At 50.6% G+C, this 126635-nt stretch overlaps 2 protein-coding genes across 2 annotated transcripts; both read right to left on the reverse strand.

Moving 5' to 3' along the window:
• Positions 1–12674: 12674 nt before the first annotated feature.
• Positions 12675–32591, reverse strand: LRRC58 (leucine rich repeat containing 58). Its single transcript, XM_054163833.1, has 4 exons — positions 32076–32591; positions 19816–19944; positions 16782–17059; positions 12675–13163 (listed from the first exon to the last, which is right to left on the reverse strand). Exons 1-4 carry the CDS (start codon positions 32576–32578, stop codon positions 12955–12957), a joined length of 1119 nt encoding a protein of 372 aa, XP_054019808.1. The 5' UTR covers positions 32579–32591; the 3' UTR covers positions 12675–12954.
• Positions 32592–41987: 9396 nt separating this feature from the next.
• FSTL1 (follistatin like 1) lies at positions 41988–121554 on the reverse strand. The gene is made up of 11 exons (XM_054163743.1): positions 121446–121554; positions 121274–121333; positions 58260–58364; positions 56927–57056; positions 55727–55759; positions 53383–53513; positions 49683–49801; positions 48832–48944; positions 46819–46929; positions 43984–44081; positions 41988–42962 (listed from the first exon to the last, which is right to left on the reverse strand). Exons 1-11 carry the CDS (start codon positions 121446–121448, stop codon positions 42918–42920), a joined length of 948 nt encoding a protein of 315 aa, XP_054019718.1. The 5' UTR covers positions 121449–121554; the 3' UTR covers positions 41988–42917.
• Positions 121555–126635: the final 5081 nt, after the last annotated feature.

Consider the following 126635-nt stretch of genomic DNA (forward strand, 5'->3'; position numbering starts at 1 on the left):
CCAAGCTACTGCCCTGGACATCAGGAATTAATGCACTGCTTGAACAAAGTCACTGTGGACCCATGCCCAGCTCCTGTGGTTGCCTGAACCAGGACTACAGCTGCTAGAGCTTTTTGAAGTATCTTGGGGAGGATGAAAAGGTGAAGAATCAGACATCCTCTTGAGGATGTACAGAATGCAGAATTAACCAGGTTGGAAAAGACCTTTGAGATCACCAAGTCCAACCTATCACCCAACACCATCTAGTCAACCAAACCATGGCACCAAGTGCCTCATCCAGTCTCTTCCTAAACACTTCCAGTGATGGTGACCACCACCTCCCTGGGCAGCACATTCCAATGGCTAATCACTCTTTATTCCTAGCATCCAGCCTAAACCTCCCCTGGCACAGCTTGAGACTGTGTCCTCTTGTTCTGGTGCTGGTTGGCTGGGAGAAGAGACCAACCCCCACCTGGCTACAACCTCCCTTCAGGTAGTTGTAGATAGCAATAAGGTCTCCCCTGAGCCTCCTCTTCTCCAGGCTAAGCAATCCCAGCTCCCTCAGCCTCTCCAAACCCCTCACAAGCTTCACACTTCTGATGTCTATGGGATGGTATAGAAGGAATCTTCCAGGAATTTATTGACAAGCCAGAGTCTGTATGAAGTGGGACTGGAACTCAGACAATCCTGTTAAAGAGGGTGTTGCCTCCCTGCTCACTTCTTAACCAAAGCTACCTTCAGACCCTATGATGAATGGCACACATCACCTACCCTGTCTTGTACACAAGGGATGTTAGATAGTGCTGTCTGTTGGCAGACCCTTCATTTAGAAGCTGGTACTGGGTTTGAGTAATTATCCTGGTGTGGCAATTTAGGCTAAGTGCCTCCTGCTGCTGCCACACAAGATGCACCTCCTGTGTCCCAAGTGTCCTGCCCAGTAGGTGGGCACAGGAAATGGAGTATTTCATACCCATAATATCCTGTGCCCTATACATCTGTTGGTGAAGTTTCACACTTGCTCTTTCTTCTCTCCCTACTCCTGTGGGAGATGCTCCCTATCTGGTAATGGTGGGGGAGTATCTCAAGGCCTCTTGGGCCTGGCTAGGTCTAATGCCAGGAGGAGAAAGGGGGAGGCAGTCTCAGACCTGGCCAGCCTGAGACTAGCCTAGCAGTGAGGGGGGGAGAAAGAGCCCTGGGGGTTTTGGGTGTACCCTCAGGTAGGGAGAAGGGAAATGTTTTGGGAGGCTTTTGGGTGTGCTGCAAGGGGACTCTCTATGCTGTGGGGCATCTTTGTCACTATGCTTTATAGCTTTTGTAAGCCACTCCCTGCTTTCCCATTCAAACTTCCCATCACTTCTGCAATCTATTTGGGTGAGTCTCATTTTCCTGCCCCGGTGGGAGGCAAGAGAGGATCTGCCTGGCCTCAAACTGGGACACCTGGGGTCTATATTCCTTCAACCATGAGAGGAACCCCCCCCAAAACTTAGGTAACCACCAGCATGACACAGCAGTGACACTTCTGCCACTCATTTTGAACACACCAAAGGCAGCCACCTTGGAGGGGCAGACCCACAGCTGTGGGAGCCAAGCCTCTGCAACTACCTAGAGCAGAAGGATGTAGCAGCTGGGGAACCTTCCTTCTTCAAGAGAAATGAACTTCTGGCTGCAAAAGCTCGACTGCATCATGGCTTAAGACACCTGCCACTTCCCAAGGCTAGGAGACACTCCACACAAACCTCTCTTGTTTTTGTGAGCACCACTCAGCCAGGGCTGTGCCTCTGCTGGCACAGGGGCTGTGCTCTTTTAATGTCCTTGCTAGCAGCCCAGCCAGCTCGGTTTTGGGACAGGCACCCACATTGCCAGCACTAAATCACAGTCACTGCCCCTCTCTTTGCAGACTGTGCATGAATGTTTCCATGCTCCCTGCTGATGGAAGACAAGCCCTGCAAATCCCCTGCTGGGCAAGGGGCATTGCACAGGGGCATGTATGTGCAACTGGTGCAGGTAAACAAGCACAAGCTCAGGCTGCTCCTTGCCACATGCTGGCCCTGGGAGACGCCCTGTTTGCCTTTGCCCTCTTTTCCTGGGGGGTAATTCACCAGCCACAATCCCCTGCTTGAAGTGGGGAATGCAGGAGCAGGAGCACTCCCCATCAGGGCTTTGCCAGCCACTATTAATGCTAGCCAAATTTATGGCATTAAACCAAAGCAGGTACATACTTTCAAACACCACATGAATAGGGGAAGATGCCCACAGCCCTTTATCAAGAGATGGAGAAGCAAATGAGATGCTCCTGGACATGCACTGCAGCAGTTTTCTTCCTCATGGTCCACAGGTATAGAGACCTCAGAGTGCAGGGATGAAAATACCTGCTGCTGTGACAAGCCTGGAGTATGGCAGTATATAGATCAAGGAATGTTTTTGCCTCCTAAGGTCATACTTCACCCCTCCACATACACATGAAACAAAATTTGCTCTCCTAAAAGTACTAGGACATGTTTCTAGTCAGGATACTTGGAGGGCTGTGCTTGGGACTAGGGATGAATCATAGAATCAATAAGGTTGGAAAAGACCTCAAAGATCATCAAGTCCAACCTGTCACCCAACACCTCATGACTAACTAAACCATGGCTTCAAGTGGCACATCCAGTTCCTTTTTGAACACCTCCAGTGATGGTGACTCCACCACCTCCCTGGGCAGCACATTCCAATGGCCAATCTCTCTTTCTGGGAAGAACTTCTTCCTAACATCCAGCCTAAACCTGGTGCAGCTTGAGACTGTGTCCTCATGTTCTGGTGCTGGTTGCTTGGGAGAAGAGACCAACCCCCACCTGGCTACAACCTCCTTTCAGGTAGTTGTATAGAGCAATAAGGTCTCCCCTGAGCCTCCTCTTCTCCAGGCTAAGCAACCCCAGCTCCCTCAGCCTCTCCTCAGGTTGCCCAGATTTTCATGGCGGGCTTTTCCCCACAGAGCCTGGCAAAGGGTCATCTCTGAGCAGGTTTTCAAAGTGCAAAGCAGCCAGCTGGGGCTGCAAGTTGTGCAAGACCAAGGTAAAATTTCAGACATTCCTGGACCATTTCAAAACATGTTTCGACCAGCCCAGTCACATGGGGATTTTTGCAAGGCCTTTTATGATTGTATCTCTTAGGAGAAGACTCACAACTGCTTGAAAGAAAGAAAGAAAGGAAAACAAACAAAAAGAGACAATTTAACTCCAAATATCTGAAGAGAGTAACCAGGGAAACTCAGCTCTGGAAAACACAGGGCAGCGTTTGAAGACAAAAACCTCTGCTGCAAACCGCTCAGGTCTGATCTGGATTACAAGAGACATTTGGGTACAGAAATGCACAGGAGGCCCAGCAGAAAGAAAGCACCAGGTTCAGCCAGCGCTTCCAGCAGCCCCTCAACTGGTTGGGGGGGTTTTCTGTGAGCAGGGGGTTGAGTTCAGGGAGCTCCGTGGCCCTTCTGACCAAGAGCAGGGTGGCTCGGAGGGATCCTCTGCCAAGGAGGTACAAGAGGTGCAGTGATCTCTTGGCCTGATACAAAGGATGTTCTCCAAAGACCAGACTTAGAATCATAGAACCAACAGGGCTGGAAAAGACCTCAGAGATCATCAAGTCCAACCTGTCACCCTCATGGCTGAACTATGGCTCCAAGTGCCACATCCAAGCCCTTTTTGAAGACCTCTGGGGACAGGGACTCCACCTCCTCCCTGGGCAGCACATTCCAATGACGAACAATCTCTCATCTCCAAAAAACCCCTGCCCAGTGTGCTAGTATAAGGGCAATAAGAAGTCACTTACTTCTAGTGTCCAGCTCTGGGTCCACACTTCTCCTGTTCCCATGAACTTTCATCTTGGTGAAGACTTGTTCAGTGTCATCCTGCTTGCGGGCAGAATCCACCTAAGTCATCTATGCGGCTGGGGTTCCCCTCCCCAGAGTTAATGAAGCAGCAGTTGCAAAGCCAGGCTGTGGAGACCAAGCACAATAACACTGCCCAGCACAAAACATAGTATCTGCTCAATGCTATGCAAGATTGGTATAAAGTCACTTTGCCCTTTCTGGTCCATTTTTGAAACCCTAAGGATGAATTGTGATCTTTCAGGGACAACCCTCCCCACAGCCCTGCACCTTTCACACACTCTTTCATCAGCAGCGCCGGGTGCTGCACTTTGGCCACAGCAACCCCATGCAGAGCTACAGGCTGGGGGCAGAGTGGCTGGAGAGCAGCCAGGCAGAGAGGGACCTGGGGGTGCTGATTGACAGCTGCCTAAACACGAGCCAGCAGTGTGCCCAGGTGGCCAAGAAGGCCAATGGCATCCTGGGCTGCATCAGGAACAGTGTGGCCAGCAGGAGCAGGGAAGTCATTGTGCCCTGTACTCAGCACTGGTTAGGCCACACCTTGAGTCCTGTGTCCAGTTCTGGGCCCCTCAGTTCAGGAAGGACATTGAGACTCTTGAACATGTCCAGAGAAGGGCAACAAGGCTGGGGAGAGGCCTTGAGCACAGCCCTGTGAGGAGAGGCTGAGGGAGCTGGGGTTGCTTAGCCTGGAGAAGAGGAGGCTCAGGGGAGACTTTCTTGCTGTCTACAACTACCTGAAGGGAGGTTGTAGCCAGGAAGGGATTGGTCTCTTCTCTCTAGCAACCAGCACCAGAACAAGAGGACACAGTCTCAAGCTGTGCCAGGGGAAGTTTAGGCTGGAGGTGAGGAGAAAGTTCTTCACTGAGAGAGATTGGCCCTTGGAATGTGCTGCCCAGGGAGGTGGTGGAGTCACCATGCCTGGAGGTGTTCAAGAGGGGATTGGATGTGCCACTTGGTGCCATGGTTTAGTTAGTCATGAGGTGCTGGGTGACAGGTTGGACTTGATGATGTCTGAGATCTTTTCCAACCTTGTTGATTCTATGATCTTTGGAGATGTGTAAATGGCAGCCAGCCTGGTGGTGCTTCCACATGCCCATCAAAGTGCAGCATTTGGGATAAACATACAACTTCCTAGCCAGTACTGACTTCAGGTCCTGCTCTTACCAGAGTCCAGAAGAGGTTATACATGGTGTGTTGGGACAACATGCTGAAGATATCTTTATCCTTTGCCAGCCTGATGGCAGGCTTTGAGCTGACACCAGTAAGTCCCAGGCCAGGACAAAGAGAAGGGTCCTGAGTGTTCCCTGGGTAGAGCAGTCCTTGAACTAACATAAATAGACCAGACCACGTTGGAAGAGACCTTTGAGATCACCAATTCCAACCTATCATCCAACACCATCTAATCAACTAAACCATGCAACCAAGCACCCTATCAAGTCTCCTCCTAAACACCTCCAGTGATGGTGACTCCACCACCTCCCTGTACAGCACATTCCAATGGCCAGTCTCTCTTGCTGGGAAGAATTTCTTCCTAACCTCCAGCCTAAACCTCCCCTGGTGCAGCTTGAGACTGTGTCCTCTTCTGGTGCTGGTTGCTAGAGAGAAGAGACCAACCCCTTCCTGGCTACAACCTCCCTTCAGGTATTTGCAGAGATCAATAAGGTCTTCCCTGAGCTTCCTCTTCTCCAGGCTAAGCAACCCCAGCTCCCTCAGCCTCTCCTCACAGGGCTGTGCTCCAAACCCCTCCCCAGCTTTGTTGCCCTCCTCTGGACACCTTCCAGCAACTCAACATCCTTCCTAAACTGAGGGGCCCAGAACTGGACACAGGGCTCAAGGTGTGGCCACAAAAGATCAGTTGGAAGCAGGGCTCTGGTTCTCCTATGGATTACCTTCCCCTCCATCCTACAAGGATCTTGGCTGCTGTTAAACTCCCTTGTCAAATCTGGTGAGAGATGAGACTGCAGCAAGCTGTAGTACAAGAACACATGCTCTCAATCCTCCTCTGATAAGTCACCATAGAGGAGTGGCTATTGGAGAAGGAAGAGACACTTGGACATGGCATGTCATGTCTTGACTGGAGGTTGTAGCCAGGTGGGGGTTGGTCTCTTCTCCCAGGCAACCAGCACCAGAACAAGAGGACACAGTCTCAAGCTGCACCAGAGGAAGTTTAGGCTGGATGTTAGGAAGAAGTTCTTCCCAGCAAGAGAGATTGGCCATTGGAATGTGCTGCCCAGGGAGGTGGTAGAGTCACCATCACTGGAGGTGTTTAAGAGGAGACTGGATGAGGCCATTGGTGCCATGGTTTAGTTGATCAGATGGTGTTGGGTGATAGGTTGGACTTGGTGATCTCAAAGGTCTTTTCCAACCTGGTTAATTCTATTCTATTCTAAGATCAGACTTGATGTGGCCCTGGGCAGCCTGATCTAGTTGGAGGCATCCCTGTTCATTGCAAGGGGGGTGGACAAAACGACCTTTGAGGGTCAAGCTGTGAAAGACAGGCAACTAATGTCAGGAAGACACTGATCATTTGCAGAGAATTCTGCTCTAGGAGGGGATTATGGCACCAGAGGCAGAGAGGTCGTGGAGGTTTCCAAGACTCAGCTAGACATATCCACAGAGGCCTGAACTGGTGCTGGCACCAGCCCTGCTTAAATGAAGAGGCTGGCCTAGGGGTTCCTTTGAAACAGCACTTCTGTGATTTTGTTTGCAAATGTAAGGAAGGCCTTAAGAAGGCACAGAAAAGGATATCTTTGAATTAGCTAAAGAGGCAAGAATCTTCTCAGCCAGGTTACTGCAGGCAAGGTCACCACATTCCTCAGTACCTTATGTCACTTGAAATGGGGCTGCTGCATAATTTGCGCGGTTCTTCATTACTTATGAAGTTGAACCACCTGTGAAATAGCTCCTGCTGAAGTTAATATCAAGTAGTTCTTGTTTCCCACTGTCCCATTTTCCAGTACACATTTCTTCACCGACAGCTGGTGGTAATTGCACTGCAGGATCTGAAACATGCTGGCAACAGATCACAAAAACTCTTCAGGATGTAGGAGGAAACATGGGATTACAAAAGGAATGGGAACACATTAGCCAGTTAACATGATCAGAAAATGAACATTCAAGAAGTCATTTACAGGTGTTTTTCAGGGTTAGTGTATTAAGAGGGAGGCCATTTGGGAAGTTCAGAACTGTTGTTTAGTGTTTCTGAAGTCTCCACCCGGACACCACCTTCTCTGGATTCTGTATTTGCCTTGCCCATGAGTGACTTCTACCTTTAAACAGCAAAGGGAATTTCTGCAATGCAAGAAAGCTCAACATGAGCTCTCAGTGTGCACTTGCAGCCCAGAAAGCCAATCAGATCCTGGGCTGCAGCAAGAGAAGTGTGGCCAGCAGGGCAAGGGAGGTGATTCTCCCCCTCTGCTCAGCTCTGCTGAGACCCCACCTGGAGTACTGCCTCCAGTTCTGGAGCCCCTATTACAAGAGGGATCTGGAGGTGCTGGAAGGTGTCCAGAGAAGGGCCACGAGGAGGAGCAGAGGGCTGGAGCTGCTCTGCTATGAGGATAGACTGAAGGAGTTGGGGCTGTTCAGTCTGGAGAAGAGACGGCTCCCAGGTGACCTAATTGTGGCCTTCCAGTATCGGACTGGGGCTACAAGAAGGCTGGGGAGGGACTTCTCAGGATCTCAGGTAGTGCTAGGACTAGGGGGAATGGAATGAAGCTGGAGGTGAGGAGGAAGTTCTTCCCCATGAGAGTGGTGAAGCCCTGGAATGGGTTGTCCAGGGAGGTGGTTGAGGCCCCATCCCTGGAGGTGTTTAAGAGCAGGCTGGATGTGGCTGTGGCCAGCCTGATCTAGTGTGGGGTGTCCCTGCCCATGGCAGGGGGGTTGGAACTAGATGATCCTTGTGGTCCCTTCCAACCCTGACTGATACAATGCCAGAAGCAGAACAGAGTTTGGTCTGTGACACACAGGCTGGTCTGTCACAAGTGGGCTCAAAAGCCACCAGCTTCAGCAGTTCCTTCAGAAATCTCATCTACCCTTGGTTTCCACAGCACATGTCGGATCTCTTCTGTTTCCTGACCATGTGTAACCCCAGTTTTAAGGTTTCCAAGTCCGCAAGGCTTCTGCCTCCGAGCAGCACCGAAGCTGGGACGCCGGCAAATAACAGACAGACAACTGCAGAAATCTCAGTTTTGCTTTAGTGTTTGCAATTTGTTGTACAGCTCATCAGGAAATACTGTTAGAGAGAATCCATACAGCTCTAGCAAAATACAGTTTGGAAAACATAAGGCACTTGGAGACTTCCTAAAACAAACGCTCACGACAGAAGTTCGGTGAGAGGCTGGATGAGACCTCTGTTGTACTTTTGATGCTCAGGTCAGTCAAAGATCAATCCTCTAGCCAGGCAGACAAATGATAGAACCAACAGAAAGGCTTCTGAGATAGAGTTACTGCTGGATTAGTGCATATTCTGAAGCAGCCTTCAGCTGGGGAGGGAGGGAGGGCACAGTGCGAGTAAGATGCATTGAAATAGTGCTTTGAACCGGCTAACAAAGACACATCGCAGGGATTAAGTTTCATTACTTTCATTGGATTAAATTCCTTCCACTCATTATTGCCAACAAGAGTAAGGAACAAAAAGGAGCTGGTTCTCCCCTCCCTCTCCCTCCCTCCCATTATAATTCAACACAAGATTTCAAAGGCTTAAAAATGACCAGGACAGAAGCCCGTGCAAAACTGCATCTGGCCACTTCAGAGTATGTTTAAATATTCATTACTGACTTCCTCAAGTCTTACCTCTTATTAAAGAAAGAGAAGCATAAAAGAATTGGCAACTGTAGAAGTTGCTTCCAGTCACATTGATATTTTGCTTCTTTTTAACATGACCCCACTGCTCACATCAAGTACCTGCATTCAGAAAGGCACTGCAGCTCTCCTTGGCAGAGAGATGGTCAGGCGGAGGATGAATGCAGGCAGAAGATGAATGCAGGCAGGGCCCCAGGCCCCGTGGGGAAGGAGGAACGAGCAGCTTTGCTTCACACACTTGTGCCTTGGCTTCAGAAGTTTCAAAAGCTGGACTGGCTGGGCTGCTGTAGCAACAAGGGGACTGACAGCAAAACACTGACTGAAGACTTTGCTTGGGAGACACATCTGTATGAACTGAAACAATCTGTTTCAAACCGACAAAACAAGTGATGGTGCTGGCAAAACCACTGTCCACTTCTCCAAGTCCCTAAGAAGGGGGTGGCAGGAATTAGTCCCTTCCAACCACCAGTGTATTTAAGTTAGGTCTTACCTATATTTGTTTTGCCCAGTACATTTCCCACTCTGCTGCTGAAAAACTTGACTCCTGGGGGCTCAACATGTTAGGCACTGCAGTACAACACTGCATCCCTGGTCCTCTCAAATCCACCTCCAAGGGAAAAAAAAATAAGGAACCCAACTAATCAAGCAACCATCTGTTTTTTTCTTAGAAGTCCTTGGTTGGTTTAGATTCTGACTTAATTGAATTGCACTTTAAAGCCCAGCAGCAAAACAAAACACTTGGTAGCTACGTTCAGGAGTTAAGGGGCAAGACATGTTATCAGGTGCAAAAATGCAGAGAGATATCAACTGCACAAGCTGTCAGGTTTTCACCTGACTGCAGTGAAGAAGCTGTGAAAAAAAGATCAGCCTATTAGCCCTACCAGAATTGGGGAAGAAATGGGATGTCTGCTCAGTTAGAAAAGAAAATGCACTGAAGGATGGAGGTGAATTAGAAGCAGCCACTGCTGGTCTGAACCCACAACGTGCAGAGGTGTCCTGTGGCAACTCCTAACTTCTGTGATGTGAAAAAAATGCAGGACTTCAAGAGGGTTGCTGCTGAAGAGAAAACAGGAAGGTGGAAGGTACCTCATGGCCCTGAGCTCAAAAGGTCTTGAGATCTCACCCTGTGCGGCTCACTGTCACTGGCAGAACAGTCAAGCCCTACAGCACTTAGTGGCTCCCTCCTGTTACACTAACAGCCAACTTACCATTGGGACTCTGCAGTCAGTGTCCTTCTGCACTAGTATGACAATGTCCACTTGGGACTGGAAGCAGCACCTGGAAGAGGAGATGAAGAACCATCCAGAGGCCTCTCACTGAGATCTTGATTGATCTCTCAGAATCTGTAGGCTGCTCTTCCCAGGCAAACCTCACAGGATTTGCTGAAGTGACATCCAGTTGCTTTTGCCTACCCAGTGCTACAGGCTGGGGTCAGAGGGGCTGGAGAGCAGCCAGGCAGAAAGGGACCTGGGGGTACTGGTTGATAGTAGGCTGAACATGAGCAGGCAGTGTGCCCAGGTGGCCAAGAAGGCCAATGGCATCCTGGCCTGTATCAGGAACAGCATGGCCAGCAGGAGCAGGGAAGTCATTGTGGCCCTGTACTCAGCACTGGTTAGGCCGCACCTTGAGTCCTGTGTCCAGTTCTGGGCCCCTCAGTTTAGGAATGATTTGGAGTTGCTGGAAGGTGTCCAGAAGGGCAACAAAGCTGGGGGGTGGGTCTGGAGCACAGCCCTATAAGGAAAGGCTGAGGGAGCTGGGGTTGCTTAGCCTGGAGAAGAGGAGAATCAGGGGAGACCTTATTGCTCTCTACAACTACCTGAAGGGAGGTTGTAGCCAGGTGAGGGTTGGTCTCTTCTCCCAGGCAAACAGCACCAGAACAAGAGGACACAGTCTCAAGCTGCACCAGGGGAGGTTTAGGCTGGAGGTGAGGAGAAAGTTCTTCCCAGGAAGAGTAATTGGCCATTGGAATGTGCTGCCCAGGGAGGTGGTGGAGTCACCATCACTGGAGGTGTTTAGGAGGAGACTGGATGGGGTGCTTGGTGCCATGGTTTAGTTGATTAGATGGTGTTGGGTGATAGGTTGGATGTGATGATCTCTGAGGTCTTTTCCAACCTGGTTAATTCTATTCTATTCTATTCCAAAATGCACATTAGACATAGACCTGATTGGGAAAGGCACAGAGCACCTGCAGTTTAGTTCCTTGTGAATCTTTGTGTGTGTAATCTTCAGACTAAGTTGCAATGATCAGTGACAGACAGGCTGCTATTTTACAACCAGATTATTTTTTACCCAATTCCAGTTCTGTCCAAAGGAAAGCAGGGAAGGGAACATTGCTGTCAAGGACATGCAAGGCAAGAAGTTCAGCCTGCACCCTGAGACAGACTGGGACACACCAAGCTTCAACAGACCTTGATCTTCAGGTCACATCAAAGGGGAAACAAGTAGTCTAATTAAAAAAGATACTAAAATCACTAAAGCTAGTTCCAAAGAGTAGAATTATCAAAGTGCTTTAATATATAAAGTGTCAAATAGAATTAAAAAGGACACAGAGGTGCCAGAAGATTGCAGCTAGGCACATGTGTCTTCTGAGTGCAGGAGAGGAACCCAGGCTTTTCATTTCCCCTGCAGGGCCAAAGTGGGTTAAGGAAAAGTTCTTCTTGCTCATTCAAGCTTCTAAACACAATGGCTTTTCTCTGCTCATGCAGCTGAAGGCACAGCTGGGTTTGCTCTATCTGATATTGCATCCAAAGGGCTGTCTGCCATCAAATCTTAATAAAGGGGCAGCTCTCACTGAGTGCAACACCCAGCAGCCCCATAAGGAAGATTTATAGATACCTGTCAACTCCTGGTGCTAATTTTTCATGAGCTATTTCTTCTTCAGAATTCTGAGCTATTTTCTGCAAGCTTTCCTTTGCACACAGTTCAACACAACCCAATGTGGTGCCTGAACAAGCCAAGGGGCTGCCAAAGCCATCCTAACGAGAGCAAATGCAAACAAATAAATAAGGAAGAGGTTTCAAAACCACCCCGTGCGAGATGCTCAGACAACTCTGCCTCAGCCTCCCTGCCAGCTTTTTCTCTCCATGCTGCACAGAAGAAAACAACCACTTCCTTCTCTCTAGCCCTTCTCTCACTTCTAATTCATTAAGCTGCTGCCTACTTCGAGCAAATGACCTTAAAGAGGGGAAAGTAACTCTGTCTCCAGCGCAGCAGAGCTAGCTGCAGCAGGGGGCATGGCTGGTTAGAAAAAAGAAACGTCAAGCCAGACCTTTCCTGCGATTCACAGCTATGAAAGCAGACTTGCCCCAGTAAGCTGAGCCTCAAAAACACACAGAGCATGGCATCTGGTCCCTTGCACAGGCACGTGTGGCCACAAATCTGAGGCAATACCAAATCACAGTAGAGTAACTTGTTTCCTGGAGGCACCATGAAGAGAGCAGCGCTCGAGGTGTAATGGGAAGAGGAAGTAAAAACAATGAATGGTTAGGAGCAAACACAAACAGCAGCTTTGTGTGACAAGGGAGAGAAAAGGTGGCTCTGTTCTGTGGTGGCTGCAACCCAGGGAGGTGGGGGAGTTGCCATCCCTGGAGGTGTTCAAGAGGGGACTGGACGTGGCACTTGGTGCCATGGTGTGAGGTGTTGGGTGACAGGTTGGACTTGGTGATCTTTGAGGTCTTTTCCAACCTTGGTGATTCTATGATTCTATCTGTAACCCTAAGCCTCTAGGCAGAGAACAGGAACCCAAGTTTGGAAAAAATTTACTCCTGGACAGGGGAAAAAAAAAAACCCAACCCCAACAAAGCCTAGCTCTCATTTTGAGTAGGTGGATGTAAAAATCTGTAACTGAAATCAGAAATAGCAAAAAAAAGTCAAGATGCTACATAAAACACTCACATGGCATCACCAGCCTGCTTCAGATGTGCCAAGGTCTAACAGGTCTGTGTGAACAGACCTGGGCAGCCTCCTTGGCTCTGCAGGATAACTGAAGCCCAGTGAAGCTGTCAGTTATACTTAAAGCATTCTCAACCTGCCAGTGAGAAGGACTCCTCCTCCTCACCCTGCACAAGGGCAGAAGGGAGTCTCCTGGGCAGGAGATGTTTCTAACAACCCCAGACACCCTACAGGCGGGATGCTACCAAGTTAGCTCTCCTAAGTAGCACTGCTCCAAGCAAGCCTAGGCTTGCTAAGATGTTCTGCCCCTTCCATGGCCTTGAGGCCAGTTTCTTGTGAAGCCTTCATGCCAGAGCCCCCCGCTTCGCTGTCCCGTGACTGCTTTGCAAATACTCCCCACGCTCCCCTGCTCTGGCTGCCTGTTATCCCAGGAGGACTTTCTGCATCCTGCGAGCAGCAACGCTGGCTTCGTCCTCAGAGTCAGACTCGCTCTGGGAAGTGGAGCTCTGGGAGGCAGAGCTGCAGGGAGAGGAGCACTCGGGGGAGCACAGGTAGTGCATCAGCGGCAGCCGATACTTCCCACAGAAGTCGACGAACTTGATTTGTCTGACGCAGCTGTCGAAGTAGACACCTGTCAGGGCAGAGGCAACAGCACCAACACGTGAGGCCCTGCACAGAGAGAAATCTGCAAGCTCTGCAAGTTTCTGCAAGCCCCTCAAACTGGGAGGTAACTAACAGCACTGGATACAGAAGGACAAAAGGATACTGGAGGAAGAGAAGGGCCCAGGCAGCCTATGGAAGGGTGAAGTATCTTTTCTTAGTGCAAACAAAACCCAACAGCAACAAACAAACAAATGACAAACCAAAAAACCCCACCCCAACAAACTGTACTTGGTAGGGAGAATAGAATGAAGCAGGTTGGAAGAGACCTTTGAGATCATCAAGTCCAACCCATCACCCAACACCATCTAATCAACTAAACCATGGCACCAAGCACCCCATCCAGTCTCCTCCTAAACACCTCCAATGATGGTGACTCCACCACCTCCCTGGGCAGCACATTCCAATGGCCAATCATTCTCTCTGTGTAGAACTTCCTCCTAATATCCAGCCTAAACCTACGCTGGTGCAGCCTGAGACTGTGTCCTCTTGTTCTGGTGCTGGCTGCCTGGGAGAAGAGACCAACCCCCACCTGGCTACAACCTCCCTTCAGGCAGTTGTAGACAGCAAGAAGGTCACCCCTGAGCCTCCTCTTCTCCAGGCTAAGCAACCCCAGCTCCCTCAGCCTCTCCTCACAGGGCTCTGCTCCAAACTCCTCCCCAGCTTTGTTGCCCTTCTCTGGACACCTTCCAGCAACTCAACATCTTTCCTAAACTGAGGGGCCCAGAACTGGACACAGGACTCAAGGTGTGGCCTAACCAGTGCTGAGTACAGGGCACAATGACCTCCCTGCTCCTGCTGGCCACACTGTTCCTGATGCAGGTCAGGATGCCATTGGCCTTCTTGGCTGCCTGGGCACACTGCAGGCTCATGTTCAGCCTACCATCTACCAGTACCCCCAGGTCCCTCTCTGCCTGTCTGCTCTCCAGCCACTCTGACCCCAGCCTGTAGCACTGCATGGGGTTGCTGTGGCCAATGTGCAGAGCCTGGCACTTGGATGTGTTCAATCTCATGCCCTTGGCCTCTGCCCATCTGCCCAGCCTGTCCAGGTCCCTCTGCAGAGCCTCTCTACCCTCCAGCAGATCAACTCCTGCCCCCAGCTTGGTGTTGTCTGCAAATGTGCTGATGATGGACTCAATGCCCTCATCCAGATCATCAATAAAGATATTGAGCAGGATGGGGCCCAGCACTGATCCCTGGGGCACACCACTAGTGCCTGGCTGCCAGCTGGCTGTGGCACCATTCACCACCACTCTCTGGGCTCAGCCTCCAGCCAGTTCCTAACCCAGCTCAGAGTGCTGCTGTCCAAGCCAGGGGCTGACAGCTTGGCCAGCAGTTTGCTGTGGGGGACGGTGTCAAAAGGCCTTGCTGAAGTCCAGGTAGACTACATCCACAGCCTGCCCCACATCCACCAGGCTGTCACCTGATCACAGAAGGTGATTCAGAAGAACACACCTACGTGGAAAGCTACAAGGGAGCTACTTCCAGAGAATCTGGCAATTTCTTCTAACCATTAGGGAGAAATCTCAGGCTGGGAACTTGCAAACTCCTTACATGTCAAATTAATTCATCCACTTTGTTTTCAAACTTGTAAAACCTCTTCCACCAGCCAGCAAAAAAAAAAAAATCCATTTGCAAATAGGCTTTTCATAGCTCTACCTTTCTTCTGCTTGAGTGAAGCCACCATGCTGAGTCTGGATGCTACTTCCCCTGGCAACAGTGTTGCTGTAACACACAATTCCATTCCCTTCCTGTCACAGCAAGTGATTTTAGACACTGACATTTTCAGATGCTTCCAGGGGTGTTTTAAGCCTGACCAGTATGCAGTAAGCTCTTCTCCTGCAGTGCTACAGCAACAGCTGCAGCACTTTGCTAGTTTACAGGGAAAAGTGAAAAGGACCCAAATCAATCCACTGCTATCCAAGTTATGCAAAGCTCTTAACCAAAAAAAAAAAAAGGAAGGAAATGTTTCTTTCCAACACAAGTTTTAGCCCTTCTGTCTTTGCTCACAGAGCAGGCTTTGATACTGCCCTGTCAGGAGATAACAGCCTGCATTATGACTGCAGGGTAGATAGCAATGAATGATTTTTTCCCCCTTAATCTTCTACAGGCCAAACATGCAGATCATTTACTCTGGATACAGATTAAGCATTAAGCCAAATTAAGGTCAAGCACTCCAGGCTTTAAAGTCCTCTTCTTCCAGGAAGCACATGCTAGTAGTCCCAAGCAAGAGGCAAACAAGTTGCTCCTGGTAAATGCCAGGCCCTGCAGTCCTTTTTCCATCCAGAAACGAAGCTTGCTGTGCAGCAAGAGTGCCTGCAGAAGCTCTCCTGCCCACTCCTTAGCCTGGGCCATTTGAGGGCGGATGAATCGGAAACTTCAGACCATAAAAGCACAGTGGAATGCTGGGCTGAGCTGCCAAGGCTTTGACAGAAATGCTGTCTTACACTCTCATGCAAATACAGCAAACCAGCACTGCAACTCTGAACATAATTCCCAAGTAAACAAGGCTCCTTAAAGACAAGTGTGCAGGAGGCCTGGAGCCAGGCAACATACCCCTTGCATTTGGATGCAGCAGTGTAACAATAATATATAAGAGGAGGCTCAGGGGAGACCTTCTTGCTCTCTACAACTACCTGAAGGGAGGTTGTAGCCAGGTGGGGGTTGGTCTCTTCTCCCAGGCAACCAGCACCAGAACAAGAGGACACAGTCTCAAGCTACACCAGAGGAGGTTTAGGCTGGATGCTAGGAAGAAGTTCTTCCCAGAAAGAGAGATTGCTCAGGGAGGTGATGGAGTCACCAGCACTGGAAGTGTTTAGGAAGAGACAGGATGGGGCACTTAGTGCCATGGTTTAGTTGATTAGATGGTGGTAGGTGATAGGTTGGACTTGATGATCTTGAAGGTCTTTTCCAACCTGGTCTATCCTATCCTATCCTATATCCTATCCTATATCCTATATCCTATATCCTATCCTATATCCTATATCCTATCCTATATCCTATCCTATATCCTATATCCTATCCTATATCCTATATCCTATCCTATATCCTATATCCTATCCTATATCCTATATCCTATCCTATATCCTATATCCTATCCTATATCCTATATCCTATCCTATATCCTATCCTATATCCTATATCCTATCCTATATCCTATATCCTATCCTATATCCTATATCCTATCCTATATCCTATATCCTATCCTATATCCTATATCCTATCCTATATCCTATATCCTATCCTATATCCTATATCCTATATCCTATCCTATATCCTATATCCTATCCTATATCCTATATCCTATCCTATATCCTATATCCTATCCTATATCCTATATCCTATCCTATATCCTATATCCTATCCTATATCCTATATCCTATCCTATATCCTATATCCTATCCTATATCCTATATCCTATCCTATCCTATATCCTATCCTATCCTATATCCTATCCTCCCCAAGCTAAACCATGTAACCCTAACTAACTCGAGTTAAAAATCTAACCCTAAGTAAAGCCATGGCAAGTCAGAGGGAAAAAAGCCCCACCAGGCAGAAGTAAGCAGCAGAGCAGTGCAGGTGAACTTACCCCCACATTTAGGGTTGGGACAGTTGCTGGCCAGGCTCAGGTAGCGGACGAGGTTCTCGGGGAGGTCGCTGGGAGCGTAGGCCACGTTGCGCGTCTTGATGGTGCGGCCGGCCAGCTCCAGCAGGCTCGGGGGGTTGTAGGTCAGGTCACGGACAAAGCGAACCACCAGCGGGTTCCCACGCAAGCTCAGCTCCTCCAGGTGAACCAGGTTAAGGATCTCTCGAGGCAGGTAAGTCAGCAGGTTGTTGTGCAGGCTAAGAGAACGCAGGGAATGCAGCCTGAGGATGGAGATGGAAACCCAGTCAAGAGGTGCAAACAGAGTGACTGCACAACCGCGTGACGCACACCTGCTCACTCTCCTCTCGCCCTGCAATTCCTTTTTCGCTAACTTTGTCTCCCTTTTAGAACACAAATTCAGGCTAAAAGACCTGCTTTTACCCCAGGGTAAAACCTGGGCTCAGATCTGTTAAAGAAACAGAGTCTGAACTATGCTGCTGTCCCTTGGGTTAGGAACTGGCTGGAGGCTGAGCCCAGAGAGTGGTGGTGAATGGTGCCACATCCAGCTGGCAGCCAGGCACCAGTGGTGTGCCCCTGGGATCAGTGCTGGGCCCCATGCTCTTTAACATCTTCACTGATGATCTGGATGAGGGCATTGAGTCCATCATCAGCACATTTGCAGACAACACCAAGCTGGGGGCAGGAGTTGATCTGCTGGAGGGTAGAGAGGCTCTGCAGAGGGACCTCGACAGGCTGGGCAGATGGGCAGAGTCCAAGGGCATGAGATTTAACACATCCAAGTGCCAGGTTCTGCACATTGGCCACAGCAACCCCATGCAGTGCTACAGGCTGGGGTCAGAGTGGCTGGAGAACAGCCAGGCAGAAAGGGACCTGGGGGTGCTGGTCAATGGTAGGCTGAACATGAGCCTGCAGTGTGCCCAGGTGGCCAAGAAGGCCAATGGCATCCTGGTCTGCATCAGGAAGAGTGTGGCCAGCAGGAGCAGGGAGGTCATTCTGCCCCTGTACACTGCATTGGTTAGGCCACAGCTTGAGTCCTGTGTCCAGTTCTGGGCCCCTCAGTTTAGGAAAGATGTTGAGTTGCTGGAAGGTGTCCAGAGAAGGGCAACAAAGCTGGGGAGGGGTTTGGAGCACAGCCCTGTGAGGAGAGACTGAGGGAGCTGGGGTTGCTTAGCCTGGAGGAGGCTCAGGGGTGACCTTATTGCTGTCTACAACTGCCTGAAGGGAGGTTGTAGCCAGGTGGGGGTTGGTCTCTTCTCCCAGGCAAGCAGCACCAGAACAAGAGGACACAGTCTCAAGCTGCACCAGGGGAGGCTTAGGCTGGAAGTTAGGAAGAAGTTCTAGACACAGAGAGTGATTGCCCATTGGAATGTGCTGCCCAGGGAGGTAGTGGAGTCACCATCATTGGAGGTGTTCAGGAGGAGACTTGATAGGGTGCTTGGTTGCATGGTTTAGTTGATTAGAAGGTGTTGGATGATAGGTTGGATGTGATGATCTTGAAGGTCTCTTCCAACCTATTCTATTCTATTCTATATTCCTTCCCTCCCAAGCCCCCCAGAACAGCAGCACGAAACAAAAGCATACAGAGTGCTTTCAGGGGAGATAAGGCTTCATTGTACCTAGTGCATACATGAAGAACAGTTCCATGCAATACTTTGAATAAGTCACCTGCTCTCACTCATGCATTAAAGATGATTGCTGGAGGGCAGACAGCCCTGGAAAACCCCATGTTTTCATTGCCTGAGGCTGCAACACCTCATGCTGATACTACCAGATCTCAAAAGCTAAGCAGGGTCAGGTCAGGCTGCCTCCAGCACAGCTGACAAGCAGTTTTGGGGCTTTTTGGAGCGCCATGTACTCAGCACTGGTGAGGCCATACCTTGGGTGCTGGGGTCGGTTGTGGGGCCCTCACTGCATGGAGGACATTGAGGTGCCCGAACGAAGCTGGAGAGGGGTCTGGAGAACAGGTCTTGTGAGGAGCAGTTGAGGGAACTGGGGTGGTTTAGTCTGGAGAAAACAGGACTAAGGGGAGACCTTCTTGCTCTCTAGAAAGGAGGTTGGAGCCAGTCTTACTCCTAGTAACAAGCGATAGGAGGAAAGGAAATGGCCTCAGGTTGCCCCAGGGGTGGTTTAGGTTGGCTATTAGAAGAAACTTCCTCACTGAAAGGTTTCTGGAACACAGGAACAGGCTGCCCAGAGAGGCTGTTGAATCCCCATGCCTGGTGGTGTTCAAAAGATGCAGAGATGTGGTGCTAAGGGACGTGGTTTAGGCCTGATAGCAATCTTTAAAGTCATTTCCAGCGGAAACAATCCCATGACTCTATCAAGGAGGCCTTCTCTCTCAGGAAGCACCACGCAATGCTCCAGTACAGCGTCCAGGGATGCTCTCAGACCAGTGCAAATGACAAGGCAATTGGATGTTGCACATCACTAATAATTCCATGACACCACCCAATTCCAATTCAGGAACCTGTGTGCTGCCATTCAGCTGCTTCTGGGGTTAGAGGTGCAGGCTGAATTATTTATGTCGCACCTCAGGCTGCCCATACAGAGCGTGCAGTGTTCCCGTTCCCCCCCATTATGAAACAGAGCTGTGCTGTAGGGTTTAATGAACACTAAACCACACTGAAACCCTAGAATGAGACATGCCAAGGGAACACAAGGAATGGTGTAACAGAAAAGCTCACCCAGTTTTTTGTGTGTGTGTGTAAGACAAAACAGACCAAGCATTCATCGCTAAGAATCCAGCAGGACTTCTCAGGACTCTCTGTACAAATCTATTAATTCCCCCTGAAGTCTGTACTTCTGAATTCTTTCCCCCCCACCCCCTGCCCTTTGATTGAGCTTTCCATATTCTGTATGCATGGTCTGCTGCAGTGCACCATGCTGAGGATCTCATTCAAGTCTGGTCACACTGGAAAAACTGAAGGACAAATAGGTCCTCACGGGTACTTTAACCCACACCCCCTAAGTTCAAAGAGTTAATTACAGCTGGTGGATGATGAGAGTAAATACTCACTGTGCCAGCTGGGGTGGAATGCTCTGGATCTTGTTGTCACACAGAACCAGGTAGCTAAGAGAAGGCAGGTTTGCTAATTCAGGTGGAATAGAAGTGATGAAATTCCCTCCGAGGTACAGAAACTCTAAACTGAAGAAGAGAAAACACTGCATTATTTCAGGAAGGTCATCCTCAGTTTCATGTAACACCATGCCTCCAATCTCCTGCATTTCTTGAAGAAACCTTACAGATGACAATATTTGAGACAATTTGCTGAGGGGGGAAACAAGCTGCACATCAACTTTACAACAGAGCTGCTGTTTCACAAGAGAGAATGTTAAGATTTACTTCCAGCCCCCTGAAGCCATTGTGACATCTGTTGGCACAAGCACCAGTTGCTCTTTATGGTATAATCTGAGCCCACAGTGACAAACTGCAACCTTTCACAGAATCACCAAGGTTGGAGGAGACCTCAAAGATCATCAAGTCCAACCTGTCACCACAGACCTCATGACTAGACCATGGCACCAAGTGCCATATCCAATCCCCTCTTGAACACCTCCAGTGATGGTGACTCCACCACCTCCCTGGGCAGCACATTCCAATGGCTAACAACTCTCTCAGGGAAGAACTTTCTCCTCACCTCCAGCCTAAACTTCCCCTGGCACAGCTTGAGACTGTGTCCTCTTGTTCTGGTGCTGGTTGCCTGGGAGAAGAGACTAGCCCCCCACCTGGCTACAACCTCCCTTCAGGTAGTCGTAGACAGCAATGAGGTCTCCCCTGAGCCTCCTCTTCTGCAGGCTAAGCAACCCCAGCTCCCTCAGCCTCTCCTCACAGGGCTGCACTTGAGGCCTCTCCCCAGCTTTGTTGCCCTTCTCTGGACACATTCAAGAGTCTCAAAGTCCTTCTTAAACTGAAGGGCTCAGAACTGGACACAGCACAAGTCAGAGGCAGACAGCCCTGCTTTGTGACAAGTCACATGCCAGCAGCACCACAGATGCAACAGCAGAGAGTGAATGCAAGTTGCAGAAGTACATGCATGCAGCTTCTCAGACTGATTGATTGATTTCAGTATCCTGAAGCCCCAAAACCAGGAGACAGACTTAACTGCTGTTTGAGTCTAAATAAAAGAGGAGCATTAAAAAGCACTGCATGTCCTGCAAAAACTCAGCTGATGTGAGACAGGAATAAAGGCATGCTAGGTGGAACAGCCAGTGTTTGCTGTGCATCCCCACCCTACTAAGATGAAAAATTGGCAAGGACTTCTCTTTGACATAATAGCTTCAAGTCCCCATTTCACAGTCAAATAGTTTCCCTTCCCTGTTCTCAGATGCTGTCTGGAAGAGAAGCAAAGTTTCAGTCTGGATACTTCTGGCTGGAAAGAGACACCATTGCTATTCATGGCCCAGACACCACTTTCCCTTGTGCCTGGAAAAGGTGAACCCCAGAGTCCGGTCTGCAGGCTGTGGGTAAGCATCTCTGGTACATACTCAGGTTAGCTGCCTAGCTACAGTGCACATTGCCCCTGTCTGATCCATACAATAATAAAGTGCTTTAGGTTGCAAGGAACCCTCAAAAGTCACCTATTCCAATCCCCCTGCAGTCACCAGGGATAGCTTCAACCAGAGCAGCATTCCCTGCAGGAAGCCATTCAGGATCCCTCAGCCTTTCTTTATAAGTTGTTCTTAACCTCCTTGGAATAGCAGACACCTTCATCTCCTGCCAGCAACTGAGAAAGGCTGCAGATACAACTGGCACAGAAACACACCACCACAGCACCCAAGGGATATGGTGGCCAATCTCCAGAAGGTCTGCACCCTGCAGTTGCGCTACAGCACGTGTGGAATGCCAGAGAAGCTCCTCCCTGAGGCTTCCTCTGGGACAGAGCAGAGCAGGATGTGCAGTTCTCAAAAGAAGCCTGGACCCCAAAAATCTAAAGACAGGATCTGCTTGGGCTACAGGGGGCACTAGCTCAGCACAAAGGTCCAGCTATCCAACAGGGAAGGGCAGAACAACAGATCTCTGCAACACACCAGGAGATACAGAGAGAATCGGTAAGGTTGGAAAAGACCTCAGAGATCATCAAGTCCAACCCGTCACCCAACACCTCATGCCTAACTAAACCATGGCACCAAGTGCCACATCCAATCCCCTCTTGAACACCTCCAGGGATGGTGACTCCACCACCTCCCTGGGCAGCACATTCCAATGGCCAATTACTCTTTCTGGGAAGAGCCTTCACATAGTGCTTAACTTCCCCCAGTTTGCTTCTTTTTTTGGAGTATGTCAGTGGCACAACATTCAGCCCTGAACTGAACATGACTGTGTGAAAGGAAGTAACTCTGCTTGCTTCAGCTGAGAGATCAAGGGGCACAGCACATCAGGAGGTTATTCTGGACACCCAGGGGCAAAAACCCAACCACCAAAACCCCCCCACTGTTCAAAAGTGTTGTGTTCACACAGCACTTATAGGATGGCCAAGGGATCAGGCCCAGCCAGCATGGATTTAGGAGGGGCAGGTCCTGCCTGACCAACCTGATCTCCTTCTATGATCAGGTGACAGCCTGGTGGATGTGGGGCAGGCTGTGGATGTAGTCTACCTGGACTTCAGCAACGCCTTTGACACCGTCCCCCACAGCAAACTGCTGGCCAAGCTGTCAGCCCCTGGCTTGGGCAGCAGCACTCTGAGCTGGGTTAGGAACTGGCTGGAGGCTGAGCCCAGAGAGTGGTGGTGAATGGTGCTACATCCAGCTGGCAGCCAGGCACTAGTGGTGTGCCCCAGGGATCAGTGCTGGGCCCCATGCTCTTTAACATCTTCACTGATGATCTGGATGAGGGCATTGAGTCCATCATCAGTACATTTGCAGACGACACCAAGCTGGGGGCAGGAGTTGATCTGCTGGAGGGTAGAGAGGCTCTGCAGAGGGACCTGGACAGGCTGGACAGATGGGCAGAGTCCAAGGGCAGGAGATTGAACACATCCAAGTGCCAGGTTCTGCACATTGGCCACAGCAACCCCATGCAGTGCTACAGGCTGGGGTCAGAGTGGCTGGAGAGCAGCCAGGCAGAGAGGGACCTGGGGGTACTGGTCAATGGTCATCTGAACATGAGCCTGCAGTGTGCCCAGGCAGCTAAGAGGGGCAATGGCATCCTGGCCTGCATCAGGAACAGTGTGGCCAGCAGGAGCAGGGAGGTCACTCTGCCCCTGTACACTGCACTGGTTAGGCCACACCTTGAGTCCTGTGTCCAGTTCTGGGCCCCTCAGTTTAGGAAAGATGTTGAGTTGCTGGAAGGCGTCCAGAGAAGGGCAACAAAGCTGGGGAGAGGTCTGGAGCACAGCCCTGTGAGGAGAGGCTGAGGGAGCTGGGGTTGCTTAGCCTGCAGAAGAGGAGACTCAGGGGAGACCTTCTTGCTCTCTACAACTACCTGAAGGGTGGCTGTAGCCAGGTGGGGGTTGGTCTCTTCTCCCAGGCAAGCAGCACCAGAACAAGAGGACACAGTCTCAGGCTGCACCAGGGGAGGTTTAGGCTGGATGTTAGGAGGAAGTTCTATACAGAGAGTGATTGCCCATTGGAATGGGCTGCCTGGGGAGGTGGTGGAGTCACCATACTGAAGGTGTGCAGAAGGAGACTTGCTAGGGTGCTTGGTGCCATGGTTTAGTTGATTAGGTGGTGCTGGATGATAGGTTGGACACGGTAATCTTGAAGGTCTCTTCCAACCTGGCTTATTCTATTCTATTCTCAAAGCAGCCTCTCATTTTACAGGCACAATCTGTAGCCAAGGAGCTGCGCAGTGACCATGTCAAGGGAAGATCATTTTCAATGAAGTTTTGATCTGTCAAAGCTCTGAGTTTTAACCAGAATTCCTCCTTCCCCTTCCACTGTTTCCCAAGGTGGATTTGGATCGCTTGGCTTTCCTTAGGGACTCAACTGCTGATCGGACAACTTCTCAGACATACTTTAACTCCATGCCATTGCTGGAGCCCACACAGAAGGCTGTTGCAAGGCAATTCCAGAAATGTGGATTTCAATGTTTAAACCAGGTTGACATGGGTACAAGTTTCCACTTCCTGGGAAGAGTGAATGATTAACTCCTCACCCTCTGTGTTTGAAGACAACAATCCCCCCCGAGCAGCGCTGCACAAAAAGGCATGCTGCCTGGGAAGGGAGAGAGGGGTGTAAAATACACAGCAAATAAAAGCAGTGATGCTAATTTCAAGGTGTGAAATGCCCAGGTTTCAAGAGCAGCTTACTGCACAGACTAAACATGTGAAACCACTGCCCACAAACTGCTTTTGGCTTTTAAATCCATCCTCTGTAAACTCTGTGTCATGAGAAAGCTCAGCCATGCTAGTTAGGGTGTAAAGCCCCAGCACCAAACTGTCTCCAACCAAAAACCCACTGAAGAATAGAATTCCTCCAGTGGCACCAAAGAGCTTCTTAGAAATTGGTTTATTTTTACCTGCCTTCTGAACCATTTTTCTGAGGGCAGTAGGCTAAGAGATGCTGTACTAAGCTTGTACCCAGGGGCTAAGGCAATGCTGGCTCTTCAGCTGTCCTCCTCATGGGGCAATTTGGTGCTTGGTAAGAGGAGCAAGAACACTGCTGAGCTCTGCCATTCTCACAGAAGAGCCTGCACTAGGGCAATCCACAACATTTATCAGTTTTTCCACAAAAGGGCCATATCAGGGACAGGGCTGAGCCTAGTGACTAATTCTAACTAACCTTTCACACCAAGACTTGGGTTTTCTGACAAATCATTAATCTGCAGAGTCATTAGGAGCAGCCAGCTAAGGTCTCATGCATCACTGTGTACACAGAGGGAGAGCTGGCACTTTTCTGTACTTTCCAAAGTCAGTCCAGGAACTTAGAAAAGCCAGAGAGCAACCAGCCTCAAATGAACATAAGCTCAGCTCCTGTTTTTGCAGCTAGAATAAATGATGAACTTCCAACCTGCCACAGACTTTGGACAAAGGAGTTTCAAGAGAGGACAGGCACAAACAAAATCTAGCTCAACAAAAACTGGGGGGAAACAATATCCCATTTCACAGAGGAACAAATGTGTGTGTGTGATGCTTTCTATGTTGCCTTTCAGCAATGCATATAGCTAACTCTAATAAAAGGCCAGAGTCCCTTTCAGCTTCACATCTAGCAGGCCCCTAGGTCAGAACATGCAGCACTAATTGCTCCAAGCTGCAGCCAGCACAGTCAGGTCAGCTGTGCCTCACTCCTCTCCAGCAGAGGGTTTCACCACACCACCAGGCTGTAGGGTGGCTGTGCCAATCCTTTTGCACATGGAGAGTGAGTGAGGAAATACTCAAAGCAACTCTGGATCGATTCAGGTGGTGGCAGTGAACTTTAGCGTGCCAGGGTACTGTACATTCTGTTTTGAGTGTGTCCCTGAGGTTTCCAGGCCATCACATAGCACAACACAAATCAAAAAGCCCCAAAGCAGTAAGGGGCTCACTCTGAGCACTAGGAGTATTTTTTATCATAGAATCAATAAGGTTGGAAAAGACCTCAGAGATCATCAAGTCCAACCTATCACCCAACACCTCATGACTGACTAAACCATGGCTTCAAGTGCCACGTCCAATCCCTTTTTGAACACTTCCAGGGATGGTGACTCCACCACCTCCCTGGGCAGCACATTCCAATGGCCAATTACTCTTTCTGGGAGGAATTTTCTCCTCATCTCCAGCCTAAGCCTACCCTGGTGCAGCTTGAGACTGTGTCCTCCTGTTCTGGTGCTGCTTGCCTGGGAGAAGAGACCAACCCCCTCCTGGCTACAACCTCCCTTCAGGTAGTTGTAGAGAGCAATGAGGTCTCCCCTGAGCTTCCTCTTCTCCAGGCTAAGCAACCCCAGCTCCCTCAGCCTCTCCTCACAGGGCTGTGCTCCAGACCTCTCCCCAGCCTCTTTGCCCTTCTCTGGACACATTCAATTGTCTCAATGTCCTTCCTAAACTGAGAGGCCCAGAACTGGACACAGTATACAAGGTGTGGCCTAAGCAGTGCTGAGTCCAGTACCCTCCCAATCACCACTACACTTTCATTGTGATGTTCCAAGGGGAGAATGGCTCCTGGCACAGAAGACACTGGAATCTTCGACCCGCCCTGTTTGCCCACAGATGCTTCTCTGGATAAACTTTAACAGCTGACATCAAACAGCTGCATCTAAATAGGCAATCTAAAAAGCAACTACAGAGCCTGAAACAGCTCCAAGTCTTCTGTTGGTTTTTTTTTTTTTTTTAAGATAAAACTTTCCAACAAGAAATTTCCAGGGCAGTTTGGAGGCTCAGGCAAGGGAGGAATTTGAAAGCAGCCCACAGTACGCTCCCTGTTAACCCTGTTCTGCTAATTCCTGAGAGAACTGCACAGCCTTTGCTGACAGGCAAATTTAAGATCAAACAGTTGGAGGAAAACTATTTGCAAAGTGTTTGAAGAGGGGAAGAAAAAAAGGGAGGCAGCAAGCAGATTTCCTAATGCTCTATCTTTATCAAAGCTTCCCTGGGTGTTTTTCCCACACTGCAGCAGCCCTTCTGATGCGTGTGCTTGTCTAACATGCTTAATAGTACCCACAAATGAAAGCAAATACTCTGGGTTTTGTTGCATCTAAGCCTTTACATAGAACCTGGGTGAATTGAGTTAGGCATTTGAGGCCTTTGATCCCAACCCTTGCACAACTGAGTTTTTCTAGAGGAATCCAGGCAAGAAGGAATGAAGCACACATGGCGGGAGCCTGAAACGAGCCTTTTCCAAGCTCTTCCCTGCTGGTCCTGCTGCCCTGCTGAGTGCCAGAGCATTCACCAGAAGAGCAGGACTAAGCTTGAAATTCACATCAATTGCATTTCACTAAGATCTTGACAATTTTTCCCTTTACAGGGCATTTGCAAGACATATCCCCAAGCATGCACACTGACGGCGGGGCGGGGGGGGTCCGTGCAACCTTAAGCCAAAAGCCACAGTGGGACAGTGAAGGTCAGAGCTGCGTCTCACCAGATCCACCACACAAATTATGTCCAGAATGGGCACAAACTTATCACCTGGAGAACAGGTCCTTTAAGAGGAGCAGCTGAGGGAACTCGGGCTGTTTAGTCCAGACTAAAGGAGGCTGAGGGGAGACTTTCTGGCTCTCAAGTACCTAAAAGAAAGTTGGAACCAGGTGGGTGTTGGCCTCTTCTCCCTAGTAACAAGTGATAGGAGGAGAGGAAATGGCCTCAAGTTGCCCCAGGAAAGGTTTAGATTGGATATTAGAACAAACTTCTTCACTGGAAGGGTTCTCAAATATTGGAATAGGCTCTCCAGGGAGGTGGTTGTATCCCCAATCCCTGGAGGTGGTTTCGAAGTGGCAGAGATGTGGTGCTGAGCGACGCAGCTTAGCACTGGCCTTAGTGGAGTTAGGTAACAGTGGGACTCAAAGATCTTAGAGGTCTTTCCAATCAAAACAATTCTATGACCACCTTTCTAGTTCACCAGCTATAACACACCTTTGCCCTGCAGCACATTCCATGCTGGGTCAGCACAGGAAGAAAACACACAACCTGTTCCTTTTCTTCTGGAGCTGCTGTGGGCTGTGAATGCAGCCTGAGTGAGTGACCACACCGTCTCACACTTAAAACACAACAAGGTCCATGTTGGAGGGAAAACTACAGAAAAACCCCACAACAAACCAACACACACCTACTTATGCTAAGATTGTCTTTTATCTGGCAACAAACAGGAAGGCAGTGCAATGAGAGCTTACCCATCTGGGCCGTTTTCTACTCCAAATTCAGAGCAACAGCCAGTGCTGCAATCCAGGGGCTGCGCTGTATTGACACTGCTAGCTGAAGGTAACAGTGGGTGATGGGCACACAGAATGAGCTAGCAAACCTCAGCATGATTCAAAACAGCCCTCAGCAAGGCCTGCTCTTACCTTTCTCAGAAACCTGAGGGGTTATAGAATCATAGAATCAATAAGGCTGGAAAAGACCTCAAAGATCATCAAGTCCAACCTGTCACCCAACACCTCAGTACTAACTAAACCATGGCACCAAGTGCCACATCCAATCCTTTTCTGAACACCTCCAGGGATGGTGACTCCACCACCTCCCTGGGCAGCACATTCCAATGGCCAATTACTCTTTCTGGGAAGAACTTTCTCCTCACCTCCAGCCTAAACTTCCCCTGGTGCAGCTTGAGACTGTGTCCTCTTGTTCTGGTGCTGGATGCCTGGGAGAAGAGACCAACCCCCTCCTGGCTACAACCTCCCTTCAGGGAGTTGTAGACAGCAATGAGGTCTCTCCTGAGCCTCCTCTTCTCCAGGCTAAGCAACCCCAGCTCCCTCAGCCTCTCCTCATAGGGCTTGTGCCTCCCCAGCCTCGTTGCCCTTCTCTGGGTCATTTCAAGCCACCACAAACAGTGGCATTAGGAGAAAGGAACATTGCATTTTCCCAAAGGAAAACACAAAGCAAAGACTATTCATCCTTGGTGCCAGTATGCTATCTATGATCAGCACCATCCTGCTGCCATGACCAGAGCAATCATGACCATCCACTTATGAAGTCACATGAAAGAAACTTCAAGCATCAGGACATCTACAGATGGGACTTCTACAATGGACTAGAAGGTATCTGATAATCAGGTGAAAGGCACTGACTTCCTGTGCATGATCTTGCACTACACATTTGTGTGGGCAAGGATGGGGCAGACAGCTGAACTGGAAGCAGTATGACAAGACAGCAACAGGTCTGTGTTTCTTACCCAATCACTAGGATGATGCTATGGAATTTTTCACAAAGTGCCTGACCCCAGCAAAGTTGCAGATTTACTGCCTTCACTGGAGCAACAACACATGGTACCTGCCTCTCATTCCAGGGTCTCTGCATCTGAAGCTGTCCCTTCAGCTTCAGCAGATCAGACTCATCAGCTTTCTCTTCTTTCAACTCTGCCAACCACGTAGACTCCTTACCTGCTGTATTTCCTGGCCTGCACTAAAACTGATGTGCTACCTCCTCAAAGACTACAACAGGGAGCCAATGAGTTGCAGAGGAAAGACTGAGGCTGTTACCAAAAACCTCTTTAAAAAAAGACAGTAAAAATCTTATCAGGGTTCAGCTATTTCCTGGAAACACAAGAAATGCCTCTAGATCCCTGCACCTCTGCTCAGCTGCATAATCAATGACTGGAGCAAATGGGCAGCTGTCAGGGTCACTGGAGGAAAGAACCACTGGCTGCAGGAACTCTAATACCAGCAGGTGGAATACATCCTGTGAAAGTGCTGCCTGCATTTCTCTGTGGTCTGACACCACAAGACATGTTTCTTGTATGGGGAGCTGCATATGGAAAAGGGCTCAGAGTCTTGGCTTGCCAGCAGCAGCACAACAGACACTTGCAACTTCAGCTCTGAGATAAACACAAGCCCAAACACCTACACCAGGCCCCACCTCCCAGCCCACCTGGAGTTGAGAAGTGAGCAGATGTCTCTGTGCTGCCCTGCCACAACAGCCAGCTCTGCTCTGTTTTGTGCTCAGGCTCCTTTCACTCACTTCAACACCACGTGCGCTCACGCTGCCGCCGCCGTCCCTGTTAGCAGGCAGGAGGGGCTGGCACTAGTTCCTCTCCAACAGGTCTTTGCTACCTTTTATGCAAGGGTGCCAGGTCACTGGTTATCTGGCTCCCAGCAAGCAGATTCAGGATTCTCCCTGGAAGAGCATTAGATTACAAAGTATTGTTTTCTCCAAGCTCTGGCAAGCAAGCCTGCTGCACCCTTTTGCTGCTTGAGCAGTCCCAGATACAGAGGAGTCACTGATGGCACAGGGGTAAAGAGGCTGACAGTCCTGCTGGAGCATGTATTCACTATCTTGAGCTAAAGTTCAGTTGTAGGATGGTGACAGGTTAGCAGAAGTTCAAGGAGTTGGCAGTGATGACGTGGGTGGCAGACGCAAGCTGGGTCTCGTCTAGTTTCATTACCTGACACATCCCTTTGTAATGATAAACAACACAGTTCAGTGGCCTGCTCCACATCTGCCCTCTCAGAGCTGTCATTCTGGGGATCAAGCACAACCATCCCAAGAAAAGCTGCAGAAGAGGATAAACAAGAGCCCTGCTTTAACACATCTAAGTGCAGGGTGCTACACATTGGCCACAGCAACCCCAGGCAGTGCTACAGGCTGGGGGCAGGGTGGCTGGAGAGCAGCCAGGCAGAAAGGGACCGGGGAGTACAGGTTGATAGTAGGCTGAACATGAGCCTGCAGTGTGCCCAGGAGGCCAAGAAGGCCAATGGCATCCTGGCCTGGATCAGGAACAGTGTGGCCAGCAGGAGCAGGGAGGTCATTCTGCCCTGTACTCAGCACTGGTTAGGCCACACCTTGAGTCCTGTGTCCAGTTCTGGGCCCCTCAGTTTAGGAATGATTTGGAGTTGCTGGAAGGTGTCCAGAGAAGGGCAACAAAGCTGGGGAGGGGTTTGGAGCACAGCCCTGTGAGGAGAGGCTGAGGGAGCTGGGGTTGCTTAACCTGGAGAAGAGGAGGCACAGGGGAGACCTTCTTGCTCTCTACAACTTCCTGAAGGGAAGTTGTAGCCAGGTGGGGGTTGGTCTCTTCTCCCAGGCCACCAGCACCAGAACAAGAGGACACAGTCTCAAGCTGTGCCAGGGGAGGTTTAGGCTGGAGGTTAGGAAGAAATTCTTCCCAGAAAGAGAGATTGGCCATTGGAATGTGCTGCCCAGGGGGGTGGTGGAGTCACCATCACTGGAGGTGTTTAAGAAGAGACTGGGGGCAGGATAAGAAAGAGAGAAACCACAGAGTGCATAACCAGGAGCAGGGAACCTCTGCCTCAGAGATAAGCACAATAATGCCCCAACCACATCCTGAACGTAACCAGGCATGCTATAGAGGCAATGTGGATCACCTCCCACACACAGCTGCACTCCTCCACTGGCCTCCTCTCCCATGAAGTTGCCACTGGCCTTATTTCCTCCCTTATCCCTAGAGCAACTGCTCCTGAATGGAGAAAAAGCTAAGGCTCCTCCTAATGGCAGTCCCAGCCCTGGATGCATCTCAACTATGCCATGGAGAACATGGGCCTTCTCCAGCACTCAGAATGCCTCAAACTTAGCTCAATCCAGAATTGCTCTAGATCCTCAACAGATCCATGCTATGCCATCTGGGCAAAAGCTGCAGACCCATTTTTAGCTCTGGTACCTCCAACCTAGAGCCACAGGAAACAGTACCCCACACACCACACACCCTGTGCTTCCACTGGATGCAGCCCTGTTGAGCCATCAGGGTAAATCCAGCTACTTAGGGTCAAGGTTGCTGGAATTTGTGTAAGAGAGGCTGCCTCTGGCAAGTTCCTTAGCAAAGAGCTGGAGTGAAGGAAGTTCAGACCCAATGTCTTAGCACTGAGACACACAGGACTGGTCTGAGGCTCAAGAAACCAGCAGAACACACTGAAGTGCCAGCATGTAACACAGACTAAAGCTTGCCCAGAAGGATGCAGGCTTCAGAACTACCTATCCCAGGTCAACACAGACAATCAATAATCAGCCTTAGCTAAGATCCATTCTCCAATCCCACCTCATCAGTTGCTGTGAGTCACCCATGTTTCTGTGTGGTGTGATCCAGCTCCAGAGCCCCCCACATTCAGTACCACTGCACCCAAGCACAGCCTCGAGTCCTATGCTTCAGAAGACCTCTCAGCTGATCCATCAGGTCTTTATGAGCTGGACAGACAGGCAGAAAAATACTCCCAGTCGTGCCAGCAAGCACTCTGATGAGCCTGGAGCTGCATCAGCAGAAAGATCTTATTGTTTATGTAACCACAACCAGACCTTTATTCCCCTGTGCAATCCACTGTGCAGCCACGAGCTGAATGACACCAGGGTTTTATTTTCCTCTTGCCACGGTGTGCCTCCAGCACATTAACACACCGACCACACTGTCACCCGGAGAGCCTCTCCTGCACCAAGGCAGCCCTAGCTCTGAGGAATCCTCAACAAGCTGCCCGTGCGGCGAGTGCAGGAGCCCCACGGTCCACCAGAAGAGTGGCTTCGAGTTCTGGTACCTCAGCCTCGGGCAGATCTGAGGCCGGACAAAACTTACTCCCCAAGCAGGAGAGACACACGAAGTGCGCTACTCGGCAGTGCCTCGCTTCTCGGCTAGAAAATCTGGTTGGGTTTGCCTGGCAGCCGCCGGGGGGTTCCTTCTCCCCGCTCCCCACCCCGGGGGCAAAGGCCCGGCCCCGGAGACGCGGAGGGCATATCCCACCCGGCGGGCCCGTCCCGCCCGGGGCCCTGCCCTCACCTGCGGAGCTCCTGGATGTCGGGCGGGATGCCGTGGAGGCGGTTGCCGCCGAGGCTGAGGCTCCGCAGCCCACGTAGCCCAAAGAGGGAGGGCGGCACCTCGGGGAAGCGGTTCCCGCTGAGGTTGAGGACGCGGAGGGAGCGGCTGAGCGCGGCCTGCCCCAGACCCTTGGGCAGCGAACCGGGCCCGCCCAGCCGGTTGTTCTTAGCTAGAAGCGTGTGGAGGCGCGGTAACGCCAGCAGCTCCGCGCCCAGCTCCGCCAGCCCCGTCCCGCTCACGTCCAGCACCTCTAGAGCGGGGAACCACTGCGACAGCCCGGCGGGCAGCGGGCCTGACAGCCGCCGCGGCGACAGCACCAACTGCCGCGTCTCCGCGCTGCGCCGCGCCGCCAGCTCCGCCGCCAGCTCCGCCGTCTCGTCGCCTTCCGCCAGGCCGCGCCGCTGCGGCGGCGGCGGCTCTGGCTCTGCCTGCGGCTCCTGGGCCGCACCGCCCGCCGCCGCCATACCGCTCGCACGCACAGACCTCTCCGCGCCGCCGCCCTTGCGTCATGCCGGGAGCTCCCGCGCCCCGCCCCGCCATCTGAATAGCCACACCGCCCCCTCCACGCCCCCGGGCCGCGCTCCCGCTGTCACATGCTTGACCCCGGGCAGACCGCGGAGAGGGGGCGAGCGCTCTGTATGCAGGTTGCGGGGCTCCCCAGGGCGTACGGCGGGGAGGGAGCGCGCTCTGCCGAGGCCCCGGAACGAGCGTGCGAGGGGAGAGCGGAGGCGGGAGGGGGGCGCGTGCGGGGCGCCGCGAGGAGGCCGGCACCCGCCCCCCGCAGCGGCGGGGCAGGGCACGGCCGCGGCGCCGCCGCACCCAGGGTCACCGTTACGGCCCCTCGCCGCGGGGTCTGGAAGTGGCCCCTGCGCCCAGCAAAGGGTTGTGCACCCGGCTTGCCGGGGTCGGGCCACGCTACGGCTCCGGAGCCCTCTGGCTGAAAAACATTTAAGGTTCCTCTAGCTTTTTTCACTCGTCCTCGGGCACTCCGTGCCCCACCGGTGCTCCAAGGCCTCTCGTGGCTGCTGGTGGCAGGGCCTGGCCCGCGCCCTCGGGATCGGCCAGCATGTTGACCAGGGGTTGTCTGCTTTGGGCCTTGCAGACCAAAGCAGAAGTGCCTCCACGTAAGTGTCTTGATGTATCTCCTTTTTGGATGTGAAAAGACAGCTCTTAAGGCAGGAGTTACACCTGGATGTGTTCCTGTGTGATACATTCTAGGTGATGCTGCTCCAGCAGAGGGGTTGGACAGAAGAATAGAATAGACTAGACTAGACTAGACTAGACTAGACTAGAATAGAATAGAATAGAATAGACCAGGTTGGAAGAGACCTTTGAGATCATAGAGCCCAACCTATCATGCAACACCATCTAATCATCTAAACCATGGCACCAAGCACCCCATCCAGTCTCCTCCTAAACACCTCCAGGGATGGTAAATCCAGCACCTCCCTGGGCAGCACATTCCAATGGCCAATCTCTCTTTCTGGGAAAAACTTCCTAACCTCCAGCCTAAACCTCCCCTGGTGCAGCTTGAGACTGTGTCCTCTTGTTCTGGTGCTGATTGCCTGGGAGAAGAGACCAACCCCCTCCTGTCTACCACCTCCCTTCAGGTAGTTGTAGAGAGCAATAAGGTCTGCCCTGAGCCTCCTCTTCTCCAGGTTTCACAGGACAGTGTCCAGGCAGGTTGTGAATGACTCCAGAGAAAGAGAGTCCACCACCTCTCTGGTGAGCCTTTACCAGTGCCCTGTCACACTGGAAGAAGCTCCTTCTCATGTTTAGCTGGAACTTTCTATATTCACATTTGTGCCTGTTACCTTTTGTCCTGTCACTGGGCACCAATGAAAGAAGACTGGCCCCATCCTCCTGACACCCATCCTTTAAATATTTATAAGCATTAGTAAGATCCCCCATCATAGGGGATCTTTTCTCTAGGTGAAAAAGGCCCAAGTCTCTCAGCCTTTCTTTATAAGACAGATGTGCTAGTCCCCCAGTCATCTTTGTAGCCCTTTGCTGTACCTTCTAAAGCAGTTCCCTGTTCTTGAACTGGGCAGCCCAGAACTGGACACAGTTGTCCAGATAAAGCCTCACTAGGGAAGAGAAGAGGAGAAGGAGAACCTCCCATGACCTGCTTGCCACAGTCTTTGTGATGCACCCTAGGATGCCATTGGCCTTATTGGCCACCTGGGCACACTGATGGCCACACACTGCTGTTCAGCCTACCATCAACCAGTACCCCCAGGTCCCTTTCTGCCTGGCTGCTCTCCAGCCACTCTGACCCCAGCCTGTAGCTCTGCATGGGGTTGCTGTGGCCAATGTGTAGAACCTGGCACTTAGATGTGTTCAATCTCATGCCCTTGGACTCTGCCCATCTGTCCAGCCTGTCAAGGTCCTTCTGCAGAGCCTCTCTACCCTCCAGCAGATCAACTCCTGCCCCCAGCTTGGTGTCATCTGCAGATGTACTGATGATGGACTCAATGCCCTCATCCAGATCATCAATAAAGGTGTTAAAGAGCATGGGGCCCAGCACTGATCCCAGGGGCACACCACTGGTGCCTGGCTGCCAGCTGGATGTGGCACCATTCACCACCACTCTCTGGGCTTGGCCCTCCAGCCAGTTCCTAACCCAGCTCAGAGTGCTGCTGTCCAAGCCAGAGGCTGACAGCCTGGACAGGAGTTTGCTGTGGGGGACAGTGTCAAAAGCCTTGCTGAAGTCCAAGTAGACTACATCCACAGCCTGCCCCACATCCACCAGGCTGTCACCTGATCATAGAAGGAGATCAGGTTGCTCAGGCAGGACCTGCCCTTCCTAAATCCATGCTGGCTGGGCCTGATCCCTTGGCCAGCCTGCAGGTGCTGTGTGATTGCACTCAAGATAACCTGTTCCATAATCTTGCCTGGCACTGAGGTCAGGCTGACAGGCCTGGAATTCCCTGGTTCATCCATCCAGCCCTTCTTGTGGATAGGCATCACGTTGGCAGCTTCCAGTCATCTGGGACCTCTCCAGTGAGCAGCTTGGCAGCTCATCTGCCAGCTCTCTCAGCACCCTAGGATGGATCCCATCCGGTCCCATACACTTATGAGTATCCAAGTGGTTCAGCAGGTCTCTTACTACTTCCTCCTGGCTTGCAGGGGGACTATCCTGGACCAGTATAGATATTTCTTTTCACTAGAACTTTGCCCACTTTGTACAGGCTGTGCTGTTTCAACTGGATCAGGGTAGTTTGTGGCACAAGTTACGTAAGCACCAGAATAAGGTCACCTGGGTTTTGCTCTTGCCTCCTGCAGTGTTTTATGTCTGTGTTCTCCCAAAGTTGTGTCCTCTGAACTGGTTCCATTTTGTTCAGGAACTGAGTCTTGCACCAGATTAGTTTGTTCCCATCTTCAGGATTCAAGTTAATAAATACCTTGCAAATGCAGCTCAGAGCCTTGATCAGCCACTTCCACAGTGGATTTCTCAGTTTGAAGCTTAACAGTGCTGGAGAAAAGTGGAGTGCTTAAGTGCACACAGTAGTTAGGCAGCACAGCAACTCATTGATAATTGCCAGGAGGGGGTTGGTCTCTTCTCCCAGGCAACCAGCCCCAGAACAAGAGGACACAGTCTCAAGCTGTGCCAGGGGAAGTTTAGGCTGGAGGTGAGGAGAAAGTTCTTCCCAGAGAGAGTTGTTAGCCCTTGGAATGTGCTGCCCAGGGGGGTGGTGGAGTCACCGTCCCTGGAGGTGTTCAAGAGGGGATTGGACGTGGCACTTGGTGCCATGGTTTAGTAGTCATGAGGTGTTGGGTGACAGGTTGGACTTGATGATCCTTGAGGTCTTTTCCAACCTTATTGATTCTATGATTCTATGATGATTCAGTGTGCTTAACTCCACAGACAGGCTGGAGTTTTCACCAGGCTTCTACCAGAGGCAGGCAACAGCCTTCCTGCTCTTCCTCTCTCTCACCCCAAAATAATTTCCCCTTGGCAATATGCATGATGCACAAGGCAAAGTATTTATAGTGCCATCTAGCTCAACTCGTGGCTGACACTTCCTTCCATTTGCTTAACATCCTGGGAAATTCTAGCAGCAGAAAGCAAAGTAAGGAAGCAGCCCCACTGCAGTTGAGCAGCGACTGGCAAGGGACACCACCATTCAGGCTGCTTGTGCAGCAGGTGGTGCATGCTAAAGAGGCCATATGGTGTGAAAAGTGACATCTAAGAGGCAATGTCTGGTTTTGGTTTCTTTTTTAAGGCAGCTTTGGAAGGAGCACACCAAGTGAACCAAAGTGATGCAGGCTTCTGTTGGGCTGTCACGTGCACAGGAGAGCCCAGAGTGAAGTGGCCAAGCTCATTATAGTTATGGGAGATATGAATGGTAAGCCATTATCCCCTCCTGTTCTGTCACACCATTGAAGGCCATTTCATCCTTCAGATCAGCAGAGATGGCATGAGGCATGCAGCCCTGTCTTCCTAAGGTTGTGTCAGAAACAGAAGGGACCTCAGGGGGGTCACCACCAGCCAATTCTTCTATCTTGGGGCAGGATGACCTATACTTGGTCTATTCCCAGTACCTAACTCTGCTGGTTGTCAAGGAAGCATCTTCCTCCTCTTTGCTAACCTTGACATTCAACAGCATTTCCTGATGTCTCATCAACTTCACTGCCACATCTGAAGCCACAGATGCCACCTGAAGCCACCACAGAAAGATGAGGAGGTTCATCTGGAGGTGGGGAGATTCAGGCTGGAGGTGAGGAGGAAGTTCTTCACCGTGAGAGTGGTGAGGCCCTGGAATGGGTTGTCCAGGGAGGTTGTTGAGGCCTCATCCCTGGAGGTGTTTAAGAGCAGGCTGGATGAGGCTGTGGCCAGCCTGATCTAGTGTGGGGTGTCCCTGCCCATGGCAGGGGGGTTGGAACTAGATGATCCTTGTAGTCCCTTCCAACTCTGACTGATACTATGATACTATGATCTTGGTAGCAGTCTCCCAATGATTATAGCTTTAATAGAATGCTTGAGTTGTAAGGGACTTTAAAGATCATCTAGTTCCAACCCCATGGCAGGGATTCCTCCCACTAGACCAGGCTACTCAAAGCCTCATCCAGCCAAACACTTCCAGGGATAAGGCATGCACAACTTCTCTGGGCAACCTGGCTCAGTATCTCACCACCTTTAAATTCTTCCTAATGTCCAATCTGAGTCTACCTGCTCTACTTTAAAACCACTGCCCCTTGTCCTATCACCACAGACCCTGATAGTCTCTCTCCAGCTTTCCTGTAGCCACCCTTCAGGTACTGGAAGGTGGCCACAAGGTGTTCCTGGAGTCCTCTTCAGGCTGAACCAACCCAGCTCCATCAGCCTGTCCTCACAGAAGTGCTGCAGCCCTCTTACCATCTTTGTGGCCCTCTGGACCCACTCCAATAGATGCATGTCCTTCTTGTGCTGGGGACTCCAAAGTTGGATGCAATACTCCAGGTGGGGTCTCACAAGAGCAGAGAAGAGGGGCAGAATTGCCTCCCTTGCCTGCTGCCCACACACCTTTTGATGCAGCCCAGGGTACAGTTTGCTTTTGGGCTGCCAGTGCACATTGCCAGCTCATGTCAAGTACCTCATCAGCCACCCCTCCCATGTCCATCCCTGCAGGGCTGCGCTCAATCCACTCATCACCCAGCCTGTATTTGTGCCTGACTGCCCTGACCCAGGTGCAGGACCTTGCACTTAGCCTTGTTGAGCCTCATGAGGTTGGCACAGGGCCATCTCTCCAGCCTGTCAAGGTCCCTCTGGATGGCATCCCTTCCCTCCAGCGTGTCTGCTGCACCACACAAGTTGGTGTTGTTGGCAAACTTCATGAGGGTACACTTGATCCCACTGTCCATGTCAGTGACAAGCACCAGTCCCAGTACTAATCCCTGAGGGACTCCATTAATCCCAGGTCTGCATTTGGACACTGAGCCATTGGATTGCAACTCTGATAGCAGCCATCTAGCCAATTCCTTTTCCAGAGTGGTCCATCCATCAAATCCAGGATATTGTGTGGGACAGAGCTAAAGGCCTTGCACAAGTCCAGGAAGGTGGCATTATTTGCTCTTCCCTTACCCACCTGAATTACTCCTTTCCCATGCTACTGTCTTTCTGGGGCCAGCCCAGCTGGACCCCCAAGATGCTGAGCTGAAATACAAACTCACAGACAGGAGTTCATGACAAGGTGACCCTTGCCACAGGTGGGCAAACGGACAAGCTCCTGTTGACTGGGAGATGCTTACACATTGTACTTCCCTTCCCACAGCCTACTGACCTTCAGGTTCCCTGTTTATAAACCACACTCCTCCTCTCACTCTAGCAGGTGGTTTCCCACCTGCTGATCACTTGTCTTGGGATACAGTTGTCTGGTATCACTGGCTGAACACGAGCCAGCAGTGTGCCCAGGAGACCAAGAAGCCCAATGGCATCCTGGCCTGCATCAGGAACAGTGTGGCCAGCAGGAGCAGGGAAGTCATTGTGCCCCTGGACTCAGCACTGGTTAGGTCACACTTTGAGTCCTGTGTCCAGTTCTGGGCCCCTCAGTTTAGGAAGGATGTTGAGTTGCTGGAAGGTGTCCAGAGAAGGGCAACAAAGCTGGGGAGAGGTCTGGAGCACAGCCCTGTGAGGAGAGGCTGAGGGAGCTGGGGTTGCTTAGCCTGGAGAAGAGGAGGCTCAGGGGAGACCTTCTTGCTGTCTACAACTACCTGAAGGGAGGTTGTAGCCAGGTGGGGGTTGGTCTCTTCTCCCAGGCAACCAGGACCAGAACAAGAGGACACAGTCTCAAGCTGTGCCAGGGGAAGTTTAGGCTTGAGGTGAGGAGAAAGTTCTTTCCAGAGAGAGTTGTTTGCCATTGGAATGTGCTGCCCAGGGAGGTGGTGGAGTCACCATCCCTGGAGGTGTTTAAGAAGAGCCTGGATGGGGTGCTTGGTGCCATGGTTTATTTGATCAGATGGTGTTGGGTGATAGGTTGGACTTGATGATCTCAAAGGTCTTTTCCAACCTGGTCCTGTCCTGTCCTGTCCTATTCCATTCCATTCCATTCCATTCCATTCCATTCCATTCCATTCCATTCCAGAATCACCAAGGTTGGAAGAGACCTCAAAGATCATCAAGCCCAACCTGTCACCACAGACCTCATGACTAAACCATGGCACCAAGTGCCACATCCAATTCCTTCTTGAACACCTCCAGGGATGGTGACTCCACCACCTCCCTGGGCAGCACATTCCGATGACGAACGACTCTCTCGGTGAAGAACTTTCTCCTCACCTCCAGCCTAAACCTCCCCTGGTGCAGTTTGAGACTGTGTCCTCTTGTTCTGGTGCTGGTTGCCTGGGAGAAGAGACCAACCCCCTCCTGGCTACAACCACCCTTCAGGTAGTTGTAGACAGCAAATTCCATTCCATTCCATTCCATTCCATTCCATTCCATTCCATTCCCACTTCTCTCTGCTGTACCTCAGGCTCCCCAGCAGTGAACCAGAGGCAGCTGTGCCTCATGTCTGTCACACCCATCAAGACCTGTGCACCGAGGTGCAGAAAGACAGCTGGCTTGTGCTTTTGGTGTGGGGTTGTTTGCTGTTGCTGTTGAGGCTTTCTTGTTTGGTCGGCGATTGTTGTCGTTTTGAAGAGGAAAACAAGGAACGCAGCCTGTGAGAAACAAACCCAAGTGTGTTATTTTTTTTTAAGGTTTGGTTTCATTTATTTGGCAGTAATATCCAACACCCCTCCCCTCCCCACCCCCCCACTTCAGAACAATTACAAAGTCAAGTAAAGTAAGTGCACTAAGGAAACCTACAGAATACTGATAAATTTCACACACGTAGGGATTACAGAGGGGGGAGTGGGACGTCTTTGACTTCTTTGTTTGTTGCTTGCATTTGGCTTTTTGGGGGGGAAAAAAAAAAAAGAAGAAAAGGGGAAAGGAAAAAAAAAGCCTTCCCTGCCCTTTGCAGCCTGCACAGCAAATGTCCCCCAGGGCAATGGCTGCAGTTCTGCACTTCAGTGAGCAGCCAGCTTGCTGCGGGGTACCGCCTGGGCATGGCTCGCCCCAGGGCTGCCTCTGCCCTGGGTGTGGGGGGTGAGGCAATTCGGTTCCCTTTGGGTGCCACAGCCCTTCAAACTGGCCTCCATCCCCACAGCTGCTCTGTCCCCTGAGGGCACGAGGAAAAGGCTTCACATGTTGGCAGCCCTTTGCACGGTAGAGGCACGTTCATTGCAATCCTATCCCACTGTCCCAGGCTGTCCTAGGATATGCTGTATGGCTTTGTCACGGAGCTCAGCTCACCTTGCCCGAGACAGCAGTCCATCCCTTTGCCTCCAGTGCAAGTGCAAGCTCTGCAAACCTCAAAAGCCAGCACACACGTCCCCAGCAGCCTTCCTCATCGACCACACATCCACAGGAAGGGGACTACAGAACATACTGCATAATGCATCTTACAGAAGCTCTTCAGCTGTGGATTTGCCTCCCCTTCCTGCACATGGTCTGCTTCTCCCAGTTGGAGATCTTCCTGACTGGACAATAAAATGTTATCTCCACCCTTTAAGGCAAGCTGTTGTGTTTTCTCTAAGGCACTTTAATGATCCAAGCTGGAACAAAGTGAGCTGGGAGGCACAAACTACCTTTCAGAGCAGGGATGGAATAAAGCAAAACATTTATTAACAATGTTCCTGTGACTTCACATCTAGCACATGAAGCTGTTCCACTCATCCTGTTGGGAAGGAATGAGAGTACATCTAATGGGTGCTCCTGATTCCACCAACCACTGTTTGTTCAGTGCCACCACAACACAATGACTCAGTCCCTGAGCAGCATTGTCCACATTACCCTCAGTTCCTATGGTCTCATGCCTCTCACCTTCACAGGTGACAGCTTCTCAGACCCTTATGGGAAAAGAACCAACCTCCTTCTGTATGATGCCAAAACCTCCAAGGATGGCAGTATGATTCCCCCTGGAAATGTGGCACTGAGACAAAGTCAGTGGAAGTCCTCTGGGTTCGTATCAGGGAAACAGCTCAAAGACCAGACAGCCTTTAACAAATCTGGCTCATGGGAGACCATGGGATGGACCAAGCTTTCTCCTTTTCCTACACTTGTTAGGTAGGAGCTCATTCTTCCTCTCCAAGGAGGGCACTGTGCAAGAAGGGGAAGGCTGGGACAAAAGTCCTGCTGATCTTCACTCAAGCAGAACGTGATTCTGCAGATGCATGGGGAGTTTCACTTGAGGAAGTGCTAGAGACTGCGAGACACCTGGCAACAACTGCTGACGCTGCTCACAAACACAACTGCTTGGGATGCACAGCAGGGGTATGAAAGGACCATGGAAAGTGGATGCTCAGGTGTGGGAGTGTATGAAGTACATTTGACAGCTGCAGGAGGAAAATTGTCTGGGCCTGAGGCTACAGAGGTGAATGTCAACAAACCAGGATTTCCTTTCGGTCTAGGACCAAGGGTCTGAGCAACATATCAGACAGAAGTGAAGGGGGGTGAGGGTGGTCAGAGATGGTCTAATCAAAGATAAGATGTGTGAACAATGAGGCTTCCAGCCCTGACTGCAACCTCAGAACCTGGAGTCGAAGAATAACCCTATTGCCTCATCCCAGATGGAGATGGAAAGCCTAAGGTGATGGCTAACAGCCCAGACTCCAATTAAACAGCTTTCTGTGTAGTTGAGCCTTTTAACAGACCCTCCTAATGGGATTGTCTGGTTCCTCTGTCTCTAGACTGCTTGGCACTTCCTTCTGGGCAACTTAGAGAGGCATGAGCACGGACCCTCACCACATGGCCAATACTAGCTAAGGGAGCAAGATCTAGAGAGCTGCAGTGTTGATCTGTGCCTGGTCAAACTAATTACAATACACCTCTGCCTCTTCTTCCCATGCTTGTCCCCAGCTGAGAAACACCCTGTAGAGCAGGGCTCACAAGTTGCTCGTGGTGTTTGTGGTGGCTGAGCACAGGTGTGATACAAACTGTGCACGGGCATCACAGCACTGTCAACAACAAAACCCCACAGGCTGGGTTTCCATGAAGGAGCTAGAGCTACAAAAACATACAAAAGCTGAATTACTACCCTAGGAAATAAAGCAATAAAACAACAAAACAAAAAGGGGAGTCAGCATGTGAATGTGATAAGAGAAAAAAATATGATAGCACCTCTAAGGAGGGGGCAAGGAGAGTAAGAGTGAGATGAGGTCAAAAGGAACCATGTTGTGTTAGAGCCCACAATGTACAGGAGGAACTGCTGGGGACAGGATGGTGGAGCGCAAGGAGGAACGTGCTGGACTCATACCAGCAGCATGGCACCACAACTTCCAGGTGTCACACCAGGCTGACCAGCTTTGAGGAGCTTGAACCAAAGGGGAGGGTAAGCAGGCCAATTACGGCCTGCAGCACATGTGCTCAGCCACAAAACTGCTGGGTCTGTACTTCTGCAGCCAAGGATTGATGTATGGATTGAAGATCCCCTTTTCTATCCAGCAGTGACCTCCATCCTTTCCCCAAATCCAGGGGAACAACAAATCTATGTCAGCTCTTGGAGGGAGCAGCTGTCTGCTCTGAGAGAGTCCCAGAGGCTGCTGCAGTTCCCTCCCAGCCTTCCAAGGCCCCAGCAGTGAAGCTCCCTGAACAGGTGGGCTCTGCTCCCCTTTTCTGGCCCCATTCTCTGTGTATTACAAAACAAATAACCCATCGCTATACAATGTAAATATCTGTGACTGGGCAAGCGTAGCAGACACTTGCACATACTGAGATCAGCACTGGAGGACAGGGCATCAGGTTGGGCCCATCCTCCTGGGCTCCTCCAGGGTGGAGGCCCCTCACATTTCCTTGGTGCTCATTCTCTTGGTCTTCTCAGCTGTCTCCTAGAAAAAGAGAGCACAGAGGTGAGGCTCTACACTGACACAGGAACCGACAGTGCCCTGTATCCTTTGGTCCATCCACAAGAGGTGATAATACTGGCTTGCACTTCAAAGCCTCACACCTGTATTGAGAATAGAATAGAATAGAATAGGAGTAGAGTAGAATAGAATAGGAGTAGAGTAGAGTAGAGTAGAGTAGAGTAGAGTAGAGTAGAATAGAATAGAATAGAATAGAATAGAATAGAATAGAATAGAATAGAATAGAATAGAATAGACCAGGTTGGAAGAGACCTTCAAGATCATCATGTCCAACCTATCATCCCACAGGCAACAGAGATGCCCCTTATGATGGGTTACACCCATCCTGAAAGCAGGGCAGGGAGGGCTTGTGAGAGCCTTGCTCTCCCTGGAGGGCATTTTCCCCTTGGGGAACTGGGTTAGTCTGTTCCACTCCCCCTCCCTGTCCAGTAAGCCTATAAAAAGGAAGACACTGCAGCCATTGGCTCTCTTTTTGGCTCCTGCCTTGCCTGGATGAGAGGACTGCTGCTGGCTTCCTGCTTCTCTGCCACGCAGTCAGGCCTGGTCCTCCTCCTCCCTGCTACATCTATGCCTTTTCAAAGGACTGGTTTTGTATATACATATATTTTTTTCCCCATCCATCCTTGTTCTTTACCCTTGTGAACCCTTCCTGGTATTGTTTTTATATATATATACTGTTTAAAGAAAATGTTTACCTCTCTACTTGCAAAGCAACTGCAAATTATTTCCTGGTGGATTTGCTCCTTCCCTTTCTTTTCCTCTCAATTGGGAAAGAAGAGGGGGGAGCAGGGGAGGGATTCTCAGCCTTGCCCCCATCTGAGCTCTTAAATCCCAATTAAGGCTCAAACCACCACACCCCCTTACTCTGCTCCCCCTTTATACCAGAAGTGACAGAAGCAGAAGGAAGTCCTATAGCAAGGAGAGCCTTAGAAGGAGCTCCACTAGCAAGGAGAGGCTTAGTACAGGCAGAGCTTCCCACACTAACCTGATGCTTCTGCAGTTCCTGAACGTATCTAGCCAGCTCCTCCTCAGTCAGATCTTGATTAGGTTGCTGTCTCTGAGCAGGTATCTTCTCATTCTTCCCTGCAAACAGAAATGGAGTTCAGTGTTATCTCAAACAGGGGATACAAATCTCAGAGCCTGAGCCATAGTGGAACAACAAGAGGCAGGTTGACTACTGCATTCCTTAAGCTTAGGGAGGCCTTGCTGGAAGAAGGTATGGACTGGTTTCTAGAAAGAAAATGGACCTTTGGCTGCCTGGGACTTCAGAACCTGGATATTCAGTTTGTCCCCATCTCTCTCTCCCAAGTAATACAAATAATAAAGCCACAGAGGCTGAGTATTATTTTGAAGAAGCACCTATAATTAGGGGAAAAAATGGAAGCTCAGTGCTGTCCAAGAAGGATAGCTGATGCCTCACAAAGAGGTAATTTTGCTCAAGGGAGATATCTCTTGATGAGGTGTCTGATCTGATTAGAATCATAGAATCATAGAATTGTTAGGGTTGGAAGGGACCTCAAGGATCATCCAGTTCCAACCTCCCTGCCGTGGGCAGGGACACTTCACACTACAGCAGGTTGCTCACAGCCACATCCAGCCTGGCTGCAAAAACCTCCAGGGACAAGGCTTCTACCACCTCCCTGGGCAACCTGTGCCAGTGTCTCACCACCTTCATGGGGAAGAACTACTTAACATCCAATCTGAATCTACCCATTTCTAGTTTTTTCCATTCCCCCCAGTCCTATCACTCCCTGACACCCTCAAAAGGCCCTCCTCAGCTTTCCTGTAGCCCCCTTCAGATACTGGAAGGCCACAATGAGGTCACCTCGGAGCCTTCTCTTCTCCAGACTGAACAGCCCCAACTCCTTCAGTCTGTCCTCACAGCAGAGGTGCTCCAGCCCTCTGCTCATCCTTGTGGCCCTTCTCTGGACACTTTCCAGCACCTCCACATCCTTCCTCTAATAGGGGCTCTAGAACTGGGGGCAGTACTCCAGGTGGGATCTCACCAGAGTGGAGCAGAGGGGGAGAATCACCTCCCTCGACTTGCTGGCTATGCTTCTCTTGATGCAGCCCAGGATGTGACTGGCTTTCTGGGCTGCAAGTGCTCACTGCTGGCTCATGTTGAGCTTCTCACCCACCAGCACCCCCAAGTCCTTTTCTTCAGGGCTGCTCTCAAGCCAGTCCCTGACCAGTCTTTATTGGTGCTTGAATTGCCCCCACCCAGATGCAGGACCTTGCACTTGGTCTTGTTGAACCTCATGAGGTTGTCATGGGCCCAGTTCTGCAGCCTGTCAAGGTCCCTCTGGATGGCATCCCTTCCCTCCAGCCTGTCTGCTGCACCACACAGCTTGGTGTTGTCAGCAAACCTGCTGAGGGTGCACTCAATGCCACTGTCCGTGTTGCCAACTAAGATGTTAAACAAGCCTGGTCCCAGTGCTGATCCCTGAGGGACTCCACTTGTCACTGGCCTCCACTTGGACATGGACTCACTGACAGCCACCCTTTGGGTATGGCCATCAAGCCAGTTCTTCATCCACTGAATGGTCCATCCTTGGAACCCATCCTGCACCAGCTTGGTGATCTGGATGTGGTGCTTTGCTCACGTCCAGGTCAATGACGTCAGTCATGATCTTGGGTTTCATAACCTCTCTAACACATAGCCTCTAACCTCTCTACTACTCTGCCATGGGCACAAAGTCAAGCCCACTCTGTGCTTCTGCTGAGGATGCAGGGAACAAAGCAGGCAGTAAGACCAGGAGTTGCATACCAACTCTGAAGGTTGTTTCTCAGGAGGCAGCACAAAGAGTCTGTCATTCAGTTGCTTAACCACTGGGCCCTACCCACAGCTCCACTGGCAGCTCTATCAGTATTGAAGTTATCTTTTCTGAGGTGAGTTTCTGCTGTCACAGTGAAGTCTGGGCTGAGGTGATCCCAAAGAAGAACACCTCTTCCTGCTTCCCTCTTTCCTCTGCCCAAACTGTTGGCTATAGATCTGAACTAATGTACTGCTGACAGCCTCTGCACAGCACTGAAAACAAACCCCACGCAAAGCTCTGCTTCTAGGGAAGAAAGCCATAAAAAACACAGTGCAGTGCTGGGAGGGCAGGCATGACTCCTTGCAAAGGACCTGTAGATTTCCCAAGGCCAGGTAAATCTGGCTTTCCACTGGCCCTGGACTGCCTGTCAGAAGGCAGAAGGGAGAGGTGGTGTTCATGACCCCACCATGACTTCTCACAACTGTAACATAGGTGCCTTCCAGAAGAAGAATGGACAGACTGAGAACCTTTTTGTGATCACCACCTCCCTTCATCTCCCTTGCTCTTATTTTCTTCTACAGTTTTTACAGCAAGGAGCTGAAGTGGTTTCTTGGGCCTACTGGATGAAGTCTGGTATCTCTCCTCTGGGGTAAAACAGGACTCTAGCTCCTGCTGTACAGATGCATTGAGGATATTGATACACATACAGGAAAGTGGACCTGCTCACACTTGCATGGATGGCTGCAGACAGTGACCTCTTTGGTCTGCACATGCCCCAAGCCATCTGGATGCAGAATAGCTGTGGTCTGGAAGATCTGCTGCTGACTTTTCATGACATCAAATCCAAACAACAAGCTCTCAATCCAGTTACACATTTCTCTGACCTCTAGAACAGAACCAGTTTGGGTTTGGCCAACCTAAAGCACAGGAGGGCGATATAAATACCACCCATAGAGTAGCTGAGAGGGAAGGAATCTGGATAGCTGGTGCCCTCAGAAAGACAGAAAGCACATCTCCTTTTTGTGGAAAGCCAAAGAGAGTGATTGTCTGGAGAGCATACAGACCCTCACAAGTCATTGCAGTGCACACCCAGTTCCCACAGGCACAGACGCAGCGGTTGCACTCCACCTGGGTCTCTGCTCCATCCTCATAGGTTTCATCTTCTAGGGCACACTCTAGAGAGGAACAGAATACAGGCAGTGGCTGTCAGACAGTGAGCAGACAAAAGACAACATACTTTGGAGATACCTTGAGAGAGGACAGGTACAAGGTTTTAAAGACATTCATCCTTCCCTTGGCCAGCAGGAGCAGGGAAGTCATTCTGCCCTGTACTCAGCACTGGTTAGGTCACACCTTGAGTCCTGTGTCCAGTTCTGGGCCCCTCAGTTTAGGAAAGATGTTGAGTTGCTGGAAGGTGTCCAGAGAAGGGCAACAAAGCTGGGGAGGGGTTTGGAGCACAGCCCTGTGAGGAGAGGCTGAGGGAGCTGGGCTTGCTTAACCTGGAGAAGAGGAGGCTCAGGGGAGACCTTCTTGCTCTCTACAGCTATCTGAAGGGAGGTTGTAGCCAGGCAGGGGCTGGTCTCTTCTCCCAGGCACTCAGCACCAGAACAAGAAGACACAGTCTCAAGCTGTGCCAGGGGAGGTTTAGGCTGGATGTTAGAAGAAGTTCTTCATAGAAAGAGAGATTGCCCATTGGAATGTGCTGCCCAGGGAGGTGGTGGAGTCACCATCACTGGAGGTGTTTAAGAGGGGACTGGATGGGGTGCTTGGTGCCATGGTTTAGTTGATTAGATGGTGTTGGGTGATAGGTTGGACTTGATGATCTTGAAGGTCTTTTCCAACCTGGTTAATTCTATTCTATTCTATTCTATTCTATTCTATTCTATTCTATTCTATTCTATTCTATTCTATTCTATTCTAATTTCTATTCTATTATGTTCTAATTTCTATTCTATTCTCTTCTATTCCATTCCATTCTATTCCATTCTACTCCATTCCATTCTACTCCATTCCATTCTACTCCATTCCTAACCACCAGCAGTTTCATGATGACTGAAACATTCATGCTGGTTTGGGTGTGTGAAATCAGCCCCAAAAAATACTTTGGGAAAGTCAAAGGCTTAAATTTGCTTCCTGAAAAGAACACATTTCAATTCCCAATGAAGCCTCAGTACTGGATTTGAATTTCCTAATTTGCTATATCTAGAAGAGAATCCACAGAGTAAAAGTTTTGGTCACTCTGAAACAATTCCTCTTACAGGTGGGGAGTTAGGCAAATGATTTGTGTGTTTGCTGTTGCCCTGAGAAAGAGAGTAAAGAACCAAAGGATTCTCATTTCAGCTCACATTTCTTCTTACAGCTCTATTATATGTTTAAGTCCAGGCCCCCAAACCATGTCTGGTGCTCAGTGGAAACCAGCTGATCATGTTCTCTGGGGGAGGTGCAGCAGCTTCCCACAGGCCATAGAGATTTCAGGTGAATACTCCCTGAGAAGCAATGCTTCTGCCTGCTCCTCAGTGCTACCACAGTGGGATGTAAATCTGGCACCTCTGGACTGGCACCCCCTGAGGAGACAATTAGATGAATGGCTAGGCATGCCTGCTCAGCAGAACACTAAGTTGCTTCCACATTAACTGTTACACTGAACAGGATTTGGAAGGATAGTGAACTTTGAGATGAACATCAGGAAGGCTCTCTGTGTGAAAGGCAGAGCATAGCAGGACTTTGTTCTGACGCTCCTAAGTTATCCAGACGTGAACTCCTCATGTGATTCATCTCTGCACTGTTAAATACAAGCCTTGGCCTTCCAAGCATGCCCATACCCATTTGACCTATACCCTTGCTTCTAAAATCCAACTCTTGTTCATTAGAAGAGCTTTTGGAGCTCCAGGATAGAAAAAGCAGTACTTTTGACAATGCAGGGACAAGGGGTGCAGTCAGATGGGAGCTAGGTGTGTAGCAACATTGTCTCTGGGAGTGGAGTTGCAGCATCTAATGTGTCACCCAAAGCTGGTCTCTTCCATTTGCTCTGTTTGCAGGGCCCCTGTCATTCCCAAATACAAGTGAGGAGTTCTTACTTTTCTCTGGTGGGTTGAAGGATGGGCTGAGGCACTTGAGAAATTCGTTGAAGCTGAGCTTCCAGTCAGCATTTTCATCTGACAGCTCGATGAGGGCATCTACACAGAGTCCCCTGAAAGGAAACACACAGGCATGTCCTACACAGGGCTGCACTAGGCTGATCCCTGCTCTACTGGCTTCATGGTACAGATGGGTGAAACCAGTAGTAACTAGGAAAGCTCTGAGATGCCTGGCAGAAGTGGCTTGTGTACAGAAACCTCAATGGATACAGAGAGAAGGAAAAACAGTCACAAAATCACCCTGTCTGGCAAAGGGCTGGGAAGTGGGGGGGGATATTCAGAACAGCAACAAGAGGAAACTGTTGACATCTCCATGCTGTCCCATGGGTAGAGATGCAAGCAGAGCCTGACCACAAGCAGCCTGTTCCCCTCATTGTCTCACCCACGGAGAAAAGGGAAACCTCCCAAACTGTATTTTTATGCTGTGCTTGCACCAGCACCAACTACAAGCTGCCTATGGGCTGTGTTTCCCCACAGCCTTTCTTGCACTGGACCTGGCTAATTTATCAGGAAATTTTATAGGCAAGTTTTCTGTCACCCAACTCAGCTGCTGGCTGCACACCTACCAGATTTAAGGCAAAAGAAGGTTGGAATACAAGTGATGTGAAAGGGAGGGGTGGGATTGCTCCTTTTGGTGGTATTCACACCTAACTGAGTGAGAAGCCACTTCACCCAGTTGTCTTTGTTGGTGCAAGCCCTAAGTGATGCTTTCCATGAGTGGATTTTCATGGCCCTCCTTCTACCACATCTGGCCCCTTGCCCTTCTAGCCTCCTGTTTGGTCATTGCCCACCTGAGCAGCTTGTTGGTCTCCTGGTCCATGTAGGTGGTGATGTTGACAGCAGTCTCATTCTGCTCCACAAACTTCAAGAATTCAGTGGAATCCAGACGAGAATCCCCATCATCAAAGCTCTGCAGGGTAAGATGGGAGGATGGGAGAGGGGCTGATTTATCAGTTCAGGATACCCCTTCCCTTCTCCCTCTTCCACTTGTACTTAGCATTTTTGAGGCTCAAGTGAAACAGGCTGCATCATCCTTGTTCTGCACAAAGAACAAGAGGCTCAGAGGAAACCAGCAACATTTCCGTGCTAGCATCAGAACTGGGAGATGGGAACCCAGCCTTGCTCTCACTGATAAAATACACTGCCTCTCATTCACCTCCTGCTGCTTGATTTATGGCTCTAACCCCATTTCTTTTTATTCCAGCCAGCTCTTAGCCTTCTTATATACCTCCTGCTTTTAAGCAGGCCAGTTGCATTCAAGGAGGTGTCAGCTTTCCAGTCTGTGTAAATCCAAAGCTCTGCCTGGACTGTGACAGTGACAAAAGGGGAAATCACAGGAAGCAATTTTCAGCTGATCCCAAAGAAGAAACAATTTAATCAAACAGCACAGCACCTCACCACCAACTTCTTAAGGTCTGGACAGGACTCCTGGCACCGAAGACCAGGATTTTTAGCCCCTAAACCCTGGCTCTACTGCCAAAGAAGTAATTGCATTTTGCCTTCCTGTTTGGAGATGTCAATACCACAGTGCTGGGCACTCAGCAGGGACTGCTGGGCCCCCTCAGACACAGCTGCATTGCAGTGAGGGGAAAGTGAATTCTGCACACAGACTGCTGCTGGCTCATTTTTGCTGTGTGGCTTGGGGCAGGTCACTGTTGTCTCCTCATGCAGTGCTTCCAGAAATGCTGGAAGAGACACTGCCTCTTGTTACCTCCATGTGGCTTAGCCAAAACCTGTTGGGCTAGGAAAACTCCTCTGCACACTGTAGACAGCATCTAACTGCTCCACTAACCTGTTTCACTTCTACTGGACTTGGAAGCCTCTTGTCCTGCTATTCCTTGTGGAAGTGGCTGCAGCTCCCTTAATGACTCAGACTCAAGCCAGATTTCTTGCCTTTCAATGCTAGGGTCTGCACAACCCTATGAGGAGAGGCTGAGGGAGCTGGGGTTGCTTAGCCTGGAGAAAAGGAGGCTCAGGGGAGACCTTATTGCTGTCTACAACTACCTGAAGGGAGGTTGTAGCCAGTGGGGGTTGGACTCTTCTCCCAGGCAAGCAGCACCAGAACAAGAGGACACACTCTCAAGCTGTGCCAGGGGGGGTTTAGGCTGGAGGTTAGGAAGAAGTTTTTCACAGAGATTGGCCATTGGAATGTGCTGCCCAGGGAGGTGGTGGAGTCACCATCATTGGAGGTGTTTAGGAAGAGACTGGATGGGGTGCTTGGTGCCATGGTTTAGTTGATTAGATGGTGTTGCATGATAGGTTGGACTTGATGATCTCAAAGGTATTTTCCAACCTGGTCTATCCTATCCTATCCTATCCTATCCTATCCTATCCTATCCTATCCTATCCTATCCTATCCTATCCTATCCTATCCTATCCTATCCTATCCCATCCCATCCCATTCCCATTCCACTCCACTCCATTCACATGTTCCCCCAGAGACCCTTCAAAACAGAGCAGGTTCCCACTGCTGGTCTCACTCATCTTCAGATAACATCCTTCAAGGTCATGGCCTGCCTGATGTACAACCCACATCCCAGTGATCCACCCAAGTCAGGCTTCCAGGAGGGAAACAGCTTACTGACAGACATACAAACCTCCCCACTGAGGAGAAAAGGGAAAAGCTTCATGACATCTTTGCTTTCAGTGTTTATAACCTGCAGGGCAGGAGTTAGGCCATTTGCAGAGTGGGAATGAGGGCTGGGCATGGCAGAATTCCTTAAGTGACAGCAGCCCTTCAGTGCTTGAACAAATTTGTGTGTGTTTGAACCCACTTAAGTTTACTTTTCTTAGATGTACCTCAAGTTGTTTCAAGCTCTGAATTCTGCTTTAAAAGTATTTCAGAGCTTTAAGGGTTGTTGATGAGGTGGATTATCACCCCCCAGAGAAGGAAATTCCCCCTTTGGGCTGAGGAAAGGCTTTGTCATGGAAACTTTCACCCACTTCTGTCTGGGATCAGTGCTCCAGGAAACAGGGGACAGTAAAGAAAGCACAGACAGAATCACAGCATTGGCTTTGGTTGGAAAAGACCTTTAAGATCAGGGAGACCAACCATTGTCTAACTCTGCCAAGGCTGGTGCTAAACCATGTCTCTTAGCACCACATCTCTGCATCTTTGAAACACCTCCAGAGATGAGCATTCAACTAACTCCCAGGGGAGCTTGTTCCAGTGTTTGAAAACCCTTTCAGTAAAGAAGTTCCTTCTAATATCCAATCCTAAACCTCCCCTGGAGGAATGAGGCCATTTCCTCTCATCCTATCACTTGTTAGCAGGGAGAAGAGACAGACCCCTACCTTGCTCCAGCCTCCTTTAAGGCAGTTGTAGAGAGCAAGAAGGTCTCCCCATGAGGTTCTGTCTCTGATCTATGGCCACAGGTTGACACCAGGGCATGGATGGCATGGGGATGGTGGAGGTGACCAGGCTGTGCCATGGTGGTGGAGAAAGCTTGTGGCTGGCTCATGACAAAGCCTCGAGAGGTTCTCAGTGGAGATGCTTGCAGGGAAAGAGACTGAGTAGCTCTGCTTTGCAGGTCAGAAGCAGCTTTCTGGTGCTGGCAGGTGCTAGTGGGGGTGCCTGAGGCAGTAGGCCAGAAGTGGGTTTCCACAGAAGGAGCAGCATGAATGGCTACAAAGGCAAAGCAGCTCTCTGGAGCCCGGGGACCAGCTCCTCTGTCTCACCAGGGGGTGCCATTGCCATGGCAAATTTGCTTGCAGCGCTGACTCCTGTCAGGCACCATTAATCTCTCACTGTCAACAGCTTATGATTTAAACACTCTCCCCCTTTCCCCACCTGCTCCTTCAGCTCCTTTCTGAATGCTCTGAAGTCTTTCTCAGGAGTTGTGCACGAAGGGGAGGGATGAAGCAGTGCATGTGGCAGAAGCATGGGAGAAGCTGTGATATGCTGCTTACAAAAGGGGGTGGGGATGAGCAGACTGACAGGGAGGAGGGAAGAAGAACAGGATTATTGCAGGGCTTGAGACTCATGGGTGGCTCTGCTTTCTCTGCAGAGCATTTGTAACTGCCAGCTCTTGGCCACAACAGGGACATATTCCTTGCAAGCAAATATTCTGCTTGAAGCCCTCAAGCATCCCCTATCTGCCCTCAGCATGGCCTTGGGACTGCCTGGAACAAAGGATCAGCAGCCTCTGCTCCAGCCTCCTGCTCCTCCTACTTGCATTTCCAGCACTTTCACTCATCTTTTCACCTCTGGCTATCTTCTCTCCCGTGAGACAGTTCTCTCTGCTGCCAGAGGCAAACCCAACCTGTCCTCCTTTTCCCCAGGGAAGGGCTGGCCCACAGCCATGTCAGTGGCTCCATCATCAGCTGCTGCAGGCAGCCTGTACCACATCACGCTGCAGGACACACCAGGCCTTTCTGGCCCACGGCTTGACAAGCGCACCAGGCACTGGAGCTCCTTGGCTGGGGGCGTGACAGCTGCTTTACAGTGACAGGACAAGGAACGTTCTCTGAGACAGGCACCTCTCTACTTGCCTTGAAATACTTGTCCAGGACTTCACTGTAGTTGCTGCCCTTGGAAAACCATCCGTCTGGAATGATCTCAGCTTCCAGCCACTGGATGACTCGGCGCCGGAGCTCGTCCCTGTCCGACTGGTAGCAGACGACTGTTATGGGAGGAGGTGTAACAGAATGGAAAAGCAAGGGTGAGAGGAATGAAGCTGACAGGGAGACCACAGGCAGCCAGCTGGCAATAAAGCAGCAGCGAGGCAGCCCTGATGGCGGGTTGCAGGCCGCTCCATCCTTGGAGACGTGCCACAGGCCGATGAAAGCAGAGGCGCTGCGCACCGAGCGGTGGATGGGCTGTGGGTGACACCGTGTGGCAAGGCCAGAAAACGACACTCCTGCCAAGTCCCTTCTGCTTTCCCACCATCAGTCTGTGGAATAACAGCCCAGGGTTGACTCTTCTTGGTCTGAACTGATACATGGAAAAAGGTGACCGACTGGCCCTGCCGGCAGCATGCCCAGACTACCTTCAAGTAGCAAACCCTCCATCCTCTGCAAAGGCAGAGACTAGACTGAGCAAGCTGCTAGCCCCCAGACTTGCTATCTCAGGAGATTTCATTTCTTCAAAGCCCTAACTTGCCCACTGTGATCAGAAATAGGGAGTCAAGTTGGACTTGTTCACAGTACTCTCCACGGTAACAGGTTTCTCTCAGTGAGTATCACCCTGTATGCTAACACTGAACTGTGTGTCTAGAAGCAAAACTGACACCTCTGATCTGGCTTCCATGAGTTGTCAGCCCTGCCCAGAGGCTAGTGGAGCCAGAAAGGGAATTGCTGTGTATTTGTCTCACTTGCACTAAGGACCTTCTTGTGAGTAACAATTGCAAATGGATGGACAGATGAAAGAAAAGGAGGCTCAGGGGAGACCTTATTGCTCTCTACAACTACCTGAAGGGAGGTTGTAGCCAGGTGGGGGTTGGTCTCTTCTCCCAGGCAACCAGCAACAGAACAAGAGAACACAGTCTCAAGCTGTGCCAGGTGAGGTTTAGGCTTAAGGTGAGGAGAAAGTTCTTCCCAGGAAGAGTAATTGGCCATTGGAATGTGCTGCCCAGGGAGGTGGTGGAGTCACCATCACTGGAGGTATTCAAGAGGGGCACTTGGAGCCATGGTTTAGCAGTCATGAGGTGTTCGGTGACAGGTTGGACTTGATGATCTCTGAGGTCTTTTTCAACCTTATTGATTCTATGAAGAAAAACCTGAAGGGATTCTGCATATTCAATGTGAACTTCCTTGAAACTACTTTGAGGTGGTGGCCATGCCCTGACATTGTGCTCTCCCTTACGCCTGTACAAGGGTTTGCGCTCACGTCCTAGGAAGCTGAAGCTGATGCTTGTACAGCTCCAGCAGTGAGAGGCCATGGATGGAAAAAAGGATCCCCTGATGAAGCACAGACCATGGCCCCAGAATTTATAGGCTAACTACACAAGGCAATGCATAAGGGGAGAAAGCAGGCACAGGAACTCAAAAAGACTTGTTGGCTGATGGGAGAGGTGGTTGAGCTACAACTCCTGACTCCCCAGACAATGTCCCATTCATGACACAGTGCTGTCTCTCTGCCTCTACACCCACTGGTTAATCACTCCTGAAACAAAGTCTCCTTTCAAAAGAATGCTCTTGGAGTTAGGGACATAGCTCCACAGTTACTGTGTCTTAGATCCCCAATGAACTATATGAATTATAGAATCATAGAATCAATGAGGCTGGAAAAGACCTCAAAGATCTTCAAGTCCAACCTGTCACCCAACACCTCTGGACTAACTAAACCATGGCACCCAGTGCCATGTCCAGTCCCCTCTTGAACACCTCCAAGGATGGTGACTCCACCACCTCCCTGGGCAGCACATTCCAATGGACAATTACTCTTTCTGGGAAGAACTTTCTCCTCACCTCCAGCCTAAACTTCCCCAGGTGCAGCTTGAGACTGTGTCCTCTCATTCTGGTGCTGGTTGCCTGGGAGAAGAGACCAACCCACTCCTGGCTACAACCACCCTTAATGAAAGAGTGTCTCTTCCCTCAGTCTGTGTGATGAGCAAAGCCTGTGCTCCTAGATGCACATTTGGTATTGTTCCACATGCATGCTCAAGAATCCCTGAGGCAGCCCAGCACAGTGAAGATGTATGAACTCTGAAAGGTTACCAAGGTGTAAAGACCTGAGCAATCATATTTCAGCTGATTTATCAACTCAGACTCTGCTACAGCCAGAGCAGAGGCATGACTTTTACACAGAGCTGTGCACATCCCCCAGCAGACCTTCCCCCCAACTCATTTCCCAAATGCATAGAATCCCCAGGCAAGCAAGATGATGGCTTCTCACCTGGACTTGCAGCTGGCTTCTCAGACTTCTTTTCTGTTAATCAAAGACAGAAGACAACATTCCTGATGAAACATGAAGCAACACAAACCTCTTCCCACCCCAGGTGCTGCTTGGGCCAAAGCAGAGGAACCCAAGAGTCTTTGGAAACATGAGGGCCTCATATACAATTAAGGGACTGGAACATCTGTCAGCCCAAGGGCAGACTGAGGACTGTTTAGCTTGGAGAAGGCTCAGGGGCAATCTCATCAATGTTTAGAAGTCTGATGGGAAGGAATGAGTAAGACTAAGCCAGGCTCTTCTCCATGGTGTTCAGTGACAGGGCAAGTGGCAGCAGGCACATACTTAAGTACATGAAGTTCTGTCTGAACATAAGGAAACATGTTTTTACTCTGTGGCTGGTGTGGGGTAAGCTCAACAGACCCACTGCTGAGGCAAAATCCTTGCTCCTGAAGCTCCTGTGGTCCCTCATGAACTCAGATGGCAGTATGGGCTTTGAGGGTTTATCCTGAGAGTCTGACCTTTCCTGAGTAGGGAGACTGAGACACCTGCCTGCCTCAATCCACCAGCTCAGAGGCAGGCAGGAGCACGAAGTTGCCCTGCTCTCCTGAATGCCCCCCTCCCAGAAACCCTGGGAAACAGTAGCTCCAGGGTCCCACCGTGACCAAGGTGTCAGGGTTCTGAGTACCCTAATGAGGGCTTTAATGACCCTGCCAACCTCACCTTGGGCTTCTATCCAGACTACCTACACTCTCTACCCACAAGCCCAGTGGCTCCATTTCAACCAATGTCTCAGCCCCTAGTCCTTGCCTGGGATTATGCTATAGGTATGTCTGTCTCCAGCCCTGTTGAAACCATTCCAATACCTGCCAAAGACTATTTTTCTAGGTTCTGACTCTTCCCACCTTGATCTCAGAACTGCTATAGAGTGCATCCCTCCAGACTTGTCTGGCAGTTACTGCCCTGGGCCTGATTCTGGTTACTATCACCACACTTGATTTCATGGCTTCAGTTCAGACCCGTTTCATCAGCAGAAACTTGCCTGGCGACTTGGGACTCTTGGTTGAACCTAGTCTTCATTCTCAGGCCTGCTCAGTTTACCCCACTCAGCAACCCCAGGCTGGTGAGGCCTCTGCCTTGCCATCATGCTTGGCTTCTGATTCTTCCTCTCTGATTGCAGCTGGCCCCCATCACCATGCTTACCTTTACAGTGGCCATCATAATCCACCTGGATCTTGGAGCCAGTGAGGCAGGCATCCCGGTGCAGCTCACAGTGGTTCAGGTATGTCTTGCCATTGCTACCACACACAGGCCTCTTGTGAGGTTTGCATTTCTGTGATAGAGCCAGAGAAGACACCATTTTACCTGCCTCTTCAGGACAGCTAGGTGAGTCCCAGCATTAGCCCAACTCAACAGAAGCCCTTGGCACAGTCCCCTTGGCCCAAGAGATGCTTGAAACGGGTTGAAGCCACCCATCGTCACCCCAGAAAAACCTGCAGGGGGAAGTCTATGGGTGAGGGTTCAAAGGCTTCATTTTACCCCAGCCTCTGTGACCACCACCACCATGACTCTTCCTGAAAGCAGAGCCCAGTGGAGAAACCAGTGCCCAGCATAAAGAGTGAGAGTAATCTTGCAGCTGCTTCTTTGGGTGCCATGGATGTGCCTGCCTGGAGGTGTTTCTGTCAATCGCTTCTGTGCATCTCTGCTTGCTCATCTCTAGTGCATCTCTTTGTAGGCTCTGCCCACCTTTCTGTAACCAAATGCAGAAGCCATCAGTCATGAGCAAGAGGGAGAATTCAGTGCTACTGTTCAGGCTGTGAGTTTCTTTCTCCTGTCCCTTTCAGTCTGGCCAAGCCTGCCCAGCGTGGTGAGACTCTCTTCCTGCTAATGGGGCATTTCACTCTCCAGTGCCCAGGATGGCTGCAGCAGAACTGCAGGCTCTGAGAGGAGTGGAGACAAAGAGCCACAGGCACAATCCCAGGAGCCAGGCAGGAATGGTTTGAAAGCATGGGGCAGGATGGAGCAGGGAGACACTGTGTCTCCACATCTGGGAAAGGCTCTTCTAATCATCTGACTCCCTGCTGGATGCAGCTATTCATCCTCCCAGCACTCTACCACAATTATTTCCATGTTACAAAAGCTGATTTTTAGTAGGGTGCTTGTAAACCTCCTCAAACAAGACCCCAGTGAGGGCAGGCTGCCTTGGAGCTCACAGACCATTCCCCAGAGTGCCCTCCAAAGCCAGCTGCATATCAATACCCTACTGGGCTTTCCCAACAAAAGACCTCCAGCCAAGTCTCCTGTGAAGACACAAGGCAGTTGAGCAAGCAGCACAGCTGCAGGCTCCAGACAGTACCTACCCTGTGGGGCTGTTCCCACGCACACACTGGAAAAGGCCCTGCTGTTTGAAGAGCCACTGTGAATTAGCAGCTACTCCAACACCTCAATCCAGCATGGGATCCTTCAGCAACTGAAACCCAGCTAAAAGGTGATGGTGGTGACCCCTGCTCCCACAGAACCTGTGCTGGCCCCATACCTCAATGCAGAGGCAGGTTGGCTCTCCCTTCTCAGTCATTGCACACTCCCGCCCAGCGCCACAGAAAACATTGGCACAGATCTTGGATTTGCTCCTTGGCTCTTCCTGCAAGACACAAAGTAAGAGACACAAAATAGATTCAAGTTACCCAGAACAGCAGCAACATGGCTTGAAAAAGTGACACATTTACCCTGCAGAGTGGATCAAAGAGAACCAAGGCAGTAAGGCACAGGTTACAGAACAAGAGAGACATGACTGCAATAGGTGGACAGCTCAGAGAACAACAAGGAGCAGACACAAGAGCTAGGGCTATAGCCCCAGCAACAGAGAGCTTCCTTAAGGTAATTCTCAGACAATCACCAAGGACAGATGGAGCAAACATAAGCAAAAGAAAGTCTAGCATGAATGGCAAGAATGATTTGCTCATGTCAAGGACTGCTGTCTTCAACATTTTTTCCATGGAGGGTAGGGAGCAGAAATGTCTCTGCTTAAGGTATTTAAGAAGGCAAACATAACCCTGGAGAAAGGTGTGACACCAACCTGGGAGAGGAAATTGCCATCAGGCACCAGATAATGTCTCTGTCAAAAACAACCACCCCAAACCCTTTACAAAACCATATGACCTGTTGCCTCCACGGGTTAAACACTTAAAACCATAGAATCAGTAAGGTTCACTCCTCTGAGGACCTTCAGAGGAGGTCAAGACGTGAAGTGCAATCCAAAGCAAATCATAGGCTCATTAAGGTTAGAAAAGACCTCTAAGGTAATCAGCTCCAACCATCACCCCAGCACCATCATGCCCCAGAAAATCATGACCTGGGCTACCACCTACACAGTTTTTGAGCACTTCTAGGGATGGTGATGGATCAGAGCTGCTGTTTCAGACACACAGCTCACTGTACCTTGGTCTTTTCCAGCCAGAAGGATGTCTTGTAAATACTGCATGCATGGAACATGATCATGGAATCATACAATCAGTAAGGTTGGAAAAGACCTCAGAGATCATCAGGTCCAACCTGTCACCCAACACCTCATGACTAACTAAACCATGGCTTCAAGTGCCACATCCAGTCCCCTCTTGAACACCTCCAGGGACGGTGACTCCACCACCTCCCTGGGCAGCACATTCCAGTCGCTAACAACTCTGTCTGGGAAGAACTTTCTCCTCACCTCCAGCCTAAACCTCCCGTGGTGCAGCTTGAGACTGTGTCCTCTTGTTCTGGTGCTGGCTGCCTGGGAGAAGAGACCAACCCCCTCTTGGCTACAACCTCCCTTCAGGTAGTTGTAGAGAGCATTAAGGTTTCCCCTGAGCCTCCTCTTCTCCAGGCTAAGCAACCCCAGCTTCCTCCCTCAGCCTCTCCTCACAGGGCTGTGCTCGAGGCCTCTCCCCAGCCTCGTTGCCCTTCTCTGGACACATTCAAGAGTCTCAATGTCCTTCTTATATTGAGGGGCCCAGAACTGGATGCAGCACTCAAGGTGTGGCCTAACCAGTTGGCCATTACTAGATTTCCTTCGTGGATTTCATGGTGCTTGACTCCTTGCAGGCTGTTGCAGAGATTCTGCTGTGGATTTGGTGGTGTCTGAGTTAATAAATCAAGCATGCACAGGGTTGCTGGAGATGAGACCAAGCTGGACAGAATGGCCTATATCTCCACTGTTAAACTGTCTTAGCCCTTAATTAGGGTGGCTGTGTGTGAATTACATCTTGGTTATTGCTGTTCTGTGCTAACCCCCAAATCATGCCTGAGAAAGGGCACGGGGGACTGGACTTTTTTCAAGTCCCACTGTGTTCCCAAACTGGTGACACCTAGCAAGAAGACTCCCACAGGTTCATCATGTTTTCAGTAAAGCCACCATTTACTTTTCATGTCTTCTTTTTTATTTTCTTCTTAGACTTGCAAAATAGAAGATGGTTCCAGGGGTTCAGACCTGGGAGATCCTGGTTTAGTGCCATGCTTTGTCATTAATTTCTTTGTGACTCATTTCATCTAACACGTTCCACCTGTACCCTCAGTATCTAGCTGAGCCTAGCCAACTAACTAGCTTCCTCAGCAGTTTTGTATCAGAGGCAGAAGAGTGAGGAATGCAAAATAATCAGCAGAATAGCTCAAACCACATCTGCTATGAGTCTTCACTCTTAATACACAACGACTTCTTACCTTCTCAAGTATTACTCTTGATCTCTGCTCATTTGGGCTATCTTTACAATAGTATAGAATAGGAGTGGAATAGCATAGAAGTAGAATAGAATAGAATTGAATTAACCAGGTTGGAAAAGACCTTTGAGATCATTGAGTCCAACCTGTCACCCAGCACCATCTAATCAACTAAACCATGGCACCAAGTACCCCATCCAGTCTCTTCCTAAACACCTCCAGTAATGGTAACTCCACCACCTCCCTGGGCAGCACATTCCAATGGCCAATCTCTCTGGGAAGAATTTCTTCCTAACCTCCAGCCTAAACCTCCCCTGGCACAGCTTGAGACTGTGTCCTCTTGTTCTGAGTCTTTGGGCCAGGCCCAAAGAGTGGTAGTAAATGGAATCATATCTAGTTGGCAGCTGGTCACATGTGGTGTTTCCCAGTGCTGACTATTGGGGCCAGTTACTTTTAGTATCTTTATCAGTGATCTGGATGAGAGGATTGAGTGCACCCTCAGTAAGTCTGCAGATGGCATGACATTGAGTGGGAGTGTTGATCTGCTCAAAGATAGGAAAGCTCTGCAGAGGGACCTGGACAGGCTGGAATGATGGACCAAGAGCAATTGTATAGGATTCAACAAGGCCCAGTGCCGAGTCCTGCACTTGGGTCACAACAACCCAATGAACTCCAGGCTTGGGGCAGAGTGGCTGGAAAGCTGTCCAGCACAGAAAGACCTGGGGGTGTTGATCAATGGCCAGCTGAAAATGAGCTGTCATGTGCCTAGGTGGCCAAGAAGGCCAACAGCATCCTGGCCTGTATCAAGAACAGTGTGACCAGAAGCACCAGGCTAGTGCACTGTGATCCTATACTTGGGACTCATGAGACCACACCTTGAGTATTGGGTTTAGTTTTGGAGCCCTCACTACAAGAAAGACATGGAATTGCTGGAGCATGTCCAGAGAAGGTCAATGAGGCTGAGGAGTGGCTGAGGGAACCAGGGTTGTTTAGTCTGTAGAATACAAAGACTGAGGGGAGACCATTCTGCTCTCTAAAACTCCCTGAAAGGAGGTTGGAGACAGTTGGGTCTCAGCCTTTTCCCCCTAGTAACAAGTGGTAGGAAGAAAGGAAAATGGCATCAAGTTGCACCAGAGGAGATTTAGGTTGGATATCAAAGGAAACTTTTTCACTGAAAGTGTTCTGAAAGACTGGAATAGGCTTCCTAGAGGGGTGGATGAATTCCCATCCCTGGAGGTGTTTCAAAGACACAGAGATGTGGTGCTGAGTGATGTGGTTTAGCACCAGACTGGGTAGAGTTAGATCATGATTGGACTTGATAACCTTAGACATCTTTCCCAACCAAAAAGATTCTATGATTGTAGGTGCTGATCCATTTATAAAGCTTCAAACAACCTGTTCATGCCCTCACTGAGTCAAAGACCAGAGGAAAAAAGAGCTAGCCACAAGTTTTAACCACCACCATCTGCCTGAAGGGAGGTTGTAGCCAGGAGGGGGTTGGTCTCTTCTCCCAGGCAACCAGCACCAGAACAAGAGGACACAGTCTCAAGCTGTGCCAGGGGAAGTTTAGGCTGGAGGTGAGGAGAAAGTTCTTCACTGAGAGAGCTGTTAGCCATTGGAATGTGCTGCCCAGGGAGGTGGTGGAGTCACCATCCCTGGAGGTGTTCAAGAGGGGATCAGACATGGCACTTGGTGCCATGGTCTAGTCATGAGGTGTTGGGTGACAGGTTGGACTTGATTATCTTTGAGGTCTCTTCCAACCATGGTGATTCTGTGATCACTCACCCACCACGGTTTGTAATCCAGGTGCCTGGCAATAGGTGGCACTACTCTGCCTCCCTTTATCCATGGTCAGCCAGAATTGCAATCAGCAAGCTCCCAGCCCTGTCCCCCTGTAAGGAGTGGTCCAAAGAGGCTCACTTGTCTCATCATTGTCATCAGGAATCAGGACTCTCTTGCCCCAAGGAAAAGGACTGAAAGTCAGGCTAACATCTTAGCATGAGCTCTGCAGCAGCCTACTCCATCATAAGTTGGAGGTGGGGAGATTCAGGCTGGAGGTGAGGAGGAAGTTCTTCCCCATGAGAGTGGTGAAGCCCTGGAATGGGTTGTCCAGGGAGGTGGTTGAGGCCCTGTCCCTGGAGGTGTTTAAGAGCAGGCTGGATGAGGCTGTGGCCAGCCTGATCTAGTGTGGGGTGTCCCTGCCCAGGGCAGGGGGGGTTGGAACTGGATGATCCTTGTGGTTCCTTCCAACCCTGACTGATACTATGATAAGTCACTGATTAAGTGACTGAGCCCGTGCATGGGAATGCTGCCTCCATGGTTTTCCAGGTGCAGGTTCTGTGGGAGACACCTAGCTGGTACCATGGGTCCGTAACCGCTGAGTACGATGGATGAACCTGCTGAGTGTGGCTGTCACTTTGGAACTGCAGTCAAGAGAGACTGATGTTCTGAGTGACCAAGGGAACTGTGAACTCTAGTGAACTCTGTCCAGAGGCTGGGGAGAGGCCTTGAGCACAGCCCTGTGAGGAGAGGCTGAGGGGGTTAGGGTTGCTTAGCCTGGAGAAGAGGAGGCTCAGGGGTGACCTTCTTGCTCTCTACAACTACCTGAAGGGAGGTTGTAGCCAGGAGGGGGTTGGTCTCTTCTCCCAGGCAACCATCAGCAGAACAAGAGGACACAGTCTCAAGCTGTGCCAGGGGAGGTTTAGGCTGGAGGTTAGGAAGAAGTTCTACACAGAGAAAGTTGTTAGCTGCTGGAATGTGCTGCCCAGGGAGGTGGTGGAGTCACCATCCCTGGAGGTGTTCAAGAGGGGATGGGATGTGGCACTTGGTGCCATGGTTTAGTCATGAGGTATTGGGTGACAGGTTGGACTTGACGATCTTTGAGGTCTTTTCCAACCTTATTGATTCTATGATTCTCTGCAATGGACCAGTACAGTGGGTGTCTGTGAAGGAGGCTTTATGATCTTCACTCCTTATTCTCTAGCAACCTTCTAGATGCTGTCAGCCAAACTAGTTTCTTTTGACAGATATTCTGATCCTGCCTTAGGCCTTGTCATGTTTGGTCTTTCTAAAGCTCCATCTACTGGAGTCATGAGAGTAAACAGGGATGGCAGCTGCCACTTCAATATTAAGGAGCTCGTTCTTGCAGCTACCACCTGAAAGCTCGAAAATAAGAACTGCAAAGGTTTAAATGCAAGGTCACACACACAAAGGTCTCCACAGCGTTCCAATGTCATTACCCTTAAATTCATTTCAGGACCTGGGAGCCAGGAATCATGGGTTTTAACACTGCTTTCTCCCTGTGAGCTGCCACTGGCTTTTCTGTCACTGTGAGCTTAGGAAGTGCCACTCATCCCTGTGCAGAGCGTGCTCCGGCAGGCGGAAGGGAAAGGGCAGGGAGCCGTCGTTAATTGCTGCACGGTGGCCTTTACACTGCAAGCTCTGACACAGCAGTTCCTCTCTCTGCCTCAGGTAAGATGCCCAAGCTCTCCCTGCTTGGCCAATGCTTTCATTTAGTCCTCTGCTGCCCAGAGAGCCACTAAGATGATGACAGGACTAGAGCATCTACCTTATGAGGAAAGGCTGAGAGAGCTGGGGCTGTTTAGCCTGGAGGAGACTGAGGGGGACTCTCTTCAATGCTTATCAGTATCTACAGGGTGAGTGCCATAAGGATGGAGTTGGATTCTTCTCAGCAGTGTCAAGTGACAGGACAAGGAACCACGGATACAAACTGGAACACAGGAGGTTCCACTTAAACATAGGAAAAAATTCTTCACTTTGAGATTGGCAGAGCACTGGAACAGGCTGTCCAGAGAGGCTGTGGGATCTCCTTCTGTGGAAGCACTCCAAACCCACCTGGACATGTTAGCAGGAGGGTTGGACTAGATGTCCTTCAAGGGTCCCTTCCAACCCCTACCATCCTGTGATTCTGTGAAGCAGGCAGCACAAAGCCAGGACAGGAAGGAATGCCTGGACTCCAGAGCATCTGTCACAGCACAGGAGCACTCCTGAGTTCACCCCACAGCATCCACAAGAGAGCAACCTCCCCAGATATCTTCTCAGGCAAAAACCATGGAGAGAGCTGGTAGAAACTCAAGGGAGCCAGGTAGCATCATGTATGCTTGGACCAGCCTGGCTGCCAAACGAGGATAGGAATGCACACTGCTTTCAGGGGGCTAGGAAGTGTAACCCCACAGATGAAGGGTTCTTGCATATGAATAGGCAAGTGCTAAGCAGAAGACCTGAGCTGACAGCACTGTAAGCCACATGCACTGCTTTTGCCTCAGATGCTGCTTCCTGGAGAGAAATTAGACAAAAAGAGACATTTCCAAGGCACCCAGAGGTGAGAAAGCAGGAGGCAGCATCACCATGGCAACCAGCAATGCAGGGCCTCAAGGTAGAGAGCTAAAATTAGGCATGGGGAAGGGCTGTTTCTCATCACTGGCAGGAACCGGAGCCAACCTCCAGCACAGAGTAAGCACCCAGGGTGGGAGCGTATTCCAGCCCCTGCCTGCGCCCAGATGTCTGGGACTGAGCCTGGCTCAACATGCCAACACACAGTGCCAGGTGCAGGTCTGATGGGGTCCCAAGGGCCTGCAAACTGCTGTGCTGGTGGGACTGCATGAAAACTCTGTCATGTCTTCAGCAAGATGTGAGTGACCACATGCACGAAGGAAAAAAAGGCCTCATGGGCAAGGGTGCTGCTGCCCACCGCACCTCTCCCTTGCTCGCCGCTGCCCACCGCAGCTCTCCCTTGCTCGCCGCTGCCCACCGCAGCTCTCCCTTGCTCGCCGCTGCCCACCGCAGCTCTCCCTTGCTCGCCACTGCCCACCGCACCTCTCCCTTGCTCGCCGCTGCCCACCGCACCTCTCCCTTGCTCGCCGCTGCCCACCGCAGCTCTCCCTTGCTCGCCGCTGCCCACCGCACCTCTCCCTTGCTCGCCGCTGCCCACCGCACCTCTCCCTTGCTCGCCGCTGCTCACCGCACCTCTCCCTTGCTCGCCGCTGCCCACCGCACCTCTCCCTTGCTCGCCGCTGCCCACCGCACCTCTCCCTTGCTCGCCGCTGCCCACCGCAGCTCTCCCTTGCTCGCCGCTGCCCACCGCAGCTCTCCCTTGCTCGCCGCTGCTCACCGCACCTCTCCCTTGCTCGCCGCTGCCCACCGCACCTCTCCCTTGCTCGCCGCTGCTCACCGCACCTCTCCCTTGCTCGCCGCTGCCCACCGCACCTCTCCCTTGCTCGCCGCTGCCCACCGCACCTCTCCCTTGCTCGCCGCTGCCCACCGCACCTCTCCCTTGCTCGCCGCTGCCCACCGCAGCTCTCCCTTGCTCGCCGCTGCCCACCGCAGCTCTCCCTTGCTCGCCGCTGCCCACCGCACCTCTCCCTTGCTCGCCGCTGCCCACCGCAGCTCTCCCTTGCTCGCCGCTGCCCACCGCACCTCTCCCTTGCTCGCCGCTGCCCACCGCAGCTCTCCCTTGCTCGCCGCTGCCCACCGCACCTCTCCCTTGCTCGCCGCTGCCCACCGCACCTCTCCCTTGCTCGCCGCTGCCCACCGCACCTCTCCCTTGCTCGCCGCTGCTCACCGCACCTCTCCCTTGCTCGCCGCTGCCCACCGCACCTCTCCCTTGCTCGCCGCTGCCCACCGCACCTCTCCCTTGCTCGCTGCTGCCCACCGCACCTCTCCCTTGCTCGCTGCTGCTCACCGCACCTCTCCCTTGCTCGCCGCTGCCCACCGCACCTCTCCCTTGCTCGCCACTGCCCACCGCACCTCTCCCTTGCTCGCCGCTGCCCACCGCACCTCTCCCTTGCTCGCCGCTGCCCACCGCACCTCTCCCTTGCTCGCCGCTGCTCACCGCACCTCTCCCTTGCTCGCCGCTGCTCACCGCACCTCTCCCTTGCTCGCCGCTGCTCACCGCACCTCTCCCTTGCTCGCCGCTGCTCACCGCACCTCTCCCTTGGTTGCCGCTGCCCACCGCAGTATCACAGTACCACTAAGGTTGGAAGAGACCCCGAGGATCATCAAGTCCAACCTGTCTCCACAGACCTCATGACTAGACCATGGCACCAAATGCCACATCCAATCCCCTCTTGAACACCTCCAGGGACGGTGACTCCACCACCTCCCTGGGCAGCACATCCCAATGACGAACAACTCGCTCAGTGAAGAGCTTTCTCCTCACCTTGAGTCTAAACCTCCCCTGGCGCAGCTTGAGACTGTGTACCGCAGCTCTCCCTTGGTTGCTGCTGCCCACCGCAGCTCTCCCTTGGTAGCTGCCTCCTCCAGCCCCTGCTGAGCCACAACTTGCCTGGTGTCACTTGGCAGAAATAGAGCCTTTTCCAACCATCCTGTAAAAGCTGAAACTACTAACAGTTCAGCAACAAAACACAGCTGTGGAGAAGAGCAGACTTCTACCTGCAGAGAAGACCTGTGCAAGCAGCTGCATGTCCACAGTGCCCCACTGCCTGAAGGGAGACACAGGGATTTCTGCTGTGATGCATGCTCTACAGGCTGGGGTCACAGTGGCTGGAGAGCAGCCAGGCAGAGAGTGACCTGGGGGTACTGGTTAAGAGTAGGCTGAACATGAGCCAGCAGTGTGCCCAAGGGGCCAAGAAGGCCAATGGCATCCTGGCCTGCATCAGGAACAGTGTGGCCAGCAGGAGCAGGGAAGTCATTGTGCCCTGTACTCAGCACTGGTTAGGCCACACCTTGAGTCCTGTGTCCAATTCTGGGCCCCTCAGTTTAGGAAGGATGTTGAGCTGCTGGAAGGTGTCCAGAGAAGGGCTACAAAGTCGGGGAGGGGTCTGGAGCACAGCCCTGTGAGGAGAGACTGAGGGAGCTGGGGAAGAGGAGGCTCAGGGGAGACCTTCTTGCTGTCTACAACTCCCTGAAGGGAGGTTGTAGCCAGGTCTCTTCTCCCAGGCAACCAGTACCAGAACAAGAGGACACAGTCTCAAGCTGTGCCAGGGGAGGTTTAGGTTGGATGTTAGGAAGAAAGTCTTCATAGAGTTACTGGCCATTGGAATGTGCTGCCCAGGGAGGTGGTGGAGTCACCGTCCCTGGAGGTGTTCAGAAAAGGATTGGATGTGGCACTTGAAGCCATGGTTTAGTTGATTAGATGGTGTTGGGTGATAGGTTGGACTCAAAGGTCTCTTCCAACCTGGTTAATTTAATTTCTACTCTATTCTGTTCTCTGGGAAAGGAGCAGCAAGATCACCCTCTCCTACAATGTAAGGAGTTATCATGCACCTCAGATTTCTTCTGATTTCCGCACATCCTTTCATACAAAACCTCCTCTTGGGGATCTCAGAAGTCTTTTTCTCAGCAGCTTGTACTGTGCTGGAGAACTTCCTACCCGCTGTCCCGCTCCTACTGACACAAGTGCAAAGCTCTTCTGCTGTTGGCAGTGATTGCAGATATTTTCCCTCTGTTGGCATCAGCTTGTGGAAATCTGAAAAATTACTTGACCCCTCATGTAATCATGTAAGGAGCACCTGAGGGAACTGAGATTGTTTAGTCTGGAGAAGAGGAGGCTGAGGGGAGGCCTTCATGCTCTCTACAACCACCTGAAAGGAAGTTGCAGTGAGGTGGATGTTGGTCTCTTCTCCCAGATAACTAGTGATAGCAGGAGAGGAAATGGCCTCAAGCTGTGGCAGGACATGTTTAGATTGGATAGGAGGAAAAAGTTCTTTACTGAAAGAATGGACAAGCAGTATAATAGGCTCCCCAGGAAAGTGGCGCAGCCACAAATCCTGGAGATGTTCAAAAAGTGTAGAGTGGCAGTTTGGGATATGGTTTAGTGGCTACAGCAGTGCTGGGCTGATGGTTGGACTCGATGACCTCAAAGATCTTTTCCTACCAAAACTATTCTATGGTTCTGTAATGCTCTGTGCTGTTTGCTGGAATAGAATAGAGTAGAATAGAATAGAAATAGAATAGACCAGGTTGGAAGAGACTTTCAAGATCATCGTGTCCAACCTATCATCCAACACCATCTAATCAACTAAACCATGGCACCAAGCACCCTATCAAGTCTCCTCCTAAACACCTGCAATAATGGTGACTCCACCACCCCCCTGGGCAGCACATTCCAATGGGCAATCTCTCTTTCTGGGAAGAACTTCTTCCTAACACCCAGCCTAAACCTTCCTCTGGTGCAGCTTGAGACTGTGTCCTCTTGTTCTGGTGCTGGTTGCCTGGGAGAAGAGACCAACCCCCACCTGGCCACAACCTCCCTCCAGGTAGAATAAGGTGTCCCCTGAGCCTCCTCTTCTCCAGGCTAAGCAACCCCAGCTCCCTCAGCCTCTCCTCACAGGGCTGTGCTCCAAACCCCTCCCCAGCTTTGTTGCCCTTCTCTGGACACCTTCCAGCATCTCAACACCTTTCCTAAACTGAGGGGCCCAGAACTGGACACAGGACTCAAGGTGTGGCCTAACCGGTTGTGGCCGTTTGACGCTGTGCCTTTAAGGAAGGGGCACACTGGCTAAATGTTTGTAAAATATTTTGGTATTCTAAACGAATTTCATTGGCTAAGGATTGTGGGAGGTCAGATTGGACCCGGGGGAGCTGGGAACTTTCTCTCAGTCTTCCTTCCTTCGCTGTCCCTCTCGGCTGGATCTGCTTCTGGGATTCTGGCCAACTAAGATACTAACTCCCTGTGCAAGGCTTTTATTCCTTTCCTGCCCTGTTAACTGTCCTCGTCTCTTCTTCTACCTCTTTTGGGGGAGAAGGGAGGTAGGGGGTTGAAGGGGGCACAGGGGGAAGCCCCTCTGTGGGGGGTCTGGTTTCTGGTTAAGTTCATTTGCTGTATATTCCTGTATATATTGTAAAATACCTGTATTTGTTGTGTTACACAGAATCTGTTTCCTTGTAAAATATACTCTCATTTCTCCGACTGGGTTTAGCCGTGGTCTCTTTCTCAGTGGGGGAGGGAAAGCAGAGCCTTTCCTTTCAAACCACCACACTCTTTTTATTGGCGCCCCACGTTGGGCGCCAAAATGTAATGGGTTGTGGCAGGTCCCCTCCCCACCACAGGCAGAAATAACGACTCAGACAAACGGATTGCAAAAGTGATGAAAGTTTAAATAGAAAGCAGTGAATGTTACAGAAAACCCAAAGCGCAGTGACAAAGAAAGATCCCATCCCCACCTGAGGGTGCATCCAAAACCCCCAGGGCTCCTCCTTCCCCCTCCCTCTGCTGGGCTAGTCTCAGCTGGCCAGGCCTGAGACTGCCCATCCCCCTGTGGCCTTGGGCCCAATCAGGCCCATGGCCGGGAGATCTCTCCCCCAGTTACCAAGTCTCGGAGAGGGAAGGAAAGAGAAAGTGCCAGACTCCGCACTGGATCTTATAGTGGTGCAAAGAATTATGGTAGGGAATACACACTTTCCTGTGTCCATCCCTCTGGGCTGGACTTCTGGACACAGGAAGTGAATGCACCAGGGGGGCACCCAGCTCAAACTACAACACCGGTGCTGAGTCCAGGGGCACAATGACTTCCCTGCTCCTGCTGGCCACACTGCTCCAGATACAGGCCAGGACGCCATAAAAATCAAGGCTTTACATTTTTGCCCTGATGTGCTAGAAAAATCAGTGTGTCCTAGAGATGCGACAAAGGAAGCTCCTCCATGAGGCAATCCTATGCATCATACAAATGGGAGGAGTACAAAGGCAAAACTTAAGGGCACCAAAATGATGACCAGGGTTGCAAGACTCACACAGCTTCCCACACCTCAAAGAAGGCAACAGTAAAAGCTGGGGGGATGGTTTTGGACATGCCCAGTACAATCCACAACACACTCCCTCCATGCAGACAGGAAGACACGTGCTTTGCAGCTGTGTATTCCTGTCAGTCCTTTCTGCCCACCCACATAGCTTTTTCCGGTTCCCTGCCATGGTCTGACACACAAATAGGTAGAAGTGGTCTCTGAACACACCAAGGTGCCACCTGTGAACAGTGCTGCCTGCACAATTTCTAAATCAACTCAACATCCAGCCATGAAACCTAGCCCTTCATTCAGCTGTTGTCTTAGCAATGTCTTCTCAACTCAGAAAGATTTGGAGATAGAAAGTCCTAAGTTAGTGATGCAGAAAGCTAAGGCAAGAAGCCACTCCTGACTCTCGACCTCTCTTCTCCTGTCATGGGGCTGGGAGGGAGAAGCACTGCACTGTGCTGTGATAACCAAAAGAGGGCTAGGCAGCAGAGCAGCTCAGGGGGATGAGGAAAACAGCAACTCCCGTACAGAGGTGACACGGAGAAAGCAATTTGTCTTGTGCATTTCATCCCATTACTCAAGCATGCCTCTGGGCAGGAGAGCAGTGTGCCCCAGAGAAGAGATCCAAGGAGAGCAGATCCCATGTTCACTGGAGGGCACACAGGGGCATGCAGCCTGTCACCTCCAGCCTTTTGTCTCCTTGTTCCAGTTTACAGCTAACAAGCAAAGCACTTGTTCCTCTCTGCAAACCTCACCTCCTTCCTGCAGCAGCTCCCCAGAGCTAACATTCTGATGTGATGGGGTGGAAATCTGGCAGCAGCCTACGTTGAGCAGATCAGCATGAAACAAGCAGGCACCCCTGACACTGGGTGTCCCATAAATACAGAGGTAAGGCAAGCTTTGCAATTTCTCTTCCCTGAGGCTACTGCTTCAGGACATCCACAGGCTCTGAAAGAAATCCCCCCACAAATTACCTTTTATGTCCAACTTGGAAGGTTTGACTCGCAGTTCTCAAAGACAAGATGGAGATAAACCCAGCACTGTGGGACTGAACTGTATCTCATTCTCAGTTCAGCTCTCTGCTGAAACCTACCTCCCAGGACATCATCACTATTAGGATGGCACAGTGGGCTGTGGAGTGATCCATATTGTCTGAGGCTGAAGGAGCTGGGGTTGCTTAGCCTGGAGAAGAGGAGGCTCAGGGGAGACCTTATTGCTCTCTACAACTACCTGAAGGGAGGTTGTGGCCAGGTGGGGGTTGGTCTCTTCTCCCAGGCAACCAGAACAAGAGGACATAGTCTCAAGCTGCACCAGTGGAGGTTTAGGCTGGATGTTAGGAAGAAATTCTTCCCAGAAAGAGAGATTTGCCATTGGAATGTGCTGCCCAGGGAGGTGGTGGAGTCACCATCCCTGGTGTTGTTCAAGAGGGGATTGGATGTGGCACTTGGTGCCATGGTTTACTAGTCCTGAGGTGTTGGGTGACAGGTTGGACTTGATCCTTGAGGTCTTTTCCAACATTGCTGATTCTATGTTTCTATGAGATCTGCTGTCAGATGTTGCCAAATCCACTGGTGCAGGACCACATCAGGACCCAGCTGCACCCTTCCACAGGTCTTGTGTTACCCAGTCCCTAACTGGCGCCCTCTGGAACCATCCATTTGCCAGGAGCTCCCCAACCCCTTTTCTCTGGGCAGGCACATGGTATGTGTCCTGCAGCTCAGACCAGCAAAGGTGGTGCTGGGCAACTCAGCAAGCCAGAAAACAGGCTCTCCTCAAGTTAGTTAGTTAGTTAAAAAGGAAAAGAAAAGATGTTTGTGAGACAAAGTCTGGACCAGAGCTGGATTCCCCAGGGCCCTGCGACCACACACAGATTTGACAATGTGCCCAGTGCTAACAATATCCTACTTGAAGGGTGTCAGCATGAAGTCTACACTGGATGCAGCACCATTTGGAAAAAAACAACCACCACCACCACTAACAAAACCCAACAACAACCCCCCCCCCCCCAGGATTTCTCCTCTCCTAAATCCTAAAGCCATCCTGTGAGCAGCAGAACTAATGAAGTCCAGTTTCCAACAGCTCTTACTGCACAGCCTACCTGTCAGCTAGTTCCAGGGCAGTGTATGGACTCCTTCCTGGGTGGGTGTGGTGTTCAGAGGCCCCTCTCATTAAGCCAGTCACCTAGAGTCACAAACCAGCTGGATCCCATTATCTCGGAGGCCTCCACTGCTTTATCAGCTGCGGCGGAAACAGGCGGAGAGATTCAAGACTCACTGGAGGCAAGAGACGGGCAGGCACAGCCAGCCTGCTGACCTAGCTCTGCTTCCTTGGGGAACCAGGCTGCAATTCCTTTGCAGAACCCCACCAAACATCTCTGTGGCTCAGCCTTTTGTCTCAGCAGACTCAGCGTTACTGCTCTGCTGCTTGCATCCCTCGGGGCAGGTCCCCACCTAAGCCCCTCTTCAGTCTTCCCCCACCTTGACCCTTGTTCTCCTCCCCAGCGTTTTCCTTGCATTGAGGAACAGACCCCATCTCACTTCTGTTTTCTCCCGTTCCTTGGAGCTTCCACTGTTGAGGTATTTCAGCCAGCTGCAAGCCAGGGCTGAGAACTGCCATCCAGTGCTGGGAGCTGCGACAGCCCCTGCGGGATGCCTGCCACAGAGGAGCACACGTCCCAAACCAGTCCCCACACTCCCCCTCCCAAGTCCCTTCCCACATCTCAGCTGACATCCAGGACTGCCATACTAAATAAAAGCCCTTAAAGGCTTTTGGATGGTTAATAGCTGCATCTGTAATGGTAGCTGACTTTTGCTGATGGGACACAAGGCAGAGCATACATCTCTGCCCATGCCTGGGATCAGGCTGTGCTCCCAGGAAACCTGGATGCAGAGGCAACTAGGCAAGAGAAGGGACCTGCAGCTCCTGGAGCTGAATCACAGAGTGGTAGGGGTTGAAAGGGACCTCTGAAGACCATGACTCCATCCCCCCCTGCTAGAGCAGCATCACCTAGAGTAAATCACACAGGAACACAGCCAGGCAGGTTCTGAAAGTCTCCAGAGAAGGAGACTCCACAGCCTCTCTGGGCAGCCTGCTCCAGGGCTCTGGCACACTCGAAGGAAATTTTTCCTTATCTGAATCCTCCTGTGTTCTAGATTGTGCCTGCTGCCCCTTGTCCTATCACTTATCACCACTGAGCAGAACTGAATCCCATCCTCATGACCTCCACCCTTTAGATATTGATAAGCATTGATAAGATCACATCATCATCTTTTCTCCAGGCTAAACAGCCCCACGTCTCTCAGCCTCTCCATGTAAAGAGATGTTCCAGTCCCCTTGTTGTTTTCATGGCCCTTCATTGGACTCCTTGAGGTAGTTCCCTGTCTCTCTTCAACTGGAGAGCTCAGAACTGGACACAATGCTCCAGATGAGGCCTCACCAGGGCAGAGTAGAGCAAAAGGAGAACCTCTCTTGACCTGCTGGACACATTCTTCTTAATGCAGCATTGGCCTTCTTGTCCACAAGAAGGTATCCTCTCTGCAAACCCCATACCTCACCCATTTGTGCAGGGCCTTGCCTGCTCAGTCCCTGATCCATGAAACTGCCATGTGCATCATAGCAGAGTACTAAGCAGGGCAGAGGTAAGGCTGTAATTGACCTCTATGACGACAGGGGGCCCGTAAAGTTGGTGACCTCTGCAAGAGGCCACAGAAGAACAACACTACCCATGGCAGCCTGCTTATGGGTATTTGTTCCTGACTCTGCCTGGGAGATTAAGACATCAGATGATGCTGCCACTGCTACAAAGAAGACTGCCTTGGCACTACTGCCCTGTGGAGATTAGTGGAGCGGGTAGAGAGAGTTCTACCTCCCCAGTGACCCCTGACAGGGACTGCAGCCCTGACACACCAGCCATGGCTTTCTTGTATTCCACAGAAAGCAGGCAGGGGCTGATGGCTGCAAGGAAAGGGAAGCAGGAATTGGGAGGAGGCTTTTCTCCTCACACCCTAATGATGAGGAGAAAAGGCCTTTGCCAAGCAGCCCTCTTCTCTTACAGCACAGTGCTGCAAACAGTTACAGAGGCAGGCACACCTCTCTGGGGGACTCCACTGCATGAGGACTGTTTTCCCTCTTAAGCTGGAAGGAATGTCTGTGCTCTGGCCCCCACCACCTCATATTTTCCACCACAAGGCAATGACCGGTGAGGCCCCATAAGGGGAACAATGACATGAGAGTCTGGGGAAGAGGAAATCTCTACTGCAAACAAGTCTGGAAAATGGCTGTTAGAGGGAAGAGAGCTTGTGCCTGGCAGCACTCTCACAGCTGCAGCCTCGCTCTCTCACTCACCCCAAAGCAATCCTCACACTCACAGTTTCAAACACGTGATGGCCCCAAACTGCACTGTCTCTGAGCACTCCTTCCCTCCACCCAACCCTGCAGTGCTTCAGGAAGAAGGGGCTCAATGCTGCCCTGCCACAGCTCCTCTGTAGCCATCAGGAACCTTCTTGCTAGCACAGGCTCCCTGCAAGGCATGGAGGCAGAGACTCATCTGTGCCTGCTGAACCAGCTGGAGAGGCTTCAGCTGTGAGCAAGGTAGACTCAGTCCCACGGGAGTAGAGGAGGTGGTGGTGCTGCTGCTGCACCACAGTTCTCAGGGGAAGGAATCCAGTTAACCACATCTGGACAAGAAAACAACCCTTGTGCACAGGGAAGGATCCCAGTGCACATGAAAGGGCCCAGATTAAGCTAGTCCCATAGGACCTGTGGGATGAGATTGGTATCATCTTCCTCATGCAACAGACTGGAAAAGAGAGGCCCAAGGGAAGAGGTTTGCTCAAGAATGACCAGAAGACAGCAGCTCAGCTCCCTTTGCTCTGTGGTCTGAAGCCAGGACTGGTTTGCAGACACACAAGTCATAGTTCTTGTTGGGGCATGATCCTCTCTTCCAGATCCTGAGTGCCCTGGGCCAGGCTCTCTTTTGCCATCCCAGGGCTTCTGGGAATTGCAATTCTCCATCTTGTTATTTTCATGTTTTTAACGAAGCAAGGCCAGCACTGACTCCTGCATTTCAACAGGCAGGGGCCACTCTGCAGGCAAGTAGCACGAGACAAATCACAGCACCTTGGGAGTAGTCAGAGAAAGCTCTTGCCAAAAGGAAGGTGTAAAGCAGGAGGATGAGGAAAAGCTCTTCCTCAGGGCAGGAAACCAGAGATGGAGCACCGTCCCTGGCCTCCAACCTAGAGGAGAGCTGTGGATCACAAAATCCTCCCAGCCATTAAACACAGATGCCATCACCTCTCTTCTCTTCCAAGCACAGCCAGACTCAATAGTAAAAGGAAGGTTTTTCCTCTCAGCAGGCTTTTCCCCAAAGGCATGCTCCTTCCACCACAGGACACAAGAAGTCCAAGCACATGAAGCCCAGCACCAAAGCCCTGAAATCATCTGCTCCATTTTGGGGCACACTCACACAGCAGCCCCAGCCCAACCTCCTCTATCACCCACTCTGAGGTGGTTTGTGTCATATACAGGCTCAAATGTTCCCATTCAAGCCCTAAATCTGTGGTGATGCACAGATCTTTCTGTGTCATGTCAGTCCCTCCTCTGTCATCCTTGGTCCCCCTAATTTCCCACACTCGGAAGCCCTGCAGACGTTACCGCCAGGAAGCTTTGTTGCCTCTTTTTCTGGCCAGCTGGAAGGATTTATTTCTGAATGGGATCCAAATCTGGCACATTTCTCAACCATCACCCAGTTCCAGTGGAGCAAAGGGAAGGGAGAGCTGAGCAGTTGGAGGCAAGTTAGAATGTACAACCCTATAGCACCCCCTCACCTCTTCTACTGGATACACAAGAGGAACACAGAGTACAGGAAATCCTGAGGTTTACCAGCTGGTCTCTGGCTTCCTGTGCAAGAATAGAATAGAATAGAATAGAATAGAATAGAATAGAATAGAATAGAATAGAATAGAATAGAATAGAATAGAATAGAATAGAATAGAATAGAATAGAATAGAATAGAATAGAATTAACCAGGCTGGAAAAGATTTTCAAGATCATTGCATCCAACCTATCACCCAACACCATCTAATCAACTAAACCATGGCACCAAGTGCCTCATCCAGTCTCTTCCTAAACACCTCCAATGATGGTGACTCCACCACCTCCCTAGGCAGCACATTCCAATGGCCAATCTCTCTTTCTGGGAAGAACTTCTTCCTAACCTCCAGCCTAAACCTCCCCTGGCACAGCTTGAGACTGTATCCTCTTGTTCTGGTGCTGGTTGCCTGGCAGAAGAGACCAACTCCCTCCTGGCTACAATCTCCCTTCAGGGAGTTGTGGACAGCAAGAAGGTCTCCCCTGAGCCTCCTCTTCTCCAGGCTAAGCAACCCCAGCTCCCTCAGCCTCTCCTCACAGGGCTGTGCTCCAAACCCCTCCCCAGCTTTGTTGCCCTTAATGGTTTTGCTCCCATCACATGCAACGGATTTGAGGATCCTTCCCTGCTCTGCAATTTGGGTTGTTCTTTACCTGCCTTCTTCCACAGCACATCACAAAATAAGCAATGGAAATCACTGTGGGACTGGTGGGAAGCACTGAGTAAGCCTCAGTGTGGGAGCAAGAGTGAGACCAGAACTGGACACAAGCCAGTTTTATGCTTCCCATCTTCTATCCTTGGTCAAGAACTTGCTCAATCCTCGTTAATGCAGAACAGCTTCAGGGCTGCTCCACCCAATGGTGCTGCTGGAGAAGGTATGGCCAAGAGCAAATTCCCAGGGAACAGTGCTCTTTGTCACAGTCATTCTCCTTTGATGCCTCTTTACTACATGAAAAGTCCTGAGATGATCTTTACACAGTGAGAAAAGTGAGGAAGAGTGAGAATTAGTTTCATTCTTGGGCATTATTTTGTCTAGGTAACTTTTCTTGGCCCATGGTATTGACAGAGCAATCCCTTCCTGAAACCATATAGTCAGGGATGGCTATCAGGCTAATGGGAAAATCTGGAAACAGAAGTGAGGTGAAATCAACTTGCAAGAGAGGAGGAGTTTGGGAAGACAGAAGAACTAACCTGGAGTGTGCTTATCAGAGGTGCATCTGCCAAAGAGGGACTGCCCCATCACAGGTTAACCCCCATCCCTGTATCCAAAGGGAGCTGAAGGCAAGTCTGCAAAAGCTCTGTCACACTGTGACCTTCAAAATGCAAACTAGGATTTCAGGAAGTAGGCAGGTACAAAGCAAGCTCCCTAGGTTCTTGTAACCTCAACTTTTACTGCTGAAGACCTAACCACTGGCAGAAGTGTGTGTGAGCCGACTCATCCGTACTGGAAAGAGGAGAGGAAAACCACTGCTGTAAAAACTAAGTGAAAATCCTTGCTGCAAGAGGAACACTGGGAGGGCTCACAAGCACACCAACTACAGGCAGAGATGTGCATGTGTTTTTCTTTGCTCTCAGACCAAAGCAACAAGCTAATCTCATTAGCTGCAGGGGCAGTCACCCTGCAGCCCCACACAGGGCCAGAGAATAGCAGCGCTGAGCCACCCAGGCCCCAGCAGAAGGGAACTGGGATTCCCGAGTTATGACCAGCTTTTCTTAGTATCATAGTATCAGTCAGGGTTGGAAGGGACCACAAGGATCATCTAGTTCCAACCCCCCTGCCATGGGCAGGGACACCCCACACTAGATCAGCCTGGCCACAGCCTCATCCAGCCTGGGCTTAAACACCTCCAGGGACGGGGCCTCAACCACCTCCCTGACAACCCATTCCAGAGCTTCAGCACTCTCATGGTGAAGAACTTCCTCCTCACCTCCAGCCTGAATCTCCCCACCTCCAGCTTCATTCCATTTTCAACTCCTGCTGTCCCTTTTATCCCTTAGAAAGCCTCCAGCCCAGACACCAGCACCTGAAACCATCCCTGTGTAGAGCTAACACCATTTCACACCTACCCTGAAGAGGTTCCCCTCTGTGGTAGGGAAAGCACTTAAATCTCTCTGACTTGTGCTTAATGGCTGACCTCTTTACTGAGGTAGCCAAGGAGTTCTGATAAGGCCATGAGAAAACGGGCAGCATCACTAGGAAACATGCTGTACAATCCAGTCACTATGGTAACTGCCACAGCTGGAAGGAAAGAAGAAAACTCCCAAAGTCTGAGTTTCCAGCCTTCCCACTGATGTCCCAAGGATGGGGATCACCCTGGGCTACTGGCACCACAACCACCCCCTGCCCCTTTGCCCCTGCAGCTCACACTGAGCCCACTCTTGCTGCTTGGCCAGACATGGAGGCTTTTTCTTAGGCAAGCTGCTTGTGCTCGTAGTGGCTCATTCTCATGGTCCCCTGGTTTCACTTCTGATTTAACCCCTCCTGTTCCAGAGGTTAAGCTATGCTGTGTGGGCTGTTAGTGCAGCAGATGGATGCTATTTCCTTGACACCCCCCTGACCAACAGCTCACAGTCTTCTTGCCTTCACAAGATACCTGTTACAACCGTGTTCCCTCCCACAGCAGTGGAGCAGTAAACAAAACGAAGGGTGAGTGTTACTGAGCCGTTACTAACCTCTGTGGTGCTGATTGGAAGTGGCAGGCCCTACAGCCACACGTGTACCCCAGGGAAGACTCAGTCACTCCCACTTCTCCCAGCCCACAGTGGGAGGGGAGGCAATACCACACCACAGCCTCTGTGCCAGGCTGACAGCACAGGCATGCCAGCACTTGCAGCCTGAAGGCAATTCATACACAACCATTTCAATCGAGAGAAAACCCTAAAGATCATTGAGGCCAACCATTATCTATCAAGTGTGCTGCTAACCCATGTCCCTCAATACCACATCTCTGCTACTCAGAAACACTTTCAGGGATAGGGAGAGTTGATCAGATGGTGCTGGGTGATAGGTTGGACTTGATGATCTCAAAGGTCTTTTCCAACCTGGTTAATTCTAGTCTAGTCTAGTCTAGTCTACACAGTGTGGCTCAGTTGGTAGCACATAAGATGGGAAGGTCATGAGTTCAAGCCTGCAGTGGGCAGTAGTGTCCTCCCTACTCTAGTTATGAGGTCTGTGGTGACAGGTTGGACTCAATGATCTTTGAGGTCTCTTCCAACCTTAGTGATACTGAATACTGAGTCTATTCTATTTCTATTCTCTTCTATTTCTATTTCTATTCTATTCTAACCACCTCCTTGAAGAACCCTTTCAGTGAAGAAGCTTCTTCTAATAGCCAAGCTACACCTCCCCTGGTGCAGCTTGAGGCTATTCACAACAAAGCTTATGAGGGGTTTGGAGCACAGCCCTGTGAGGAGAGGCTGAGGGAGCTGGGGTTGCTTAGCCTGGAGAAGAGGAGGCTCAGGGGAGACCTTATTGCTCTCTATAACTACCTGAAGGGAGGTTGTAGCCAGGAGGGGGTTGGTCTCTTCTCCCAGGCAAGCAGCACCAGAACAAGAGGACACAGTCTCAAGCTGTGCCAGGGGAGGTTTAGGCTGGAGGTTAGGAAGAGGTTCTTCATAGAAAGAGAGATTGGCCATTGGAATGTGCTGCCTGGGGAGGTGGTGGAGTCACCATCACTGGAGGTGTGTAGGAAGAGACTGGATGGGGTGCTTGGTGCCACGGTTTAGTTGATTAGATGGTGTTGGGTGATAGCTTGGACTCAATGATCTCAAAGGTCTTTTCCAACCTGGTTAATTCTATTCTATCCTATCCTATCACTTGCTACTGAGGAGAAGAGATCATCACCCACTTTGCTCCCACCTCCTTTCAGGCAGTTGTAGAGAGCCAGAAGGTCTCCCCTCAGCCTCGTTCTCTCCAGGCTGAACAACCCCAGCTCTCTCAGCTGCTCCCTCTATGATTAGGAAACAAGAGAGGTGATTATTGGTTTCCCATAATTTCTACATAAGGCTGGGGATCATTTTTCAGACTGAGAGCTAATTCACTAGAAAATGCTATTTGAGCTTGACCAAAACTATTTGGAAATTTGTCCCTAGTTCAGAGAACAGCTTTGGTTCCAAAATTACTTCTAAGATTGAGTGAGTGTTTTATTTTGATAAGATGCTGAACATGAGCCAGCAGTGTGCCCAGGTGGCCAAGAAGGCCAATGGCATCCTGTCCTGCATCAGGATCAGTGTGGCCAGCAGGAGCAGGGAAGTCATTGTGCCCTGTGCTCAGCACTGGTTAGGCCACACCTTGAGTCCTGTGTCCAGTTCTGGGCCCCTCAGTTTAGGAAAGATGTTGACTTGCTGGAAGGTGTCCAGAGAAGGGCAACAAAGCTGGGGAGGGGTTTGGAGCACAGCCCTGTGAGGAGAGGCTGAGGGAGCTGGGGTTGCTTAGCCTGGAGAAGAGGAGGCTCAGGGGAGACCTTATTGTGCTCTACAACTACCTGAAGGGAGGTTGTAGCCAGGTGGGGGTTGGTCTCTTCTCCCAGGCAACCAGCACCAGAACAAGAGGACACAGTCTCAAGCTGTGCCAGGGGAAGTTTAGGCTGGATGTTAGGAAGAAGTTCTTTCCAGAAAGAGAGATTGGCCATTGGAATGTGCTGCCCAGGGAGGTGGTGGAGTCACCATCACTGAAGGTGTTTAAGAATAGACTGGACGAGGCACTTGGTGCCATGGTTTAGTTGATTAGATGGTGTTGGATGATAGGTTGGACTCAATGATCTCGAAGGCCTTTTCCAACGTGGTGAATTCTCTTCTATTCAAAACAAAACTGTGTTTTGATAAGCTTAGCAGCTTTTTGTTGAGTCTGTCCCTTTTCTCCTGTTGAGAATGCTAAAAAATAAATAATTTTCAGCTGAGCTGAAATGAAACTTTGAGTTGACTCCCTGATTCAGGCAGAGAAGAATTATAACAAACAAGAAGACCAACAACAAACCAAACAAAACCACCCCAAAAAATTCCTGTGGCTTTATTCCTGAAACATACTTATTTGCTGTCTAGAGCAACCTATTTGTCTCATTCTTTCATCTCCTTCCATCTGGCTCTTTGAGACCACGTCTGGAGTTAACAAAGAACTCTTGCAGACATCTCTCTCTCTCCCTCCCTCTCTGCAGAGATGGAATTTTTTCCTGTCTAGCTGGGAAGACTGTTGATGCTGACTTCAGTGGCTTCATTTAAGAAACAAACAAACAAACTGCTAAAGAAAGCCACAGCTCTATTTGGTGGTTATGATAACCCAGATAGAAGTTGCTTCAGGGAAAGCATCCTCTCCTCTGAGTCACTCTGGCAGAGCAAACAGCTCTGCTTTAACAATGCAGCTCCCAGCCCAAATGGCACTGGGGTTGCAAACGCCCGTCCCTGCTCTCAAAGACTCACTCCCATCCCATCACTTCCCATCCCTCAGACCCCAAGACACTGCAGTTCTCAGCAGAGGAGAGTATCACTCCTCCTGCTGGAACCAGCCAAACCCAGCTGGTGAGCAAATGTTCCCCAGGAGGTTTGTGTGCAGAAGTTCCAATGATAGGCTGATACCTCCATTACAGAGAGGCACAGAGATACTTGGGCTTGTCTTTAGAAGCAGGGAGCATCTGGGACTCGTGTACAACTGCCTGCAGCTGGGAAATGGGTGCCTGGATCCCCTTCCCAGACCTTGTTCTGATGGGTGCATCACTGCAGGCACTTTCAAAAGAGGCTTTTGAACTTCTGTAGCCTGTCTGGCTCCAAATCAGTAAGAACAGGCAACCAGTGCCAACCAGTGCCAAGACAAGAAGCTGAGCATTTGTGTGTCTCCCTGTTCTCACTGCTCTGGGGACAGCAATGAGATATTAGAGACTTGCTATGGTGCTGCCCTAGGCTAGAAGGGGAGGGTGCTGAAGCCTGTGAGCTGCCCTGAGGCTCTCCACGCCTCCTGCAGTCCATGTTCCTAGAAGAGGGATGACTGCTTGAATGGCCTCCAAAAGCACAAACTATTTTGTAATACTTCTTGAGCTCTTCCCAGGATGTTTTGCTTTCTGCCCTGTGGCCTGGCCACGTTTTGGAGATGAAAGGCTGTGAGTGCTCACAGCTGCCGGCATCCTTACGCATTCCTGGCTTGCAGGCTTTCCTCGAAGCAGCTGTGGGCACGCTGCTGGGGAGGAGGAGCTGCCTCCAGCCCAGAGAGGCCTGCCACTCTGCCAGCTGGCAAAACCCTGCTTGCCAGGTACGCTGCGAGGTCTTGGCACAAACCCCCTCTGATTCGGGGCCAGCAGCCACCCCTCAGGGCCCCCTAACTAGCCCAGCAGAAAACAAAGTAGTTCCCTTGCTTCCCTCAGGGGCTATGATGGCCTTCAGCAGACATGGTGCAAAATGCAGAGGGCAAGATGCTATCAGCACACAAACCTGCTTAATAACAAGATGTGTTTCTCATCTCTTCTGTCTCCATGGCTCCTAGCTCCAAACCACGAAGCATCACTGCCCACCACTGGACAACTTGTGCCATGAAGAGGAAATCCCAAGAGCACTTGAAGACTTGGTCAGAAACTTCAGGGTTTGTGCACCACTGGAGCACTTGGCAGGAGCCTGGGGAGCTGCAACGTGGACATTTGCATGCACCTTATCTCCCCTGCCCAGCACAAGCCAAACCAACCCCAAACACAGAAGGAAAGCTTGCCTGTGGTCTCCGTGTGGAGCTCAGTCTCATCGTGGCGCTAAGGGGAGAGCCTGTCAGTGGTCTGGCAGAATTCCAGCCCAGCATACTGCTGCCACCAGTAGTTCCCACTTAAATTCTGGCACCAGGGCAGAAGCTCTGCCTTAACTCTCAAAACCAGCAAGAGAAGGAACCTCTCTGCATGATGGCCTCCCCTGCACCCCTCTAATCCCAGCCTTTCACTCCTTTTGTCTGAGTGAAGCTGGCACAGCTCAGGAGAGCTGAAGGCAGGTCTCAAGGATCACAGCGGCCTGCGGCACAGGCTGCTGGCAGAGATAAGCTCAGAGCCTGGCCAGCAGCTGCAGCCCTCGCTCACCAAGGATTATAATGGAATTATAATTACATGGAATTAGAAACACTTCTGTTTATAAAAAAAATGAAGCCACCAGGCATAGTGGAAGAGAAACCACCAAACCTGCCAGAGCCACAGCGAAAAACCTTGACCTTGCTGAAACAAGGTGAAACTTGTTCTGTCCTGGGAGAGGATCTTGATGCCCACATTTCCTTGTGCAGGCAAAGCAGAAGCATGCCAAGTCTCAAGGAAGGGACCACATAGAAAACCATGGGACTCCCTCAGCAAGCAATGTTCTTACAGTTTGTGGGTATCTGTGGTGGGTTAATGCCCATTCTGAAAAGACACAAACCAGGGGGGAGGGCTTGCAAGTGCTTTGCCCTCCCTGCAGGGTGTTTTCCCCCCCTGGGAAACACTCCCCCCTCCCTGCCCAGCTAGGGTATAAAAAGTAGGGCATTGCAGCTATTAGGTCTCCTTTTGGCTCCTGCCTCTCCTGGATGAGAGCTACTGCAGCTGCCTTCCTGCTCCTCTGCCTCGTGGTTGGACCTGATCCTTCTCCCTGCTGCCTCTGTGCCTCTTCAGAGAGAGACTGGTTTTGTATTCTTCTTCTTTGTGCCCCTCCCATCCATCCTTGTTCCTTGCCCTTGTGAACCTTACCTGTTATTGGTTTATATATTATATATATATATATTTTGTTTAAAGAAAACTCTTTACCTCTCTACTTCCAGGCCGACTCCAAACTATTGCTTGGTGGATTTGCTCCTTTCCCTTTTTTTCCCCTCTCTGTTGGGAGGGAGGAGTGGGGAGCAGGGGAGAGATTCTCAGCTTTGCTCCCATCTGAGCTCTTAACTCTCAGTTAAGGCTTAGACCACCACAGTATCATACTGTTTGAGGCTCATGTTCTATTTTCTTCCACTGGAGCAGGCTGAATCACAGAATTGCCCAGACAGGAAAAGACCTTTAAGATCATCAAGTCCAATCATTAAGCTAACACTGACGAGTCCTTGACTAAACCATATCCCTAAGCCCTACATGACTCTTAAATACCTCCAGAGATGATGAGTCCACCAGTGCCCCATGAAAGCTGTTCCAGTGCCTGATAACCTTCTCAGTAAAGAAATTCTTCCTAATATCCAACCTGAACTTCCCTTGGTAGAACTTCAGGTCACTTCCTCCTGTCCTATCATTTGTTACTTGGTTGAACAGACTGAACCCCTCCTCTCTACAACCTTCTTTCAGGTGGTTGTAGAGAGCAAGAAGGTCTCCCCTCAGCCTCCTTTTCTCCAGACTAAACAACCCCAGATCTTTTAGCTGCTACTCATAAGGCTTGTGGTCTAGGCCCTTTGCCAGCTTTGTTGCCCTTCTCTGGGCACACCCTAGTGGTTCAGTGTCCTGTCTTGTAGTGTGTGGCCCAAAACTGAACCCAGTACTCAAGGTGTGGCCTCACCAGTGCTGAGTACAGGGGGACAATCACCTCTCTGGTCCCACTCTTCCTGATACAGGCCAGGATGCTGTTGGCCTTCTTGGCTACCCAGGCACACTGCTGGCTCATCTTCAGCCAGTTGTTACTCAACACCCACAGGGCCCCCTCTACTGAGCAGCTTTCTAGCCACTCTTCCCCAACACTGTAGTGCTGCTAGGGGCTGTTGTGGCCTAAGTGCAGAACCTGGCCCTTGGCCTTATTGAAACATACACTCAGTCTTGGCACATCAATCCAGTCAGTCTAGATCCCTCTGCAGAGCCTCCCTGCCTTCTCTCGATCTCAAAGGTCTTTTCCAACCAAAACAATTCTATAACTCTATGATTCTATAATCTGTACCACTGCCATAAGCACACCAGACAGATTACAGCAATAAAGGAAGATGGAACAAAGTAGCTGCTTTTGGGGTGTACTCTCAAGACAGGTCCTTTACCCTCCATATCTCCCCAAAACAACTACCATTCTTGTTTCACACCACACAAACTGTCAAACAGACCCATTTCACACCACCCTGCAGAAATCACAGTCCAAGATGAGGTGCCTTTGTGCCATGCATGTGGTCACCAACCCAACTCATGGCTTCCCTACGAGCTGTGGCTGGCACAGCTGGTTCCTGCACCAAAGCGCTGCCGAGCCTCAGGTCCCCCTGCACAACCCTTCCCACCCACAGCCTTGTCCTGAATCATAGAATCAATAAGGTTGGAAAAGACCTCAGAGATCATCAAGTCTAACCTATCACCCAACACCTCATGACTAACTAAACCATGGCTTCAAGTCCCACATCCAATCCCCTCTTGAACACCTCCAGGGTGACTCCACCACCTCCCTGGGCAGCACATTCCAATGCCCAATCACTCTTTCTGGGAAGAACTTTCTCCTCACAACCAGCCTAAATCTTCCCTGGCACAGCTTGAGACTGTGTCCTCTTGTTCTAGTGCTGGTTGCCTGGGAGAAGAGACCTACCCCCACCTGGCTACAACCTCCTTTCAGGTAGTTGTTGACAGCAATAAGGTCTCCCCTGAGCCTCCTCTTCTCCAGGCTAAATAACCCCAGCACCCTCAGCCTCTAGGAAGAAGTTCTTCCCAGAGAGATTTGCCATTGGAATGTGCTGCCCAGGGAGGTGGTGGAGTCACCATCACTGGAGGTGTTTAGGAGGAGACTTGATAGGGTGCTTGGTGCCATGGTTTAGTTGGTTAGATGGTGTAGGGTGATAGGTTTGACTCGATGATCTCAAAGGTCTTTTCCAACCTGGTTAATTCTAATTCTAATTCCCTCATCCTGCCTATCAGCAGAGAGCAAAATAGATAGCAATAACAGATGTCTGTCTTAGATAACATTCTTTTATAGAAGCAACCTGTGTTTTGCTTGTTATCCACAGCACTTTTACATGAACAGGAAATCAAACAAATCTCCCATTGCAGGGGAAATCTGGGGGACAGGTCATACAGAGGGTGAAAATGTGCAGTCTGCCCCCATTTCATGCCTAGAAGAGGGGAAAGGGGAAAAAAAAAGTTTCAAAACTGAACTCAGTATTTTTGCTACAGTGCAAGGTTAGCCAGGATTATAATCAGGACAGTATGTCATGACTGCCAAATTCATGTTCCTTCGAGGGAAAAAGAATCCTCCGTATAACAAGACATGACATGCAAGACTAGGGATGGAGAAAGAAGTAGAAGGGATTTGCTCTTCATTGCATTAATTTAGGAACAAACAGAATGAATCTCCTAAGAGGAGACAACTTCAGCTGTGTTTCAGAGAGAGAGCAGCTCCCTCCAGAAATAGGTTCACAGAATCACCAAGGTTGGAAGAGACCTCAAAGACCATCAAGTCCAACCTGTCACCACAGACCTTATGACTAGACCATGGCACCAAGTGCCACGTCCAATCCCCTCTTGAACACCTCCAGGGATGGTGACTCCACCACCTCCCTGGGCAGCACATTCCAATGGCTAACAGCTCTCTCTGGGAAGAATAATAGAATAAACCAGGTTGGAAGAGACCTTCAAGATCATCGTGTCCAACCCATCAACCAATCCAACCCACCTAAACAACTAACCCATGGCACCAAGCACCCCATCAAGTCTCCTCCTGAACACCTCCAATGATGGTGACTCCACCACCTCCCTGGACAGCCCATTCCAACGGGCAATCACTATCTCTGTATAGAACTTCTTCCTAACATCCAGCTTAAACCTCCTCACAGCCTGAGACTGTGTCCTCTTGTTCTGCTGCTACTTGCCTGGGAGAAGAGACCAACCCCCTCCTGGCTACAACCTCCCTTCAGGTAGTTGTAGACAGCAATGAGGTCTCCCCTGAGCCTCCTCTTCTCCAGCCTAAGCAACCCCAGCTCCCTCAGCCTCTCCTCACAGGGCTGTCTCAAGGCCTCTCCCCAGCCTCCTTGAATATGTTCAACTGTCTCAATGTCCTTCCTAAACTGAAGGTCCCAGAACTGGACAGAGGACTCAAGGTGTGGCCTAACCAGCACAGAGTACAGGGGCAGAAGCTGGTATCCAGTATTAGCCATGCTGGGATCTCCACAGGAAGCCAGAAGGCAGAATTTTCCCCACAATGTAACCTTTCTCTATTAAACTGAGGCTACTTAGCCTGCAATTCAAAGCACCATGCTCCAGGCAACAATTTCCACAAAGGCCTGGGATCACTTCACTTCAATGTGTTCATACCCCAGAGATGGAATGTGTGGATAACTCAGGATCAGTTCCTGGGAGACAGGGAGGAGAAGTAGGGTGGGGATGCTGCCACAGAGCAGCTCACATCTGACTCTCCCACTTTGTTCCCCTAGCTTTAACTCCAATGGAAAGAAACGATTCTTTTTTGTGCAAGCCTTTTCCAGAATCTCTTCAGTGGGCCCACAGCCCTTGTGACCCTGCTTCCCAGAAGGCTGGTTCAGTGCAGGCTCCCATGCCAAGCCTTCACCTCCTGCATTCCTTCCTAGCACAGAGACCTCACCCTGAGGAGCTGGAGGACTCCAGCAAATACTCTGCTGGCATCTCCAACAGAAGGGAGTGGACCACACAGACTTACTTGTCCTTCTGTGATGAAGAATGATCCCTTCAGGACAAACTTGAGGCTCATTTTGGGAATGCAGGAGGGCTGCAGTGGATGGAATAGAGAGAAAGGGAGGGAGGCTGCATTGTTGTCTCTCCACTCTTGGCTGCTCTTTGGATAAATAATGGACTTCTCTCTCCTGGGCTGCTAATCAGCTCTAAATGCCCTCAAAGAAAGCAAACAGCACAATAGGAAAGCCCAGAAATAAATCCATTTCATTATAAATTCATTTTGCTTTCATTCCATTTTTCTTGCTAGTAAAAAATCTAGGTTAAGCTAAGCACTTTCTTCTCCCAGCAATCTCTTCTGGCTGTTGGCTAATGCAGCAGAAAGTTAAGCTTTTGACAGTGTGATGGCTTTGTTATGAAAAAAAAACACCCCACAATTATATTATTCCCCAAGACAAATTCTACAGCATTAAATGTCTGAGCAATGCAGCACTGTCCATGAAGCTGCTGGTGAAGGAATTTTACATGGAGAAATAGGAGGACAAGAGCAGGCTTCATGGGAGAGGCCTTTGACACTGCTCCCCACAGCAAACTGCTGGCCAAGCTGTCAGCCCCTGGCTTGGACAGCAGCACTCTGAGCTGGGTTAGGAACTGGCTGGAGGGCTGAGCCCAGAGAGTGGTGGTGAATGGTGCCACAGCCAGCTGGCAGCCAGGCACTAGTGGTGTGCCCCAGGGATCAGTGCTGGGACCCATCCTCTTTTAATATCTTCACTGATGATCTGGATGAGGGCATTGAGTCCATCATCAGTACATTTGCAGATGACACCAAGCTGGGGGCAGGAGTTGATCTGCTGGAGGGTGGGAGAGGCTCTGCAGAGGGACCTGGACAGGCTGGACAGATGGGCAGAGGCCAAGGGCATGAGATTGAACACATCCAAGTGCCAGGTTCTGCACATTGGCCACAGCAACCCCATGCAGTGCTACAGGCTGGGGTCAGAGTGGCTGGAGAGCGGCCAGGCAGAGAGGTACCTGGGGGTACTGGTAGATGGTAGGCTGAACACGAGCCAGCAGTGTGCCCAGGTGGCCAAGAAGGCCAATGGCATCCTGTCCTGCATCAGGAACAGTGTGGCCAACAGGAGCAGGGAAGTCATTGTGCCCTGTACTCAGCACTGGTTAGGCCATACCTTGAGTCCTGTGTCCAGTTCTGGGCCCCTCAGGTTAGGAAAGATGTTGAGTTGCTGGAAGGCATCCAGAGCAGGGCAACAAAGCTGGGGAGGGGTTGGAGCAGAGCCCTGTGAGGAGAGGCTGAGGGAGCTGGGGTTGTTTAGCCTGGAGAAGAGGAGGCTCAGGGGAGACCTTCTTGCTCTCTACAACTACCTGAAGGGAGGTTGTAGACAGGCAGGGGTTGGTCTCTTCTCCCAGGCAACCAGCCCCAGAACAAGAGGACACAGTCTGAAGCTGTGCCAGGGGAAGTTTAGGCTCTAGGTGAGGAGAAAGTTCTTCCCAGAAAGAGTAATTGGACATTGGAATGTGCTGCCCAGGGAGGTGGTGGAGTCACCATCCCTGGAGGTGTTCAAGAGGGGATTGGATGTGGCACTTGGTGCCATGGTTTAATTAGTCATGAGGTGTTGGGTGATAGGTTGGACTTGATAATCTCTGAGGTCTTTTCCAACCTTATTGGAACATGATCATGGAATCATAGAATCATGCATGCAGTATTTACAAGACATCCTTCTGGCTGGAAAAGACCAAGGTACAGTGAGCTGTGTATCTGAAACAGCAGCTCTGATCCATCACCATCCCTAGAAGTGCTCAAAAACTGTGTAGGTGGTAGCCCAGGTCATGATTTTCTGGGGCATGATGGTGCTGGGGTGATGGTTGGAGCTGATTACCTTAGAGGTCTTTTCTAACCTTAATGAGCCTACGATTTGCTTTGGATTGCACTTCACGTCTTGACCTCCTCTGAAGGTCCTCAGAGGAATGAAGAGCAAGTCAAGCTGACTGAAGTTAGGGAGTTAGCCCACATTATGGGTGGAGCACCCCAACACTTAAGAGCAGCCCTGATATTTCCCATTATGAAACCATCTTTTCTGTGGCTGAGAACTTTGCCAGCAACGAACTACTCAGGTTGAAATTTTCTGTGCCAGGTGTTTGCCTCAAGCTGGCTTTTCCTTTCTCAAGTGCCAACAGAAGGTGGTCAGTGGTTTCTGAGCACAAGATCAAGCAAGGGTTATTTTGTCCATGTTTGAGGAATTGTTGAGTTGTGCTCATAATGCAGAATAGTTCTCAATGCCTCTGCAAGAGCCCAGATGTGTTGGGAGAGTCAGGGCGGTGCCTCCTGCTTGTGAAGGGCTATCCACATCGCTCAAAGACTGGCAAGCATGTGAGAGTGTGTGTGGAATTGATGTGCAGTCAGTGTCCTTTCTAATGTCTGACTACTTCAGAAACTTCAGGCCTTGTTAAGAACAATCCTTCCCCTTATGGCTCACAGATTCCAACTGCTTTGCCCAAATACTAGCTGAACAGGATGACCAAATAATTCTGCTGGGATTACAGAATTGCACAAGCAGCTTCTGCTTGGGGTCCAGCATGAAGCAACAAAATGACCTACATCTCCCTTGTAGGTTGTCAGTCATTAAAGCCAGCTGGGCTGAGGCCAGAAGAAAACAGTAATTTAGGACAAATAGTACAAGGGTGGAGAACTGAATCAGCACATGTTTTGCCTAGAACAGGCAGGATCAGGACATAACAGAGACTAAAGAAAAGAAAGGAGGGCAGGTAGGACACAACCAACCCCTGGACCTGGATTCTGTGGCAGCAGGTCCTGCTGTGTGTTTATATGTTCTTTCATCAAGCCAGCTGCATGATGGGATCCAGCTCAGAGCCTGAGTGCTAGCACAAGTCTGAAAACAATAGAATAGAACAGAATAAAACAGGTTGGATGAGACCTTCAAGATCATCACATCCGACCTGCCATCCAACTCCATCTAATCAATTAAACCATGGCACCAAGCACCCCGTCAAGTCTCCTCCTAAACACCCCCAATGATGGTGACTCCACCACCTCCCTGGGCAGCACATTCCAATGGCCAATTCCTCTTTCTGGGAAGAACTTCTTCCTAACCTCCAGCCTAAATCTCCCCTGGCACAGCTTGAGACTGTGTCCTCTTGTTCTGGTGCTGGTTGCCTGGGAGAAGAGACCAACCCTCTCCTGGCTACAATCTCCCTTCAGGTAGTTGTAGAGAGCAATAAGGTCTCCCCTGAGCCTCCTCTTCTCCAGGCTAAGCAACCCCAGCTCCTTCAGCCTCTCCTCACAGGGCTGTGCTCCAGACCTCTCCCCAGCCTCATTGCCTTTCTCTGGACATGTTCAACTGTGTCAATATCCTTCTTAAATTGAGGGGCTCAGAACTGGAGATGGAGCAACAGCCCACCTCACAGAGGTTTGATGGCTACTTAAGTCATTTGCTGGCAAATGCTCTAATGAGCTGAGAGAGATGGTAACAGCAAATATCAAAACACAATTACACATGCTCTGTACCACAGAGGATAACAACACTGAGGAATGCAAAACCAACTGTAACCAGAGCCCAGCACTATAGGTCCCAGGTCTCTTCCCAACAGCAGGACAGCACCTCACTGTGGTATTCAATCCCAGAAGGGCCAAGGTCTTTGTGGGCAGCTGGTTCTCACCAGCACAAGGCACTGCCTCCAAGTGCCATTTGCCCTGACCACACAAGCAGCAGCAGCCACCCAAGCAACACGTATCTCTCAACAAAAAGGAGTCTTTCATGGCAGCTGGAGTGGCAGCTTGGCAGATTTATGTCCTGGAGCTTGGGAACGCGGGATATGGGGCATCCAAGGCAAAACAAAGGTGGTGGAGCAAGACAAAAGACAAGGCACCATCTCATACAAAAGTAAACATTACCTGCACAGCAGCCTTCCCTCCCTGAGCAGTGAAGCTGATTGTGCCAGACCCTGCAAATGCCCCAGACACCTGGAAGTTTATAGAAGCAGTAGAAGCCAAGATCTCTGTGCAGACAACAGCTCTCCAATTACTAAAGCCAGCTTAGCTGGCTTAGGGACAGGTTATTTCCATGGGTTTTTTTGCTTGCTCATTTAATGATTACATTTTTTGTGTGCTTCTGTTTTCCAATATAACAGCAAGAAGCCAGACACTAGGAATTTCTGCTAGGCCTCCCTAATCACAGAGAGTATATATGATGTAACTTGCCAACACAGCCCTACCAATGCTTTCAAACACCAGGGTTCCCATCCATTGCTCCTCCTTGAACTGGACCTGACCCTGCTGGCCGTGCCTCGAGACCGGCTTCCCGCCCTCCCGCCCCTGCTGGCCGTGCCTCGAGACCGCCTTCCCGCCCTCCCGACCCTGCTGGTCGTGATTCGAGACCAGCTTCCTGCCCTCCCGACCCTGCTGGCCGTGCCTCGAGACCGCCTTCCCGTCCTCCCGACCCTGCTGGCCGTGCCTCGAGACCGCCTTCCCGTCCTCCCGACCCTGCTGGTCGTGATTCGAGACCAGCTTCCTGCCCTCCCGACCCTGCTGGCCGTGCCTCGAGACCGGCTTCCTGCCCTCCCGCCCCTGCTGGCCGTGCCTCGAGACCGCCTGCCCGCCCTCCCAACCCTGCTGGCCGTGCCTCGAGACCGCCTGCCTGCCCTCCTGCCCCTGCTGGCCGTGCCTCGAGACCGCCTGCCCGCCCTCCCGACCCTGCTGGCCGTGCCTCGAGACCGCCTGCCTGCCCTCCCGACCCTGCTGGCCGTGCCTCGAGACCGCCTGCCCGTCCTCCCAACCCTGCTGGCCGTGCCTCGAGACCGCCTGCCCGCCCTCCCGACCCTGCTGGCCGTGCCTCGAGACCGCCTGCCCGCCCTCCCGACCCTGCTGGTCGTGATTCGAGACCAGCTTCCTGCCCTCCCGACCCTGCTGGTCGTGATTCGAGACCAGCTTCCTGCCCTCCCGACCCTGCTGGCCGTGCCTCGAGACCGCCTGCCCGCCCTCCCGACCCTGCTGGCCGTGCCTCGAGACCGCCTGCCCGCCCTCCCGACCCTGCTGGCCGTGCCTCGAGACCGCCTGCCCGCCCTCCCGACCCTGCTGGCCGTGCCTCGAGACCGCCTGCCCGCCCTCCCGACCCTGCTGGCCGTGCCTCGAGACCGCCTTCCCGTCCTCCCGACCCTGCTGGCCGTGCCTCGAGACCGGCTTCCTGCCCTCCCGACCCTGCTGGCCGTGCCTCGAGACCGGCTTCCCGTCCTCCCGCCCCTGCTGGCCGTGCCTCGAGACCGCCTTCCCGTCCTCCCGACCCTGCTGGCCGTGCCTCGAGACCGCCTTCCCGTCCTCCCGACCCTGCTGGCCGTGCCTCGAGACCGGCTTCCCGCCCTCCCGCCCCTGCTGGCCCTGCCTCGAGACCGCCTGCCCGTCCTCCCGACCCTGCTGGCCGTGCCTCGAGACCGCCTGCCCGCCCTCCCGACCCTGCTGGCCGTGCCTCGAGACCGCCTGCCTGCCCTCCCGCCCCTGCTGGCCCTGCCTCGAGACCGCCTGCCTGCCCTCCCGCCCCTGCTGGCCGTGCCTCGAGACCGCCTGCCCGTCCTCCCGCCCCTGCTGGCCGTGCCTCAAGACCGCCTGCCCGCCCTCCTGACCCTGCTGGCCGTGCCTCGAGACCGGCTTCCCGCCCTCCCGCCCCTGCTGGCCCTGCCTCGAGACCGCCTGCCCGCCCTCCCGACCCTGCTGGCCGTGCCTCGAGACCGCCTTCTCGCCCTCCCGACCCTGCTGGCCGTGCCTCGAGACCGCCTGCCTGCCCTCCCGCCCCTGCTGGCCCTGCCTCGAGACCGCCTGCCCGCCCTCCCGCCCCTGCTGGCCGTGCCTCGAGACCGCCTGCCTGCCCTCCCGACCCTGCTGGCCGTGCCTCGAGACCGCCTGCCCGCCCTCCCGCCCCTGCTGGCCGTGCCTCGAGACCGCCTGCCTGCCCTCCCGACCCTGCTGGCCATGCCTCGAGACCGGCTTCCCGCCCTCCCAACCTTGCTGGTCATACTTGAGATTGGCTTCCTGTCCTCCTAGGAGCCATAGAATCACAAATGCACTGAGTTGAAAGGAACCTTTAAATGTCACCTAGTCCATCCCCCCTGCAGTAAGCAAGGGCATCCCCAACTAGGCTGCTCAGAGCACCACCAAGCCTGACCTTGATTGTCTCCAGGGATGGGGTCTCCACCACCTCCCATGCTATGAAAGACTGATGTTTTCCTATTCACCTTTTGTATTTACCTCTGCATGCCTCCCTCTAACCTCCTCCCATGAAGAGAAAGTGATGAAATTTGCTCTGATTTTTTGGCCAGGGTAGAATGTCCCCTGAGACAGCCTGAGGTTCACAGATGCTGGAAACACTTGATGGTATGGAAGGGAAAGAAAAGCCTTCAGCCTCCCTGGAAACCCAGCCTGCAGCACTAGCCTAGCACTGCCTGAAAATATCCTCTCTGATGTGCGGCGCTCAGCTCTGCAAAGTGAGGGCAGTGGCCATGCTCCTCCTTTGCTAGCCACCATGTGGAAATGGCCGAGGGGATGTTTGTCTCCAAATCTCCTTGTTTGTGGAGCTGTATAGATGCCACAGAGGCATCTGTAGCAGGCTGAAGCTTGGTGTTTTGTGTGCTTCGTGTCAAAGTCAAAACACAGGCTGGGGGAGCACAGTGAGCTTGGACATATTCTAAGTTAAACAAGTATAAAATATTTGGCAAATTTCTCCTGCTCCAGGCAGCATGAACAATTTTGGTAGTTGACAGAGAAAATCTCCCTTCTAATGAATGTGGCCAGTAACTGAAAAAGAAGGTCACACTGCTTTGGCAATTCCAGTTAAGCACAGGATGGCTGCAGCTTGTGCTGCAGAGTCTGTGTGCAAAGTAAAGCTGGGGCTGCTCTTAGAATAGAATAGACCAGACCAGGTTGGAAGAGACCTTCTAGATCATCGAGTCCAACCTACTATCCAACACCACCTAATCAACTAAGCCATGGCACCAAGCATCCTATCAAGTCTCCTCCTAAACACCTCCAATGATGGTGACTCCACCACCTCCCTGGGCAGCACATTCCACTGGGCAATCACTCTCTCTATAAAGAACTTCTTCCTAACCTCCAGCCTAAACCTCCCCTGGTGCAGCTTGAGACTGTGTCCTCTTGTTCTGGTGCTGATTGCCTGGGAGAAGAGACCAGCCCTTGCCTGTCTACCACCTCCCTTCAGGTAGTTGGGGAGAATAACAAGGTCTCCCCTGAGCCTCCTCTTCTCCAGGCTAAGCAACCCCAGCTCCCTCAGCCTCTCCTCACAGGGCTGTGCTCCAAACCCCTCCCCAGCTTTGTTGCCCTTCTCTGGCCACCTCCCAGCAACTCAACATCTTTCCTAAACTGAGGAGCCCAGAACTGGACACAGGACTCAAGGTATGGCCTAACCAGTGCTGAGTACAGGGCACAATGACCTCCCTGCTCCTGCTGGCCACACTGTTCCTGTTGCAGGCCAGGATGCCATTGGCCTTTTGGCCCCCTGGGCACACTGCAGGCTCATGTTCAGCCTTCATCGACCAGTATCCCCAGGTCCCTCTCTGCCTGGCTGCTCTCCAGCCACTCTGACCCCAGCCTGTAGCACTGCATGGGGTTGTTGTGGGGGTGAGAGGAGGTACTAGTGGAGGTGTTCAAGAGGGTATTGGATGTGGCACTTGGTGCCATGCTTTAGAAGTCGTGAGGTCTTGGGTGACAGGTTGGACTTGATGATCTGAGGTCTTTTCCAACCTTATTGCTTCTATGGTTCTACTGTGGGATGGCAGGCTCTCCCACAGTGCAGACAAGTGGATTTTTGCCATTCCTTTCAGAGGGGGAGGAAAAAAGATCTCTGATAGACAGAAAACTGAGGCAGACTTAAGGGTTTCAAGAAGGCAGCCTCTGGCAAATGCAACTGCAGCAGTTTAAGACATTAGCTTGCACAGCTGTCTGCCAGCCTTGGCTGTCCACCTTGTCGGCCAGCCAGTATTTATTGCTCCTCTAATAAAGTCAGCAGAAAGAAATAGAGGCTTGTACCTCAGCCACTGCAGTTCACAGCCCAGTGTGCCAGACTGAGCTGCTGACGATCACTGCTTTTCAGTAAGATCTCAAACTCGCAGCTGTATATCCAAGGAGGGGAAGAGCAGCCAAGAACAGAACAAAATGTTTCCCTTGATGTGAAAGGCTTAGCAGAGACTCAAAAGAAAAATGGGACAAATGAAAGGGCTAAAGAACTTGTGAAAGATGTTTGTTCTACAGAAATTGCTGCAGTGCCTCTTTCCTGTATCCTTTGCAGTGGGAAACACTGGTTTGGCTATCTGCTCATCCCAGGGCAAAGGAGCTGTAGGCAAGAGGAAGTCAGGTATGCAGATGTTATCACCACTGCTCATGCCCCCGATAGCCCAGAGGCCACTGAAAGAAGAGGAGCATCCTCTATTGTCTCTAGCTCCAACCAGACATAACAAAGCTGAGAGCGCTCCTGACCCTCAGGCCTGCACTTCTGCACTATCCTCCCACCTCTAGGGCTGGCCTCCAGGAATGACATTGCCTGCATGCAGCAGCAGTGTGTGTTCACAATTCCCAATGTAACCAGACCCTCTTCTCCTCCACAGAGGAGCAATTTCTGTGGTAACCCAGCACGTTTCAAAATAAATTCAGACAGGAAACTCAGAAGGGACAATAGGTTTTCCTTTCTCAACAATGATTTCAGAAAAGCCAGGAAATTCACACCCCCACAGCATGCACTGAAATGTGTTCCTAGAGCTAGCTTTGACTTAGGATCATAGCATCAGTCAGAGTTGGAAGGGACCACAAGGATCACCTAGTTCCAACCCCCCTGCCATGGACAGGGGCACCTCACGCTAGATCAGGCTGGCCACAGCCTCATCCAGCCTGCTCAACACCTCCAGGGACGGGGCCTCAACCACCTCCCTGGACAACCCATTCCAGGGCTTCACCACTCTCATGGGGAAGAACTTCCTCCTCACCTCCAGCCTGAATCTCCCCACCTCCAGCTTCATTCCATTCCCCCTAGTCCTATCACTACCTGAGATCCTGAGAAGTCCCTCCCCAGCCTTCTTGTAGCCCCATTCAGATACTAGAAGGCCACAATAAGGTCACCTTGGAGTCGGGCAGAGACCTGTTCCCATTGGCCACGCTCATGTGGGTTACTACAGGGAGGCTGAGAGGCTTGCTGATGGGAAGGTATCAAACTCCCTGTTCCACTAAGAGTTACCCCCTGTTCTGGTTTTGTAGAGGTACACCAGCCACACCAGGAAATCAGTGGTAGACTTCTGAATAACTTGAGAACAGCTTGCTCAAGGACACATCTTCGTGTGTGTGTAAACATTCTCACGTCCTGCATGTCATGCTTGCCTTGGAGAGCACAGTCATAGTAGATGCCACCTGTACAAGTGTGCAGGCTGCAGGACATAAATATAACACAAGCTGTTTCACCTCACACTGAGGTTAGAACTAGCATGTGATATTATAACAACATGTTGAGCCAAAATAGCCAGAGGCAGGGTGATAAAGGCCACCCTGGGGTTTGTCAGGCATTGGAAATCAAGTATAGTGCAGTAAAAGGGTCAGTAATCATACAATCAGTAAGGTTGGAAAAGACCTCAAAGATCATCAAGTCCAACCTATCACCCAACACCTCATGACTAACTAAACCATGGCACCAAATGCCACATCCAATCCCCACTTGAACACCTTCAGGGATGGTGACTCCACCACCTCCCTGGGCAGCACATTCCAATGGCCAATCTCTCTTTCTGGGAACAACTTTCTCCTCACCTCCAGCCTAAACTTCCCCTGACACAGCTTGAGACTGTGTCCTCTTGTTCTGGTGCTGGTTGCCTGGGAGAAGAGACCAACCCCCACCTGGCTACAACCTCCCTTCAGGAAGTTGTAGAGAGTGATAAGGTCTCCCCTGAGCCTCCTCTTCTCCAGGGTAAACAACCCCAGCTCCTTCAGCAACACTAAGTGATTTTAAGTAAAACCTTTTGCTTCATTTTTTGAAGATACTAAGCCTAACTTTTCAGCTCCCCAATGATTTGGGTTAGCTCAGTGTGAAATAAAAACAATCAAACCAACCTCAATGTTCCCTACAATGGTTATGCAATGGCATCCTGGCCTGCATCAGGAACAGTGTAGCCAGCAGGAGCAGGGAGGTCATTGTGCCCCTGGACTCAGCACTGGTTAGGCCACACCTTGAGTCCCGAGTCCAGTTCTGGGCTCCCCACAGCCAGGTGGGGGTTGGTCTCTTCTCCCAGGCAACCAGCACCAGAACAAGAGGACACAGTCTCAAGCTGTGCCAGGGGAGGTTTAGGCTGGATGTTAGGAAGAAGTTCTTCGTCAAAAGAGAGATTGGCCATTGGAATGTGCTGCCCAGGGAGGTGGTGGAGTCACCATCATTGGAGGTGTTTAGGAAGAGACTGGATGAGGCACTTGGTGCCATGGGTTAGTTGATTAGATGGCATTGGATGATAGGTTGGACTTGATGATCTCAAAGGTCTTTTCCAACCTGGTTAATTCATTGCTCTTTACAACTACCTCAAAGGAGGTCATAGTGAGGTGGGGGTCGATCTCTTCTCCTTAGTATCAAGTGATAGAATGAGAGAAAATGGCCTGAAATAGTGACAGGGGAGGTTTAGCTTGGATATCAGGAAATACTTGTTTGCTCAAAGTGGGATCAGACATTAAAATAGGCTGCTCAGGGGGGTGGTGCAGTAACTGCCCCTGGAGGTGTCCAGAAATGTTTGGACATGGCACTTTGGGACATAGTTTAATGGCCATGTTGGTGTTAGGTTGATGATTGGACTTGATAGTTTTAGAGGTCTTTTCCAAACAAACAATTCTATGGTTCTAAGGGGAAAAATCCAAACCACCACCACCACCCCCCCGCCAAAAGGCCCTAAAAGCTCCTTGTTGCAGGTCTAACAGCCCTCCTAGGCTAAAACTCACAAGGCTTGTCCCAGTCCCTTCACTGCCAAGTTCCCAGACCTTGTGAGCGTGCAAACACTTCGGGTCAGACACACACATAAGATACCAGCTCCAGAACGTTATCTCACCAAGCTGAAGGAATGGTATGCATGTGCTCCTTTAGCCTGTGCCAACAGCAAGAGCAGGTAAAGTACCTTAGCCTGCAAGGGGGCTATTTGGGGCTGTTCAATCTGGAGAGGTGATGACTCTGAGGAGACCTTATTGTGGCCTTCCAGTGTCTGAAGGGGATCTACAGGAAAGCTGGGGAGGGACTTTTTAGGATGTCAAGTAGTGACAGAACCAGGGGGAATGGAACAAAGCTACAAGTTGGTAGATTCGGATTGGATGTTAGGAAGAAGTTGTTCCCTATGAGGGTGGTGGGACACTGGCACAGGTTGCCCAGGGAGGTGGTGGAAACCCCATCCCTGGAAGTTATTAAGGCCAGGATGGATGTGACTCTGAGCAACCTGATCTAGCGTGAGGTGTCCCTGCCCACAGCAGGGGGGTTGGAACTAGATGACCCTTGAGGTCCCTCCTTCCAACCCTAATAATGCTATGAGTCTATGAAAGCTTTATGGAATCACAACACCTAACATCTTTACCACAGCTTACACAAATCCAGCTGCTGGCTGTATGCCCTTCTAGCACTTAGCACACTGAAGTGACTCAGGTGTCATAACTCAGAAGAAAACAGCCCTGCTCAAAGAGGGATTAAGTATCTTGGAGTGAACATGAATGTCTACCACATATCTGTGATATCTGTAAGAGCTTGTCAGTCCTGGAGCCTTGACAGCAATTCTCACTTGCCATGTGAAGCACAAATTCCTTACCCATGCAGGTTGTTACTTGCTCTTGCACTTGGCGCCCTTGACTCTGTGAAATCTGTACATAAACAAAGCCCAGCCCCAGCAGTGATCATTTACACAAGAAGCCTGGAAGTGTTGCAGTCAGTAACAACAGCTCCAAGGTGCAGAATAAAATCACCTGTCTACAAAAGACACTGTTTGTGGCTGCTTCCTGCTCCTGCACAGCAATTAATCATAGAACTGTTTTGGTTGGAAAAGACCTCTAAGATCATTGAGTCCAACCATTATCAACCTCTACCAAGGGTAAACCATGTCCCTCAGCACCACATCTCTGCATCTTTGAAACACCTCCAGGGATGAGGATTCAACTACCTCCCTGGGGAGCCTATTCTTAGAACCCTTGCAGCGAAGAAGCTTCTTCTAATATCAGAATAGAACAGAATAGAATTAACCAGGTTGGAAAAGACCTTTCAGATCATCAAGTCTAACCTATCACCCAGCACCATCTAATCAACTAAACCATGGCACCAAGTGCCTCATCCAGGCTCTTCCTGAACACCTCCAGTGATGGTGACTCCACCACCTCCCTGGGCAGCACACTCCAATGGCCAATCTCTCTTCCTGGGAAGAACTTCTTCCTCTCTGCAGGGATGGGGGATTCCAACACACCCTTGGGCAGCCTGGGCCAGGCCTTGCCAGCCCCTTAAGGGAAGAAACTGTTCCTCATGTCCACCTTGATCCTCCCCTGGTATAACTGGAGGCCATTTCCACTAGTACTATCACTTGTTCCTCAGGAGAAGAAACCAACCCCCACCTGACTCCAACCTTCTTTCAGGGAGTTGTAGAGAGCAATGATGTCTGCCCTCAGCCTCCTCTTCTCCAGATGAAGCAATCTCACCTGCTCCATGTTCTCACTCACATGGAGCTGGGATTGTTTAGCCTGAGAAAAGGAGGCTCAGGGGAGACCTTATTGCTGTCTACAACTACCTGAAGGGCAGTTGTAGCCAGGTGGGGATTGGTCTCTTCTCTCAAGCAACCAGCACCAGAACAAGAGAACACAGTCTCAAGCTGTGCCAGGGGATGTTTAGGCTGGAGGTGAGGAGAAATTTCTTCCCAGCAAGAGAGTTGTTAGCCATTGGAATGTGCTGCCCAGGGAGGTGGTGCAGTCACCATCCCTGGAGGTGTTCAAGAGGGGATTGGATGTGGCACTTGGTGCCATGGTTTAGTCATGAGGTCTGTGGTGACAGGTTGGACTTGATGATCTTTGAGGTCTCTTCCAACCTTGGTGACTCTGTGATTCTGTAATTCTCTGGATCCTCCTTCCAGCTGGTCTTGTAGATAAGCACCACAGTTGCCCATCCTTGCTCTACAGGAAAAGCACCCAAACCAGTTGTGAAGCAGCTCCTGATATGGTGCAGCTTACTGCATTATTCAGCACAGTAAAGCTGACCCAAGGTCAGCTGTTAATGTACTCTGTGCCACAAGCAATTTCAGATGTGCTCTGTGACCTGTCCCACCCATCCCTGCTGCATGGCTGTGATTTCAGCCAAAGAGTCTCCACAGTCACCAAGCACTTTATCTGCCCAAGTGTAATCCTCCAAGTCCTTTGTTGTAGCAAAACATGATTGACTTTCCTGAGCCTCATATCCTCCAAGAGCCTAGGATGTCAGCACAGCCCTGCCATAGGAAAGCTGTTCCTTCAGTCACATCAATGTCCCATTAAATCTTGACATTTCTTCCCCTTCTCAAGCACACTGAGCAAGAGTCCATGAAACATAGGCTTCACTCCTGCATGCTCCATGCACAGACCTCACTGTGCTGCTTCATCTTACCTGAGTTTTGTCCCTACATCTGAGCCAAGACGCTGTAATTTCCCTGCTCCCTCCCTCCTTCCCTGTTAGAAGCCATGGAACTGCAGAGAGCTGAGACTGCACTGGCTGGGACAGCAGCCAGCAGTACACAGTGTGCCTGGCTTTTAACAGCTAGATCCTATCAAAAATAATGATGCACACACAGGCTCCCCTCCCTGAGACATCCTAATGCTTTCAACAACCTCTTAGGAACACACAACACTGCTGGATGGGACAGAGGCTGAAAGGAACAGACTGAGGACTCCTGGTACTCATTGTGTGAACACCTGCTGCCTAAATGAACAGCCCCAGGTCTGAAAGTAGAGACAGCTCTACATAACTTCTGCAGCTGCTCAATCAGATAGCTGCTTTCTGAAGACAGGCATGAGCTGCACTGAATTATCACCTCAACACGGTCATCAGCTGGAAAGCTCTCATTTAGGAATCTCATGCACTGATATAAGACCAGGGTGCTACCAAGGCATCCACCTTGTAGAACTTGGGCCCAGGCCCTTGTCAACAGAGCCCAGGGAGGTGGTGGAGTCACCATCCCTGGAGGTGTTCAAGAGGGGTATGGACGTGGCACTTGGTGCCATGGTTTAGTCATGGGGGCAGTGGTGACAGGTTGGACTTGATGATCTTTGAGGTTTCTTCCAACCTTGGTGATTCTGTGAAATCCTTTGTACTCTATAAACCTTAGATATATTATCTGTCTTTAAACCCCTGGGTTTCAGTGGTCTTCACAGTACCCCAAAGGAAGCCTGTGTGAAGCAAAACTGGGTCTTACAAGTCCTGCCAGGTAAGCATATCCTCAACCCCTTCAAGAACAACTACAGGCAGTCCATGACACTACTCTGCCCACCTGCATGAGCATAGAATCATGGAATCAACAAGGTTGGAAAAGATCAAGTCCAACCTGTCACCCAACACCTTGTGACTAACTAAACCATGGCTTCAAGTGCGACATCCAATCCCCTCTTGAACACCTCCAGGGATGGTGACTCCACCACCTCCCTGGGCAGCACATTCCAATGGCTAACAACTCTCTCTGTGCAGAACTTTCTCCTCACCTTGAGCCTAAAGCAAGGACACAAAGTCCCCCTCATGCAGAATTAAGCTGATGGATGCAAAAGCATCCCTCCTCCAGTTGTGCTGTGTCCTTGAGTAATCACCCAGTGCTCTCTGGAACTTGTCTGCCAGCCAGGCCCTACCATCAGAGCTGCCAAAAGCTTCTCCTGAGCCCACCACATTCCCTCCCACAGAGTGGGAACTGGAGAAGAAGCCTATCTGGTTGTACTCCTCCACACTAGTGACCTACAGGGATTCCCATGCATTTTGTACAAGAGGAACAATGGGGATAGACCATAGCTTCTCTGGGAAAGCTTTAAGACCCTCCTCTATCCCCCCAAAAATAAGAGAGCAGCCAGAAAAGGGGCATCAGTCCCAGGGGTGGAGGTCAGCATCAGGGAATGGAAGGCTACCTCCTTTCTCCTCTTTTTGCTCTGCTTTACTGTGTCTTCCCTCATGTCTGTGAAAGCTAAAAACCTAAAAGCTATGTTCCCCCTCCTCCTTCCCATCAACTGGAGGCTGTTTTGGGGGCACAGTTCAGTTTTCAGCTGCACAGGGGCAGAGGAAGAAGTGGGAGCACAACGAGCAAGCAGCATGGGAGGTGCTCACCTTTCTCCAGGCCAGTTCACAGGCAGAGTCACTTGCATTTGCTCTGAAATTGCTCCTTTAGTCTTGCAGGGAAACTTGTCTACTAGCTTAAAAATGACAGCCCCAAGGAATTCAGGGCTTTATTGCCACTTGCCAGACTTCTATTTAAAAAATGGGGTTTGACCTCACAGCAGAAGACAGTGTGAAAACACCACCTCAGGAGAAGGAATTACATCCTCTCACCTCTCATCACTGACCAAAAAAAGAACTTCCATCTAGCCTGCCCACAGAGAAAGCACATGAGCTGTCTTGATTTGAATGTCTCTGCCTTGCAGGAAGATGCCTTAAAGCTAGGAAAGCACAAAACTTTAGCCTATCCCACTCAGTCTTCCCAAGCTGTGAACTGGAAGGGACTGGAGAATGAGAAATACAGAGTTCTTCTGGTTTCTCTGAGACAAGAAAAAGCCCCCAGACATCTGCATTTAAAGACAAATATGGAAATGGCAAGTCAAAGTTAAACAAGGATCTTTAAATAATCCCTGAATCATTATCATACATTTTTATTATAGATCCAGCACCAGAACAAGAGGACACAGTCTCAAGCTGCGCCAGGGGAGGTTTAGGCTGGATGTTAGGAGGAAGTTCTTCACAGAAAGAGAGATTGGCCATTGGAATGTGCTGCCCAGGGAGGTGGTGGAGTCACCATCACTGGAGGTGTTTAGGAAGAGACTGGATGGGGTGTTTGGTGCCATGGTTTAGTTGATTAGGTGGTGCTGGATGATGGGTTGGACTCAATGATCTCAGAGGTCTTTTCCAACCTGCTTTATTCTATTCTATTCTATTCCCAAAGTCAACACCAAAAGCCAGCCCAGCCTGGGATAAACTCTGTATAAAGACATCTCATAAGTGAGTCCATGCCCTTGGGACAGCAAGCAAGCAAGATCTACCCTTGGGAGAAACTCCTGTATTGTTATTTGATGAGAAACAGGTCATTTTAAGAAGGGTGTAAGTAAGAAATCCAGCTCTACTTGCATGTGTCTAACTATATCCAGCGCAGGTCAGGGTGGTGGGTTAATGCCCATTCTGAGAACAGGGGGGAAGGCTTGCCAGTGCTTTGCCCTCCCTGCAGGGCGTTTGCCTCCTGGGAATCTGAGTCTGTTCCACTCCCCCCTCCCTGCCCAGCTAGGGTATAAAAAGCAGGACATTGCAGTCATTAGGCCTCCTTTTGGCTCCTGCCTCTCCTGGATGAGAGCTGCTGCAGCTGCCTTCCTGCTCCTCTGCCATGTGGTCAGGCCTGATCCTTCTCCCTGCTGCCTCCGAGGCTCTTCAGAGAGAGACTGGTTTTGTATTCTTCTTTGTCACCTTCCCATCCATCCTTGCTCCTTGCCCTTGTGAATCTTACCTGTTATTGGTTTATATATTATATATCTCATGTTTAAAGAAAACTCTTTACCTCTCTACTTCCAGGCTGACTCCAAACTTTTGCTTGGTGGATTTGCTCCTTTCCCTTTTTTCCCCCTCTCTGTTGGGAGGCAGGAGGGAGGAGCAGGGGAGAGATTCTCAGCCTTGCCCCCATCTGAGCTCTTAACTCTCAGTCAAGGCTTAAACCACAGTCAGGCTCACAGGTGGCAGCTTGAGTTATCTAGAGGCAAAGAGCCTGCATGCTCTTTGTGCCCCCCTCACCAGGTTGTAAATCAAAAGTCACACCTAGAAATAGACTCAGTCTCTGATATTAAAGCAAGCTCTCTCTCCTGTCAAAACCTAGCTCATCCACCAGCCTCTGCCATGAGAAAATGAACACAAATCAGAGCCACAGCAGTATGTGCTGATGCTCACATGGGACCTCAAAGTGCAGAGACATGTTCACCCTTGTCAGCATTAAAAGCTCTCAGATCCCATTTCTGCAAGCCATCACTGCTTGGTTCAGATGCTTTTAAATGGAGAAATGCAAGAGACCATGCATGCCATTTCCTCCCTTCCATGCCTAATGCATTAGCACACTATGTTAACTCCAAGAGCCTGTGCACTTCAACTGGCCCACGAGCCAGGCAGCCAAGCGGTCTGCCCTGGAACCACAGAGACAGGGCACTGGCTGGGCAGCACACAGGCTCTAGCAGGGCTCAGCTGAAGCTGCCTGCCAGAGGACAGGCTCCAGCTGGCTGAAGTGCTGCTATATGGCCCTTTGCCTACTACAGAGCAGGAGCTGTGCTGAGCACGCAGTCCATGGCCTCCAGTCCAGTGAAATCTCATCTGTGAGGTCAAAACTCTAAAAGTGGAGCATTAGTTTGAGTGTGTATTACAGGAAACTCAAAAGCAAGGCTCTAGCTGGTGATGACAGCAGCATATTTGCATACTGTGGGAAGGCTCCTAGTATGAGAACCTCACCAGCTATGCTTTCTGATGGTGTGTGGGTTAAAGCACAGCACACCACACCAATATTAAATTAGGGCTGATAATGTTTTTGTCTTTCTTTTTTTCTTCCTTTTCTTTAGAGTTTGGTTCTACAAATTCAGGCAGAGAGATGCCCTGGCATCACATGACAAGGGAGTGCTAACAGGCTAGGAAAGGGGATGCAATGTGTGCAGACCCAGTACTGAGCCAGGGCCCCATTCTGTTCCATATCTTTATTGAAGATCTGGATGAGGGGATGGAGCCTGTCATCAGTAAATTTGCAGATGACACTAAGCTGGGGGCAGGAGTTGATCTGTTAGAGGGTAGAGAGGCTCTGCAGAGGGACCTTGACAAGCTGGACAGATGGGCAGAGGCCAAGGGCATGAGATTGAACACATCCAAGTGCCAGGTTCTACACATTGGCCACAACAACCCCATGCAGTGCTACAGGCTGGGGTCAGAGTGGCTGGAGAGCAGCCAGGCAGAAAGGGACCTGGGGGTAGTGGTTGAGAGTAGGCTGAATGTGAGCCAGCAGTGTGCCCAGGAGGCCAAGAAGGCCAATGGCATCCTGGCCTGCATCAGGATCAGTGTGGCCAGCAGGAGCAGGGAGGTCATTGTGCCCTGTACTCTGCATTGGTTAGGCCACACCTTGAGTCCTGTGTCCAGTTGTGGGCCCCTCAGTTTAGGAAAGATGTTGAGTTGCTGGAAGGTGTCCAGAGAAGGGCAACAAATCTGGGGAGGGGTCTGGAGCACAGCCCTGTGAGGAGAGGCTGAGGGAGCTGGGGTTGCTTAGCCTGGAGAGGAGGAAGCTCAGGGGAGACCTTATTGCTCTCTACAACTACCTGAAGGGAGGTTGTGGTCAGGTAGGGTTTGGTCCCCCCTGCCAGACAACCTGTGACAGAACAAGAGGACACAGTCTCAAGCTGTGCCAGGGGAGGTTTAGGTTGGATGTTAGGAAGAAATTCTTCATAGAGAGAGTTGTTAGCCATTGGAATGTGCTGCCCAGGGAGGTGGTGGAGTCACCATCACTGGAGGTGTTTAGGAAGAGCCTGGATGGGGTGCTTGGTGCCATGGTTTAGTTGATTAGATGGTGCTGGGTGATAGGTTGGACTTGATGATCTCAAAGGTCTTTTCCAACCTGGTTAATTCTATTCTATTAGGAGACACACCTTAACAGCTCAAGGAGTTCATACTGCTTAGTTTGCCAGAGACAAGACTGGGAGAAGTCTTTGTCCCAGACCACAGTTACAATGGTGGGGAACAGACTGTGGTGCTAAAAGCCTCTTCTGTTTAGCAGATTAAACTCAAGATTCAGCATTCAGAGGTCAAAACTAGACAAATGAAAGCCAGCAGTGAGGTGTAACAGCATGTGGGGGATTAACCACTGGAGCAACATACCAAACCCAGTGGTATTTGCCATTTTTCTGTTCCATTTGTGGCAATTACTTCATCAAGGCTAGATGTTTCTTAAGATGCTTTAGAATCCAGAGCAACTGGAATGAATCAAAGAGCTGGATAATATGGGCTGGATTATGCAAGACCTCAGAAGCAGTAAAGCACAACAGCTCCTTCTGGCCTCACTATAGACTAATCCATGGGGAAAACCATCCTTCTTGGTATCAGTGGAGTTGGTAGACAGCCATACTTTTAGTGACAAGACAGGCTCACATGCACATGAAACAGTCATAACAGTGAATTATGTTTCACCCACATCTCTTCAACCTGAAATCTCCAAGCTCCTTAACACCACTGTGCCAGCAAGCCATAAAATAACTGCATTACCATCCCCCTTTCACTCACCTTGAAGCTTTTCAGAGTAGCTAACCATCTGCTTGCCATCTACATGGGAAAGAGGCTACCTACGATCTTGGGCACCTACTTTTAGGCTTCTGGGTGACAAAGCATTCTCAAGGGTGCCCTGCAGAAGGCCTCTGGGTGGGAAGTGGCTGCAGCACACAGAATGTGTCCAGACATTCAACCACCTCCCTGAGGAGCCTATTCCAGTGTTTGAGAACTCTTTCTTCTTATATCCAGTCTAAATCTCCCCTGGTTCAACTTGAGACCATTTCCTCTTGCCCACCTTGAGTCCTGTGTCCAGTTCTGGGCCCCTCAGTTTAAGAAGGACATTGAGACAATTGAACATGTCCAGAGAATGGCAAGGAGGCTGGGGAGAGGCCTTGAGCACAGCCCTGTGAGAAGAGGCTGAGGGAGCTGGGGTTGCTTAGCCTGGAAAAGAGGAGGCTCAGGGGAGACCTTATTGCTGTCTCCAGAAGCCAGTGGAGCCAGAAAGGGAATTGCTGTGTTTTTGTCTCACTTGCACTAAGGACCTTCATGTGAATAACAATTGCAAATGGATGGACAGATGAAAGAAAAGGAGGCTCAGGGGAGACCTTCCTGCTCTCTACAACTACCTGAAGGGAGGTTGTAGCCAGGCAAAGGTTGGTCTCTTCTCCCAGGCAACCAGCACCAGAACAAGAGGACACAGTCTCAAGCTGTGCCAGGGGAGGTTTAGGTTAGAAGTTCTTCATAGAAAGAGAGACTGGCCATTGGAATGTGCTGCCCAGGGAGGTGGTGGAGTCACCATCATTGGAGGTGTTTAGGAAGAGACTGGATGAGGCACTTGGTGCCATGGTTTAGTTGATCAGATGGTGTTGGGTGTTAAGTTGGACTTGATGATCTCAAAGGTCTCTTCCAACCTGGTTAATTCTATTCTATTCTAACTGCCCAGCAGCTGCCTCCTGCAGGTGTTCATCCCCAGGGTACTCTTTACAACACTCAAGAAGTCTCCCTAGAAAAATTCTGTGAAGGGTATACATTTTAAGACCAGAAGTCAGCAGTTAAATACTAATGAAGGAAAAAGCCACCCAAAAAAAGAGTGAGAATGTTTCCTAGTTGTGTTAACAAACATCTTCACATATGACATACAGATCACCAAAAAGAAGTTATTTCCATTAGTTACCATGACAACCAATGGAAATTGCTAACCCATCTTGTCTCCCTTATCAACCTCTGACAGACCTGTCAGGGAAAGCAACTATGCCCACTGTAAGATGCTCTACTTGACTACAAGTCAGGGAAACAAATCCACATTGCTGCAGCACCAAATGCTCCCCATACAGCACACCTGCAGCTTGTCTCCTCTGACCTACAAATGGCTGGAGAGATACTTGTTGCTCCTCTCCAAAAGCACACACACTCCAGAACTGCAATACCTACTGCTAGACACTCCAGCTCTCCCACCCTAGGCCCTTCCTCTTTTTCTCTGGCCCCATAAAAACCTTTAACCATCTCTTCCTTCCCATCTGTGGGCCAGTGGCTCCCACGTTACATATGGCCCATACAAGCCCTTTATGCACCTCCCACTGGGGAGGTGGTGGAGCTACCATCCCTGGGGGTGTTTAGGAGGAGACTGGATGGGGTGCTTGGTGCCATGGTTTAGTTGATTAGATGGTGTTGGGTGGTAGGTTGGACTTAATGTTCTTGAAGGTCTCTTCCAACCTGGATTATTCTATTCTATTCTATTCTATTCTATTCTATTCTATTCTATTCTATTCTATTCTATTCTATTCTATTCTCTGCCTGGCAAGAAATGGCCGCATCACATAGCAATTCTGGTCTACATTTCATCTCTGTTCTCCTCACTATTTTTATGGTTGTTGATAAGAACAACGACCTCTGCAGTGCCTGATGCACCTCCTACACGACAGCTTTTAAACCTTTCCTAATAGGCATGCATTCAGCTTGAGAAACCACTCTGAGAGGCACAGCAACATCATTATCCTTAACTACCTGAAAGGGAGGTTGTAGCCAGGTGGGGGTTGGTCTCTTCCCCCAGGCAACCAGCACCACAACAAGAGGACACAGTCTCAACCTGCACCAGGGGAGGTTTAGGCTGGATGTTAGGAAGAAATTCTTCCCAGCAAGAGAGATTGGCCATTGGAATGTGCTGCCCAGGGAGAACAGAATAGAGTAGAATAGAATAGACCAGACCAGATCAGGTTGGAAGAGGCCTTCAAGATCATCATGTCCAATCCATCATCCAACACCACCTAATCAATTAAACCATGCAACCAAGCACCCTATCAAGTCTCCTCCTAAACACCTCCAGTGATGGTGACTCCACCACCTCCCTGGGCAGCACATTCCAATGGCCAATCTCTCTCTCTGTGTAGAATTTCTTCCTAACCTCCAGCCTAAACCTCCCCTGGCACAGCTTGAGACTGTGTCCTCTTGTTCTGGTGCCGGTTGCCTGGGAGAGGAGACCAACCCCCACCTGGCTACAACCTCCCTTCAGGTAGTTGTAGAGAGCAATGAGGTCTCCCCTGAGCCTCCTCTTCTCCAGGCTAAGCAACCCCAGCTCCCTCAGCCTCTCCTCATAAGGCTTGTGCTCCAAACCCCTCACCAACTTTGTTGCCCTTCTCTGGACATGTTCCAGCAAGGTGGTGGAGTCACCATCACTGGAGGTGTTTAGGAAGAGACTGGATGGGGCACTTGGTGCCATGGTTTAGTTGATTAGATGGTGCTGGGTCACAGGTTGAACTTGATCTGGAAGGTCTTTTCCAAGCTGTTTAATTCTATTCTGTCTGCAGCCAGGATGGCCTAACTCAGCCCCGTGTCTGGACACATGCTGCTGCACTGCAGAAGAGCTTGGCAGTGATTGGTGAGGAGGTATTAATGTCCAGCTGTTCTCCCATCTCTTTTGGTTGTGGTGTGCACAAAGGCAGGAGTGGCCCAGCAGTGAACTGACACTGTGCAGTTTCAGGCTATTCAGGTAGCACAGTGAGATTCAACCCTCGCCCAGCACCATCCAAACTCCCCAAATAATCCACAGTGATTGCAAATTTTGCTGCATTTTCCTCCACCTTCCCATCTCAGGTCTGGGTTGTAGGAGACACTGGCAAGTTACTGTGTAGCAGGGCTCAGTAAGGCGGCTCTGTGTGCATGTAGGTGCACACAAGGCACAACAAAGCATGTGCTGTAATCTGTGACTCACCTGCTTCAGCACAGGTTCCTTCACAACACCCTTCTGGAGGCCTGCATCCAGCTTTCAGCTCCAAAGAGAGGAGCACAAACCATAAAGGGCAAAGCCAAACAAAAACAGGCTGTTCTGCAAGCTGCTTCCCACAGATTCCTGTCTTGAGACTGATTGCCTTTGGTGGTCAGGGAGGTACAAACTATGATCAAAGGGGAATACTCATGAAACACTTCTCTGGTCTAGTAAAAGCTGATCTCATGCTGGGGCTTTTCCCTTAGGTAGGGCAGTAACTACTGCAACCCTGCATCTATGAGGAGAGGCTGAGGGAGCTGGGGTTGCTTAGCCTGGAGAAAAGGAGGCTCAGGGGAGACATCATTGCTCTCCACAACTACCTGAAGGGAGGTTGTAGCCAGGTGGGGGGTGGTCTCTTCTCCCAGGCAATCAGCACCAGAACAAGAGGACACAGTCTCAAGCTGTGCCAGGGGAGGTTTAGGCTGGAGGTTAGGAAGAAGTTCTACACAGAGAAAGTTGTTAGCTGCTGGAATGTGCTGCCCAGGGAGGTGGTGGAGTCACCATCCCTGGAGGTGTTCAAGAGGGGATGGGATGTGGCACTTGGTGCCATGGTTTAGTCATGAGGTGTTGGGTGACAGGTTGGACTTGACGATCTTTGAGGTCTCTTCCAACCTTGGTGATACTGTGACAGGCTGGACTTGATGATCTCTGAGGTCTTTTCCAACCTTATTGAGTCTATTCTATTCTATTTTTACCAAAGCTGGAGGAACCTGGTACCTTGTAGGAAATGAACATACTTCACTAACCATGGATGAAACTGGATCTTAGGTGTAAAAGTTCAAAAGCTACCAACAAGCAGACTTATAGAAGATCAAATAAAGCTCTGCTTCTTTAGGCAGCTAGGGGAAAATGTTTTGCTTTGACAGGAGGAAGGGAGCTACAAGGATTTAAAAAGAGGTGGACCAAGCACAGAGCTGCTGGAACGGAATGAAGCTGGAGGTGGGGAGGAAGTTCTTCCCCATGAGAGTGGTGAAGCCCTGGAATGGGTTGTCCAGGGAGGTGGTTGAGGCCCCATCCCTGGAGGTGTTTAAGAGCAGGCTGGATGAGGTTCTGGCCAGCCTGATCTAGTGTGGGGTGTCCCTGCCCATGGCAGGGGGGTTGGAACTAGCTGATCCTTGTGGTCCCTTCCAACCCTGACTGATACTATGATACCACGATACCCTGTAAACAGGCTGCATGTACATGGTGGAGATAACCACATGAGGGAGGCACTAATTATCACTGAACACAGGGGTACACCTCAGACCATTGGGACAGAGTAAAAAGATGAATGGCCTGCCTGCTCATAGAGTAGGACCATGAAGATAAACCTGCCGACTCTGAGATACTCCAGAGCATGGTATCATTCGCCACCGGATAGGAAGGGGGCATCACACATCAGCAATGTGTAAAATTGGATTTGAGAAGACACTAATGGCTGTGGTGTGTGCAAGCAGCTGCAAATCCCAGGGCATGCAGCAATACCTTACAGAAGAAACAGTCTGTTTGTCTAAAGGGGGATGCTTTGAAGGACCTCAAAAAGCATTAGCGTGTTTGTCACTCGCCCCGCTGAAAAGCCTGGTGAAACAGAGGGGCTGCAGGGAATGGTCCTGCAAGTGTGCACAGGCCTTCCCACATACACACTGCAGGGCAGCAAAGCCTGAGGACGTGCCTCTCACTCTTCTTGAAGTGCTCCTTTCAGCTAGGCATCCCACCCACAGCTCAGCAGCTGATGTGACCACGGAGGCACCGCAAGCAGCCACCAACGTGTGCCACCAGCCACACTGCAGCCTCAACCCTGCAGCAGAATGGTAGGGTTTCAAAGGGACCTCTGCAGATCATCTAGTGCAATCCCCCTGCTAAAGCAGCATCACCTGGAGTGTATCAGACAGGAACATGTCCAGGTCAAATATGGGAATGCTCCTTGCCAGGGACATTAGGGCAATGAGGCTTGTGAGAGGCCTTGAGCACAAGCCCTAAGAGGAGCAGCTAAGGGAGCTGGGGTTGTTTAGCCTGAAGAAGAGGAGGCTCAGGGGAGACCTTATTGCTCTCCACAACTACCTGAAAGGAGGTTGCAGCCAGGTGGGGGGTGGTCTCTTCTCCTAGGCAACCAGCATCAGAACAAGAGGACACAGTCTCAAGCTGTGCCAGGGGAAGTTTAGGCTGGAGGTGAGGAGAAAGCTCTTCCCAGAAAGAGCAATTGGCCATTGGAATGTGCTGCCCAGGGAGGTGGTAGAGTCACCATCACTGGAGGTGTTCAAGAGGGGACTGGATGTGGCACTTGAAGCCATGGTTTAGTAGTCATGAGGTGTTGGGTGACAGGTTGGACTTGATGATCTTTGAGGTCTTTTCCAACCTTATTGATTCTATGATTCGAGGCCACCTGGCCAGCCCTGGCCGTGGGAAGGGCAGTGAGGCTTGCTCTTTAACTATGGAATGGGTATAATTAGGCAGTTAAAAAAAACAACCCCAAAATCCCCAAACAAACAAAAGCACTCCCCCTTTACCCTTACATATCATCCTCTACCAACAGGTCTAGACCCCAGCCCTGGGGGCATGAGAAATACAGCTCCCTGAGAAACGGAGCCTCGCAACCTGACTTCTCCAGTGTCCATCTGCAGGGCAACTGAAGAAGGGGAGCACTGCCTGAAGATGATTTGGCTGAGGCTCCTCATGTGGCACTCATCATCCTGGGGCTGGCCTACCCCAGAGCTTGCATCACCCAGAGCAAATACCCTGTCCTCACACAGGAATCCCGCAGCTCTTCTGCCAAGTTGAAGGCGATGCCTTCGACACGAATGCTTGGGCCCCTGCCACCTTCATCTTGAGAGCCTTGGGTTTGAATGCCTGAGCTGCAAACCAGAGGCAGGTCACAACCTCTTTGGTTATCCCTGAGGAATTTTATTCACCCAGGCAACGAGAATGATCCAGACATAGCGACAATTCCCTGAGGAAAATCCTTTCCTCCTACATATAGGAAATGAGACAACAATTCCAGTCCCTCATACTTCAGCTTCCTCTAACATAAACATGAAAACGTGGCCAAAACACAGGAGGGGAGAGAAAGTCCCAGAGCAGCAAGGAGTACATATGCAAAGCCTTACATCATGCAGATGGAAGGTTTTGGCTCCAGGCTACACTTACCAGCACTTAAATGGCAGGGGCTGCTCTGGTGCCGAGGGCCCCTCCCCACACTCCACAGACACCGTGCTCCAGATCGATTTGTTGTCAGGAAAACAGCAACAGAACTCTGCCAGGAAAACCATCCCTGAACACAAGAGTGCTAAAGGCCAACCTGGCAACTGGCCAGCTCCTGCCAAGTGCTCCCTCTTCCATCCGTTCCAGCGGGTGGACAGAAACTCTCTGTTCTGCCCCGCTGACGGTCAAGCCCCAAACCCTGACACCCCAGTAACAAGGAAAGAGTGTTCAAAGGCAGCATTTCTCCTGGCAGATGGGATCCTGAGTTAGGAAAATACATTTTTCCACCAGGGGCAGGTACTTGTGACAGCCCACCCCCATCACCCCACTCTTGTTCCCTCTTAGTCAAGACTTAATATCCTGTTCTCCACTCCTCTGACTTGGAGGAGCAGAGAAGACCATCTCAGGCTTGAGTCTTACTCCTGTCACAGGCACCTCTGCAAGAAGTTCCTCCTAGACCTCCCTAGGTCTCCTTGCAGATAAACAAAGTAGTTTCTGGCTATAGATGGGATAGAATAGAATGGGATAGAATAGAATGGGATAGAATAGAATGGGATAGAATAGAATGGGATAGAATAGAATGGGATAGAATAGAATGGGATAGAATAGAATGGGATAGAATAGAATGGGATAGAATAGAATGGGATAGAATAGAATGGGATAGAATAGAATGGGATAGAATAGAATGGGATAGAATAGAATGGGATAGAATAGAATGGGATAGAATAGAATGGGATAGAATAGAATGGATATTCCAGGTTGGAAGAGACCTTCAAGATCATCGTGTCCAACCCATCAACCGATCCAATCCACCTAAACAACTAACCCATGGCACCAAGCACCCCATCAAGTCTCCACTGGACAGAGTATCCATGGACAGAGTATCCATGGACATAGTCAAAGGACAACTGAACACCTCCAGTGCTAACTAGGTAACTTACTCCCACAGGATACAAACAGATGATTAATTTTTAATGCCTTCATTAGGTATTGCAAAGCCTCTCCCTTTCCCTCTGCTGCAGTGGGTGCTTCCCACTACTTCCTGAAAGCTTTCCTTGTGGGCTAAAAGCTGACTCAATGTGAAAAGCTCCACCAGCACTTATAGTCCCAAGGTCTCTTGACTCTGAGCAAGGAACAGGGATGGGATCAAGAGGAACATGTACTGCCTAGAGTCAACTAGCAGCAGGTGACAAACAGCCATTCAGCTGGTCTTTCCATGCTTGGAACAGTGTGGCCAGCAGGAGCAGGGAAGTCATTGTGCCCTTGTACTCAGCACTGGTTAGGCCAAACCTTGAATACTGTGTCCAGTTCTGGGCCCCTCAGTTTAGGAAGGACATTGAGACACTTGAACATGTCCAGAGAAGGGCAACAAGGCTGGGGAGGGGTCTGGAGCACAGCCCTGTGAGGAGAGGCTGAGGGAGCTGGGGTTGCTTAGCCTGGAGAAGAGGAGGCTCAGGGGAGACCTCATTGCACTCTACAACTACCTGAAAGGTGGTTGTGGCCAGGAAGGGGTTGGTCTCTTCTCTCTAGCAACTAGCACCAGCACAAGAGGACACAGTTTCAAGCTGTGCCAGGGGAAGTTTAGGCTGGAGGTGAGGAAGAAGTTCTTCACAGAGAGAGTTGTTAGGCATCGGAATGTGCTGCCCAGGGAGGTGGTGGAGTCACCATCCCTGAAGGTGTTCAAGAGGGGATTGGATGTGCCATTCGGTGCCATGGTCTAGTCATGAGGTCTGTGGTGACAGGTTGGACTTGATGATCTTTGAGGTCTCTTCCAACCTTGGTGATACTGTGATAAGGTGTGCAAATCCTCTCCTACTAATGAAACCCAGCTGATTTGCCCCAGTGTTTTCATCTGTTTCTCTCCATTGTTTCTGCAAGCTGGTTTGCTGCTCTTTGCATTGCAAGGCCCTCTACAGAGACACAATCAGGAGGAAAATTACCCCCAAATCACATGCTGATGGGTTTGCTGCTGTGTAACAGAATGAAAGGAGGGAAGGCTAAAGGAAAATGAACCACCAGAAAAGTTGGTTACTCTGGGGTCCATTATAAAGCATTACAGTATTTGAGCATTAGAGGTCCACCTCTGGGACAGGAGTTGACAGGGCAGAGCCAAGGGAAATGCTGGACAGAGAGCCATCTTGCAATGTTCATACAGAGATGAATGAGATCAGTTCCAACAAGTCTTTCCCCTCAACCTCCTGGTGCATTGGTATTTTCCTCGGAAGCACAGGAGAACTGGCACCCTTTTCTGAGGGACACAGAAACACCCCAGATTCCAGTCTTCAAGCAGTGTGTTGTTTCTTCTGCCAAAATATTTACTTGGCTCTTAAAAAGTGGAAATGTGGGATCCACCTAACAGCTGAGCTAATGAGACACCAAAGCCCTCCCCAGTCATCCATCTCAAACACCTTGCTCTTTCCAAAGGTGTTGGTCCAAGGGAAGCCTCCAAATTGCCAAGTTTCCATGTTCTGGGCCTCTTGATGCACTCCAAAAAAGGTGCAGGTGTCTCAAGACATTTCAGATATGCAGACTGGAGCATGAGCCTGCTTTCCTTCATCATCTTTCACAGGCAGCCAGCATCTACTCTACTGCCCCAAGCAACCACAGGCTCAACGTGAAAACAAAGAGGCACAGTGTTAAGTGAGAGAGATAAGGCATAAAGCAGGCAATAGGATTCCACAGGAACTTACAGACACTTCCCTTCCAGTTTTGCATGGCAGAGAAGGAACATGGTCACTCACAACTACTGGGTGGTGCCCTCAGAACTGAAGCACACTTGGCAGGAAGCAGTAAGAAAATGCCATGAAGTCACTGCTCACACTACAGTTCTCTGTGCTTTAACACAGCACCCAAGCCTCCAGGCCTGCTTATTTGCTATTTCTTCACTTACTGCTGCAATGCCCAGGAACTGCAGGCAGAGCCCCAGAGTCAAGAATAAATAAGCCCCTGCTCTAACCAGCTCACATCTAACTTTGCACACTAAGCTGTGGCAAAATCTACCACCTCTGGAAAATTCAAGATGTAGATAACCCCATGCCTGCCACCCAGACACAGCTCTGAAAGGAACTATGTTTCACAGCATAGTAAGAGCCTGCTCCATTCCTCTGCTGAACTCAAGAGACAATGCTGGGAGGGATAAATCTCTCTGAAGGAATGCTGGTTATTCACAGATTAGCTCATGGTAGTACAGCAGAAGGTGATCCCCCCCCACCCCTGCAGAGACAGATGCAGCCCAGATAACTCAGGCGTGCCTGGGAACCAACCTCATCTAACTCCCAGGCCAAAACACAGCCTGGTTAAAGAGAGTCTCCCGAGCCCAGAAAGACAGATCTGACTGAGATTTGTGACAAACTCTCTTCTGTACAAAGAGAAACATTCCCCAGGCTCATGTAACACCACCCAAGAAAGATCAAAGGTGCCTCAGTGCCTCCTGATGGGTAAGCAGCTGTACCAATAACAGCAGCTGGAAAATGCAACAGGAGACTCTCAGCCGGTCCCTTCCTCCTGTACTGGGAGCAGAGCTGCCTCCCAGGCAGCCCCCAACAGCAGCCCCCTGTTAATTACTGGCAAGGAATTTGCACTCTGGCAGATAAAGTCATCCAGACAGCTCCAGTGCGTTTGCACAAAGCAGCTCCAGCCACCCAGCGGCATCAGGGTGCCGGGAGCATGGCACGGCACACACCGGCCAAAGCAAGCTGTGCGCACAGGAGCCTGTGCCCGGGGGAGAACCTCTTTTTCCCTGCCTCCCCATTTGAAATATCCTCATTGCTTCAAGGCACAACTCCAGCAAAGCCTGGCCTGGCACTTAAGGGCAGGATTTCAAGGAGGAAGACGTCCATCACTCCAAAACCATCTCAGGGAGAAAAATGGATCTAATGTTTCCTTCCACCAAAGATGTGCCTGCTAGAGCAGGCCTGGGAAGCCAGTTTTATTACATTAGTGAGCTCCATGTGACTGCTGAGTTTCAGTGCATGGAGCCAGGGAATATTAAAACCAGCCTGATTGGCATAGTAGTGTCTTTTTCTTTCCACTGCCATGGACAAAGTAGCAGTGAGATGAGGACTCAACTCTCCCCAAAGTCTGTATCACTTCATTTCAAAGTCAAATGGACTCTTCCTAAAATTAGGGCTCCAGGCCAGCTAAGCAATTTCACCAGGATCTCAGCTTCACTATATTCAGCTTCATTTAGTAAGGCAGCAGTTTTTAGCTTTTATGATTGCAAAAACATGGGAGAAGTTTAACCAAAGCAAGTTGCTGATGCTGGCCAGATGATGTGACCAGCCTAGTGGGAGGAAGTACAGGAGGTTTTATGCAGACCAGCTGAATTCCCAGCCCTATCTCCCCCGAGACACACCAGTGTCTCAGTGGAAACAGTTGAGTGTTGCCCTCCCTACCTGCAAAAGCAGTCAAGTGAGATTGAGATGTGAGTTAAACAAATAGAACTTACCAAAACCTTTGTCTTTTTCTCTCCCCCCTAACATCCCTTTTCAGCTTATCACATGGAAAAATGACAGTGAGGGAAAAGGAGGTGAGGTGGAAAACAAAAGAACAATCCTAGGGCTACAACAGATGTGGAGACTGTGCTATAAGAAAAGGCTCTTAATCTGCCTCCAGATGCTTGTCATTGCTCTGCTACTTGAGGGTGATGGCCTCCTCAGATCTGTCAGCAGATCTCCTCGCCTCTAGCTCTTCTTAGCCAAGATGAGACGAAGTCAGATTAAACTGTTTACATAACTCTTGACAAAGGATGGTTCATTTGTCCAGAAATGGGTTAAGGATAGCTCAGGAGAACAGCTATGGGTTCCAAAGATTAATCTGAATGGCAGAGGCCAGGCCAGGGCAGTGGGCTCTCCTCCTGGCCAGGCTGGGTTCAGGAAAGGACTTCTGTCCACAGCACGCACACCCATGCTGGCATAAGCCTCTTTGCTAACATCTAAATACTCATAGCAAAAATAACTTTCTTTATGATTCTTCATCAGGTTTAAGCCAAAAATGAAAAAAAAAACAAACAACAAAAAGAAAAGTCCCCACTCTTATTTTGAACCAAATATTCTGGCAGGACACATAACAGTGCTGGCATAATTAGAGTGGTACCCCCAGTGGGAGTGTTCCCTCGCACCACCCTTCAGACCCCATGGACACTGTCAAACAAACAGCAACTGGACTACCCAGCATTAACTAGGTGCAGCAAGATATGAACAGCTGATTAACTTTTAATACACCCATCAGGCATTTTGAGCTTCTCCCTTTTCCTGCACTGCAATGGATGCTGCCCCCCCCCACCCCAAATAAAAATCACTCTATCTGCCTCAGTAAGCCCCAGCTAAGAATATAAGCAGCTTCACCTCTGTAGCATCATATGAGGGAACAGATACCTCACAGAGAGTATGACCCAGCAAGAAAGATAAAAAGGGCTGTCTGAAGCTGGTGGCTGGCTTCCATCTGAGCAGTACAGTTCACCCTCTATTGCTCTTGTGACTATTACTGAACCAGGCCAAGAAAAGCTCCCAAGTTTTGGCATGTCTCAGATTTTCCAGTCTGCACAAAGTCATGCCAGGAACATTTACTGAAGCAATTCCTTTCTTTCTTTAAAGACTCTAATTATGTGCCTAACAATGTTGTAAAACTGAGTGCTGTACAAAAGCCTCGGTGCCGTTCAGATATCGTTGTGCCGACAGAAGGATTAGGAGCTTAAGGCTCAGCGTTAATGTTCTGAGTATACCGAAAGGCACGAAGTGCAAACTGCAGCAGAAAGGCAAGGAATAGAGAGCTTATCACTTCCAAACTCTGGAACAGGGAAAACCACACAGGAAAATGCCATACTAATCTGACTCGATGCCAGTGACAGAGGGAGAACGGCAATAAGAAGCAGTTTGAAGAGGGCAACCACCGAAGCGGTCTCTGAGCTGCAAGCAGAGGACCCTCAAGCACAGCCCACTCCCGAGAATATGAGAAGGTCTGCATATCCCTGACACTGCCTGTGAATGAAACTATGCTCAGCACTCAGCAACTGCCAGCGACGAGGAATTAAACTACCCCAAAACAGAAGTTTTCTGAGGTGTCAATTTCCCCCAAACCTCAGTCATCACTCCCAAGGCTTGCTGAACTCAGACTGGAGTTGAGCCAAAATGTGCATTGGTTTGACACCTGAACCATTGCCCCAGAAAAGTCAGACCATTAACGTACCCACTCGAGCATGAACTGGCCTTTAAAGTCAGCTTTGAACACGATGACTGCAGATTTGCCTTTTAGTTTGCAGATGAGGCACAGAGACATCGCAGTACTTACACTTGGGAAGCTATCCAGGCACTCTGAGCACATTAGGCAAAAAGCAGGCTCTAGCACTCTGACCATTAATACATTTAGGGGCACTGGTAACATCAATAATCAAGGGCTAAACACATCTTGGCTATGTTTCCCTGGGTTACTGACTCCAAGAAGGTTTACCCAGATCACTGCCATTATTTAGCCTTTACTGTCATTTGTCATATGGATGCACCACTGTGCACGTGCATCCTGTTGAGGTTTCTTTGTTCATTGACCAGAACTGGTTAAGGTTTATTTACAACCCCTAAGAACATTAATAAAATGGATTTGTGTTTTTCAGGACAGTGATGGAGAGGATGTGTGAAAACACTCACTACTAATTATGGTTCAGTGGGCCCGGTAGTGGGTTGGTGATTTGTTGGACTTGTTGATTTCAGAGGTCTTTTCCAACCTTAATGATTCTCTGATATGCCTTGGGAAGAAGATGTATGACAATACTCTCACATACAAGCAGATATAAAACACAGCTCAGTCCTGCTCCCTTTAGTTTTCGCCATTGCCAAGACTGGAGTTATAGGCTGACAGTGTCAGCATCTCACAACCACCCTGTGTCACCCCTGCTCCTCAGGCACTCCCTCGTTTGCACCCTTCAGGGAACAGCTGGCAGTTGCGGGGAGTTTGCTGAAGAGCTTTGCTTTCAGGGACAGAGCAACAGCCGCGGGCTTCACCCTAAAACCCCCTCCAAAGCCCCTCTTTGTCCAACCCAGGCAGCACAGCCCACGGGCGGGAAGCAGAAGAAGAGGGAGCAGTTTGGTGGAAACCAGAAGTATTTATACCTTTGTTTGTTTGCTTGCTTTGTGCAGAGCAAAACTGTGATGCTCTAGGGTGGGTCTTACCATCTGGGAGAAATATGTAGGGAGAAAAAAATGCAGGAGGGGAGGGACAAGCCGCGTCCCCCCCCCACCCCCAAGCGGGACCCGCTGCTCTCTGAAAGCAGGCTCGGCCTCCCTCTCCAGCCCAGCTTGAGTTCATTTGCCTCAAATCACTTCCACATTTCCCCTGCCTTAATTATCAAATATTTTGTTTCTGACCTCACTTTTTACGGAGGCCGCCGCCGCAACCGGGAATTCAGACACCGTTTATTTTTCGTCAGCAGAGGCAGGGGGGGTGGGCTGCGGGCCGGGGGCTTTCCGAGGTTTTCAATGTCATTGCACGGAAAGAAGGGAAGAAGAAAGGCAGAGAAAGAAAAAAGCGAGCGGGAGGGAGGGAAGGAAAGGGTGCTGCCCAGGGCAGCCCAGCCCGGCGGCAGGCTGGGGGGAAGCCCAGCCCTACCCGAGCAGGAACGCGGCCCCCTAAGCCCCCACGGAGGGCTCCGGCAGCCCCACAACTTCCCCGCTGCCCCGACTGCCACTTTCCTCCGTCCCAGCAGCGACTCCTCCCCTCTACAGGATGCCGCCCGCAGCCGGCCGGGGAGGGGGCCGCGGCAGAAAACGCCAGAGAGGGACCCCCGCTCCCCTCTCCCCCCGCCCCGGCCCCCCGCCCTGGCCCTCGCCGGGGCCCCGCGCCTACCTCGGCCCGCAGGCGGGCGACGGCCATCAGGGCGCAAAGCAGCGGGAGAGTTTTCCAGATCTGCAAGAGAAGGAGCAGAGGGGGAGGCGGTGAACGCGGGCCGGGCAGACGCGAGCGGGGCCGGGGCCGGGGCCGCCGCCGCCAAACTTCCCGCCCGGGCGGCCCTGCTCACCATGCTGCGGGCGGCTGGCAGCACCGACGGGGCAGGAGGAGTTGCAGAGGCGCTCTCCCCGGCTCGCTCGGGAAGGGAAGGGGAGGGCTCCCCTCTCACCCCGACCCGCCAGCCCCGCGGCTCCACCCCCGGCCCGACCCCCGCCGCCTACCCCCGCCCCGGGGCCGGCCCCCTTCCAGCCCCACCGCCCCTCGGCCGTGCCCCTCGGCCGTGCCCCTCTCGCTCCAGCCGCCGGGCCTCACGGTGGCCGCACCGGGGACCTCGGCGGAGTCTGAAAGCGGCTGGAGGGAGAGGGGTGTCCAGGGGAACCTGTCGGGTCGCTGGCCTGGGGGCTCGGGGCCCCTGGTCCGGGAGGGTTGCCCCCCACACCCTCCGGGCGGGATGAAGTTGAGTCCGGAGAGACCCTCCGAGCCCTGCGCTGCTGCGGGGTACAGGGGCGGGAGGAGCCGGGCAGCCAGCGAAGGACGCAGCTGCTCGCACAGCCCGGCTGGGACCAAGCCTCCGAGGGGGCCACGGCAGCCCTCCACCTTGTCAAGAAAAAGGGGATACTGGGGCAAAAAGTGGCTTCTCTGCAGGCTGGCCGTTGTAAAACCGGCTGGTACCGTGCTGTGGCCCAGAGGCGGCCGGGACCATCCGTGTCGGGATGCAGGCAGGTTTGCACTCTCCTGTTTAAGCCTGGGTGCGGTAGCATGCAAATGGTGTTACAGTATCACAGTATCACCAAGGTTGGAAGATTATCGAGTCCAACCTGTTACCACCGACCTCTATTGGCTGAGGGGAACGGGCAGCCTGGCAGAGCCGAAATCCCACCTGAAATGCCTGGTGATGCTCATTTGTGTATATATACCTGTATAAAGCCTCTTGTTTAATCCCCTAATCTCTGAATTTGAGAAGCCTCCAGTAGCTAGAAGGCAGGATCTGACCATGCAAAGAGTCTGATTGTTCTGGGCACATAAAGACATCTCTGTTACAGAAAGCAACAGCCTTGTGGGTGTAGGTTGGGTATTGTTGGGAAAATTGGGAAAAACACAGGGGGCTTGTGGTCAAGACCTTTGTTTTTTTTCCCCAGAGAGAATGCATTCATCTGGATGCATTCCTGTGTGACCTATGCTAGACGATATGGTCCAGCTCTGGCAGGGGGGTTGGACTCAAAGATTTCCAGAGGTCCCGTCCAACCCCTAACATCCTGTGATCCCGTGTGACACCAGTTGCCAAGGGGTTCTTGATTTGTGAGGTTGGTTGTAACCCAAAATGACACCACTGTCTTTGAAATACCCTCTCACTCCATAACCAAGTGTGCCTGCAAACTGTTTATCTTCTTATTCTGCTTTATTCTGAGCCCTCAACACAGGCAGGCACCATGGGAGATTCCAGCCTGTGTGCCCTCATCATTCACCAAGACCAAATATTATTCCAGCATCCTGCTAGAAGGAAAGAACTCTGGGGAAGAGTTATCCTAGATCAGCCCTATTTCATGGCAGCTATGCTATTTTTCTGTGCATCCTCAGGCTCTGCTGCCTCACTCAGTTTTGTATTTGGGACTGCTGTTACTAATTTTGCATTTATAAACCAACTTCCCCAGCATGTTCTACTACTGTCTATCACCTATAAATCTATCCTGAAGAGATGTCTAATTATTTCACTGCTGAACCTGTGATGCTGAGCAATGAGCTTTTCATTGTGTCTTCTTTCTTTCTTTTTCTTTCTTTCTTTCTTTCTTTCTTTCTTTCTTTCTTTCTTTCTTTCTTTCTTTCTTTCTTTCTTTCTTTCTTTCTTTCTTTCTTTCTTTCTTTCTTTCTTTCTTTCTTTCTTTCTTTCTTTCTTTCTTTCTTTCGTTCTTTCTTTCTTTTTCTTTCTTCCTTCCTTTCTTTCTTTCCTTTCTTTCTTTCTTTCCTTTCTTTCTTTCTTTTTCCTTTCTTTCTTTCTTTCTTTCTTTCTTTCTTTCTTTCTTTCTTTCTTTCTTTCTTTCTTTCTTTCTTTCTTTCTTTCTTTCTTTCTTTCTTTCTTTCTCTTTCTTTCTTTCTTTCCTTCTTTCCTTCTTTTTCTGTTTCTTTCTTTCTTTCCTTCTTTCCTTCTTTCCTTCTTTCTTTCCCTCTTTCTTTCTTTCCTTCTTTTTCTGTTTCTTTCTTTCTTTCCTTCTTTCCTTCTTTCCTTCTTTCTTTCCCTCTTTCTTTCTTCTTTCTTTCCCTTCTTTCTTTCTTCTTTCCTTCTTTCTTCTTTCTTTCTTTCTTTCTTTCTTTCTTTCTTTCTTTCTTTCTTTCTTTCTTTCTTTCTTTCTTTCTTTCTTTCTTTCTTTCTTTCTTTCTTTCTTTCTTTCTTTCTTTCTTTCTTTCTTTCTTTTCTTTCTCTCTCTCTTCCTTTCTTTCCTTCTTTCTTTCTTTCTTTCCTTCTTTCTTTCTTCCTTTCTTTCCTTCTTTCTTCCTTTCTTTCTTTCTTTCTTCCTTTCTTTCCTTCTTTCTTTCCCTTTCTTTCTTTCCTTCTTTCTTTCCCTCTTTCCCTCTTTCCCTCTTTCCTGCTTTCTTTCCTTCTTTCCTTCTTTCTTTCTTTCTTTCCTTATTTCTTCCTTTCCTCCTTCCTTTCCTCCTTCCTTTCCTCCTTCCTTTCCTCCTTCCTTTCCTCCTTCCTTCCTTCCTTCCATCCTCCCTCCCTCCCTCCCTCTGTCCCTCCCTCTCTCCCTCCCATTAAAAACCAAGCACCTCACCTTTCACAATCTACCTCTTTGTTTTGGAGTCATTGCCTTGCCTCCTGACACAGCACAGGCAAAGTTATGGCTGAACTCAGCTGGCCTCTAGTTTGCAGAGGCATCATAGGATCAGGCTCACCCTAAGTCACCCTGATGCAACTGCCACAAAAAGTAAAAAACGAGTGGCAAATGATAAATAGGCTTTAAAAGATTCATCAATTTCTGGCCTCTTGACACCCCATGCAGTGCAAGCAGTGCTACACAAGGAGCCTGTTTCCAGAGTGTAAAAGTGATTCATACTGCTCTTGAGAACAGACCACTCACAGGGATCTCCCAGCTCCCACATTCCCTCCTTGATGCTATGGGCAGCCACCTCATTTAAGTGGGCTTAGCTACTGTCCTGGATTATGCATGTCAGCATGAGCATGAGGGGTCTCTGTGTGTACTCAGTGAACTGATTATGAAATATGAGGTAAGGGATTAAACCCTCCAGTGTGTGTTGGCATTCAAGGACATGAAAGCTTATTTCTTCACATTAAATTTTACCATGTGGAAATGGATAGAGGTGAACACCAAAAGGCATCTCTCATGCAAGCTTCAGAGAGCATTACCACAACAGGACAGGTACCCATGAGGGGAAAGAGGCATTTGTACAGCTACCCCCTTACATAAGGTAAAACCTTTGTGTTCAGATGAGGCCTGAGTATCTCTGGTAAACTTGGGGGCAACAGTCCTTAGCCCTTTGATGGTAAGATGACAGTGATAGGGACAGAGTTTTTGTAGCAGCCTCGATATCTGCTGTGTCAGGAAGCTTACTGAGGCAGGGGAAAGCTGTTTAATCTCTTCTGTCACAGACAGCGCAAAACAACCTCAGCACAGACACCAGGACCTTACCATCATGTACAAAGGCACACATTTTATAACCAAATACATGATACTTGACAAACTGTTGACTGAACATGACCCTGCAGTGTGCCCAGGCAGCCAAGGGGCATCAAGAACAGTGTGGCCAGCAGCAGCAGGGAGGTCATTCTGCCCCTGTACACTGCACTGGTTAGGCCACACTTCGAGTCCTGTGTCCAGTTCTGGGCCCCTCAGTTTAGGAAGGAGGTTGAGTTGCTGGAAGGTGTCCAGAGAAGGGCAACACAGTTGGTGAGGGGTTTGGAACACAAGCCCTGTGAGGAGAGGCTGAGGGAGCTGGGGTTGCTTAGCCTGGAAAGGAGGAGGCTCAGGGGTGACCTTATTGCTCTCTACAACTCCCTGAAGGGAGGTCGTAGCCAGGTGGGGGTTGGTCTCTTCTCCCAGGCAGCCAGTACCAGAACAAGAGGACACAGCCTCAGGCTGCACCAGGGGAGGTTTAGACTGGATGTTAGGAGGAAGTTCTATACAGAGAGAGTGATTGCCCATTGGAATGGGCTGCCTGGGGAGGTGGTGGAGTCACCATCATTGGAGGTGTTCAGGAGAAGACTTGATGGGGTGCTTGGTGCCATGGTTTAGTTGTTTAGGTGGGTTGGATTGGTTGATGGGTTGGAAGCGATGATCTTGAAGGTCTATTCCAACCTGGTCTATTCTATTCTATTCTATTCTATTCTATTCTATTCTATTCTATTCTATTCTATTCTATTCTATTCCAAACTTTCACCCTTTGAAGCTGTAACCTGCAAGGGAGCAGTTTGTATTACCTGAGTGCAGAAGAACTGAATCTGCCAGGAATCTTTGCTCTTCCCTGACGGACCGTAACAGGTAGCTTGAGTCAGAAGCACTAGAATGAGGGGAAAGCAAATGTATCTGCAGTTGTGGTTTCAAGCTGTGGCCATAGTGGCTATGGTAATTCATCATTTTTGGCTACACAACCAAAGCAGTGCCACAAAAATGCTTTCAGCTAAAAGCTTCATTATGAGGGTGAATGATGCTTGCCTGAAATGTTGATAGTTTGCAATGCTCTGGTGGGCCAAAGAAATTGGGAATCATTGCTCTACAGGGAAGATGTTACTCTATTACATGCATCAGTATGCCATTTCTGCTGATGCTTGCTTTCCAGTCACTGTACTTTTAAGACAAGCATATTGTTATACACATGGGATTGCACATTCAGAGGTACACTCACACATATGCCCAAGTGGCAATGCAGCCAAAACTCAGTGACAAGACATTGCCTGAGAAGCAGAGCAAATTAAGCCTGAACTCATGCAAGTATGCATCTCATGGGTGGGTACCTTCTCCTGTGTTTAATGAAATGCAGGCTCCAACTGAAGCTTTCTTCATTCTTGGGATGCTGTCAGCATCACTCCCTTGGACACTCTGCTGCCTCCTGAGTGTTACTCTGAAGCTGCAGCCTCTCCCTTATTACAGCATGTGCACACAGATACACCCAAAGCAATTGTGAAAGCTTCATTTCTCAGGGAAATGGGGCTAAACATGAACCAATAAATTGCTTTTTAAGTGCTCACCCAGGTCCTGTGGCTATACCATGATATCACCCTCTCCACATTACCTCACTCTTGTCC

This window comes from Dryobates pubescens, chromosome 8 (genome assembly GCF_014839835.1).
Source record: "Dryobates pubescens isolate bDryPub1 chromosome 8, bDryPub1.pri, whole genome shotgun sequence".
NCBI classification, from domain to species: domain Eukaryota; kingdom Metazoa; phylum Chordata; class Aves; order Piciformes; family Picidae; genus Dryobates; species Dryobates pubescens.

Bases quoted from the DNA above. Each gene is read 5' to 3' on its own strand.
- LRRC58 (XM_054163833.1), bottom strand. From the start codon at position 32,578: ATGGCGGCGGCGGGCGGTGCGGCCCAGGAGCCGCAGGCAGAGCCAGAG. The intron at 17,060-19,815 runs GTGAGTATTTAC...CTCCATCCTCAG, and splicing joins ATTCCACCCCAGCTGGCACA to GCTGCATTCCCTGCGTTCTC. The intron at 13,164-16,781 runs GTAAGTTCACCT...CTGCCCTGACAG, and splicing joins TCCCAACCCTAAATGTGGGG to GTGTCTACTTCGACAGCTGC.
- FSTL1 (XM_054163743.1), bottom strand. The intron at 58,365-121,273 runs GTAGGCGCGGGG...TGTGTCTTGCAG, and splicing joins TCGCCCGCCTGCGGGCCGAG to GAAGAGCCAAGGAGCAAATC. The intron at 57,057-58,259 runs GTATGGGGCCAG...GCTCTATCACAG, and splicing joins CAACCTGCCTCTGCATTGAG to AAATGCAAACCTCACAAGAG.